At 42.2% G+C, this 137,591-nt stretch overlaps 1 protein-coding gene and 2 long non-coding RNA genes across 5 annotated transcripts; all 3 read left to right on the forward strand.

Moving 5' to 3' along the window:
* The first annotated feature begins 21,216 nt into the window (after positions 1-21,216).
* On the forward strand, positions 21,217-78,204 carry LOC148112212 (uncharacterized). Of its 2 annotated transcripts, XR_015729695.1 has the most exons (5): positions 21,217-21,313; positions 50,827-50,977; positions 64,844-64,985; positions 68,336-68,445; positions 77,792-78,204. It is a non-coding gene; the product is annotated as an uncharacterized LOC148112212 (long non-coding RNA). The 2 variants fall into 2 exon arrangements; XR_015729694.1 differs by lacking the exon at positions 64,844-64,985.
* Positions 44,183-45,494, forward strand: LOC148112213 (uncharacterized). Its single transcript, XR_015729696.1, has 2 exons — positions 44,183-44,519; positions 45,112-45,494. It is a non-coding gene; the product is annotated as an uncharacterized LOC148112213 (long non-coding RNA).
* Positions 78,205-86,512: 8,308 nt separating the features above from the next.
* Positions 86,513-128,299, forward strand: CHRDL1 (chordin like 1). 2 transcript variants are annotated; one of them, XM_034435054.3, is made up of 12 exons: positions 86,513-87,037; positions 102,881-103,034; positions 107,007-107,119; positions 109,124-109,217; positions 113,540-113,682; positions 116,738-116,831; positions 118,197-118,258; positions 119,312-119,483; positions 122,478-122,672; positions 124,139-124,306; positions 124,803-124,889; positions 127,972-128,299. In XM_034435054.3, the coding sequence occupies exons 2-12, from the start codon at positions 102,929-102,931 to the stop codon at positions 128,100-128,102; spliced, it is 1,365 nt and encodes a 454-aa protein (XP_034290945.1). In that variant the 5' UTR covers positions 86,513-87,037; positions 102,881-102,928; the 3' UTR covers positions 128,103-128,299. The 2 variants fall into 2 exon arrangements, with proteins under 2 accessions (XP_034290945.1, XP_087733659.1); XM_087877533.1 differs by lacking the exon at positions 102,881-103,034 and having other exon boundaries at positions 86,719-87,037.
* Positions 128,300-137,591: the final 9,292 nt, after the last annotated feature.

Raw genomic sequence — 137,591 nt, forward strand, 5'->3', positions numbered from 1 at the left:
GTGCCCGAAGCGGGCGGGGACGGGGACGGGGGGGGGAGGACAAGGAAAGAAGGTAAGAGGGCAGTGTTGGGGAAGTTGAGAAAAAAAACCAGAAAGCAAAGTAAACCCTAAGGGTGGAAAAAAGGTCAGGCCTTACACAGTTGGGCAAGATTAAGAAAGAAGAACGACACGATTTTAAGAAAGTATCTTGAATACTGGTTTTGGGATATACGGAATATTAGAAACTGCAAGATGAATTTCCATGCCTGCTTTATACAGGTCTTTAGTTTAGTTTAGTTTAGTTTAGTTTAGTTTAGTTTAGTTTAGTTTAGTTTAGTTTAGTTTAGTTTAGTTTAGTTTATTTGATTTGTATACCGCCCTACTCCCGAAGGACTCAGGGCGGTGAACAGCCAACAATAAAATACATAAATACACAAAATTTAAAAACCCGATAAAATCAAATTAAATTATTTGGCCCAGACAAATTAAAAACAGATTAAAATTTACGTATTTAAAAAGGGAAGAGATCAGGCCAAGCCCGCTTGATGGAATAAAAAGGTCTTCACAGCACGGCGGAAGGAGCGCAGATCCGGGATCCTCCGTATCTCCGGGGGGAGCTCATTCCAGATGGTAGGTGCCCCCACAGAGAAGGCTCTCCCCCTAGGGGCCGCCAGTCGACACTGTTTGGCTGACGGCACCCGGAGGAGTCCCTCTCTATGAGAGCGTACTGGCCGGTGGGAGCTATTGGTGGTAGTAGGCGGTCCCGTAAGTACATTTAATGACCTTTTGAAGTTAGAACAGCACTGAAAAAAGTGACTTATGACTGCTTTTCACACTTAACGACCGTAGCAGCATCCCCACAGCCACGTGATCAAAATTCGGATGCTTGGCAACCGGTTCATATTTATGACTGTTGCTGTGTCCTGGGGTCATGTGATCCCCTTTTGCGACCTTCTGACAAGCAAAGTCAATGGGGAACCTAGATTCACTTAACAACCATGTCACTAACCTAACAACTGCAGTGTTCACTTAACAACTGTAGCAAGAAAGGTCATAAAACAGGGCAAAATTCACATAACAACTGTCTCATTTAGCAACAGAAATTTTGAGCTCAAAAGGTTAAGAATTACCTCCAGCTGTCAGCCCTGCGAGGTCGTCCAGACAAGAAGCACCAACCATGAGTACTAACACTACCTTTATTGTAAAGCTAAAGTGTAAGAATTGTGCAAATCTGAACTGTGCCTTCACAAGAAACTAGGGAGTGTTCCTTTCTGGGATGTTTGACACATCCCGATTCCTTCTGTGGGGCTCAGTTATCTCTTATCTGACTGTTGCCTAGTCTGTGCCTCTTCCTCCTGTCTCCCACAGTCATTCCCACGTATGGGAATGGGACAAATGATTTGGGTCTTCAATGACCCTCACCCACCTGTCACATGCTGTCATATGCCAGGCCATTTCAGTGCACGTAGCCCCTCCCTCTCCCGTTTTCATTTGCAATTTGATTGTTTTATTACAGTTATGCAGACCCTGCTTTTCAGCTCCTCTTCCTGCTGTCTCCCCTTCATTGTTCAATAATTCTTTATAACTCCTCATTTTCTCTATATCCATGGCGTTGGAGTATATTAGTGTATAGTTTATTGAATAGCCCGAAGGCCTTTTCAAACAAAACAGAAGAGAAAAAGGGAAAAAGATAAAACAGTTACAAAAATAGCAATCTAAAAATATATGATAGATGACATTAAAATTTTACCATATCAAATTTCAATAGCTAAGTTGCCAAGACTAGAAGACTAGATAACCCAAATAGGATAGCTCCTCTCTAACTGAGCTCATCTTTCTTACAATCGATAAAATTTTCCTTGATATAACTGGCTCGTATTACCGGCAACCTTTTAAGGTATCGAGTGATCGCTCTTACCAGGGAAGGAGAGTCAGCCCTCAACAGAAATGCTAACTTTTGGCTTATATTCCAGTGGGGAAATTTATTTATAATTGGGGACAGATATTGATATATAATATTCGAATGTAGTCTCTATCGGGTATATTAGTGCTTCCATAGTTGATAATCATCATGGAATTTTAGTGTAGTGCTTTCTAATCTCTTACCGTGTTTTGTACAGTGATCCTCTGATGATATGTTGTTGGAAGTATCCATGATGCTTGTCCTTTCCCTCCCACAGGAAGGCGTGCCAGCCGCGTTGTAGTTCAAAACCCTCCAGTAATAGTTCTTTTATTCTTGAGGTCTATCCAATCCCTTATCCAATTTAGCGATGCCGCTTTGTAATAGAACTCCCAGTCTGGTAGGCCTAAATCTCCCTTTTCCCGGGTATCTTGCATACACGTTATTTTAATTCTGGCCTTTTTCCCATTCCAAATAAATTTTGTTATCATTTTATTAAGGTCCTTGAAAAAATTCTTTCCTGGCCAAATTGGAGTTACTTGAAAAAGGTAGACTAATCTAGGCAGTATGTTCATTTTTATGGATGCGATTTTCCCTAAAAATGACAGTTGTAATTTGTTCCACGTTTCCAGATCTTTTCTAATTTGTTTCATTAGTTCGTTATAATTGTCTTTTCTAATTGTTATTGCTTTAGCGGTAAGACAGATTCCTAGATACTTTATTCTCTTTACAATTTGTATTCCTAGTTTGTCTTCTAATTTTGTCTCCTGTACCTTTGTCAAATTCTTTTGTTAGAGCTTTAGTTTTTTGTTTGTTAATTTTAAGCACCGCCACTCTTCCATATTCCTCTATCTTCACTAAAAGTTTGATTTCTGTTATTTCCGGTTGCTCCATTATAAATACCACGTCATCAGCGAAGGCTTATAATTTATATTCTTTTCGTGTTCTCAGACCTTTTATTTCCGCATCCTTCCTAACTTCATTTAATAGTATTTCCAATGAGATTATGAACAATAGTGGAGATAAGGGGCAACCCTGTCTCACACCTTTTTGTATATCCAGATTATCAGTCATGTCCCCATTAATCATAATTTTGGCTGTTTGGGAAGAGTATACTTTTCTGATCGTATGTAGAAATTTGTCACCGAAATCCATGGCCTCTAGTTGTAATATGAGGAAATTCCAATTTAAATTATCGAATGCCTTCTGTGCATCTAAAAAGATTAAGGCTACTTGTTTGTCAACTCTTTTCTCATAATATTCCAGGACATTGATAATTGTTATGTTATTTTTGATCTGTCTTCTTGGGACAAAGCCGTTTTGATCTGTATGTATATATTTGTGAATAATTATTTTCAATCTTTGCGTTATAACCAGCATAAAAAGTTTATAGTCCACATTGAGCAATGAGATCGGCCTGTAATTTTTAACTTGTATGGGGTCCGAATCTTCTTTGGGGATGAGTGTAATAATGGTTCCTCTAATTTTGTAATGTTTGCTTTACATAGGTATTCCTTGATGTCTTCGTCCCGAATCTCTTCTTGTTTGTAGAGGCTTTGGAAGAAATCTTTAACTATATGTTTTTTATCTAAATTGGTATGGTGTATTTGTCCTGTTTCATCCTGTAGTTGAAATATTATTCTCCTTTCTTTTTCTTTTTTCAGTTTATACGCTAGCCAGCGCCCCGTTTTATTTGCATGCTCAAAATGTTTCTGTTTTGCTAGCTTGATTTTCTGTGCAATTTCTGTTTGTGTGATTAGGTTGATTTTATGTTTAGCGAGGTTTAATTTTTCTTTTATTGTTTTATTGTGGGGTTCTTTCTGCAATTCTAGTTCGTATATTCTAAGTTTTTCTAGCAGGTTATTCCTTGACTGTTGTTTCTCTTTATTTTTTTTTAGCCATATACGCAATGGTAAGACCTCTTATGTATGCTTTAATTGTGTCCTATAGGTTTTGAAGTGATGTCTGTTCTTTAGTATTTATTTGGAGGAACATTTTAACTTCTTTCTCAATCATCTGTATGTATTCCTTATCTTTTATTATTCCCGTGTCCATCATCCACCTCCTTTGCTTTCGATGTCCTTTCCATACTATTTTAATAGGGTTATGGTCTGCCCAAGTATTCGCTGTTATTTCGATGTCCTTTATCTCCTCTCTGAGGTCTGAAGTCATCCAGGCCATGTCAATCCTGGACCATGACTGGTGTGGGTTCAAATAATATGTATACTATTTTGTTTGTTTATTTGCCTCTCTCCATGCATCATGTTGGCGTAATTCGTTGATCATGTCTTTGAAGGGAACTGGTAGTATTTTCTTTCTGGTTTTACTTTGTTTGTTACTCCAGTAATCTTTTTCTATGTCCTTGATTGCATTGAAGTCTCCTACCATGCAGATAGTTTCGTATTCCAGGTCTTTAATTATATTATGTAGCTTCTTGAAAAAGTCACTCTGGTTTCCGTTGGGTGCATATATAGATATTAATAATATTGTTTTGGATTCTGTTTGTATTTCTATTATTAAAATGCATCCTTCTGTGTCTGTATATATTTGTTTTGTTTTTAAATGTTTCTTTACATATATTGGGACTCCTCTCTTTTTTGGTCTCCTAGGGATGCATATAGTTTTTCTAATCTTTGATTTTCCAGTAATTTTTGGTGCTGTCTTTTAATATATACTTTTTGGAGAGTTATGGTATCCATTTCTAGCTTTTGAAGTTTTGTGAATGTCTGTTTTCTTTTGGCTGGTAAATTGAGTCCGTTTATATTAATTGAGATAATTTTTAGCTCTCTTTCCATCCCTATTTATTTATCTGTTCGTTGTTTTCAGTCTTTTTGGGTTCCTGAGTAGCTTACTAGGAGATCGGCTATCAACACCCGTTGGTCTTGATCCCTTTCTCTTTTCTACTCGTTTTCCAACATCCCAATTAGAAATGCAGTACGGTTAGTCCTCAACTTATGACCACAATTGAGACCAAAATTTATGTTGCTAATTAAGAAATTTGTTAAGCGAGTTTTGCCCCATTTTACGACTTTCTTTGCCACATTTGTTAAGCGAACTACTACAACTGGTAAGTTAGTAAGTGTTTCTCAATTTGAGCCAATTTAAGATAACTGAACTTCAACTCCCAGAATTCCCCAGGTGCCAGCTGAGGAATTCTGGCAGTCCACCTATCCCAAAGATGCTGGAGTTGAGAAATACTACCCTAAATAGGAGAACCTGGAAGACAGTTGAGCCCAAAGAGCATTAAATGCATTTGAATTTTTGTAAATTTGCTTCATCTCTTACTTCCATATAGCAATACACAAACACAAAGTAATAATACAATTGGAGATCTTAACATTCAGCAATTAATTTCAGACTAAAACTATTGTCACATAATTACTACCTTTGATATGAAATGCAGTGATCCTCTTTCATGTGATACTCAATTTTAGATGAAAAGTTAAGTAATTCTATACTTGCAATATTGACATCCTAAAATGCTATTAATATTGATAAAATTCTCACTTTTTTCCTGCTTATTTTCAATACCTTAAGCCAGGTGTCAAACTCACGACACGTTGCTGTCACATGACGTATTGCAACTTTTTCCCCCTTTGCGGTTTAGGGGTGGGCGTGACCAGCATGTGATGCATCTGGCCCATGGGCCGCGAGTTTGACACCCCTGCCTTAAGCTTTCAAAATAATGGAATTTCCATAATTTTTAAATCTATTTCATAAATATGATTGCACTGAAATATTGAAACATGATATATTTAAAAAATTAAATAAAAATGGGAAGACACAGACGGCACAGACTCATCTCCAACAGCTTGCGCCTGTCTTCAACAGTGAAGGGACATAGGGCAGAAAACATCCTCTGCAATACAGTCCTTTCAGCAGTTCCAAGAAGGCTCCAAACCCATTTGCACTACTCAGGTGACCCTGAGGATACAGACGAACCTCCAAGTGGCCTCAATGACTCTCTAAAGAATGAAAATGACCAGATGACTGCAAGGAGTATAAATCCTTCCCCACCATCCAGATAGAGCTGAAGAAGCTTCTTGAATGAGAAGCAATATGTCTTCAAAGAAAAACCAGAGTTGCCTCTTGAAAAATCACCTGGGGGGGGGAGGTGGGGCTGACGTCACAGCGATACGACACATTTCCACGGGAATCCATGGAATTGCACCAAATTTGACTTGCCAGGAGGTTCTGAGGGAGCCAAATCACCCTGGAGGGGTGATGAAGATAGAGAGGACACTCCACTGATCACAAGGAGACCGCATACTCCTTGTTTGACTCAGAGGAAGCTCTCAATCCAGCAAAAAGAAAAAGACGGCCATTGCATACCTGACCGGAGCTGTGTCAGCTGACCAATGCAGCAAGTATAGATGTTGAGGAACAGTGTGATGGATCTTGGTGAGATTTTTCCAACTCCTGTTGTGGAATTTACCCCCTAAAAAAAGTCTAGGAGAAAGTGGGACTCAAAAGAAGAGGAGGTGGAATTGTTTGTTTTCCACCCCCAAGAACAGTGGCAAGCAAACTTGTGAGCTATTTATAGAACTGGGAGTAGAGAAAAGAAAAAAAATTAAAAAGAGAGAAGAAATTGAAAAGCTAGAAAGTCAGATTGGGGATTTAAAATACAAAAGGGACTAAATTGAAACTTTTTGGAATATGAAATTTGGACCACTGGGACTTTTAAAAAGCTTTGGAGCAGATGACACAATTTAAGTTAATAAAAGAGAAAGGAGAGAAATAGAGCAACAGTGACACCTACTGGAGAAAACTGCAGAGAAGCGAAAGTAATGAAAGTACTTTGAAAGTATGATCTTGGCTATTGCAGATAAGCTTGTTAGCCACAATAACACCTGCTCTAGCAAATTGTTTACACTAGACAGCAGAGACAGAATGAAATACTGTAACTTAACACTAAACAGATAAAGTAAATAGAAGCTGGGAAATAGCAAAGAACTTTCTTTTTTCCTTCTTGTTTGAACTATTTTTTTCTTTGGGGAGAATATGAATTTGAGTGGTTGAATTTTGGGGCTTGAACAGCGAAAATCAGCTGTCTAGCGGCTTGAAACTCTCCCCCAGGGAAAAAGGGAGAGAGAAGAGCAGAAGGGTCTGGGTAGAGCTCCCCTAGACCCTAAGGTTTTTTTTTTTTAAGCCTGGGGTTTGCAGGGTGAGAGCTCTCTGAAAGCCCTTCAGTGCTCCGGATCCGGGACGAGTCTGCTTTATGCAGAACAAGGCATCGCAACCACACCAGCAATGCAATTTTAAGGATTATAAGAAACTTCGACCTTGGATGCTGGCAGAGCAAAATCAGGAGAACAAAAAATGCAAGTATTGAACTTTAACTCTGTTTAAAAGGGGAAAAAATGGCGCATGAGGGCGTGAAAATGAAACTTATTAGTGGAAGTGCTTGTTAACCCTTGCAACATTGTTAAACCTACTGGATTACACATCAAGAAAAAGATTTAAAGTGGAAGTGGAATGGAAAAGACTATGGTATTGACCTCAACTAATTTACACTTTTAAATTGTGCGGAAAATAATTGGACTTATTGACCTGATAGCTGAATAAATACAAAGTGAAAATTGAAATATGGCTGACATCAAGGATGGAGGATCATTATTATATGAGTCAGCAAACTCACAAGTTGTGACTGTAAAGGTTTTACAAAAACTCTTAAATTTTCATACTTCTGTTATATTAGAATCAATTAAAAGGACTGTTCAAAATCAAAATTTGGAGAATAACAATGATTTGCTGGCTGGAAAAGAGGAAGAAATTAACCAGGCTAATGTGACTTTGGAGGATAAAAAAGAGGCTGTCAGGATTAAGATGGAGGTTAGCACACTGGAAACAGAGGTTTTGGTAGAGACTTCCATACAATCAACTGAAAAGCAGCAAATAGACTCTTTACTGCAGACTGATAAATTTTACCGTGACAATCTTTGGCTTTACAGACAGAATCAATATTTAAGGAATGAAGTGACTGATTATATAAGCAGGAAGAGTCGAAATGGGGGTTCCAAATTAAAAGAAATAATTCTAAGAAGAGAACGAATTCCAAAGATACATCAACCTCAAATCCAAATTCAAAAATTCTTGAAAATAAAAGCAGGGGGAGGAGCAATGCTGAAGAAGAAAGTATTATTGAAGAAGAAGGACTGGAAAAAATATAGAAAGAAAGGAAGAATGGAAGATTAATTTCTTTTGGGGAGGATCTTAGTAATAAATCTGAAAAGTTTACTGAAATTAGTATTTTTTAAGTTTATCTTAAGACAATGATATAAAGGAAGTGTTTTATTATATTTAGTTTTGGATATAATTTAAGGGATAGCCTTTTGAGGGTTATATTTTGAAGAATGTTTTATTGAAGTAAAATGTTTAACTAAAAATGGATAGCTTTTTAAAAGTTATTGGGGTATTAAAATGGTCAACTTAAAATTTAATGGATAGCTTCCTGAAAGTTTTGAAATTTATATTTTGAAGAATGAACTAAAGATTTAGAAATAACTTAACCCAATGGATTAACAGTATCTTTAAGGTTATATTCTGAAGAATGTTTTTTTGAAGTAAAAAGGCTCAATTAAAATTGGATAGCTTTTTAAAACTTATTGAAGTATTAAAATGGTTAATTTAAAATTTAATGGATAGCTTTTTTAAAAAGTTTTGAAATTTATATTTTGAAGAATGTCTTATTGATGTATTAAGAGATTTTAAAATATTTAATCTAAGATTACAGTATTTTTAAAAGGTATATGTGACAAAATGTTTAAATTAGACATAATTTAATTCAATGGATTAATAATATTTTTTTTAAAAAAAAGACATGTTTTAAAGAAAGTTTCAAAATGTTTAATTTAGAATTTTACAAGGGAGTAATGTTGAACAAACAGAAATTGGCAAGTGGTTTATGAATGACCAAAGAGGATAAATGTTTAATTTAGAATTTTAGAATTTTATTAGGGAGTAATGCTGAAAAAGAACGTATGGAAAGGATTTTAGTAACAAATGTGAAATGTGATAAGAGAATTTATAAAAGGAAGGTTGATGAATAATTTTTAAAAGGGGAATTAAAGAGCGTGAGGGAGTTTTGAATCTTGTAGTAAGTTAGCATATATTAGCTTATGTTTGTTAAATGTTATACCCTGTTTCTGCTCTCGGAAGTCGGAGGGGAGCATGGGGAGGGGGGGATTGAAGGTTGCGTGGGGATAAAATTGTTGTATAATTTTTAATAAAATAAAAAGATAAATGTATTAATAGAGAAGTAAGAAATGTGAGGGAAATGTCATAATAAATGAAATGATAATATTAAGATATGATAAATATTGGAGGAGTAAGAAGAAGACACAAAAGATGTATTCAGATGATACACTGAATGATTTATTATGTATTGTTTGTTTATAAAATAAAAAAAATTTTAAATAAAAAAGAAAGAAAAGAATGGAAAAGATGGATGATAAAATGGAGAACATTCAACAATAACAAAAAATAAACAAAGGATGCAGAAAATAGAAGAGAAATCAGAACAAATAGAGAAGAAAATGGAAGAGATGGATGATAGACATACACAAAACAAAAATCTTGAGAGAACAGTAATTATGTTGGAGAGGGATAAAGCTGAATACTTCTTGAGATTCCAAAATATCGAGGAAGAAAAAGGGAAAAACCTTGCAGAGATAATGGCAGAATTGTTGGTGGATGCCATGGAGGGGGACAAGCAAGAGGTGTTCATTGGGATGGACGAAATATTTAGAGTATATACAAAATACGTGTCAAGAAATAAATTACCTAGAGAGGTACATGTGATATTTACCAAGAAGGCACTAAGAACAGAGATAGTTTAAAGAGTAAGAGATGACCCATTGAAATATAAAGGAAGAGAAATAATACTTCTGAAACAAGTTCCTAGAAGAGTAAGAGACAGGAGAAAACAATATCAATTTCTGACAAGACAATTAATTAAGCATGAAGTAAATTACAGATGGCTGATACCTGAGGGAATTCTGGTTGACCTGGATGGATCAAAGGCATAGATTGGATACTATAGAGAAAGCAGAGCAATTTTATGATGAGCGATTTGAATCATATGAGGAAAAAAGAAAGAGAGAGGAGATGACAAGAAACAAGAAGCATCAGGAGGAGGAAATGCACAACAAGAAGATGAAACAGAATTAAAGGAGAGAGCAGAATGAGAAGGTGCAGAGACAAATAAGAGCGACCAGAACAACAAGACCTATTTACAAGTAAAACTATGGAAGATGATTAATATAAATGGACTGAATTCTCCTATGAAAAGGAAAAAGACTTTTAACAAATTAGGAAAGTTAAAATTAGATTTTATTTATCTTCAAGAGATTCACATAAAAATATATAGAAATAAAAGGTATGGAAATAAAAAAGGAACAATATAAATTACAGGCATTTGCAGACGATTTGGTCTTTATCTTGGAAGACCCACAAGAAAATTAAACTAATTAGGAAAATAGTAGAATACGGTGAAGTTGCAGGACTGAAAATAAATAAAGAAAAAACCAAAATAATAGTTAAAAATGTTACAGACACACAGAAAAAAGAACTAATGAGGAAAATAGGTATACAGATAGTCAAGAATGTTAAATATTTAGGAATTCAACTAACGGCAAGGTGTGTAACGATTAAAGAAGATAATTATTATAAATTGGCGCAACAAATTAAAACGGATTTGGAGAAGTGGAAAAATCTACAACTGTCACTGATGGGAAGATTAGCCTTTATAAAAATGAATATCCTGCCAAGATTACTATATTTATTTCAAACAATACCAATAAAACTGGGGGAAAATATTTTGAAGAATTAAATAAAATAATATTAAAATATATTTGGCAAAGGAAAAAAGCAAGGATAAGCTTGAATATGTTGCAAGATTCTAAAAATAGAGGTACCGTGTTTCCCCAAAAATAAGAAAGGGTCTTATTTTCTTTTGAACCCTGAAATAAAGGATTGGTCTTATTATCGGGGGGTCTTATTATTTCGGGGATGCAAGAGGCCCTGGGCAGTTTGTGCACTCACAGTCGGGAATCCGGCAGAGAGAAGCTACCTTGGAGCGCCACCATCAAGCCCCTCCCCTTCTGTGGGGTCTGTGGGGTGTGTGTGTAGAACATGAGCGGCCCGAAGGCACCAAGCCGTGCAAGTACCTGTCCCCACCCCCCACTCACGTGCCTCCCAGGCCTCACCACGTCAATATCGGTGAAGACAATGAGCACCAGGTCCTTGAGGAGCTCGTAGCCTTTACTGCCGGCACCCACCACCACTACCAGCACCCGCACAGAAGCCACGGCCTGGACCAGCTCTCCCTGCAGGGTCCAGCTCCAGCCGTCACCATAGAGTAAGAAGCACACATAGAGTGAGAAGCACACTAGAGCAGCCACTGCCCTGGCTGGGGTTTGGAAGCCACAGAGGCAGAGTTTGGGGTAGAGAAAGAAAGACTTATGCTATTTCTGCTGCTTTCCTTGCATGCAGCCAAAAGCAGAAGCAGCAGAAATAGCATAAGTCTGCTGGATGCCTCCCCTTCCCCTCTGCTCCGATCACCCCGCAGTCCCCCCACCTGAGTGCTGACTGACCGGAGCGCCCGATGGTGAACCCAGGAAGCCCCTCTGCCTCGGGAATTACTGGATTGGACGGCCGGCACCCTTCCCCAGGAAGGCCAGACTCTTCCTGGGGAAGGGTGCCTCAAGAGACCCTTGGCCCGCAGGTTCAGTGTACTCTTTCCAGGTGCCCAGCAGTGAGACGCCGGGCAGCCACGCTGAGGGCAGCCCCGATAGACAAAGCTCAGCCAGCCCAACCACGGCCAATGCTCCTCGCCCGCGGCTGAGCTTGGCCGCAGGGGGCCACCAGGCCTCTGCAGGTGACAGTGGCAGCAGCAGCAACACCTGCAGCACCTCAGCCATCCCTGCCAAGACCCGTGCCCAGCTGTGGGACACGCCAGGCCTGCCATTGTAGTCCTCCGGTGGCCGCCCTGTCAAGGAAGCCCTGGGGTGGCAATGCTTGCACTGGGGCTGCTGTGGCGGGCGCTCGGTAGTTTGGGCTATGTGGACATGGCACCTGGGCATGGGGGCAAGAGTGGGTGGGCCACCACCATGGTGCAGGAGCAGGTGCGCGAGGTCTACAGTCAGTGCTGCGGGCCGCAGGAGTTCGTAGGGATGTGTCTGTCTTGGGAGTGTTGGGGGGGCAAGGGACCTGTGTGTGCATATGTGTGTGAGAGAGAGCATGGCACCTGGGCATGGGGGCAAGAGCGGATGGGCCACCACCATGGTGCAAGAGCAGGTGCACGAGGTCTACAGTCAGTGCTGCGGGCTGCGGGCCGCAGGAGTTCGTAGGGATGTGGCTGCCTTGGGAATGTTGGGGGGGCAAGGGACCTGTGTGTGCATGTGTGTGTGAGAGAGGGGGGGCTTATTTTCAGGGGAGGGTGTATATTTAGGTCCACCCAAAAAATCAGTCTTGGACTTATTTTTGGGACATGTCCTATTTTCAGGGAAACACGGTAGTTTTGGGCTACTGGATTGGGAATTGTATTATCAGGCTTCGATAATTACTTGGGTGAAAGAATGGATTGGCTTGAGGAACAAAAGACTATTGACCTTTACTATTATGGTATGGAAAAAACAAAATACATAACTATTTCCAAAGACACTATGTTAGGAATGCAGTATTATTGATATGGTAGAAAATTAAAGAACAACATTTGAAAATACCGATCTGGCTTTCCACAATGGAGGCACTGATTTATCCAAATGTTATTGATATAGAGAATGTTACCAGATATAAAGATATTTTAAATGAAAAAGGGGAACTTAAAACTAAACAGGAACTAAGTGATCAAGGGATTGAGAAAACATGGTGGTCATACGTGCAGATACAATCTTAGATATGAGAAGGATGTTAAAATGTATGGTTTAAATAAAGAATTAACAGAACTAGATCAGATATTAACAGGGAGAGACGAAAAATTAATAAAGAAAATATACAGCTATTTGTTAAGTATTAAGATAGAAGATGAACAAGTAAAAGAGACAATGATAGTATGGACCGGGTGTCGGCAACCCACGGCTCCAGCCGCATGTGGGCTCTTTGGGCCCTCTGCTGTGGTTCCCTGTCCCATCACTGGTTGGCCCTGCCCCTCACCCCTTTTATTTTTTGGGATGCTTTTGAAAATCCGATCTGGCTGAGGAACGATCGCCAGCCATGGCGGAGGCTTCCCTTCTGGTGACCCTCCTCTTCCTCCTCCTCATCTTGTGGGCTGTGGCTGAGTTGGAAGCATGCGCACTTGTGGGGAGACCCTCTTCAAGCGAGTGCCAAAGCACAGGAAAGGTGCGCATGGGGCAGGTGACCGCTCGCTTAAGGAAGGTCTCCCCGCACGTGCGCACGCTCCCAGCTCAGCCACAGCCGGACAGGGGATAGCGAAAGGAGAAGGAGTGGGGGAAGGAGGAGGACAGTCGCCCGAAGGGAAGCTTCCGTGGCTACTTGTGATCTTTCCTCAGCTAGCCCGGATTTCCAAAAAGAAGAAATAAAAGGAGTAGTGAAGTGCTCCAAGAAGAGCTTGCTGGCTTGGCCCAGCTGTGGCTTTGAGAGAAAGAGAGAGAGAGAGAGAGAGAGAGAGACAGACAGACAGACAGACAGACAGACAGACACATACACACACAGACATACAAAGAGAGGTGGGAGAGAGAGAGAGAGAGAAAGAGACACACACACAGTGATACACAGGGAGGGGGAGAGAGAGGGGAAGATAGGGAGGGGGGAGAGAGATACAGAATGAGAGAGAGAGACACGGGGAGAGAGGAGAGGAGGGGAGAGATAGAGACGGGGAGAGATAGAAAGATAGGGAGAGGGACAGAGAGATACAGAAAGAAGAGGAGAGGAGAGGGGGGAGAGAGATAGAGGGGGAGAGAGAGACATAGAGAATGGTTTTGTGGCTGGGGAGCGTGGCTGGGGGGGTCATGTGACTGGGTGGGAGTGAGTGACATTGAGTTGGCCACGCCCACCCAGGTTTTGTGGCTCCTGGTGTGTGTTTTTTTTTTCTATGGGAAACGGGTCCAAATGGCTCTTTGAGTGCTTAAGGTTGCAGACCCCTGGTATGGATTAAAAATTTTGGTTATTTGATTGAGTTAGATCAATGGCAGAAATTATGGGATAGAAATTATAAAATAACAATGTCTACTGCATACAAAGAAAATCTTTATAAAATGTTTTATAGATGGCATTTTCCGCCCTCAAGGTTAGCAAAGAAGTCTAAGGATAAATCTGCAAAATGTTGGAAATGTCACCAGATACCTGGTTCATACTATCATATGTGGTGGACATGTCAAAAAGTGAAAAAAATATTGGACAAAAATACCTAGATGGCTTGAAAAAATGATAAAACAACATATAGATTTGAAACCAGAGATCTTTTTGTTGGGCATTTTACCGGACAAGTATAACAAAGGGAATATATATCTGATTTTACATGCATTGACTGCAGTGAGAATAGTATTTGCACAACAATGGAAAAGTGAAGAGACCCCAACAGATGAAGATGTGATTAGAAAAATATTAGAATGTGCAGAAATGGATAAGCTAACACTTACAATTAAGGAGAAGAAAGAAACTGAATATTTTTTGACTTGGGATTTATTTTATTAATGGCTAGCTGACAAAAACAGGAGCTAGAAACAGGGAACTATATGAAAGAATTGTGATATAAGGAAGATATGTTAACTTGGTTAAACAAATAGTATGATTATTACTCTTATTAATATTAATATAATTGATATTAATGTAATGAATATTGTTGTAAACACTGTGATAATTATTTCCTAAAATGATTTGTACCCAGGAAACACATTGTTCAATTGAAATTGGAATTTTTGTACACTATAAAATAAAATAAAAACTTATTACAAAAAAAAGCACCTTTGGGATTAGACAACAGAATTGCTTACCGCCAAAAAAATTTAAACTAAGTACACACACACCTATGTTTTTTCCCTGTGCAGCTTTTCCTAACAGCTGCATTTTTCTAGCAATCTTTTATAAACTTTTATGCTGCCGTTTCCAACTGGCAGAATAAATCTCTGAGAACTGGGGAATCGAAACAAAGAAGAATACAGGGACAAACACAGCAGTCAGAAGTAAGCATTTTCAGGAAATTAAAATACATCAGTTAGGGAGTATAAAAATAAGATTGCTGGGCTAAGCTTGGGTCTCTGAAACCTTACCCATCAGGATCAACAGGAGGTATTTCCTCAATTTTCCAAGGAAAAAAATGGAAAGGCTGAGGAAACAATGGAAGGATTGTAAGTCAGCTGTATTTCTTCCTGGGCTAGAAGATGGATATAATTTTATAAAAATGTATATATTTGTGTGTATGTCTGTCTGTCTTTCTCTCTCTGTGTGTGTATTTCAGTAGGGTTATCTTAAATTAATTTGCAGGAGAAGCAGTTAGCACAGTATCTGTGTGTGTCAATTACATCTGCAATTGTTCTTGTTTGTGTTTAGGGTTTAAGGGGGACATCAAGTTGTCCTTGATTCCTTTTTGAATTTTTGGCTGGTACACAGGTAGTCCTCAATTTACCACCATTCGTTTAGTGACTGTTCAAAGTTACGGCACTGAAAAAAAGTGACATGACTTATTTTTCACATGACGATGGTTATGGCTAAGGAATTCTGGGAGTGGAAGTCCACATGTCTTAAATTTGCCAAGGTTGGACACTTCTGATCTAGACACAATGACACGACTCCTCGTCAGGCAAGGTTCTAAAAAAATATATTGTTGATGGTTTTATATAAAACCAATTTGCATATCTTCTTGCATGGACAGATGGATCAATATTCTCTTATGTCTCCCAAGACATGGTGCCTTCACAGAATTATTTACAGAAAATATAAATAAAACACATGAAAAGACTTTGGAACAGAAGGATACTGTAAATGTCATTTTCAGCATTAAAAAAAAAATCAAAATAAATACGTTTTCCCAGCACAGAAAGTCAACTAAACACGCATGCAGAATAAAGTATAAATAAAGAAAAAACTTAAGGAAACATTCAAAGAGATGGTTCTTCTGTATAATCTCACTTTATTTTTAATTTTTATTAAGTTTCATTATAAACTAAAAATACAGGAAAAAACCAAAAGTTAGGAAACTTAGAAAAACAAAGAAATGCAGAGACAGGAAAAATAGTGGTAACCTGCCATTTTTTTTTCATGGCAGTTAAATTTTTTTTAAAAAAAAAAACCTTTTGCTTTACATTTCACATTTCCATATAATAACGAAACAATTTTCAACATCAGAATCTAAAATCAAACTTTCGGGTTTTTTTAGTTTTGAGCAAAACGTCAGAGAAGCAGTTTCCAAGTTGAAACAAAATTACAGGCAGTCCTTGACTTACAGCCATTCATATAGTGACGGTTCTACATTACAACGGCAGTGAAAAAAGTGACCTATGCCCAGGTCACCTGCTTACGACCACTGCAGCTTCCCCATGGTCTCATGATCAAAATTCGAGCACCTGATGACTCTCTCATAGTTATGACAGTTGCACTGTCCTGAGGTCATGTGACCACCTTTGATGATCATCCCAGACCGCTTCTGATAAGCAGTCAATGGAGGAAGCCAGATTCGCTTAACAACCGCATGATTCAATTCACAAATGCAGGCATCTGCTTAACAACCCTGGCAATCAAGGTCATGCTCTCTACATGGGGCTCCCCTTGAAAAACACCCGGAGGCTCCAACTGGTCCAGAACGTAGCCGCGCGGGTGATTATGGGCGCAGCTCATTACACCCATGTAACACCTCTCCTACGCGAGCTGCACTGGCTCCCAGTGGTCTTCCGGGTGCGATTCAAGGTGTTAGTTATCACCTTTAAAGCGCTCCATGGCTTAGGACCTGGGTACCTACGAGACTGTCTTTTGCCACCAATAGCCTCCCACCGACCAGTTCGTTCTCACAGGGAGGGACTACTCAGGGTACCGTCAGTCAAATTATGCCGACTGGCGACTCCCAGGGGGAGGGCCTTCTCTGTGGGGGCTCCAACCCTTTGGAATGAACTGCCCCCGGAGATACGGAATATCCTTGATCTCCGTGCTTTCCGCCGTGCCCTCAAGACCCTGATGTTCCAACAGGCGGGGCTAAACATACGAACATGTGAATGACTTTTTTTTTTTAATGTTATCTAATTCTGGGTTTTATTTAATTGACCAAACTAAGTAATAATTTTAATTAGCAATTTTATGATGTTTGTGTGTCTATATTTTTCTTGACTGTACACCGCCTTGAGTCCTACGGGAGAAAGACGGTATAGAAATATAATAAATAAAAAAATAAAAAAATAAATAAATAAATAAATAAATAAATAAATAAATAAATAAATAAAATTGGGGGTGATTCATTTAACAGAATAAGAGTTGGAAGGGACCTTAGAGGTCTTCTAGTCCAAACCCCCTGCTCAAGCAGGAAATACTATAACATTTCAGACAAATGGTTGTCCAATCTCTTCCTAAAAAAACTTAACAACTGCCTTGCAGGACTAGGGATGACATGATAGCAGTATTCCAGTATTTGAGGGACTGCCATAAAGAAGAGGGGGGTCCATTTATTCTCCAAAACACCAGAAGGCAAGAAAAGAAATAATGGATGGAAACTAATCAAGGAGAGAAGCAACCTGGAATTAAGGAGAAACTTCTCAATAGTGAGGACTATTAACAGCTAGCCTTCAGAAATTGTAGGGGTTTCATCACTGGAGGTTTTTAAGAAAAGACTTGACAGCCACCTATCTGAAATGGTATAGGGTCTCCTGCTTGAGCAGGAGGTTGGACTAGAAGACCTCCAAGGTCCCTTCCAATTCTATTCTGATTGAATAAGTTCTGAAACAGTCAAGTCTCAGGGCAAGAGGAAGAAAGCAAGATCTTCTCTCCCAAGTACTTCTTGCTTCCATCCCTGATCCTCCTGCCTGCATGACTTTTTTTGTTCTCTTTCTCCAACAGAAGATAGCAATAGAGGAGAATATTTGTAGCTCAGGATTGAACTGCAGAGTCCTTGGGGTTCTCTCAGCTTCGTGGTTTTCTTGCAGATGTTTCATTATCCAACTAGGTAATGTTAAATCACCAAGAATGCTCTCAGCAATACTGACAGGGCAAGACTTGTATATAGACAGAGAGTAACACCCCCCACCCCCACCCCCTGATGGTGTTATCTAGTTTGTAATGAAATGTCTGCAAGAAAACAATCAAGCTCAGAGAGCACCAAGTGCCAGCAGATAGGTAGTCATTCACCTTCCAAATAGCAGTGTTACATTGGAAATGTCCTAAAATTTTAAATTATGAAGTGTCCATCATCCTCCCTGTCTAGATGTATATGCAAAGTGCAATGAAGTACTTGTGGGTCAGGCCAACAGAAGGTAGGGATTTGGCTACAATCTGCTGGCTGTCCAATCATCCAAACTTTGAAGGAAAGAGAGAGAAATCAAAGAAATGTTGCCATTGGATCTCTTTGTTCCTCTCTCCTTCCAACTCGGTTTTCTTTGTGAAGCAGAGAGCAAAGGGTTGGGAATGTTATACCTCCTTAATTAAAACTCAAGAGACCAAACCTTCCTCTCTGCCTTCGCTCCCTTGCAGACAGTCCTTAAGGAACACGGATCTTTTGGGGGGGGGGGAATGGTGTATGTCACCAATGAGGTCATAAAGTTCTGCCAAAATCCCAGCTGAACCTTCTGGGTTTCTAATTCCACCATCAGCTCAGTGGAGACCCAGTGGCAGCTTGTTCAATTAATGCAGCTTGAAGCCCTGCAAATATTTCCCTTTAGAGTTTTGCTCAGTGGCTGCTTTGGAAACGAGACTTGTTTTCACAGCGCCCGGCTCTGCGATGTTCATCTGTGCAGAGAGGTTTGTCCCAACAGGACAAAGCATAAAGCATGAGCAAAGGATAATGTGATTATCATGTCATCAGTTATTGCCTTGCCGAAGTTGAAGGTGCCCGTCTGATTTAAAATCCTACCTGCTTAGAAAAATGGCTGTTTAGGGACAGGTGACTTAGGATGTACATCTTCTATCTGCCCTTAGCCAAACAAGACTTCTAAACAAGGCCAGATTGATCAGAAAAGCAATGAATTTAGAGGAGACCAAGGACTACCGTGGGGGGAGCAGTTGGATCATGGAACTCAGGATTGATCTGCCTGGTCCATTTGCTCCAAGGTGAGGATGGGCTAGAGCAGGAATGCTGAATGATGTCCATTACCTACAGAGCGGTCTTGTCATCAGCTCACTTCATTTTAATGTTCTCTTCTCCAGTTGGTTAAGGGGAGCTATCACAGGAATGCATTCTTCCTAGTGCTCACTCTCCTCCAAGGATATTGTTTTTTTTTTATTCCTTCTGTCCCCTTTTTTGCATCCTTCCATCCTCATTGTCCTTCCTCCTTCCTCCATACCCATCTCTTCCCTTCATTTTCCTTCTTCCCTCCATCCCTCCTCTCACTTCCATTTGACCCTTCCTTCCTTCCCTCCCTTCCTTTCCTTCCTTCCTCTCCCTCCCTTCCATTCCTCCATCCCCTTCTCTTTCCCTTCTTCTTCCCTTTCCCTTCCCTTCACTTCCTTCCCCTTCCCTTCCCACTTCTCCCTCCTTCCCTATCTGCCCCCTTCCCACTTTTGTATCCTGCCTACTTTCCTCTATCTTTCCACCCTACTCTCTGGCTTACATCCACCTTTATTTTTCTATAGCCATCCACTCTTCTATTTTTGTTTCTTTCTTTTTACACATTGGTAGACAGGCCATTGACAGAGATATGCACCCTGATTCAACAAGGGAGACTGGTATTCCAGGGGCGACCACAGAGTCCTTTTCAATCCCAAATTCCCAGTGGATTCATTCATGGATCTGAATCATCTCAACTGCTGGTGACTTCAGGGCAGAATGGGACAACTCGCCACAGGACACTTTAACAAATGCAGAAGGTTTTGATGGAACCATGGCCAATAATAATAAAATAAAGTCAATCCAGAAATACAAAAGTTACAGTAATCTCGACAAAAACACGCTCACCAATAATAAAAGTACTTGAATGAAACAATTAATACAGTGTTGAATTGTCCCAGGGTGAGTTGGCCATGGCGAATTGTCCTAGACTCACATCAATGTAGCTTTTTTGCTGTTTGCTGCAAGGAGGCAAAATTGCTCAGAGGCAGAGGGAGATTTCTTTTTCTTCTTTTCCTCACCAAAAAAGGTAGGTGCGTCTTATACTCCGGTGAGTCTTATACTCTGAAAAATACGGTAGATATCTCTAGTCTAATGAAGAGAAGGACCAGGGCTGACATGAAAGCAGTCTTCCAATATTTGAGGGGCTATCATAGAGAAAAGGGGGTCAACCTATTCTCCCAAGCATCTAAGGGCTAGATAAGAAGTAACAGATGGAAGCTTATGAAAGAGATCCAGCCTAGAATTAAGGAGAAATTTCCTGTCAGTGAGAATAATTAATCAGTGGAAGGCCTTATCTCCAGAAGTTGTGGGTGATTATCACTGGAGGTTTTCATGAAGAGACTGGACCACTATTTGTCTAGAATGGTATAGGGTCTCCTGCTCAAGCAGGGGGGGTGGATTAGAAGACCTCCAAGGTCCCTTCCAACTTTGTTATTCTGTAATCCTGTAAAGGTGTATTTTTCAAATTCAGGGATCAAGTTCTTATCAGTTCCATATCAGACTTGGATGCCTCAGTTTGGAGGCAACAGCATCTGCCAGAAGCATTATAACATCCAAAATTTCCTTCACCATTTTTATTATTCTATAAGCAATCTTTGTCCTTAAATTATAGAATTGATCAGACATTTGAACATTGTCTGATATTTTATTTGATAAGTCTCTAAGACTTTATTAATGCTTCCAGACATGCCTGATAAATCTCGTTTTACTTAAAGCAAAGGACTTATCCCAATCCATTCCAGCATCAGGTTTTGTTTTAAACTGGATAGTTTGAATCCTCTTTGGGGGGATTGCTCAAGCCATCTTCCTCTTCTCCATTTATAGTTCTTTGTTTTCAGCTCTTTCACGTACATTTTGATCCCTTTGGTTTGTTGTAAAGCATCTTCTCTGAATATGTTATTCTTCTAAATTGCTTTACAATGGAATTTAGGGAAGATAAATAGTTGATAACAACTTAAAATGGCAGATCGAAAGACAAGCAAGATATTTAGCACACCATCTTCCATTAAGACTATACTACATCTATTGGCCTCATCTATTTTGTTTGTATATAAATGTGTGTGGTAATTCAAGAGAAAAGATTGGGACTGTTGACTGAGATTTGTCATTTGGAATTCTGTCATTTTTCAGTTGAGGAGTGGCAGTTGGAATGTCCAGTGACAGTTGAAAATAGGCATTTTGGAAGAGGAAGGAACACTAAGAATTTGTGACTTGTTGATACTTGGAGCCAGGTAGGTATCCAGTTTATTTTTCCTACAAGCCCTCCTGTTTGGTTTATTAATTTATAATCTGATTTTTAACAAGAAAATCTTTTTAAAGGCCATAATCTCTTTCCATCATTTTGGGTGGTATTTCAAATCCGGAATGGAAGCTACTGAAAAATGTTTCAAAGAAAAGAGAGCTGTTCAGGAAAGACGAAGCTGCTTGCATAAGAGGAGGAAGACTGCACTGGTTAATCCAAGAGTCTTCGGTGACCACTTACGCAGCCTTAGATTGGGAGGGGAGAACAAGGACCGTCCTGCTTGGATCAGCTCTGAGTACTTGAGGGGTTCCCAAGTGCTTGAGTTACATCCTGAAGGAAGGAGGGTTAGTGGTTGGTCATTACAAAGAAGAGAGGGTCAACCTAATCTTCAAAGCACCTAAAAGCAATGGATGGAAATTAATCAGAAAGAAAACAACCTAGAACTAAGAAGAACTTTCCTGACAGAGAGAACTATTGATCAATGGAATGATTTGCCTCCATCAGTAGGTGCTCCATCACTGAAGGTTTTCAATAAAAAAATTGGACAACCATTTGTCTGAAATAGTATAGGGTCTCCTGCTTGAGCAGGGGGTTGGACTAGAAGTCCTCCAAGGTCTCTCCCAACTCTTTATTCTGCTAGAATCACCCAGGACTGGGACTGGAAATCCAAAGATCTCTAAGAGAAATATCCATTCAACTTTGACTTTGGTAAGTCAAATTACTCCAGTGTGTTAGATGCGAACTCACAAGGGTAATAACTTGTTTTAAATTCCAAATTATTGGAAACAAATCAGTCAGGGATGTAGTATTGTTCATGGCACCCCAAGTATAGGTGAAAAAGCGTTGGCAGACACAGAAGAACAATGACAAAATGATGGTTAGACAAGGCCTTGAGAATGAACACACTTAACTTGCAACTTGGATCTTGAGAATATTGAGAATAATGCTGATATTGCATTAAAAAAATTGAAATAGAAACAAATACTGTGGCCAAAGATCAGCATGCTTCTCCCTCTCAACTTTGGTTTCACGCTTGGCTTCAAAATTAGAGAAATCATAATCATAATCATAAGTTTATTTGTCAAGCATATTTAAGATAACAGGTAAAAGTATAAACATAATTTGAATACATGAAAAGAGTAAGTAAAAAGGAATATTAGAACAGGGAGAGTAATACGTCACACAGCATCTCCCCAAGTTGAATGAAGTCTGAACTCTCCAATGAAGAGAGGAAGAATGAAAGAGTGGCTAAAACACAGAAGACCAGAGAGAGATAACAAAAGCGAATCAGATTGAACCAATTTGGAAAGTCTCTAGGAGGTTTTCAGAAGATAATTAAAATTACATGTGTGCATGCTTTTCTAAAAGAGAAATTTCTAAAAATCTGTTCCTTTAAGGAACTCCTTGGTGACTTAATATTTCTGCGACAGAAAGTTTATTTAGCTATACAATTGTACAGACTCTATACAAGATGAATTTAATTTAATTTAATTTAATTTCCAATTTATATACCGCCCTTCTCCCTGAGGACTCAGGGCGGTGTACAGCCAAGATAAGAACATAGATTACAAATATTAAAAACAGTTAAAAATATATATAAATTTGGCCCGAAAGTTAAGAAGTCACAGACTGATTAAAAGAATTTAAAAATTTCTTAAGCCAGCCCGGCTTGCTGGAAAAAATGGGTTTTAAGGGCACGACGGAAGGCATTGAGGTCATGGATTCTCCTTATCTCAGGGGGCAACTGATTCCAGAGGGTAGGAACCCCCACAGAGAAGGCCCTCCCCCTGGGGGTCACCAGCCTACATTGTTTGGCTGATGGCACCCTGAGGAGGCCCTCTCTGTGGGAGCGCACGGGTCGATGGGAGGTCGTCGGTTGCAGCAGGCGGTCTCGCAGATAGCTAGGCCCTATGCCATGGAGCGTTTTAAAGGTGATAACCAACACCTTGAAGCGCACCCGGAAGACCACTGGGAGCCAGTGCAGCTCGCGCAGGAGCGGTGTTACATGGGAGCGCCATGTTGCTCCCATCACTACCCGCGCTGCCGTGTTCTGGACCAGTTGGAGCCTCCGGGTGCTCTTCAAGGGGAGCCCCATGTAGAGAGCATTGCAGTAGTCAAGGCGAGAGGTGACGAGGGTGTGAGTGACTGTGCACAAGGAATCCCAATCGAGAAAGGGCTGCAACTGGCGAATCAGGCGAACCTGACAGAAGGTCCCCCTGGTAACAGCCGTCAGATGTTCCTCCAAAGACAGCTGCCTATTCAGGAGGACTCCCAGATTGCGAGCCCTTTCAGTGGGGGCCAAAGACTCGCCCCCAATAGTCAGTGATGGAGTCAACTGACTATATCGGGATGCCGGGAGCCACAGCCACTCAGTCTTGGAAGGGTTGAGCTTGAGCCTGTTCCTCCCCATCCAGATCCGCACAGCCTCCAGGCACTGGGACATCACTTCAAGGGCATCGTTGGGGTGGCCTGGGGTGGAGATGTACAGCTGGGTGTCATCAGTGTACTGGTGGTATCTCACCCCAAAGCCACGGATGATCTCACCCAGCGGCACCCAGCGGCTTCACATAAATGTTGAACAGAAGGGGCGAGAGGACTGATCTCTGCGGCACTCCACAGATGAGAGGCCTCGAGGTCGACCTCTGCCCCCCTGCCAACACAAACTGCGACCGGTCGGAGAGAAAGGAGGAGAACCACCACAACACAGTGCCTCCCACCCCCAACTCTTCCAGCCGGTGTAGCATGATACCATGGTCGATGGTATCAAAAGCCGCTGAGAGATCTAACAGGACCAGAACAGAGGAACAACCCCTGTCCCGAGCCCTCCAGAGATCATCAACCAACACGACCAATGCCGTTTCCGTGCTGTGCCCAGACCTGAAACCCGACTGGAACGAATCTAGATAAGATGTTTCCTCCAGGAATTGTGGAAACTGTCGCGCGACCACACTCTCAACAACCTTCGCAATAAAGCGAAGGTTGGAGACAGGACGATAGTTAGCCAATATTGCCGGATCCAGGGACGGCTTCTTGAGGAGAGGCCTCACCACCGCCTCTTTGAGGGCAGCGGGGAAATGACCCTCACTCAACGAAGCATTAATAACGCCCTGGAGCCAGCCTCGTGTAACCTCCCGGGAAGCCAGTACCAACCAGGAGGGACACGGGTCCAGTAAACATGTGGCCGCACTAAGTCTCCCCAAAATCCTGTCCACATCATCGGGAGTCACAGCATCAAACTCCTCCCAGATAACATTCTCAAGACTGTTCCTCGTCACCCTGCCCTGATCTACCCAGTCAGAGTCCAAATCCCCCCGGATCTGAGCGATTTTGTCATACAGGTATTGTCCGAAATCCTGCGCCCTGCCTTCTAGATTTATAGGATTAATAATTTGTTCCTCATCTGGTTTCTTGGGGAAGTGAAAGAGACTGTAAAATTCCTGTTCTGGTGTTTTCAGTTCCAGCTGAAGCACAGATGGCTTATGACTAGGCTAAGTTAGCCCAGTTCTTCAATTTAGCAAGAAATGGAAAACCGAGACCCTCCAGATGTTGCTAAACCTAACCTACCAGTGACTGGGTCAGCTTTAAAGAATATTCAGAATTATTATGCTAAACTTCTGGAAAGCCACTGTTTCCCCAACATTAGAATGAAGAAAAACAAGTGAATCCCTAGTCAGATAAATTATTATAGATTCTTTATAGTAGGATCTCACTGAATTTATGGCTGATCTTTCAAAGGATCTTTCTTTTTAGATTTGCAGAAGCCAAAAGTGAAGTTTGTCTCTAAGTCACTTAAGAGTCTAATACTATTGCTATTAATAAAGCAGGTTCATGAATATGAACACTATTCTGCTTAAACTTTGGGTCCTTTCCTGGAATAACAATTCAATGGCTCCTTATGTATTTACATTTGTGGGAAACTACAATTGAATTTTTGACATTGTTAAAGAGGTGTTGCTAAGATGTTCAGAAAAGAATAAAAAGTCCTCAAGAGTCTGAAAAGCATTTCTTTGGAGCTTTCCAAGGTCACACAGAACACCAGTTATCTCTATGGATTTCATGAATAGCAAGCTTTGTTTCTTTTTTCTGTTTGAGTGATAGGACACTGAAAGCAATTTTCAAGTAATTATATCACCAAAAATATGATTAACTGAGCTCCACTCTGTGTTTGAATCAGGCACAGAAGCATAACTTTTATTAGCTCTGGGTGACAGAGTAATCCTTTTCAGGTTTCCCCAATTAAAATGTCCTATTGCAAGTTGTTCTCTACAGGTCAAAACATCCATTCAGTCAAAAAAAATGTTTATTGACAAGGGTGAATATGGCCAAAGAGGAACAGGAGAAACACAGATCACTCGGCATACTTTCAAAGAGAAACACAGCTAGGTTGTAAGTCACTTTTTTCAGTGCCGTTGTAACTTTGAACAGACACTAAACAAATGGTTGTCATTCAACTTTGGTTTTTTTTTCCTTTTTATGGCCCTGTATCCCTTGATTCCGGGTGGAGTCAGGGCGACTGAATGGAGATAAGCATTTACTGACCAGATGCCCTTCCTGACCCCTATGCAGAGTTTGCAGCAGATATCTGAGGACTATCTATGCAGGTAGTCCTTGACTTACAACAGTTCATTTAGTAACCAAAGTTACGACAGTGAAAAAAATAACTTATGACCGTTTTTTACACTTACGACCATTGCAGCATCCCTGTGGTTACATGATCAAAATCTAGATGTTTAGCAACTGACTCATATTTATGACAGTTGCTGTGTCCCAAGGTCACGTGATCCCCTTTTGAGACCTTCTGACAAGCCAAGTCAACGGGGAAGCCAGATTCATTTAACAGTCGTGTTACTGACTTAACAACTGCAATGATTCACTTAACAACTGTTAAAGTCACAAAATGGGGCAAAACTCACTTAACAAATGTTTCACTTAGCAACATAAATTTTGGGCTCAAGGACTACTTGTACTTTCAAGAAAGGACCAAACATAGCTACATTGTAAGTTCCTTTTTTCAGTACTGTTGTAACTTTGAACAGTCACTAAACGAGTGGTTGTAAATCAAGGACTACCTATAACTGCACTTAATTCCATCACATTTAGCTTCTTCTCTACACTATTTTTAAGAAGGAAGCAATTAGTGGATCAATGAAAGAGATTGTTCTGTCCCCAACCACACACACACATACCAACAGACGTTCAAGAGTTAAAGACCAAACCTGCCGGCAAAATCCTTTTCCTTATGATAACGGAACTTGGCAACAACCCAGTGGCTGCCTGCCAAGAGTTTATTATTTACGAAGAGGAGAAATAACTTCTCCCCACTTCAAAAGAAACAGCTCAATAATTACGGAGTTAATCAAGTCCAGAGATAATCCTGCAAAGTCTTATAGCAAAAGTCCGGCAATGCAGAATGGCGTGGAAGCTTTCAGCTTTGTTCGTCACAAGGTTTGACTGGCCACCACACTCCCTTTTATATCCTGTGGGGTGTGGTCCAGTGACTCAGCCTAATCTCGGGCACGCCTTTTCTTCTGTTGCGCGCGCTTATCTCTGCGACGCTGGCGTGGATCCAGCCAAAACTCATTACCCTCATCACTGTCCACCTGTGGCTGCGTGGACGTGCTTGGCCCCGGCCCTATCTCTTGCCCTTCGGCGGACACCGAAGGCATTGCCAGAGAGGAGGGTCCTGGAGAGGGAGGCCTTGCCAACTCCTCTCCTTCACTCTCAGAGTCCTCTCCTGCCGATGACACAGGCTCAGGTAACGGAGCCACAACACAGATGCTTCTACCATCATTTTGGAACTACTGTAAGTGGAAAGATAAATTCTACCCTGTAAGTTTCTAGTCAATCATGAGAGTCTTCAGAAAAGAGAGATTGTCTTTTGTAACAGAAACCTCAAAGATTCTTATAGTATGGAAAGATGCATTTATGGCTTTTTTTTTTATTTGTAAAATTTATTGGCCGCCCATTTTACCATAGAATAACTTTATTATTATTCTGTTTATTGCTCACCTTTGAACAAGGCACATATTAAACAATCCCTTTGAAAGGCAATTAAAATAGTAGAATATTAAAAGCAGCCAGTAACTTTTTAAAAAATAGACAATAAAATACAGAAGTATGAAAACGTAATAAAAACCAACAATTTATGGTTGCTAAAACAGTAAAACCAATTAAACATGCCATCCACATCCAATGAAAATGGCCAATAAACAATTCAATTAAATAAAAATCCATAAAGCAATAAAATTCAAATGCCTACATAGCCAGATCTCCTGATGAGTTGCATTCCAGCTCCTGTAAACTCCAAGCAAGAATGAAAGATACAAAGTTCAGGACAGACCACTCAAAACTTAGTCAGGTTCAGGCCAATTCATATAATGCCACTTGTAAAGCTAGTCTAAATAACAGGTAGTTCTCAACTTACAACCACAATTGAAATCAGAATTTCTGTTGATACACATGTCATGTCCAAATTTACAACTTTTTTTTCATAGTTGTTTAAATGTATCAACTGCAATTTTCCTGAAGTGCTTTTTCAAAAGGCAACTGGACTTTGTTTTTTCTTGAACATTTCTTTGAAACTTCTTCAAGGAAAAACAAAGTCCAGTTGACTTTTGAAAATGACTTGGATGATTGGGAATCCCCATAGACATCACTGCAGTTGTTAAAGTGAATCAGTTATTTAAAGATACATGTTGGGACCAGAATTTCCACTGCTAAGCAAGTAGTTGTCGACTGGCGGCCCCCAGGGGGAGAGCCTTCTCTGTGGGGGCACCTGCCATGTGGAACGAGCTCCCCCCGGAGATACGGAGGATCCAAGACTTACGCATCTTCCGCCGCGCCCTAAAAACGTTTTTATTCCAACAGGCTGGTCTGGCCTAACTCTCCCTTTTAAATTGGCTTTTAAATTGGGTTTTAAATGTTTTTTAGATAAATTGGATTTTTTAATTTGTTTTTTGAGCCTAAATTATTTAATCTGTTTTTAATAGTTTTTTAACTTTTGTATGTCTCTGTATTTTATTTTGGCTGTTCACCGCCCTGAGTCCTTCGGGAGTAGGGCGGTATACAAATATGATAAATAAATAAATAAATAAATAAATAAATAAATAAATAAATAAATAAATAAATAAATAAATAAATAAATGAGTTGTGGCTGAGTTGAGGAACATTTTGCCATGATTGTTCAGTAAATTGCTGTAGTTGTTCAATGAATCACACAGTCATTAAGCGAATCCGGCTTCCCCATTGACTTTGCCTGTCAGAAGCCAGCTTGGGAAGGTTGCAAATGACAGTCATGTGACCCCAGGATGCTGCAACCATTGTAAATATATGCTGGTTGCCAAGTGTCCAACTTTTGATCACATGACTTTGGAGATGATGCGATGATTCCACAAGTGAGATCCAGCTGTAAATCACTTTTTTCATTATAACTTCAAATGCTTGCTATATAAATGGTTGTAAGTCAAGGAATACAAGTTTAGGGGTAATATCTTTATATCAATTATTTTATTTAGTATCCTAGTATGTTTTATTTTGATTGCTTAGTATCCTATGACTATTATTGAGTTGTATTTTAGGATTTCTGATTAACGCATCTTATGATTATACTCAGGATTTATCACTTGTTGCTTGTATGTACGCTGAGAGCTTCTGCACCAGAGACAAATCTGTGTCCAATCACACTTGGCCAATAAAGAATTCTATTCTATTCTATATATGTTCGTACAATATGCTAAATTTGAAGGCATTGTTAACCAATCATGTGGCTGTGTTCACACAATTGGTTCGTTCGACCAAAGCAAACCACCCACAGCAGACAAACTGCAGAAATTAAATGCCGAAAGAATCACCAAGGAAAATCAAACTTCCTGCTAAAAACCCAAACATCAACCCCTGGGATGGACCTTGACCCGTGGGATTCAATGCAGATTTAGTCCCAATCAATCAGCAACCCCCATCTTTATTGAAGCAGGTTAATAACTTGTATTTCAGGAGAATCATTTTATTACAGTATTGATTCCAAGCAAGTTTATAAGGGTGAGAAGCGTATATTGTGCTTGGCATCCTGACTCACTCAGGAAACTAACTCAATCTTTCCTTGGCAAGATGGACTTCTCTGCCTAGAAAATGCAGGAAGTGGTCCCATTTTATCAGGATATTGGCTTCTTTCCCAGTGAATTGTAATTAATGTCCTGCCTAGATCTACTTTAAAATTTCTCAAGTGTTTTATTCCCTGCAAAAAGAGACCTTTGTTTTACACAAAATGCTTGAAAATTTCATTTGGATTTCTCTTAGCTTTTTTATTTTATTTGCTAATTACACACCCCTTTCTTTCTTTCTTTCTTTCTTTCTTTCTTTCTTTCTTTCTTTCTTTCAACACACACACACACACACACACACATACATACAAAAGTAGGCAAGCCATGAAAATCTTTCTTCAAGTCTTTCAATTCCCTTCTATAAAGGAAAGAATGGAGTGGAGTGGAGTGGAGTGGAGTGGAGTGGAGTAGAGTGGAGTGGAGTGGAGTAGAATGGAATAGAATCTGGAGGAGGTTTTCTAGTCCAGCTCCCTACTCAAACAGGAGACCCTATACCATTTCAGACAAGTGACTGTCCAATCTCTTCTTAAAAGCCTTCAGTGATGAAGCACTGACAACTTCTGAAGGCAAGCTACTCCACTGGTTAGTTGTTGTCACTGTTAGGAAATTTCTCCTTAGTTCTAGCTTGCTTCTCTTCTTGATTAGTTTCTATCCATTGCTTCTTGTCCTGCCTTCAGGTGCTTTGGAGAATAGGCTGACCCCCTCTTCTTTGTGGCAGCCCCTCAAATAGTGGAATACTGCTACTGTGTCACACCTAGTCCTTCTTTTCTCTAAACTAGCCAAACACAAATGCTGCATAAATGAATAATAATAAATAATAATAAATAAAATCAAGCTTCCAACAGCAATCTCTCAATTTGTGTCAATTTAGCAGAGGCAGCAGCAGCAGCAGACAGCATAATCTCCTGCGCAGCTCCAAGGGAGATCTCTTCATTAACTCCTGGGCATAGGGTTTCCCTTAATCATACTACAGCACACTGGACAGAAAATCTTTCCTAGCTCCTCATTAGAGAAGTGACAATTGCAAAGGAGAAATTCTTGCAATAGGCTAAATAATATATTGTAAACTTCAAATGGTAAGGTAAATGATCCTCTGGGCAAATTTCATTTTATTTTTATTTTATTCATTAGATTTGTTTGCTGTCTACTCTGCTAATACAATCCTAGGCTGTATTAACAGAGGGATAGAATCAAGATCACATGAAGTGATACTACTGCTTTATGCCTTGGTAATACCACACTTGGAATACTGCATCCAGTTTTGGTCACCACAATAGAAAAAGGATATTGAGACTCTGGAAAGAGTGCAGAGAAGAACAATAAAATTGATTAGGGGCAGAGGTGAAATCAAGCAGGTTCTGACAGGTTCTGGAGAATTTTGAGTAGTTCAGAGAACTGGCAAATACCACCTCTGGCTAGCCCCAGAGTGGGGTGGGAATGGGGATTTTGCAGTATCTTTCCCTGAAGTGGGGTGGGAATGGAGATTTTGCAGTATCCTTCCCCTGCCACGCCCACCAAGCCACGCCCACCAAATCATACCATGCCCACCAAGCCATGCCCACAGAACCAGTAGTAAAGCAATTTGGATTTCACTACTGATTAGGGGGCTGGAGGCTAAAGCTGGAGGTTGTGGTGCTCCATCACTGGAGATTTTAAAGAAGAGACAGAACAGCCACTTGTCTATAGGGTCTCCTATTTGAGCAGGGGATTGGAATAAAAGACCTCCAAGGTCCCTTCCAACTCTTCTTATTCTATTATTCTATTGTTTAGAGGAATTTTTTCTACAGAGCTTTTAAAATTAAAAATCCATGGAGGAGAAAAAGGCAGAAATATTATTGTAAGCATGATGGCCAAAGGAATCTCTTATTTTTCTAGTTTTTCACTTACCGGTACATTTTGCACAATGTAACAATCCAAGGAAAGGAGAAGAAAAGCATTTTTATCTCAAGTAGCACCAACATTTACTTTCCGAAGCAAAACTCCCTGGAGATTTAGAAAACTACTAAGGTTTTTGGCAGAAAGGTATCTTTTCTCCTTTTCACTGCTTTCTGGAGTGACTGCCTCCTTTGCAAATTTCCCCACCAAGGTTTTATGATTGAAGAGTAGAGAAATGACCTGACATAATTTCCAGGGTTCTCTTCTATTTGTGGATTCCCCAAAACCTATTTAGCTCCCACAGAATTAGTTTTTTCTCCAACCTTGTCAGACTCCTGAAAGCAGCAGGCAGCCCAAAAACCAAGATTTGCAACAAGGACTGCAAGGAGATCCAATCAGTCAATCCTAAAGGAAATCAACCCTGACTGTCCTTTGGAAGGACAGATGCTGAAGCTGCAGCCCAAATACCTTGGCCACCTGATGAGAAGAGAGGACTCCTTGGAGAACTCCCTGATGTTGAAAAAGACAGAAGGCAAAAAAGAGAAGGGGACGGCAGAGGATGAGATGGTCAGATAGTGTCATCAACACAATGAACATGAATTTGGGCCAACTCTGGGAGACAGTGGAGGACTGGGGACCTAGGGTGCTATGGTCCATGGGGTCACCAAGAGCCAGACACAACTTGGTAACTGAACAATAACAATAGCAAACAATTCATCCATCAAATTATAGCCATGAAAAGAAGGTAAGTTTTCTGAATCTTGGAAACTAGATAAGTATGTTCCAATCCTCATTTACTGAAGACTACATTAAAGTAGGGTCTCTGCAAATTGCTTGAATTTCTTTCTCATCAATTCCATAACAGACAGAAGCCGTACTTAATAGATAAGGCTGAAATAACCATCTGTTCCTCATTTGCCATGTTTTAAACCACCCCCTTTTCTTTCCAGATTCTGAGAATACTTTTACATAGGTAGAGATAAGGCGGCTAGAAAAAAGAAACCGGGGGGGGGGGGAGAGAAAAAGGGATTCTGTTTTCTAATCTCATTTTCCCCGACCCTGAAAAATTAGGATAAAGCAGATTGTGAAATATTGCTTAATAGTTTTAAATAAGCCATGAATGATAAAGAAAAATGTTCAATTATTCATTCTCAGTTTTATTCTCCCAAATGGTTTCTAAAACAGATGGAATAAAAAGTAAGATTATCTGCATTAATTAGTTAATGTAAAGGATGCAATAAAACAATAAAAGAAGAGAAAATATTTCTCCTCCTCTGGGGCCCCAATATTTATTTTGAAAAGAAAAAGAAATATTTGGTCCTTCATCCTAATTTAGTGATGGATAAATTTGTTTCTGTCTTCTACCGGGCTGTAAAGATCCAGGTGGGTACTGTATGAGAAGAGCAGGCAGAGCTGCAGGAGAGTGTTAAATGAGTCATCAGCCAAAAGTCCCTACATTCCCACAAATGGTCCAAGTCCAACCCTTAATAATATTGTTTTTGATTCTGCTTGTATTTCTATTATTAAAATGCGTCCTTCTGTGTCTGTATATATTTGTTTTGTTTTTATGTGTTTCTTTACATATATTGCGACTCCTCTCTTTTTTTGATCTCCTAGAGATACATATAATGTTCCTAATCTTTGATTTTCCAATAATTTTTGGTGCTGTCTTTTAATATGTACTTCTTGTAGGGTTATGATGTCCATTTCCAGTTTTTGTAGTTTTGTAAATGTGTATTTTCTTTTAGTTGGTGAATTGAGTCCGTTTATATTAATTGAAATGATTTTTAGCTCTCCTTCCATCTCTATTTGTTTATCTATTTGTTGTTCTCAGTCTTCTTGTGTTTCTAGTAATTATTTGTGTCTTTTCCCTCGCTCCCTCTCTCTCCATTCTTTCTCTCTCCGCTCTTCTTTTCTCTCCTTAGTCTCTTTCTTCTTTTTCTGTCTGCTGTTCCTCTTGCCTCTTGAGTTCTGGTTCTTCTCTGCTCTCCTGCTCCTCTTCCAATACAAAATGCTGATCAAAAAAGTCTTGTGCTTTTTCTAAGCTGTCAATCCTATACTTTCTTTCCTCCCAAGAGATTAGCAGACCTTCTGGTATTAGCCAACGGAATTTTATTTTAAATTTATTCAGCTGTGTGGCTAAGAAATTGTAGTTTCTCCTTTGGTCTCTTGTCCTTCTTGGTATTTGTTTGAGAGTTAAAATTTCTTTTCCCTTATACATGGTTGTCTCTTCTCTCATCTTCCTATAGATCTCTTCTTTTATGGATTTTTTTGTGAATCTGATGTGTATTTCCTTAGGTAACTTATTCCTCCATGCGTAGTTCGTGTGAACTCTATAAATTTCATCTATTCTGCTTCGTACCTCTTCTTTATCCCTCTGGGTCACTTCTGCTAGTATCTCTGTCATTATTTCTCCTAGGTCTTCATCTTTTTGCTCTTCTACATTTTGAAACCTTAAATAAAAAGATGCTTTCTCCATCTCGAGATATGTTAATGAATCTTCCAGTTCCTTATTAATTGTCACTTGATTATGCTCCATCTTTTCCATTCTCTTATCCGTGTATTCTATTCTCTCCTCCATTTTATGGATCCTTTGCTCGTTTTCTACTATATTCTGTTGTATTTTTCCTATCTTCTCATCCATGTTCCTGATATTATCTTTTATTTCTCCCACATCTGTCCTCAGTTCTTCATGATTTTTCCTTGTCTCTTCATGATTGTGGGCTATAGTCTCTTGCATTCTATTCCTTCCTTCCTGGATCATCGTTAGTACAGAATGGATGTTTTGCATGCTAAGAGTGGGGGCTGTCTTATCCTTTTCCATAGTTTCAACTGGCTTTTGCTGTGCTGGGGAGGCCATAAGTATCATCTGGTTTGAAGGTATTTTCTTGCTTGTCTTAGTAATTGTTGCTGAACCTGTAGTTGCCATTAGTATTTCTTGTATTATTTTTTTCCAGAGTTTCATATACTGATTACTATTTAGATTTTTATATTTCTATCTGTATTAATATTCAATTTATAACATCCAATAGTCCCAGGGTGATAACCAGTTGAAATATTATATTGTTATTTCCCTATCACACAGTCACTGTTTATATATCTATTTAATAAATTTATGTATAATTTCTATCTTTCGCCTTTCGATATTCTTTCAATATTCTTCAGTATTAGTCAATAAAAATAAGGGAGGGTAGGGGGAGGGAGTGAGGGAAAAATTTAAAGTTTCAGAAATTCATCAATTAATTATCCTTATAGTTAATTACTTAATATCTTATTTAGATTATTATTAATAAGTATCAATTACCATTAATCCTTAATTTGCTAATATATCTAATATAAATCTTCAAATCTGAACATGTAAGATAAAATAATGATTAAATACTAAAATAGTTCATTAAGTAGATATAAAACTGGACTATCAATTATATATAAGATTTCAAAAACAATATATATATCACTTTTTAATCAATGATTAATGATCAAACTTAATTACAGTTAATTTTACTTCACTCTATTTGGTTCTTCTTCCTCTAGATCACTCTCTTCTTTTTTCAAGCTTGTTTCATTCCAACTTCTTTTTTCCTGCTATTTACTTTCAATGTCCAATGTCCCAATATCTTTTAGGTTAAATATCCACTAAATTTCCAAAATGTCCATCTCTCAAAGTGTCCTAGTCCAAGTGTCTAAATATCATCCAAATATCCAAGAAAAAGTATTGTGTTTAAGTTGATTTAATTCCAATGTTTGCTAACTTCCAAATAAATGAGGTTTCCCTATTGCTCTCTCTTCCGGTGTCTGCTGCTTGTTAATCTCCTCATCACTGTCTCCACATAGGACAAAATCTGTCAGTCTTCTCTTCTTCTCTCCTTAAATATCGTCTTTTCCTCTGTAGCAAGTTATTTAATATCCAAGTTTTCTCCCGATTCACCTTTTCTCTCTGGATTTCCTCCGTTTTTACCAGTTGTCAGTTTGTGCGCTGTCACTATCAAAATGTATTCCCGCTCCGCTTGGTTTTCGGTCGCCGCTTATCTAATTTTATTTCACCTCTTGCTTGGAGATTACTTTCATCCGCTTTCTGTCCACACTTTATAAATTATAGATGTACCTTTTTCAATTCTTCTTTCTTTCTATTTTTCCACCAATGTCTTCTTTTATTTGATTTTCACTTCCCACTAATCAGTTGTCAACGTTTCAGGCCAGCCGGGATGGCTGGTTTTTTCTGGATCAGGATTAATTGAACCTTCTAAGGGATTGCTGTCCTCTCCGAGGTCCTCGGAAGTTCCTCTTTTTTCTATTGACCTCTCCGAGGTCAATAGTGCCTAAAACGGCTCCCAAATCGAGAATATTAGGAACTTCGAGAGCGGAGATCCGTTCTCTTCATCCCTAACACAATGACGTCACCGCCGGAAGTCCCGACTAGGGTAGATTCTTGTGTATAGGCTTGAGAAATAAATCTTCTGGACTGTAATTGGGCTGGGCCTGAGTCTTCGGAGAGGGGCAGCATATAAATTGAATTAAATTGAAATTGAAATTGATTTCACATTTGGTCCTGATCCTTTGCTCCTGACAGGTGGCGTTTATCTATAGGTTCACATCCCCAAAAGCAAGTAAACAAAGCAACATGGTAAATATTTTCAATTTTCCCAACTGTTCAATTTTTAAATTATAAATAGAAGGGGAAGAATTTTCCCGCATTGGAGATAAAAGTCATTCCTAACTTGAGCATAAACTTGGCAGCTAAGACCCACCATCAATGAATAGCAACAGCATTTATATACCACTTTATAGTGCTCTCTATGCAATTTACAGAGTCAGCATATTGCCCCCAACAATTTGGGTCCTCATTTTACCCACCTCAGACAGATGGAAGGCTGAGTCAATCTTTAGCCTGGTGTGATTTGAACTGCCAAACTGCAGGCAGCTGGCAGGCAGCAGATGTAGCCTGCAGTACTGCACTGTAACCACTGCATCACCGCAGCTCATAGATGTATGAAGTAGGACCTTCTTGGCAATCCATCTCTGGTCTATACTTGTTATATGATTACTGCCTTCCAGAGATTATTGCTAAAGCAGAAAATAATTTGAGAGGGAAAAATAAATTCAGAAATATTACATCTTTCTTTTTGGTTGATTCAAAAAGGTTTTCAAAAGTATTAAGATGGAAGACCATCACAAACTCTTTGAATTCTCAGCTAGTAAAACAAACACTTTCTTGAAGAAAGCCATGATTAGTTACTTTTACATTTTTGCCAAGAAAAGAGTACAGAGAAGTCCATAGAGTAAACAGGAATCACTGTCAACCTGAAAAAGACTTTACTTTTAGCCCCAGACCTTTGCCCATGCAATGAGATCAAACAGGAATAATATGTACTTGTATCCAAGTCACACCTATCCGATGGATTGCTGGCAGGAATGAAAATGTCTGAATTCAGCACCACGGTCAGCACTTTTAGGCACCAGAATCTACAAGGCCTCGATCCCATACAGTATCCCACTGAACAAACTAGGATTTATTTCATTGTGAACATCTGGCAAACTTTCGTGTACTTAAATATCAGTTGATACATAATCGGGTTCCCAGATCACACCTGTGTCAGTGGCTAAATTGTTTGCAATTCAGCATGCTGTAGAAATACCAGCCATCATCCTCAGTAATCAGGTGTCTGGCTTATCAGGAAGCAGACTCCATCAAGACTACTGGAACTCACTTTTATTGTTGCATGATATAACAGCAACTTGAAAGCCTGACATAACAACAATTTCTTCTCTCCCTCTTCTTATACCAAGGAGAATCAAATCTTTAGTTTCTTTCTCACTCTCTCTTACCTTCTGGGTTAAGCTGGTGTTTACTTAACAGCTGTTCAAATTCCTTTCTTAAGGCCATCTGTGTACTAATCATTTATTCGCCAGGACACAGCAGGTTACATGAATATAGCAATTTTCTTGTGTTAATTCAAAATGGGCATTAAATATGTTCCAAGCATTCATTCAAAATGTTCCACCAAATGTTTGCAGAAATTGTGTTCTAGAAATGATTAATGTTTCTTTTTGGACCGAAATCCATTTCCAATAGCTGTATCAGATTAGACCAAAGTTATTTATTATTTGGACGTATATTTCCCACGCTCAAACTTTGTGGCTGACCCAAAAGGATACCATGATTGAGACTATCAAAAGACTTTGAGAGATCAGGAAGGACAATCATACCAGCCCAGTCCGAGCTCCAACAGATGTGAACATCAACTGTGGTCAATCCCTACTGTTCCTAGACCTTAAACTCAACTAAAAGGAATCCATTTAATATGTTTCTTCTATGGTCTTTTCCACAACCTTATCCCAAAATGAAAAACTGGGAACTGCATAAAAATTGCCCAGAACCATTGGATCCTGCTGTGGTTTCTGGATGTTCAACCTCACTTTATCTTCTTACAAATTGGAGCAACCAATTTGGGGGGTACCCTGGCTTGCAGCTGTTGAAGCCACAGAATACTGGTGCAGTTGAAGAAGGAGGCTGAAGACGCCACCTGTATGGTCCAGGCCATACAGGTGGCAATTCTTCTTGAATAACGAATCAATTTTTTTTGTCCTCAGGGCGGAGGCCCTCTGATGTATCCCGTGTTACGTAAGAGGAAGAGGAGGAGAGAGCTGCAACTGGGCTGTCCACCGGGGGGGAACCTGCAACATCTGGGCGAACTTGGGAGCTACGGAGTAATATTTCCTATCCACCTGTTCACTGAAGGAATGGCTGCAGGGCTTGACCACTGTTTTTGCACCACAATGATGAGTAACTGTGGGGCTGGAATGAAAAGCTGCTCTGCTGCAGGCTCAGAAAAAAGGCCTTGTGGTTTGCCCTGCTGGATTTTCAGAGCTTCCCTGGGGGTGTCGTTCTCCTTTATGGCTGCTATGGTTCATGCTTTATGAAGTAAGGACTTGAACCGGTTTGGAGGAAAAAGCCCTGTAAAGCCAGGTGTGTCTGGGAATACCCCCTCATCATCTGAGAAATCAGAATGATGTTCGTCTTCAAAGGCAAAAACCTCGCTGCCTCTGGATGCATCAGGTGAATGAGAGCCGGTCAGGCTGGCTGAAGGAGAGCCTTGAACACAAGCAGACTGTTCTGAGACCATTGATCCTGAATGAAGACCCTCGAATACAGTCACCATGCAAGAGGCAATGGCCTGATCAATAAGAATTTGTAGACCTTCAGGTAGGTCTCTGAAAGAATCAGAGCAGGCGTAATGGCAGCAGGCGAAAGAATTGCTGAGGCTGCCACTGCTGATGCCCTGCCAGGGTCTGCTGGTACTGCTGGAGTTAACTGGCAATCAAAGGGATTCAGTAAGGTAGGACCCGTGGAAGTCTCACCTGCCCCCTCAGGGGACCAAGCTTGAGACGATGGAGATGGAGCCTGAATCTGAGATTGATGAGAAGAAGGATTACTGGTATGGGAACGAACTTCCCTTGCAGCCAATTGTAAAACAGCCTTGGAGACTTGCCTTTCTAAAGACTTGTGCCTCCGTTCAAGGTCTCTGGCCTTGAAATATGCTTGCATTTGCAGGAAGCCTTCCTGCCAGTGAAGGTCTCAGCCACTTCCCTGTCTGTAGAACGATCTGCCATTTTAGAAAGATATACTCACTGCGACCAAATAGCATCTGGAGTTAGAAAGGCCTCAAAGGAACCACGAGGTAAGCCAAATAGTGGCGGCTGTGCCGGTGAAACCGGGCTAGCAGCACACTTGTGAGTAGGGCAGATGCTGCTCAAGGGGTGGCTTGTCTAGGTAAAACCTTGATTGTGCCAGCTCCCTGCGCCGATGGCCGCAGTCGAAGAAAGGCTAGACTGACAGGCCATTTGCAAGCCACTTGAAGGGTGCAGGTGTGCTCCGGGCACCAATCCACTCCTTTGTAAACCACTCAGCAGTGGTAGAGCAGCAAATTAAGGCCAAGATGCCTCAAAGTGGTTTGCTGGTTTCCGATGCTCTCGGTGGTGGCAGAGTGGCAAAAGACAGTTTAAACACTTGCCGTGGTGCTTCAAAGGGCCACCCTACAGCTGATCAGTGGTAAAAAAGGCTGTGGGCGCTGCGGCCAGGAGGCACAAATCTGGAGCTGCTGCCAGACAATAGCTGCCCAAAGGAGTTGATGGTATAGCTTTGGGAGCTGTCGCTGCCTCATTGATGGCATAGAGGGCCCAAAGGGTGCCCGCCAGAGGCGAGACAGCCGCAGCGAAACCGCTGAAAACAGCGGCCACCTGGAGTGATGCTAGGTGCTGGTAGACCGGTGCGCTCCAAAAATAGAAGGAGTAGACCAGTACGGCTCTGCAAGATGTTTGAAACAAGCCTGGTAGACCAGTACGTCTGCTAAATCCTAAAAAAAGCTTTGGTCAAGAAACTCGCAGTGACTCTGAAAGAATCGAACAGAAAAGGGCTGAAAGCCAGATCTGCTAGAGATGTTTCTCTCAGGCCGACTGAATCGAAACTGGGAGAAAGGAACAAGGGGCATGGTCAAAAAACTATGACTCAAGCTCTAGGCAGATCCGACTGTAGCAACCCATGTCTGGATGATGCCACAGCCTCACTGGAGAACTCCAATACCTAATCTAGTGGAAGGGATACCCAATATCAGAAGTCAAATGGGTAAAAGCACAGAACATGAGGGCAGATAGATTACTGAAGAAATTTCAAGAGAAATATCCCCAGAAGTTGAGGGGCTCTTCCTAGAGGCCAAAGATCCATGTAATAACTAATGTGCGTACTTATTATTTTCCAGGCACTTCTTACTTTCTAGGGGGGTCCAACTGTCAACTTCAAAATGTGCCCATGCTGTTACAGCCATCTTTTCGTTTTTAGCTTGCCACAGACTATGTGGGGAGGGAAAGGTTTGGAATACTAGCCCCAAATTACAAGAAATTGTCCCGTGGGAACAAAGATCATCTCAACAAATGTTTGGCAAGGGCTTGAAGGAGTTGCCAGAGACACCCCAGGACACCCCTAATTGGACAATGTGATCTGGCCGGAAGGGAGGAAAGAATTCATTCTTTAATTAGGCGAAAACTGCAGGAAGTAGCTAGAGTTGGTTTTGCTTCATGCGTGCCGAAATGATGTATTCAATAAAGTTATGCTTAAAAAGATCTGATCGTCTCAACTTGCTGGCTTGGTTGGGTTCGTCAGTTGGAACCTTGACATACAGAGTAAGAGATAATTTTGTAATCCTACCTGTATTTGTTACAAAGAAAACCAGAAGCTTCCTCTTTCTATTGCTTTTTGACATTTCCTTAGGCACTTTTGTCTTTTTCTTTTTCTCTCGCCCTTTCTTTCCTCTTTTCTTTCTTTCTTTATATTCATTTTTAATTTCATTTTAAATCTTTTAATAAAATTTATAGGAAAAAAACTTGCTTTTACATTAGAAGACTTTTCCTAACATGCAACCAGAAGCTGCCAATTGTTATTAGAGCACTGTTCACAGACTGAACTTTTTGACAGCGCCGTTTGCTCAGACCTCGAGGCATCCAGAGTGAGCAGGGCCAAAAAAGATGGGATAGGTGGGGTTAAAAGATGAGATATAGGCAGTCCTCGACTTACAGCCATTCATTTAGTGACCATTAGACGTTACAATGGCACTGAAAAAAGTGACTTGTTACCTTGACTTATGACCATTTTTCACACTTACAACCTTTGCAGCATCCCCATGGTCGTATGATCAAAATTTGGATGCTTGGCAACTGGCATGTATTTATGACCCTGGGTCATGTGATCTCCTTTTGCGACCTTTTGACATGCAAGGTCAATGGGGAAGCCAGAGGCACTTAATGATTTCTTACCAGCTGTCTTGCTTAACAACTGTGGCAAGAAAAGAGCAAATTTTACCTCAAATTGTCTTGCTTAGCCACAGAAATTTTGGGCTCAGTTGAGGTTGTAAATCGAGGACTAGCTGTAATTCCTTACCCTTGCAGAAACTTAAAGACATAGGACTGCCTCTAGATGCCTCCTGAAAGCCTCTTCAGGCCTGTGTCTTTTTGGTCATTCAAAACAGATGTAGCCCTTGGAGCAGAGTTTGGCCAGTACAGAAGGATACCACTAATTCTTCCAAAGACTTGGAAATGGTGATTCCATTGAGGCCTCCTAACCCTTCTGCATCTGCCTTTATGGCTGACCCATCATCCTGCAGGCTGATATTAAGGCCTGATGAATTTATTTATTTTATTTTATTTTATTTATTTATTTCCAATTTATATACCGCCCTTCTCCCTGAGGACTCAGGGCAGTGCACAGCTAGAATTAAGAACATGAAATCCAAATATTAAAAAACAATTAAAATAAATATAAATTTGGCCCAAAAATTAAAAATCACAAACCAATTAAAACATTTAAAAATTTCTTCTTAAGCCAGCCCGGCTTGCTGGAAAAAGTAGGTTTTCAGGGCACGGCGGAAGGCACTGAGGTCTTGGGTTCTCCTTATCTCTGGGGGCAACTGATTCCAGAGGGTGGATGCCCCCACAGAGAAGGCCCTCCCCCTGGGGGTCACCAGCCTACATTGTTTGGTTGATGGCACCCTGAGGAGGCCCTCTCTGTGGGAGCGCACGGGTCGCTGGGAGGTCGTCGGTAGCAGCAGGCGGTCTCGAAGATAGCTAGGTCCTATGCCATGGAGCGCTTTAAAGGTGATGACCAACCGTTGAATTGCCATTCAAGGAACCTTTTCACTAGTATTCTTCCCAATCCTATACCTCTGCATTTTCCTCATTAAATATATGGATCGCCAATCAAAATAGCCTAAGAAGCAACATTGCATGGTTTTCTTTTCTTCTCTTTGATAGCTCAAGAGATTAGACTGCTAAGAAAGCCAAATGAGTTTAAGCAGAATGAAATCAATTTCCACATCGCAATTGTTTTCTAAGTGAATAAGATCCCAGCTTATCTTTAAATCTCAGAAGCCCTCAGCAAATCTCCCATTCAAATGTTAGTCAGAGATGAGCCTGCTTAGCTTCTCAGTCTGGACAAACTTTCTGAAGCCCGTTGGGAATAGATGAACATTGAGAAAAGAGAAGAAATAGTTCAGATAGATCTATTTAGGAAATGAGAAGCAATCAGATAAAATTACAATTATAGAGAATACAAGATTATAAAATTATACTATAAGATTATATATTATTATAAAGATTATAATATTATAAAAATTTATTTTATTTATTATAAAGGTTTGGCAATCTTCATCAGAGAAAGGGTCTGTGGTTTGGAAATAAAGCATTTTTTTACACATTGCAATGTTTGAGAGGCATACAGGTAGTCCTCAATTTACACCTGTTCATTTAATGACTATTTGAAGCAGGGTGGATTTGATTTAAATTGAGTTGATTTAAATCACAATTTAAATTATGATTTAAATCACTAGTAAAAAGGCTTGAATCATAATTTTTAAAGAGCAATTGTCATCTCTGCTACTCCTTTGACCCACTGTTGACTCACCGATAGTCCCAGTGTTGGAGAATATACAGCCTCATGCTACATAACTAAGCTCCATTTCATGCTGAATAAACTAAATTATTTATGTATCTTAAATAGAAAACTATCTTACGATAGATTTTTACCCCAAAAGTTTTTTATTAAAATAAATTCGATAAAAATCAAAAAATTTCGATTTGATTTTTTTTTATTTTTTTTTAAAAAAATCATTGATTTTTATCCACCCTGGTTTGAAGTTACAATGGCACTAAAAAAAGGGACTTAGGACCATTTTTCACACTTACAACCGTTGCAGCATCCCTGATGGCTGATCAACGCATCTTTTTTAGCTGCTCGGTGAATTAAACCACATTTTGGGTTAGCACCTACAGTTAATCAAGATTATCCAGCTGTGCAAATGCCACCAAGTCTTTCACTGACCAGGTTAAGCAGGCTGCATGAACACAGTTAATAAACCTGTTTCTCACTCTATTGGAAGATTCTTGCATTTCACTTGCAAAACACCTCTATTTCTACAGGTAGTTATGACCATAATGGAACCTGCCCATCACATTCGTTAAGTTGTGATGGTTGTGAATATGGTCACCCATGTGACCAAGAGGACTTTATGATCTCTTTTGTGGTGGTCATTAAATGAACACCATTGTTGTTAAGCAGACCAATGGTTCTTTAAAGGCTGGTTTTGCTGAAAAACAGAAATAAATGCCAGTTTTCAGCAAAACCATCATAAAACGCAATCACGTGACCACAGGATGCCTTAAGCAGCTGTAAATATAGGCCCCTTGCCGAGCATCCAAAGTGCAGTCATGTGACCACGGGGGGTGGCGGGGAGTGGAGAGAAGGCGGCAGGTTCAGCTGTCAAAACTTCAAACACAGATTGTGTGTAGCCCCAGGTAGGATCCGTTGTAACTTTGAACAGTCAGTCAGTGACCAGTTGTAAGTCAAGGACTACCTGAACAAACATAATCATATTTAAGACTAGAAATACAACTGGGGGGGGAGAGGGTTATATTCATTTTTTTAAAATGGAAACATATTATTTCCCAAAATGGCACTCTCCCAGCGTAACACACTGTTGAAAATGATTTGTCATTAAAAAAATCTATTATTTTCAAAAATCACCCCCTGTGCAAGTATATTCTTCTCATCTTTGTCTGGCAATTAATCATCTCTCGGATAAGAGAAGCTGGCTCCAGGCTAGATGTCAATACTGGGGTAATAAAAATAAGCCTTTAAAAGATAAAATGATGATTGTTTAATGGAAGTGGAAAAGGATATTAAATACAGTATATGACTGAAGAGGAATAAGTTACACCCAAGTCTGTTAAAAAAATATACCATGTATTCTTTCAAAACTTGTATAGAGGTAGTACTTGACTTAACAACCATGTGTTCAGTGAGCTTTCAAAATTACAAGAGCACTGGAACAGGTGATTTAAGACTGGTCCTCGTACTTATGACCATTGCAGCAATCCCCATGGTCGCATGATCAAAATTCAAGCGCTGGCAACTGACATGTGTTTGCGATGTTTGCTGTGTTCCAGGGTCAAGTGATCACTCTGTGCAACCTTCTCAGCTGACTTCTGACAAGCAAAACCAATGGGAGAAGCCGGATTTGTTTAATGACCCCACGATTCACTTAACAACTGCAGTGATTTTGCTTAACACCTGTAAAATTGGGTGTGAGTCACTTAACAAGCACCTTGCTTAACAGTGGAAATTCTGGTCTCAATTGTGGTTGCAACTTGATGACTACCTATAAGGTCGCTTTATAGGTAGTCCTCGACTTACAACAGTTCATTTAGTGACTGTTCAAAGTTACAATGGCGTTGAAAAAAGTGACTTATGAATGTTTTTCACACTTATAACTGTCGCAGCATCCCCATGGTCACGTGAACATAATAAAAATTCAAACATTTGGCAACCGGTTCATATGTCCCAAGGTCATGCAATCACCTTTTGCGACTCTCTGACAAGCAAAGTCAATGGGGAAGCCAGATTCACTTAACAACTGTGTTACTAGTTTAACAACTATAGTGATTCACTTAAGAACTGTGGCAAGAAAGGTCGTATAATGGGACAAAACTCACTTAATAACTGTTTCATTTAGCAACATAAAGTTTCGGCTCAATTGTGGTCATACATCGAGGACTATTTGTTCTTGCATTTTAAGAGAGAAAAGTCACCTTTCCTACAAATGTGCCACCTTCCTATTCAATGTATTGTAGATTTTCATCCCTTTTTCATTTTATCCAACTTTAGGTCCATTAGGAATTGGTAGATAACTCCCCCCTGCTTTTTTTTAAGCATTTTGTCACAAATTTTGGATAAGTGTGAATTCTGAAGCATAGTCGTATCTCTTTTCAGGGATATGTTCAGAAATTGAGAACCAGACACTGAATAAATGTTTTCCCATTGTTATCAACATTGAAAGGCAGAAGATAGAAGGTTCCAACTACCAGGACAAACCATGGAAGCCAATTACTCAACAGGGCTCTTGTGACCATACAAGAAAAGAGAGGCAGACAATAGGTTTCACCTTGGACTTTCACAGAATTCAGGCAGCTAAAAGAATTCAGCCCTCCGTTTAATACCTGTCCCATGGCTTAGATGTTGTTTTGCGATAGTTGCCTTTGCAGACTAAAACAAGGATAAAAGATGGCATTGAAAATCCATTATTCCTGACCTTGAATATGAATTTCTCCATCAAATATTGTGCATCTGTATTATAAATCACACATTAAAATAGCTTCCATTGTCCTCTGTTGTATCTCATAGCACTACAAAGCAACATTCAACCAATGGAGAGATGGAAAACATGGTGTCCCATTTGCCAAGAAGACCTGGACTTCAACTCCTAGAGGACACAGGCTGGCAGGAGAATTCTGGGAATTGAAGTCCACCCATCTTGAAGTTGCTAAGGCTGAGAAATCCTGATATAGTTTTTCCAGTCGTCAACATTTTCAGGAATATAGTTACAGTCAAACATGAGAAGTGAATGAGGCCACAAAGAAAAACTCTGTGCAAAATCTGAAGGAGGTTATAAGCAGGGCAAGGATATTCTGGTTGTAGTTCCCCTCAACCACCAGCAGCTCCACTGGTGATTTTTGAGGTCGTCCTTCTCTCTCAGACCAGCCTACCCTACAGAATTGTCTTTGTAGGGAAAAATCAGAGGAAGCATCATGTATTGTCTCAAATGAAAAGCAAGGTTTAAGTCAAACTAAATAAATAGGTAGATTTCAATATGCAGGTGCCTGGCAAATGACTCATACTTATGACTGTTGCTTGGTCCCAAGGTCATGTGATCACCTTTTGCGACCTTCTGAGAAGCAAAGTCGATGGGGAAGTCAGATTCACTTAACAACCAGGTTACTAAGTCATCAACTGCAGTGATTCACTGAACAACTGAGGCAAGAAAGCTTGTAAAATGGGGCAAAACTCATTGTCTTGCTTAGCAATGGAAATGTTGGGCTCAATTGTGGTCATAAGTCCAGGACTACCTGTAATGTCTGGTTTGGAAGACTAAAGTAGAGAGGAGCAACTTTCAAAGAGTGAACAAAAAGCATGTATGATTTTAATCTGAAAGGATTGCTAATCAAAAGAGATATTTCTCCTAGAGTTTCTAGATGCCACAGCTTGGGAGAGAATTTTCATCTCTTGGAATCGACCATTGTGACTGACACAGCCATTATTTTGACCTTGACACAAGAGAGTCAGGTGCTATGAGGAACCCAAAGGTGGTATTCATGGATCTCTCTAACTCCATGGACACACCAACATCCTTGACCTATACCTGGTTCCAGTGATGAAATCCTCCGCAGCTTGCCAGAGGTTCGCTGCCCACACGTGTGGTGCGCGCCAAACATGTGTGCATGAGCACTGCGTGCCACGCACATGCAGTGCATGCCAAACACATGCTGCACGCATGCACAGTGTGCACCAAATGCGCATTTCGCATGGAAAAAGGAGGCTTAAGAAGGTAAGTAGAACAGCAAGGGGGGAACAGCTATGCCGCATGATTTAGATTCACTAGCAAATATAAATCGTGCGGCACAGCTGATCGTCAGAAATGCTGGTTCAGACAAACTGGTAGCATTTTTTTACTACCAGTTCACCCAAACCGGTAGTTTTTATTAGTACTAGTTCACCCAAACCGGTGCGAACCAGTAGCATTTCACCTCTGCCTTGATCTCTGTCCTATCTCATTAGTTCTTTTGTAATATTTTGTATTTTTTTTTTAAAAAAAGAGTGGGGGTGGAACTGTCATACTGCAAAGTAGGCAGTCTCCATCCAGACTGAATTTACAAATGGGTATTTATGGAAAATAAATGTGATCTTCTCAGTCATCTCAGGTAAACCAGACAGGAAACACGCTTCTCTATCAGTGTAATGAATGAATCAAACTCAAAGCCACATCTCCTATCCCATAATACACAATTGTCCAAAGGCTACTTGCCTCATAAAAATTAGCTGCTTCATGATATTCTAGAAAGAGTGCAGAGAAGAGCTACAAAGATGATTATGGGACTGAAGATTAAATCATATGATGAATGGTTGCAGGATTTGAGAATGTCTAATCTAGCAAAGAGAAGGACTATAGGTGACATAATAGTGGTCTTCCAACATCTAAGAGGCTGTCAAAGAGAAGATAGCAGCCTTGCAGTACTTGACGATCTCTCACAGAGAAGTGGGGTCAACCTATTCTCCAAAGCACCTGAAGGCAGGACAAGAAGTAATGGATGGAAACTAATCAAGGAAAGAAGCAACCTAGAACTAAGGAGAAATTTCCTGACAATGAGAACAATTAATCAGTGAAATGTCTTGCCTTTAAAAGTTGTGAATGCTCTATTATTGAGGTTTTTAAAAAGAAACGACACCATTTGTCTGGTATTTGGTATAGGGTCTCCTACTTGAGCAGCAGGTTAGAGACATCCAACTCTGTTATTCTGTTAAATGTTCCAGAGACTAGGGGTGACTAGAGGTGACATGATAGCACCTAAAGGCAGAACAAGAAGCAACGGATGGAAAGTAATCAAGAAAAGAAGCAACCTAGAACTAAGGAGAAATTTCCTGACAGAACAATTAATCAATGGAATGGCTTGACTCCAGAAATTGTGGGTGCTCCATCACTGGAGATTTTCAAGAAGAGATTTGACAGCCATTTGTCTGGAATAGTATATAGAGTCTCCTGCTTGAGCAGGAGGGTCAGACTAGAAAACATCCTTCCAACTCTGTTATTCTGTATTCTGAAAATGTTTCATCAGCCAACTTCTCCTGCCTCTCTTTGTCCCTGAATCTAAAGGAAATTGCATCCACTCTCTCCAAAGGGAGTCAGATACTCCCTTTCACACCTGTCTTAAACGAGGGACCAATTTGCACCAAGTTAAAGAAAGCATGCTAATGCAAAGATGGTCAGCCACTCCAAATTAAATCCCAAACCTCTTCCTTGGGGCCCACAGCGAAAAGGTTGCAAAAGACCACAGAACGTGTGGCCTTAAGGAAATGGGCGACACATGCCCCCCCCACGCTATTCTCATGCTAATGCAAGACCCGGCTTCCTATGCGCCATCTGCTCCTCTCAAGGTCGCAGCCTTGAGGAGAAGCTTCACTGGGCTTTATGAATGCCAGGCCATCCAGAACATTAGTGACACGTTGACCGCTTTCCATGGTAATAGGAGCTCTAATTATCACCCACATAAAGAGAATTGTTGCATTCAATAACGGGGTGGGTAGGGGGTGTCTGACAGCTGGAGAAGGCAACTTGCAGGGCTTGATTTTTAGTGGGGGGGGAGAGGAGGAAAGAATCATCTCATTGCTTTTTGTCTCTCCCTCTTAACGAAATAAATGTGCTTCCTCCAGTTCAACAGAGACAGGACAAATCCATTGGCTGATTACCTTTTTCTCAGTTTCCAAAAAGCACCTCTCCAAATTATGCCCCTTCCCCCCGTCCCCCCAGGATCATGGTTTTACATAAACTTGAATAAATAAGTCCAACTTTTTTTTTTTTAATTTGATTTATATGCCGCCCTTCTCCGGAGACTCAGGGCGGCTTACAATGCGTTAAGCAATAGCCTTCATCCTTTTGTATATATTTATACAAAGTCAGCTTATTGCCCCCACAAACTGGGTCCTCATTTCACCTACCTTAGAAAGGATGGAAGGCTGAGTCAACATTGAGCCTTGGAGAGATTCGAACCAGCAGAAATTGCAGGCAGCTGTGTTAATAACAGGGTGCACTAAACCACTGTACTATCAAGGCTCTTGAGCAACATTTTGATTCAAAAGTAGGAAAAGAAAGATTTTCTTTTGTTTATTCTATTGTAGTGGGTGAGGCACCAGGCTAGAAACTGGCAGATTGTGAATTCTAGTCTCGCCTTAGCCATAAAAGCCAGGTGGGTGACTTTGGGCCAGTCCCTTTCCCTTAGCCCAATCTATCACACAGGGCTGTTGTTGTTGTTGTGAGGAAAATGGGAGAAGGAAGTGTGCTGGATAGGTTTTCTATCTTGAGAGGGAGAGAGGGAGGGGGAGAGAAAGAAAAGATTTCCAATATACGTATTTGTCCTTTTACAAAGCTGCTGCCTTTTTAGGCAGAGGTTATAATACAAGAAGGCAGGACAGGCTTTAAGCTTCGGGAAAGGAGCTTAAGGAAAGAATCCTCTGAGTGGGCCACCCAATTTTTGGCTTCTGTCTTACAGCCATATTTTTCTTCCCCTCCACCCCTAAATTGCGGTTTGGAAAGCTGGCCTGAAGTTAAGGAAGTGGCAAGATAAACATATGTGAGTCATCCTGCTTTTGTTTTTTGTCATATTTGTTTATGATGATGCTACTTAGCCCCAATGGTAGGATTGAAGTTCACTGCCCAGTTGCTGGGTGGGCGTGGCCATGGAGGCATGGCCTACTTGGCCTCCTGCACTATGGCAGGGGGGTTCTTTCGCCCTCCCAAGGCTCCGGAGGCTTTCCTCGAGCATCCAGCAGGATGAAAACGGCCTCCCCTGGGCTCCAAAGGCCCTCCAGAGGCCAGAAACAGGCCTATTTCCAGACTTCCGGTACTACCGGTAGGCCCATTTTTCGCCCTCCCGAGGCTCTGGAGGCTTTCCTTAAGCCTCCAGGCAGGTGAAAACTGCCTCCCCCCTGGCTCTAGAGGCCCTCTGAGGCCGGAAATTGGCCCGTTTCCAGACTTCCGGTTCTTCCGGTAGACCCTTTTTCGCCCTCCGAGGCTCCGGAGGCTTTCCGTGAGCCTCCAGGAGGACAAAAACAGCCTCCCCTGGGCTCTGGAGGACCTCTGGAGGCTGGAAACAGGCCCATTCCTGGACTTCCATTAAGCCCGTTTTTCACCCTCCAAGGTTCCGGAGGCTTTCTGTGACCCTCCAGCAGGGTGAAAACAGGCTCCCCCGAGCACCAGAGGCCCTCCGGAGGCCAGAAACAGGTCCATTTCCAGACTTCCAGTAGGCCCTTTTTCACCCTCCGAGGCTCCAGAGGCTTTCCTCAAGCCTCCAGGAGGGCAAAAACAGCCTCCCCCGGGCACTTAACTTGCATCCAAAATGGGCTGCGTGGAGACTTGTTGCTGGGTCCCAAGGTCATGTGATCATCTTTTGCAACTTTGTGACAAGTTAAATCAATGGGAAAGCCAGATTCACTTAACAATCGTGTTACTAACTTATCAACTGCAGCAAAACTCACTTAACAAATGTCTCACTTAACAACAGAAATTTTGGGCTCAATTGTGTTCGTACATTGAGGACTCTCTGTATTATTGGGAAAAATCAATAATCACCTCCAACCTGTTATTCTCTGTTCTATGTTAATTCCACAATATTCTGATCTACTAACAAAGTCATTTCTGATTAGTTGCTCTGTTCTCCCATTTTCAAAACCCAGTCTGTAAGTTGGCTTGTTGGTGACTTTTCAAAAGCTCCTCCTCCTCGGGGTGCTCTACAGCCCTCCTTTCTGAGAATGAGAAGGGCTTCCCCCCCCAGTAGGGAACCCCTGGCAAGGGGCACTGTGCAGCAGACATGGCTGGCCAGCTCACTTCTCAGAAAATAAATACCTCTAAGCTAACAACAAAGCTTCTTCTCTTCATAGAAATGAAGCTTGACTCCGAGGGCAACACTTCAAGCAACATCTTGAACGGACCTCTTTCTTTACAGGAAGTGACTAGCACCTCTCCATCTTCTGACCCAGACACATGTCTATATTTATTTTGGGGCCCTGAGAGTCAGGCTAACAAGCAAAAGTGAGTACACACTTTTTATAGTCTGCTGGAATTCCAAATTGTGCTGCTGTTGGTGATGGTGATTTTCTCCCACCACCTGGCATTTTTGTAAAAAGACAGAAGGACCATCCTGTCCAGAACCACCTCTTCCTGCAGTCTGATTTCCAGAACAATCATCCAATCTTGAATTTTCCATAAATTCAATGAATGTAAATCAGCATCTTCCAATAAGACCATCCTCTGTGTTGTGGAGACATCATTTAACTCTTACAGGAGTCCCATCCTTTAAACAAATTTGATGAATTCCTTTTTAAAGCTTAATAAACCAGTCACTATGCGCAATACCTGAAAAATCCCAAAGATGTTTTTACAACCATCACCTGGCTGACTGAGAATCTCCATAGACATTTAACTCCTGAAAAAAGTCACTTATTTATTTATAAATGTACACATATATATTTACAACATAGAACACAGATTAATAGGGTTGAAAAGGACCTTGAAGGTCTTCTACTTCAACTCCCTGCTCAAGCAGGAGACCCTATACTAGTGATGGTTAACCTTTTTGGTGCCGAATGAATGCGCGTGCCACAACCCCCAAAATGCAATGTGAGTGCCCCCTGCTCATGCGCCCTGCACATCCACGCATGCACCCTGGGCCCCCATTTTGGCTTCCAGGTTGGTGCACGAGGCTTTTGGGGCCCAAAATGGGGTGCGGGGGGGAGGCAGCTATGACTCGATGGGGGTAGAAACTGCAAAGATCGGAGAAGGCACGGAAGGCAGGAGGCAGCTAGGACTCGATGGGGGAGAAACTGTGGAAATCGCGTCCCGGCTTTCTCCTGCATTCCTGCCTTCTCCGATCTTTGCAGTTTCTCCCCCATCGAATCCTAACTGCCTCCTGCCTTCCACGATCTCGTTTCTCCCCCCATTGAATCCTAGCTGCCTCCTGCCTTCCACAATCTCCAGTTTCTCCCATTTAATCCTAGCTGCCTCCTGCCTTCCATGATCTCGTTTCTACCCCCATTGAATCCTAGCTGCCTCCTGCCTTCCACGATCTCCAAAGTTTCTCCCCTCACTGAATCCTAGCTGCCTCCTGCCTTCCACGATCTCCAGTTTCTCCCCCCCACCGAGTCCTAGCTGCCTCCTGCTTTCCTGCCTTCTGTGCCTCCTCCGATCTTTGCAGTTTCTCCCCCCCCCATCACGTCCTAGCTTTCTCCTGCCTTCCTGCCATGGAGAGACACCTGCGGAGGGTGGAACCTGCAGAGATCGGGGAAGGCCTCACTCCCATGCATCCGCGGCAGAGACCCGAAGACCAGCTGGCCGACGGGAGATGTGCACATGTGTGGTGGAGCTGGGCTGGGGCGACAGCTGGCGTGCCCGCCGAAAGGACTCTGCGTGCCACCTGTGGCATGCGTGCCATAGGTTCACCATCATGGCCCTATACTATTCTGGATAAATGACTGTCCAGTTTCTTCACAAAAACCTTCCAGTGATGGAACACCCACAACTTCTGGAGGCAAGCTGTTCCATTGATTAATTGTTCTCGCTATCAGTAAATTTCTCCTTAATTCTAAGTTGGATCTCGCTTTAATAATCTTCCACCCATCACTTCTTGTCCTGCCCTCAGGTGCTTTGGAAAATAGGTCAACCCCTCCTTCTCTGTGACAGTTCCTCAAGTGCTAGAAGACTGCTATCATATCATCCCAGTCCTTCTCTTCATTAGACTAGGCATACTTAGTTCCCTCAATCATTCATCAGATGGTATAGCCTCCAGACCCTTCTTCTCTGCATTTTCTTCCTCACAGAGAGATCCTCACTCAGTCTCAATGAGTTTTCTGGAATGGTAAGCACAGGGCTACAGGTTTCCATTAGCATTTTTCTGCAAGACTGCCGCCACTGCTACGTCACTGACATAGGCTTGGATTACAAAAGGTTGCTCTGGGTCCGGATGCCTTAGTACCGGTTCTTTCGCAAAATGCCTTTTTAAGCATTCAAATGCTTGTTGGCATTCTAAAGTCCAATTCAGAGGTTGCCCTGGCCTCGATTTGGTAGGGCCACCCCCAGTTTTAGTAACTCTGTGATGGGAAGGGCAATCTCTGCAAATGAGGAGATAAATTGGCAGTAAAAATTCATGAACCCCAGAAAACTTTGTAATTGTTTCCTGGTGTGTGGGGGTTGCCAATCTAGGAACGCTTTCACTTTACCAGGTCCATCTCCACCCCCTGGTTCAATATGCGGTAGCCAAGATACCGGTAATCTAAAGCATTTTTGTGGAACTCACATTTTGACAATTTTGCATATAGTTTGGCTGCCAGTAATTCTTCAACACTTGCCAAACCAATTTCACATGTTCTTCTAGGGTTTCAGTGTAAATGAGAATGTCATCTAAGTAAATGAGGACCCCCTTATATAGGTTCTCATGCAGGACTTCATTTATCAATTGCATGAAAACTCCAGGGGTTCCCTATAGTCTGAATGGCATCACCCTGAATTGGAAGCTTCGACACAATAACTACTAAATATTAACAAAAACCACTGCTTCAACACACACAATGTATAAGCATAGATTGACAAAGCTGCAAACATGCTACCTGAGAGAATATGTTGGCTGTTTTAAGACAACCCATCTTACTCTGACTTCATGAGAACATCAGTCTGAAATCTGATTTCTTACTATTCAAACATTAGTAGCTCACATCCTGTCATGGTTTCGTTATAGCCCAAAATGAGTTTATTATGTATGGCTAGTTCAATCTGAGGACACCTAATTTATAGACATATCTTGTACAGATGAGAGTTATGTTCATTTGTAGTGCTGACAAGGTGATGAATGACAAGACAAGACATTGGTGTTTGCTTGTCCTGATTATCTCAGTTCAATAATATGGATCCCCAGAATGTCTAGTACCAGAAGAGCATTCTGAAATCTCCTAAATCAAGTGGCTCCAAGCCAATCACTTGAAGATTTACTGTCCAAGTATGTGCTATGGAAATGGTATATAGGAGGTTGTATCCAGAGATGCTGCCTAGAGAATGGGCAGATAAAATGCATAGCCTGCAGCTGGATAGCAGGCAAAGATTCAAAAGAGATCTTTCCTAATTTCTCAGGGATTAAGGAGATGGGAAAGTTATACTTTCAGATTTGCAAGATTCTATTAAATAGTCTTACAATAAATTAGCTGATCTGGTTGTGTTTCCTGTGTGACCTAGTAAGGCTAATAGCTGTGGATTTATTTATTGGATTTGTATAGTCACCCATCTCACAAAAAGCAACTTGGGCAGCGCACAACAATCCAATAAAACAAAAAGGATAAAAATAACAGATGATATAAAAATCCACATTATAAAGATAAAATATCTTATAATTATCTTATAATATCTTATAAAAGAAATATACAAACTCTGTACCATCATGCCATATATGGGATGATCTAATGTATGCTAAATGGGTAAAAGAGGTAATCTAAAGGAAAAAAATAAAAACTGAACACAGCTACTTAGATAATTTAGGTTAAGTATTCAAACTACAAATTCCATGCAACCATGTAGGTTGGCTTCACTTACCAACTAATCTACTATTTTTTTTTTAATAAACCACGATTGGAGTTAGATTCCTTCTCCCTTTAATTTCATCTAAGGACCAAAAGGAAGTTCCAAATCATTTTAATACACAGAGAAGCCCATGCAAAGGGAACCCACAAATCCAAATTTTTGCCAACAAAAGTTAAGGGAGAATTCTCTATGGAGATTCTCAGTCATCCAGGTCATGGTTGTCCCAAAAGTGCTTTTTCAAGAGTCAACTGGACTTTCTGGTTCTTTCCTCCAGGAAGATATCGCAGGGAGAAATTAAATCGTTTGAAATGTTGAGCCCAGCAGACTTGTTGATTCTGACAGGATGGGAGGGATGGGAGGACTGTATATTTCTTTGAAGTCATCTGGTCATTAGCACTCTCCCTGGGAGCCATTGAGGCCACTTGGGGGTTTATCTATGCCTTCAGGGTCATCTGAATCAGGGTGCAATTGGGTGTGGAATCTTCTTGGAATGGCTGCAAGGGCTGCGTTGGAGACTGGAGATAGGTGTGTCTTATTCCTCTCCCTCTATTGAGGGAATGGTGTTCAGTTTTATCACAGATGGATTCTTTTACCGTCTTTCAAACCAACAATCCTCTCTATCCTATATGTGCTATACATTTAGCAGTCATCCTATATACAACTCTGGTATATGCCAAGCAGATTCCACTTCCTCTATTTTCTGGGCATGTCTTTATCTTAGAAAGATGGGTCACCTCAATCAAGTCCCACCCAAAGGTTCAACACACAGCTTCTTGGAAAGTCTACATCCCGCTACTTGTGAAGATGAGGGTTAATCCTCACCATCCTGGATTTATCCATTGAAACTTCTGCCTCTCAGTGATTGACTCTGGCCATCTTTTTCATAAAATGGGCTTTATAAAATTCAATACCATTAAACATTCAGTCAGAGAGTAGCAGATTTTCCCTTCATTATCATGCATGGGTCAAGCTTCCCTGCCCTGCCAGAAAAGATTTCATTAGCCAAATAAGAATTGTCCGATAATTACTGTATATCATTAACTGAAAAGAAGGTGGTGAGAAATGGGATGGACTGAAAGCATCACAGAATTGAGTAACTCTAAAAGAGAAAGGAATATAAATGAAGAATTTCTTTCTCTATTCTTGTTTAAAAAAGAATATTCAAATAAATACATGCATATTAATTATGCAACTTTTCTCCTTGGCAGGAAACGGTTGAATCTTACATTTTACTCACTAGTTTAATGTGTATTCTCCAAGGATCTTTACATCACACTCCTTCCTGCGGTCATCTCCACCTTAACAAGGGGTTGAACAGGTTGAGTGGGGGAAGAGTAATTAGTCCAAATTGCTCAGTGAATTCCAAGGCTGATGTCACTGCAACTACTGAAAGTAAATCTGTGAAGCATTTACAAGTGGTCCTCAACTAACAACTATTCGTTTAGTGACCATTTGAAGTTACAACTGCACTGAAAAAAGTGCCTTATGATTATTACCACCATTGCAGCATTCCCTTAGTCATGCGATCAAAATTCAGATGCTTGGCAACTGGTTCATATTTATGACGGCTACAGTGTCCCTGGGTCACCTTTTGTGATCTTTTGCCAAAGTTAATGGGGAAGCCGGATTCACTTAACAACCATGTTGCTAACTTAACAACCGCAGTGATTCACTTAACAACTGTAGCAAGAAAGTCGTAAAATGGGGCAAAATCACTTTTGACAACTGTCTTGCTTGGAAATTTTGGGTTTAATTATGGTCATAAGTCAAGGACTATCTGTACTCCATTGAGAATTCATTTCAATGCTCCATAGCTACACAGATACGCGTAGTTGTCGAGCGATGACCATAATTGAGACACACAATTAAGTTGTGATGGTCTTAAAATAGATCACATGACCAGACCCTGTTTTATCACCTTTTTGGCAGCAGTCATTGGTTGTAAAGCCAATCCCATGGATGTTAAGCTGACCCATTGACCCTTTGGGGCAGTCAGGGTGCTGGGAGCACTTCAAACACTTGCAAGCTTTTGGAAAAACTAGCAAAATCAGGTCTAATATAATATTGGAGGGGGAGATGCGCTGACAGCACCCAACACCTTGTAAAATGGCAAATACAAGAAAAGGCCTTACTCTGTGGTCATTAATGTTTTTCCCGATGCAAACAAGACCAGAAGACTCACCATATACGGCATAGTGAATCTATTTACTCCCTTTTCCCCTGCATCTTGCAAATTCTGTTTCTAGGGCTTCACAGTATCAAAAGATTGGGGATATTTCAAACTGGAGTAATTTCATAGATTTATGGAACGAACAGGAAAGAAAAACCTATATATTTCTCTGGTGCCAAGCTTACAGCAGAGATGCTGATCCAAAGAGCTAATAAATTAGAACATGACAGCAAGACACAGAAAAATATAAGCAAATGGAACCCAAGACCCCTTGCCTGTTCATCCAGTGCCCCTGCTTGGCGCCAGCAGGTCACCGTCTACTTGACATCTCAAAAATATTTGGATTTCATGCCCTGTTTAGAAAGCCCACTAAGTATCAAAGCTCCAGTAGGCGGAAATACTAAACTGAACTTGGCTGACCAGGAAAATTCAACTGGTCCGTGTTGGTCAGAGTTTGGGTGAAAAATCAATCATAAGTGAAGGAGGAACTCCAGGTTTGGTTAAGCATCAAACAATTTCAAAGGTCTTTTCCAAGGACAATTGGACTGAAGTTTGGAAGAGTCAGAACTGAAGCAGCTTTTTGGAGGAGAAGCAAAACATTTTCTTGGGAAAAAAACAACAAGAAAGTCCAGTTGCCTTTTGAAAAAGCACCTTTGGGACAACCATGACCTGGATGATGGAGAATCTCCATAGACATTAAAAAAACCCTCACCTCCCAGAACAAAGCCAGGCCAAGCCACTACCCAGAAAATAACACAAGACCCGCCCAGATCATCACCATGAGTGAAATTCAACTCAAAAAGAGATTGCAGATGGCCACCACCAGTCGCCAAATACTAAATGAAGGCTTATGGGATAAGCCTTTTATTTCTACTACTCTCTTTCCTGCCCTTCTTACCAGGATGAAACTGGAACTGCTCAGTGGTGGGATTGTGCCGGTTCTAGGCAGTTCGGCCGAACCGTTTGTTAAATTGCTGGCTCGCCCCGCCCCTCCACACCACTGGGCGAGGGGTGGGCGAGCCAGCAATTTAACAAACGGTTCGGTGTTTTTTTATAATTTTATTGGCCTCGTCACTGCCGCGGGGCTTCAAAGAGCCGCCCTACAGCTGATCAGTGTTAAAAGAAAAGAAATGAGTAGACCAACGCCTGCAAAAATAAATGGGTAGACCCAGTGGTGGGATTCTACTTCGGTAGAACCGGTTGTTAAGTAGTTCAGTAGTTAAGCCAGTGGTTGCCAAAGGGGGCGGTGTATACCGCCCTACTCCCGAAGGACTCAGGGCGGTGAACAGCCATAGAATAAAACATATAGATACAAAATTTAAAATAAACTAAAACAAATTAAATAATTTGGCTGAACAAATTTAAAACCCCAATAATTTAAAACCAAATTTAAAATTTCCATTTAAAAAGGGGAAAGACTTAGGTCAGGCTAGCTTGATGAAATAAGAAAGTCTTGAGCGCGCGACGGAAGGTACGCAGATCTGGGATCCTCCGTATCTCCGGGGGGAACTTGTTCCAGATAGTAGGTGCCCCCACAGAGAAGGCTCTCCCCCTGGGGGCCACCAGTCAACATTATTTGGCCGACGGCACCCGGAGGACCCCTCTCTATGGGAGCGTACTGGTCGGTGGGAGGCTATTGGTGGTAGTAGGCGGTCCCGTAAATAACCAGGTCCTAAACCATGGAGCACTCTAAAGGTGATAACCAAAACCTTGAAGCGCACTCGGAAGACCACCCGGAGCCAGTGCAGCTCGCGCAGGAGAGGTGTTACATGGGAGTGCCACGTTGCTCCCGTCACCACCCGCGTGGCCGCACTCTGCGCCAGTTGGAGCCTCCAAGTGCTCCTCAAGGGTCTCAACATCTTTTTTATATTGTGGTGACCAAACTGAATACAGTTTTCGTGACATAGTTTTGGAAGTGGAGAAATCTACTCCATAGAGTTCCTCAGCCAAATGCCATCATCCCTTGGAAGATGCCAACATGGGAAATGCTGTTTTAAGGGAACAGATTCTGCATCGGGTTCTACTAAACTCATGGGAACTTGGTTTCAGAAAGAAGCACATAGGATGCAGTTCTATTGTTAGAACCAGCCCATGTGATCCTAGAGACTCAGTTCACACAACACTCCAGATCAATGTTTTTCCAGCTGGACAAGCTTAAGATGCCAATTCTTGGGGTTGATGTTTGCACATCTTGAAGTCTACCAGGGAATTCTGGAGAATACTGGGAATTTGCAAGCCCTGCCCGGGGACTTCTGGGAGTTGAAGTCCACACATCTTGAAGCTGCCAAGTTGGAAAAACAGTAGGATGTTAAGATACAGCAGTTGGTTCTTCAGCACAAGAGAAAAGTCATAACATAATTTATTTGTTTTGTCCCCATTTGTGAAAGAGCAACATTTATGTTTTGTAACCCAGCTTCAGCGGATTGGAAGAGCCCAGCTACTTCCATCTGCTGCTGTCCTGCAAATATAGTTGTGACCTATTACAATAAGCCTCAGATGCTGGTGAGCCAGTCTGGTCTAGCAGTGTCTCTTAAAATGCAGACCTAGGACCCCTGGGGTCCCCCAAGACCCACTCAGGGGTCCTTGAAATCAAAACTAATTCCCAGTTTATGTTGAAAAATAATACAATATTAAAACCCTATCCAACAATTGTGAGAAGCCATAGCGAATATATTAGTTTTAATTTTTAATACGGTAAACATCGATCAATATAACCCATGCAAACAAAAGCTCTCTTGGGGCTCTCCGGGTTTTTTTTAAAAGCGGGAAGGGATTCCCGACAGCAAGAACTTTAGGAAAGGAGCATAAAAACTCAACTTCCAGCCCTGCCATAGGCACCGAAGCCAGAGTTCACCCAGAGAATAACCATCATTGCCCCCAATAAATAAACCAGGTTCCACAAACTGCATCCTTTGGATTCACACGACCAGATCACCTGCAAACCACGTTGCGGAGTAAAGGAGTCCCCCGTTAGGTAACACCTGGTTCCACCCAAGGCCAGATTGTGGCAGTGAGGGGACCCCCTCCTCCCAAACAAGATCCCCCACTCCAGCAAAGGCCCCCCCACCCGGCAAGCCCAACAAACCTGTTCCCCTCTCCTGCTTGGCTGTGGGGGCGGAACGCGGCGCGTCTCAGCTGCTTCTGGTTGCGGAAAAGCCCAGCGGTCAGGATTCCCCCTGGCTCGCCTGAGACAGCCGGGTGGGGCGGGGGAGGCAGGGTGGGTCCCACCGCCCGGCGGAAGCGGAACGCCCCCCCCCCCACACGCCTCCTGCAGTCCGTGAACTGCGGGGACCGCTGCGGCTGGTCGACGCGGGAGTCGCGTCCGCCCGCGGAGCGCAGCTACTATGTATGACCCGGACTGTGGTTTGGAGGACTGCAGCCTCGCGGTTTGGGTTGGCTAGAGCTGGACTGAGTTCACGCGTGATGGAATGCCCCCGTTTCTCACGAGGCGTTGCACTGCCGGCCAAAGGAAGATTGGACATAATGCGCTCCTTTTTTGATTAAAGTTAATCAGGATTGCCTTTTTTTTTTTTAATTTGATTTATATGCCGCCCTTCTCCGGAGACTCAGGGCGGCTTACAATGCGCTAAGCAATAGCCTTCATACTATTGTATATTTATACAAAGTCAGCTTATTGCCCCCACAAACTGGGTCCTCATTTCACCTACCTTAGAAAGGATGGAAGGCTGAGTCAACCTTGAGCCTTGGCGAGATTCGAACCTGCAGTAATTGCAGGCAGCTGTGTTAATAGCTGTGTTAATATCCTTCCCCTGGAGTGGGGTGGGAATTTATTTATTTATTTATTTATTTATTTATTTATTTATTTATTTATGCTTTAATTTATATGCCGCCCTTCTCCGGAGACTCAGGGCGGCTTACAGTGCGTTAAGCAATAGCCTTCATCCTTTTGTATATTTTATACAAAGTCAGCTTATTGCCCCCACAAACTGGGTTCTCATTCCACCTACCTTAGAAAGGATGGAAGGCTGAGTCAACCTTGAGCCTTGGAGAGATTCGAACCAGCAGTAATTGCAGGCAGCTGTGTTAATAACAGGGTGCTTAGACCACTGTACTATCAAGGCTCTTATTGCCTTATTTCATATTTTATTACTGTGTCCCCCTGCAGTTGAAGTCGATCGGTTGTGCCAGTCCGGGAAATGGGCTCGTTTAGTAAGCGAGGGGCAAACCAAGATCGTTGGATAAAGCTAGCCGTGATGAACTTCCGATTTTTTATTTATTTTTTGTTAATTAGCAAAGCAGACAACTCACAAAGAAATTCCAAGTAGTCCTCGACTTACGACCACGATTGAGTCCAAAATTTATGTTGGTATGTGAGTTAAGTTAGTTTTGCCTCATTTTATGACTTTTCTTGCCACATTTGTTAACTGAATCACTGCAGTTGTTAAATTAGTAACCCGGTTGTTAAGTGAATCTGGCTTCCCCTTTGACTTTGCTTGACAGAAGATTGCAAAAGGTGCTCACATGATCCTGGGACACTGCAACCATCATAAATATGCATCTGAATGTAAATCTCATGACCATATATATTTTATACAAAGTCAGCTTATTGCCCCCACAAACTGGGTCCTCATTTCACCTACCTTAGAAAGGATGGAAGGATGAGTCAACCTTGAGCCTTGGAGAGATTCGAACCAGCAGAAATTGCAGGCAGCTGTGTTAATAACAGGGTGCACTAAACCACTGTACTATCAAGGCTCTTGATAGAAAAGCAACAAATAGATTCATTATTGCAAGCTGACAAACTTTATGGCAACAAATTTTGGCTATATGAACAAAGGAATGGATTGAAGGACTATACAAGCAAGAAGAGTCGAAATGGAGATCTCAAACTAGAAAAAGTGATTTCAAGAAGAGAGCGAGTATTTCAGAAACATCAACCTCAAATCAACATTTTAAAATTTTCAAAAATAAAATTGGGGGGAATGTTGAAAGAATTAATAAAAAAAGACTGGAAAAAATATAGAAAGAAGAGAAGAATAGAAGATTAAGTATTTGCTTTTTTTTTCTCTTTGGGGAAGGAAGATTCTAGTAATAAACTGAGAAGTTTAATTACATTGGTATTAAAGGCTATTTTAGGAATTGAAAATTTGAAAGATATCTTCCTGTAGATTTTGAAATCTGCATTTGGCAAATATGTTTCAATGGTATTAAAAGATTTTTAAAATGTTTAACATAAGATTATATTATTTTAAAAGATATATGAGATAAATTGTGTAAGCTTTCAGGATGCCCAACTTTTTGAAGCAAAGAAGATTAAGGTTAAATTCAGAATTCTATTACAAAACGTTAATTAGTTTTGGATAGTAAAAGGGCTGCTTTCTAAAAAGTTAGAGGTATTAACATTGGTTAATTGAAAACTTGAAAGATATCCTCTGGTAGATTTTGAAATTTGTATTTGGTAAATAAGTGTTTTAAAGGTATTAAGAGATTTTTAAAATGTTTAATATAAGATTATATTATTTTAACAGGTATATGAGATAAAACGTGTAAGATCTCAAGATACCCATTTTTTTGAATGAAGAGGATTAATGTTAAATTCAGAATTTTATTAGGGAGTAATGTTCAAAAAGAATGATGTTCAAGGGTATGGAAATGAAATTTACTTATGATTTTTACTGATTGTAATATTGCTAAAGTATTGGATTATACATCAAGAAAAAGTTTTTTTTATAATTAGGATGAACGAATTTAACGTAATTGGTCTTGAGGATTTATAAAAGGGAGGTTGATGAATTGGAGCAAGGGGAGTTAAAGAACATGTGGGAGTTTTGAAATTTATAATTAGTTTATTTTAGCATATGTTTGTTAGATGCTATACCCTGTTTTTGCTCTGGGAAGTGGGGGTGGGTGGGGAGGGTGGGATAGGGGTTGGGATGGGGGGAAAAAGTGGTGAATAGAGAAATGTTTTAACAGAAGAAAGTATCTACGATTAGAATACAGGAGTTGCTCAGATACTAAAGGAGGAGAATATTTCACAGCAAAGAAGTTAGAAAGGAGAGAGGAGGAGTGGGTAGGAAGAGAAGAGGGAGGGAGAGGAATGGAAGAAGGAGAAGAGGAAGGGAAGGGGACAGGAGTAGGAGTGAAGGCGAGAAGGGGGAAAAGAAGAGAGAAGTGGGGGGAAAGGAAAAGGAAGTAGGATGAGGTAGGAGAGGAGGAAGGAGAAAGTAGGAGAGAAGAGGAGGGAGGGAAGGGAAAGAAAGGAGGTGAAGAAGAAGGTTTGTTGTGGAATGAGGGAAGAAAGAGAAGAAGAGCAACTCCGAATGCAATTAAAATGTCCTACTTTAATGCTTTCTTTAAGGGAAACATGCATTTATTATGTATAAGAAAATGTACACTTTCTATTATGTGGGGAGGGGGAAAGGGTGGGGGGGAGAAAATTGTTTGTATTTCTTATAAAACTTTTCAATAAAAAAAAAACCTAATAGGGCAGCATAAGCATGCACACATGAAAATTGGGGGGGGGAGGGGAGGGGGAGGGAATAGCAGTCACCTTCAAAATAAAATAAGTAATAAAAAGTAATCTGTGGCCCAGAGGTCATAAAATGCTCAGGTCTGATCTAGAGTCACTGTCTTGTTAATAACGGCATGACCAAACCATGTGGATTAATAGGACATGACCAAACCTTGTGGATTAATATGCCAATTCTATTAAGGTTCAAGAAATAAATCTCCCTGTGTCAGGATGCTTATTCCCAAGCCAATGTAACAACTGCTGCGTTCGTGAGGCTGGACCAGGCCTGGAATACCAAAATAAATTAAAACAAAGCCTAAATTGCAGAAAGACATTCAGGAATAGAGGTGCAACAGCTGGTGCAAATCCCTTTGAACATATAAAGGACGCCAGCTGTTTCTGCCACCATCTGGTGCTAATTGGAATACATAGATTTGAGGGGTTATCATTAGCATATGATGCACTATTAGCTAAGGAATAAGTGCAGAGTTGCATTAGTGTTCAGGACATACTTATGTGCCTATTACTACTTAAAGGATACATTTTTTTAAGCCTGGACCTCTAAACATCAAGCTTTCTTAAGAAGGATATTTGGGTATCATTGTACTGGATCCTACATGTTTGAGAGGTCCAATTTGAAAGGATCTAGGAGACTTTTCATTTCATCCAACTAATCTGTTAAAATATAATCCTGAAACCGACTTCAGTGTGCTGAGTTTTCCTGCATTGACACATATTTACAACTTTAAAAGCAGTTTTTTGTAAAGTGGGTAAGGGGCTGAAAGGAACATTGTCTTGGATAATAAAGAGAGGCCCTAGAAATACTTCTAAATCAGTGTTTCTCAAACTTCAAGATAGGTGGACTCTCAGAATTCCACGATTGGTATGATCAATAATAATTCTTTTGTCAATCCAACCAATTTGCAAGGGAAAAAACTGTCCTGGACTCTTGGTATTTAGTTAGTGGATCTGGGCTGCAGAATTCCAGCCAGCCAGTCGATGGCAGCACAGAGGTACAGAAGCACCTGATTGCTTCTACCATCTAATGGACACCTGCAGTTTTGCTGCCCAAATCTTGTAATCTTACCATAAAGCAGTGTTTCTCAATCTTGATGGTTTAGAAGTGTGGACTTCATCTCCCAGAATACCCCAGCCAGCATTTGCCAAACACTGCCATAAAGAGAAGCTGTTCTCTCAGGCTGAAGTTCATGACCTCAGCGATTTAGTGGCTGCATTTGGTTGTCTACCCCAATATAAAAGGACTCTCCCTATGAACATCTGATTGTCCTCTCCAGCCACTTAGAGATTATTTATTTTGTTTCTCCTTTTGCTTGTTTCTTGGTCAAAATCTCAAAATTGTAATGCAAAGTTTCCTCCACTAAGGGTCAGTCTTCTCTCTTGTGAAGAAAAGAGAGGGCAGCTAAAGGCCCAAGTACAAGTTTGAGGAATAATAGAAATGGTCTTTTATTGTAGGTTGATTTGTAGACTTCAATACATTGTTTATTTAAACAGTTCAAATCCAGTCAATTTATATTGCTGATTCATTTGCATTTGCTAACCCAGCAACATGTTGTTAATAGATTATTAAAACGAGCCTCGGGTGCCAGGAGCCCTTTCCTTTCTTCAGTTCTTATTATAAACTGCTCTGGAGTAGGTAACTTGGCAAATAATGCGTTCCTATTCCACCCACCAGACATGCCAACCTCCCAGCCCGTTTCTGAAATAACTAAAGCTGAATTTCAGTCACTCTGAAACCTGATTTCTGCAGCTGTAAAGGACCATTGAAAGACTCAAGCCTTACTAAGTGGAAGAGAAACATCTGGAATAAAGCTACAGTAGGTATTGATGAAGAGCTTCAAAGGGCTCAAGACCTTCATTCCACCTGCATTAACTCACAGAAACCCATTAACTTTTGTTAAAGTTAATTAGTCAAGTGAATTACTACAGTTGTTAACAACATTGTTGTTAAGTGAATCTGGCTTCCTCATTGACTTGTCAGGAGGTTGCAAAAGGTGACGACCCTTGGACACTGCAAATGTCATAAATGTGAATAGTTGTCAAGCATTTGAATTTTGATCACATGACTATGGGGATCCTGCAATGGACATAAGTGTGAAAAATGGTCATAAGTCACTTTTCAATGCTGTTGTAACTTTGAATGTCATTAAATGAATGGTTGTAAGTTGAGAACTACCTGAATTGTTTTACATAATAAGCAGCTTTGCTATCGTCCCATTTACTGAAAGCTCTAACCTCAGTTTGAATAGATAAACAACCTGACAGGACAAAGTCAGCTTTCTACATTACTAAAAATCCAATCATTTAGGTGGTTCCCTGTGGTTTTTCTCCAAGTCTTGGCTGCCTTTTCCATTTCATAAAATGATTAATAGTCTCATTAAGTTCTGACTGATGGATGTGTTAAAGCAAAGAGAAAGGAAAAATAACATTACAATGAAGATATAAGACAGCCACTCAGACAAAAGGCTAAATCTCAGTTGCAAAATAGAATATGGGCTTTTGACTTCTGCAGCACCTAACATCAGGCAAGGTAGTAATGGTGTCTCTCAACTCCATCGGTGCTTAAGTCTTTATTCCCATTCCTGCTCTGTCAAACCATGGTTTCTTCTATATTCTGGTTATCATAGGATAGGCAGCATTCACTAATCCAATACAATGCGAGGAACTATGCTTCTGAATGCTGTGGCTTTCATTAAGTTGTTTTAAGGGTAAGTAATACGGGGGTCACCAGATCTGGGTTGCCCAAATCCAGATGAAAGAGGAAGAGCCAGTTTGGTTTAGCGGTTAAGACGCCAGGCTAGAAAGCAGGAGGTTGTGAGTTCAAGTCCCACCTTGTCATGAAAGCCAGCTTGGATGACTTTGGGCCAGTCCCTGTCTACTTCACAAGATTGTTGTGGGGAAAATAGGAGGAAGAAGTACGTTTGCCATCTTGAGTTATTTGTAAATGAAGGAAGGAAGCTGGGACACAGAAACCCTCAATGCTTTAGTGTTCAGACAAAATTCTGCAGCCTACATCAGGTATTCATGCTTGGTAAACCACTATCAGAAGACTGAGATTCATACAAGATTTCTTTCGCAAATGGAATTTCCTTCTTATAATGTGCAGGAGGGAAGGCTGCATATTAGGAGCCTGGCCTCTTTCCCAGCAGCTCCCATTAATGGAGTGCCAGAATTGGTCTTGTGCACTCACCATGGGTTTCTCCCCCTGCAGGAGACGCTCCTGTTATTCTACTGCATTCTCAGGATGCTTGAGAATTTCTTCAATCTTTTCCCCAATGATGTTTTTGATCCTCTTCGGTGGAGGCTTCTGTCTTCCCTTTAGGCACAGATGGTACCATGTTGCCTAAAAAGGAGAGTGTTTTCTACATCTGAGTGGGAAGCTGAGTAACAGAATGTGGAAATCTGGCTTCTGTTTTTCTACCTTGTTCTCTTAATTGATATTGGTCGTGTCCCTGAGCTTATTTCATTGTTGCAGGTGGCAGAGGATGCTGCTGGGGGTGTAAATTTTTTCTTAGCCTTCCCCCCTTTCATCCCTCGCCTGCCTCCTAAACCTCCCCCCTTGCTGGTCCCAATGTGAGGATGGGAAATATCCTTAATTAGCATTTCCTTCAAATGAATTCCTTTACACATTCTGATGTGCCTAAAGGAGGATGGTGCAAATGTGCATTAGCACTAGCAAAAGGACTTAGACTTCTATACTGCTTCAGAGGGCTTTATAACCCTCTCTACGGAGTTTACAGAGTCAGCAACTTGCCCCCAACAATCTGTATCCTCATTTACTGACCTTGGAAGTATGGAAGGCTGAGTCAACCTTGAGTAGGTGAGAATCCAATGTCAGCAGAATTAGCTGCAATACTGCACTCTAACCACTACGCCACCACGGCTCTCAGCCCAACCGACCAAAGAGAGAACCATGGCCAGCTAATGACTGAATAACTCCAGGAATACTGAACTCTGCAAAACAACATACTGATATTGTTTTTTTCTTCTGAAAAAACTGTTCAAAGCACATTCACTTTCATTAGCTTTTCCTCTTGAACCAGCAAGAGGTTTTTTTTAGCAAAACATAGGACTTTTTTTTATTTTTTCCCACCTTTATTACTATAAGTAACCAAAAGTGGCAAACATAATACTATCTCCTCCTATTTTTCTCACAACAATCCTGGGAAGAGGGGGTCTGCTGAGATAGAGCCATTGGTCCAATGTTATCTAGTTGGCTTTTATGCCTAAAGCAGGACTAAAACTCATTGTCTTCTAGCAATTGGCCCAATGTCACCTAGAAGACTTTCATGTCTAAGGTGAAGTTAGAACTCAATCTCCTAGTGATTGGCCCAAAATAACCCTGTTGACTTTCATACCTAAGGCAGGACTAGAACTCAGTCTCCTGATTTCTAGATTGGTGCCTTAACTTTATTGCAAGCATGGAGGAGAGATCATTCTCTCACCAGTCTTAAAGATCCATGGGATGTTTCCTCCTATATTCCAACCAACCTAGTTAATGGATTGGCCATTGTCTTCAACCTATATAAACAGGCAGGCAGGAAGCTTGTCTTGCTATATCCATGATTCCAGAAGATCTTCAGAAGTAGAGAAAGCTGAGTCACATATTTCAAAAACATCTCAGGCTTCACCAAGCTTTACAAGAAGGAAGCATGTAAGGTATTCACAGTCCAACATTAGAAAAAAGTGCCTCTCTCTGGCAGTCTGGATGGAGTTTTCAATTAGGTAAGCTTCTCTAAATCCTCATTTCTCTTGGCAATCTCTTTGGGAGGAAAAAAACATATTTCATTGATTATCCCCAAACATCAGGGCTTTGAATATCCTTTGAAGGAGAAAGTCCTCAGACGTCCTGTCCTCCGGGATCATTTATTTTCCATTCCTGATTTATGTATAAACATGGAAAAACTCTCAGGATGTTATTGTTAAAAATCATCCTGGCTAACAACTATGATGGCCCAAAAGGAATAAAGGATGGAGAAGGGAAAAGAAAACATGGAAACGTTCAATAACAACCAGCTGGAATAAAAGGCATTAAAAAGAAGAGGGAGGATGAATATGAATAACAAATATTAAGAATAACCAGGACATTTTTAAATGCAACATTACTGAAGTTGAGGTTTCCCATTCAATCCCAACTGAATTCCCGTAAAACTCTATTTTCTTCCAGGACTCCATTCAAAAACCAGATGCTTTGTAAGATGAAGAAGACAAGGAGATCCCTTCTGGATAACTGGGACTGCCACTCCAAAAGTCCCCAAATCTTGGACATTCCAGAAGGTGTGATCTGGGGGGCACCAGGTTGAAGAGGCTGTAGATAAGGGATACTGTAGATTAGAAGTCATATTTGAAAGCCAGGTTGGGTTAGCAATGAAAGACACAAGACAGAAACTGAAAGACTATAAATTCTAATCCTGCCTGAAACAAGACGTCAGCTGGGTGACCTTGGGCCAGTACCTCTCTCAGCCCTTGGAATGCAAGAACAGAAAAAAAGCCAAGGCATGCACATGTCCATATTTTTGCCATGAATTAAAACTAACTCTTAGTCTTAATTTGTGGCAATTAAGAATTAACTCTTAACTCACCTACGAAGTTGTTTGTGGCACATTATTTCTTCATGGCAGGTTATTTCCAGTTCTCCCTCTCAAAAAAGTAAGGTTTTACATTTAGGCAAGAAAAACCAAATGCACAGGCATACCATAGCTGGTACCTGGCTCAATAGTAGTAACTGTGAGAGGGATCTTGGAGTCCTAGTGAACTGGAACAGATCCAGATAAACCGTTTCATCCAGGTACTGGGGAAGCTGTCGCGCCACCCCACTCTCAACAACCTTCGCCACAAAGCGAAGGTTGGAGACTGGACGATAATTTGCTAACACTGCCGGGTCCACGGAAGGCTTCTTGAGGAGAGGTCTCACCACCGCCTCTTTCAAGGCAGCGGGAAAGTCACCCTCAGTTAGATGTTAGAAGTTAGACTGACAAGTTAAAAATCAAACCCCAAGAAGAAAGCCACTGCACACACTTCTGCAGTGTCAGTTAGAAAATTACACGGTCATGGCTGTGTCATCAAGAATAAATTCAACGAGAGGGAGTTTTTCTTTTATTGGAGCACCTGAGCCAAATAATCAAAGAGAAGAGGAGGACTGTGTGATCCTTGGTGCTCTCTGAGCTTGGTTGTTTTCTTGCTGATGTTTCATTACCCAAATTAGGTAACATAATCAGTGCTAGTGTGATGATAATCAAGACTAGGTTTGATGTTGTTACCTAGTTTGGATAATGAAACATCTGCAAGAAAACAGCCAAGCCCAGAGAACACCAAGGACCCCTCATTTCAATCCTGAGCTAGAAAGATATTATCCTTATTGGGATCAGAGAAATGTTCCCAATGGGTCACTGTTTGCCACAGTTTTGCCTACTTCATTTGAAAATGAACGTGCTAATCATCACTGAAGAGACCACATCAAATCAAATCAAATATCTTTATTATGGTCTTTGACCAGCCTTTATTGAAGAGAACATGTAATATTAGTGTCTTCTTTGGGGTCATCATGCATAGTGAGCTCCAGGTCTATTTGACCTAAGAGTAGAAGTTTCAATTCATTTTCTTCAGATGTTCAGATCTGGTCTAAAGAATGATTTCCTGTTTCCATGATAGCTGCTGGAAAAATTGTGCCCAATAGATGTGATGAAATGTCCTTGTTCCCAAAGATGCGTGTTTCTGGGACCACTCTGACAAGTGGCAATGGGGAACATTTTTTCCATCCTTTTGCATGGACATTTTTTCATTAGGTTGAGAAACCTTATTTTGCAATTCTGAGCTGGTGGGCCTTTAAAAAGTCTTAGATCACTTGTACTAATTTTGTTCTGAGCTGCTGGCACATAGGATACTCTCTTCTGGCCACCAGATTTGAAGAAGAAAAATGACAAATTGGATGTGGTTGCATAAATGTCCCTGTAAATCAAATCTGCAATTCTACAAAATCAAGGACTAAAGGAAGCTTTGAGAAGAACCACAACCTGTTTGGGGAAAAGTTTTCGATAGTGGTTCTCAATCTGTGGTCTGCAGACCCCTGGGGGGGGGGATGATGTCATCACAGGGGGTCTGCAAAGGCTTAAAGAAATGTTATGATTTAAATCTTGAGTTAAGTCTTGAGGGTCCATGGCCAGTGGCCCCAAAAGGTATTTAAAGGAGGTCCGTGGTGAAGAAAAGGTTGAGAACTACTTATGCCAAACTTTGCCATATTACCACTTTCAGGAATAAGGAAAAGAATGATCTGGAAGTCCCAGATTAGGGATAAATTGTTTGTTTCTTTGTTTGTATAATTTAGTAGCCATTCATCTTAAAATGGGGTAACTCTGGGCCGGTTACAATATTAAAAAACTATTGAAAACTATTTAAGAAGATGAAGGAGAAAATCTATTGCTTGAAAAAGACTTGATGGCACATAACCAACCAACCAAAACAGTACTTTGCAAGTGTGGTTGTGCTGCACCTGTTCCCTCTTCTTACACTCCAGTGAATTAGAGAGGGGTCTGTATTCCTGCGCAACGTCTGACTACAGGTAGTCCTTGACTTACAACAATTCATTTAGAGACCATTCAAAGTTAAAAGGCACTGAAAACAGGTTATGATGGTTTTTTACACTTACGATCTTTCTAGCATCCCCTGGTCATGTGATCAAAATTCAGATGTTTGGCAACTGGTTCATATTTATGACGGTTGCTGTGTCCCAATGTCATGTGATTCTCCTCTTGCGACCTTCTGACAAGCAAAGTCAATGGGGAAGGCAGATTCACTTAACAACCAGGTTACTAACTTAACAACTGCAGTGATTCACTTAACAACTGTGGCAAGGAAGGTCGTAAAATTGGGCAAAAACTCAATCAATGTCTCACTTAACAACATAAATTTGAGGCTCAATTTTGGTCATAAATCAAGGACTACCTATATTATCACCTTACTCTGGACTAAAAAAACGTTTCAAAGTTCCAAAAGTTTCCAGCACAATATCTGTCAAGGAAAAGGACAATTTGGAGGAGTATTGGTGGTGGCCTTCAAAACTATCTGAAGCTCCATCCAAAGTGAGTACGAGAAAATTGGTTGGAAGCTGTAGGAAAAAAAGATTCCTGTTAAATATTAACAGAAAAATTGTCCCCGCGGTGAATGCTGCAGAGGACACTGGTTTTAAAAAGGTGATGAAAATGGCATGAAAAGTGGTTTTAAACAGATGGTAAATTCTGCCTTGGCAAGCCTACATTGGCCATGTGGATTGGATTAAATGACCTCCCGTTTGAACATTAGGAAACACAGTAGAGGCAGTTGGTGAAAAAACACAATAATTGAGCCACTTGACTTAAGCGTCGTCTTCTTCCAGAAAACTACATTCCGGAGTGTTATGGATCAAAAGGAAAATGCAGTGATGTTGCAATCTTTTCATATTGAGCTAATTCAGAAGGAGGACAACGTTTTCCAGCCCTTGCTCTGTGTTAGCGTCTTTTAAGGGAACCCATCCAGATTTGTTGAGATTACCAACCTTGGAATTAACAGAATAAAAGAGTTGGAAGGGACCTTGGAGGTCTTCTAGTCCAACCCCCTGCCCAAGCAGGAGATGGTATACTAGTCTGAATAAATGATTGTCCAATCTCTTATTGAAAAGCACACGCTACCTCCGTTTGCCTGCATTACCTCCCCCCCCTCCATAATTGTAGAAGCTGCACTGGGATTGTGTGGCCCCACCAGGCAACAGAAACAGCTGCATGCAAGCAGCCTTTGCCTGCCACCTCTCCAGGTACCCTTCACAGCCCCGCTTCACCGAGGAGGTGCCTGGCTGCGCTTAACTCTGCCTCAAGGCTTCTGCTGCTGGAGTGGGTGGGAACAGGCTGAGATGAGTGGGAGCAGGCCAAGACGAGCAGGAGCAGGCCTAGATGAGTGGGAGCAGGCTGAAATGAGCGGGTGGGAGCAGGCCAAGATGAGGAGAGCAAGATGAGGCAAGTGGGAGCAAGACGAGATGAGAAAGCAGGCACAGGCTGAGGTGAGAGGGAACAGGCTGAGAAAGTGAGAGCAAGCCAAGATGAACGGGCTGTCGAGCCCGGCGTGCTCGGCATACGGATGGGACAGGAAGGAGGAACAGTGGAGGACCGGTGGAGGATATTACTCACAGGATTCTACAGCGAAGCAGCAAGACATTGTAGCGGTGGAGGTGGCACGGGGTGTAGGCGACATGTGAGGGGGTAGAATGGGGCGGAAGGGCGTCGGGCTAGGTTGAAGGAAACCGAAATGCCGGAAATGCGAGCATGATATACGCCGGCACAGCTGATGGACGATGCTCGGTCGGTTATGCAAAGGGCAGGGCACCAAGATATAAAGCGTTACGAGGCGGAAGCTTGTAGCACCAACTTTGAAAGACTTTGTAGCTTGGCGCTGTTTCGTATCTGACAAAAGCATTAAACCAGCATTCACCCTACAGTTGATGTGTCCAGCTGTGTTTTATTGCTGTCTCCATGCTGTACAGGACAAGGAGCTGAGAGAAAGTTGGCGCTCCATTCGCTCTAGTTTCGCACTTGAGGTACGCTTGGAAGTCTGGCATGGCGGAAGGGACGGACCCCGAGGTGGAAGTGTTAGCAGAGACACTGGCGGAGGAGGCAAGCGCACGACCGGCAGTCTCGGACGAGATGCAACCAGTGGTGAGGCCAAAGGAACAGCCCGCAAACCAAGAAGAGGAGGGCGGAAGAGCGGGTGACGTTGAAACGAAGCAAACAGATGGGCCTCCTTCATCTGGAGATTGGTGGCGCAGCCCGGCGATGGCTGGCGCCGGGGGAATCGGGAAAGCCCCTACCATCATCCCCTCGGCTGAGCCTTTTAGGCATTGGAGAGAGAGACGCTGGGTGGATGATGACGAAGGGGGTGAGTGGAGCTACTCCACCGGGCTCGGCTCTTCTACTCTGGAGATCCTGAGGGAGCGGTTTGGGGAGAGTAGTTTTAGGGATGCTCCGTCATGGCAACCATGGGCTGAAGGGGCGGAGACCATCCCTGCGTGGCACAGTTCTGGGACGTCCGGGACAACCCGGTTTCGACTGGCTAGCCCCAAATTGCGATTAAATACGTCCGCAGGCAGAGCACGAAGCCCGGAACGGGCGAAACCAGAGACCCGTTCCCATCCTACGGGGCCTGATACAGGGGCTGCCGGCCAAGGCGGAGGACACGCCCCCGCCCCACAGTCCTTCCAGGGGGATAATCAACAGACCAGCACGGGGCGAGTTCCCGACGGTCAACACCATCGGGCACATCGGCTGCCCCCACCTCAGGCTCACCCTGCTCCCAGATATGCAGGACCTCCCGGCCAGGGTCCGTGGCAGCCTCAACCAATGTGGGGCCCGCCCCCACTACAAGTGTCATTTGATGGCAGCGCAGACAGGGTGGCTATCTTCCTGAGTCAGGTCATCAGCTATTTTGACCTGTATGGACAGTTTTACCCTACCCAGTGGTCCATGGTGGTGGCAGTTACGACAGTCTTGCAAGGAGAGGCAGCTGATTGGGTGGCCGACCTTCATAGCGACCACACTCGAGAGTTGACAGACATGGGTCTGTTCCTAGAGGGCCTTTGGGCCCGTTTTGAAGATGACTCCCGCATCCAGCAGGCTGACGGGGAATTGGTGGCCTTACGGCAGAAGGGTCGACCAGCTAGAGAACATGTGAAAGATTTCCGCTCCATTGAAGGACGGTTGCGGGCATGGCCAGAGCGGATGTTGGTTCACCAGTTCCACCTTGGCCTGGATAGGGAATTATGACAGGCTTGCGTGTATCGAGGGTTGCCTCCCCATTGACGGAGTGGTTCAAGGAAGCCATCGACCTGGACTTGGGGCTGAAGGAATTTCTACTTTGAGGGGCCACTGGAACCATGCTAGGGAGAAGACCACCCGATAGACCATCTACCTTCCGAGACTCGGGGAGACCCACTTCAACACCTGGGCCCGTAGGATCCCTGTGAAAGGCGCCTTTTCAGTGTTTCTGATGCAACCAAGCCGGACATAGAGCTGCCGACTGCCCGTTTCCTCCTCCTCAATCGTCGACGGGACGCACACCTGATCGGCCGGGTGGCAAGGACAGAACACGGATGACTCCTGAGCGGTCCCGGATGGCATCGCAGGCCGTGGCGATGGATAGCGATAGCCCCCTCAAGGAGGAGGGGAACTCCACAGGACCTGGGGACTTACCAGTGGTGTTGGGCGATAGCAATGAGGAGGACAACCGTGACCCAATGGTGAGTGCCCCCATCCATCCCTTCATTATTCAGGTTGGTCTCTGGAATCCCCGCACCAATACCATGGTTTGCCGAGGGGCACTAATAGACTCTGGGTGCACTAGGTGCCTGATCCGAGCCTCTCTAACCAACGAGCTGGGTCTATGTCTGGCCCCGTTAAGAATCCCCATCCGTTTTGAGCAAATGGACGGGTCAGTTCTTGGGGGATCTCCGGCGACCCAAGTGACAGAACCAGTAAGGTTGGAGATAGGGGAGCATTGGGAGCTCATCTGTTTCATGGTAGTAGAAAACATCATAGAACCCCTCATATTAGGCCTGGCCTGGTTGGACAAATGGAGACCTAGCATATGGTGGGAGGGCGGATATAGAAAATTACGCCTAGAACTAGGTCCTGAGCCAAGGGAGGAAAGGCCGACCGATCAGACCCGGGGTGTTCATTCACAAACAAAAACCCGAATAGACGAAACTCGAGTCCCCGAAGCATACGCAGACCTGTCCGATGTTTTTAGCGAAGACCATTGTGATACCCTCCCACCACATCGGGCTACTGACTGCGCAATAGAATTGATCCCCGGAGCTAAACTACCGAAACCCCGCATGTATGCGATGACTCTTAAGGAGATAGAAGAGTTGCGGAGATATATTGACAGAAACTTAGCTCGGGGTTTTATAGCACTAGCCGGGCTCCTATGACAGCTCCAGTCCTTTTTCGGGAAAAGAAAGATGGCGGGCTTCGACTATGCGTTGATTTCCGTGGCCTGAACGCTGTAAGTGTCGAACCCCTATATCCGTTGCCATTAATAAAAGACCTCTTTGCAACGTTGGCCACCGGCCGAATATTTACTAAATTGCATCTAAGGGAGCATATTATCGGATCTGCATTAAAGAGGGGGACGAGTGGAAAACCACATTCAACTGCCCCCTTGGGAGCTATAAATTCAAAGTGATGCCCTTTGGATTACAAGGAGCTCCTGCGGTGTTCATGCAACTCATCAATGAGGTATTGCATGAACATCTCTATCAGGGAGTCTTAGTATATTTGGGTGACATACTCATCTGCACCAACACTATAGAGGAGCATATACGTTTGGTCCGCCAAGTGCTTGAAAAACTGTTAGCCGCCAAACTATTCATCAAAGTATCCAAATGTTCCACTGCACCGAGTTGGACTATTTGGGGTACAGAATCTCGAAGGGGGGGTTACGAATGGATCCCAAGAAGGTAATGGCGGTTATGGAGTGGCAAGCGCCAAAGACGAGGAAACAAGTACAAAGTTTCCTTGGATTCGCTAGTTTCTACCGCCAATTTATTCCAGCATTTGCCCATATACCACTTACTAACCTGCTACGGACAAAAGGGAGTGTCTCCCTCCCGAAACCAAATCAACATGTCACATGGACTACTGAATGTCAAAAAGCCTTCGATACTTTGAAGACGTTATTTGCAAAATAACCCATCTTGCAACACCCCAACCAAGACAAACCATTTATATCACAAACAGATGCAAGCGACGTAGCAGTGGGTGCCATGTTATTACAACCAAACGACCAAGGCCAATTACAACTGTGTGCCTATACGTCTAAAAAGTTTACACCAACCGAGCGCGGATGGGCTATTTGGGAGAAAGAGGCATTCATGGTTAGATGGGCACTTCTTACCTGGCGGCACCTCCTCGAGGGGTCGAAAGTCCCCTTCGAAGTGCGGACCGACCATCAAAACCTGATGTCCCTGCAAACCCCTCGGAAGCTATCACCTAAACAGGTGTGGTGGGCTCAATACTTTCAGCAGTTCAACTTCTCCTTGAAATATGTTCCAGCAGGGGAAAACTTTCTGGCAGATGCCCTATCTCGAATGCCACAGTATCACAGCCAAAGGGATGAGGTCGTACAAGCCATGATACCCGCCAAACATATAGCCGCCAGAAATAGGGCACCAACCAAATCCGCACGAAGGTGGAGAACCAAGCTTCAAAAGGCTTTACAAACCGATGACTGGGTGGCAGCACATCACCAACTAGTTGTCTTTAGGGATGGTTACGCATGGAAAGATGACAAACTATATATTCCTAGGATACTGAGAAACAACGTACTGCAACAATGCCATGATGTCAAACCTGCTGGACATTTCGGGTTTTTGAAAATGTTACATTTGGCTAGACGTCAGTTCTGGTGGCCTCAAATGAGACAGGAAATAGAAGGATATGTCAATAGTTGCAACATCTGCGCCAAAGCGAAACCCAGGCCTGGAAAGCCTCTCGGTCTACTACAAACCGTGGCTAATCCAATGAGACCATAGGAAGAAATAGCTATGGACTTCATAGTAGACCTACCACAAAGCAATGGCTGTAACATTATCTGGACTGTTATAGATCTCTTTTCTAAACAGGCCCATTTCATACCATGCGCTGGACTACCGTCAGCCCGGAGATTAACCAAACTGTTTCTCCAGCACATTTATTGATTACATGGGTACCCCGTAGGATTATTTCAGATAGAGGGGTACAATTTACAGCACGGTTTTGGCGGAACTTCCTTCAATTGATAGGTTCCACCCAAGGGCTTAGTTCAGCGTTCCACCCTAGCACCAATGGCGCTGCCGAAAGAGCTAATGCAATGGTGGAGCGCTACCTAAAGAGCTATGTTTCGTACCAACAAACAGACTGGGCCACCTTATTACCCTTCGCCAAAGTGGCGTATAACAATGCGGTACATCGCAGTACTGGATACACACCATTCCAAATAGTTACCAGACAGGACTTCGTTGCCATTCCAGAGCTCAGACCCATACAACCGGGAATAGCCCCTAGTGAGTGGGGAGAGAAAATACGAACTCTATGGCCGCAAGTGAGATCTGCCCTTGATAAAGCGGCAGCTGAGTATAAAGCCCAGGCTGACAAGAAACAAGCCATATCGAAACCTTTTAAAGTCAGGGATATGGTTTACCTGTCCACTAAGTATATCAAACTCTGGGTACCTAATCGGAAATTAGGACCCAAGTACCTAGGTCCCTTTCCCATTGATAAAATTATCAATCCAGTCACAGTAGGTCTGAAACTTCTGCCCCTCCTAGGAAAAATCCATCCGATGTTTCACAGTAGCCTCCTTAAACCAGTAGGTACTGTGAGACCCATGCCAACCCCACCCCCACCCGTACACGGGGAACATTATGAGGTGGAGGATATCCTGGATTCCCAGACCCATCGTGGTAGACTACAATATTTAGTGAGATGGAAAGGATATCCACTAGAGGAAGCCACCTGGGTTCTAGCAACAGACACTGCAGCTAGTTGTTTAATACGCTGGCTCCATAAAAAATATCCATGGAAACTGTCGGGCAGTACTAATATGGCTACTTTATGTTTTCCAGAGGGGACCCTGGTGAAGGGGAGCTGCCTGTCGAGCCCGGCGTGCTCGGCATACGAATGGGACAGGAAGGAGGAATGCTGGAGGACCGGTGGAGGATATTACTCACAGGATTCTACAGCGAAGCAGCAAGACGTTGTAGCGGTGGAGGTGGCACGGGGTGTAGGCGACACGCGAGGGGGTGGAATGGGGCAGAAGGGCGTCGGGCTAGGTTGAAGGAAACCGAAATGCCGGAAATGCGAGCATGATATACGCCGGCACAGCTGATGAATGATGCCCGGTCGGTTATGCAAAGGGTGGGGCACCAAGATATAAAGCGTTACGAGGCGGAGGCTCGTAGTGCCAACTTTGAAAGACTTTGTAGCTTGGCGTTGTTTCGTATCTGACAAAAGCATTAAACCAGCATTCACCCTACAGTTGATGTGTCCAGCTGTGTTTTATTGCTGTCTCCGTGCTGGAGGCAGGAGTAGGCCAAAATTAGCGAGCAGGAGCAGGAGCAGGAGCAGGAGCAGGCCGAGATGAGCAGGTGTGAGCAGGCCAAAATGAGTGGGTGGGAGCAGGTCAAGATGAGCAAGAGCAAGATGAGGCAAGTGGGAGCAAGACGAGATGAGAAAGCGGGCACAGGCTGAGGTGAGCGGGAGCAGGCCGAGAAAGTGAGAGCAAGCCAAGACGAACTGGCAGGAGTAGGCCAAAATGAGCGAGCAGGAGCAGGAGCAGGCTGAGATGAGCAGGTGGGAGCAGGCCAAGATGAGTGAGAGCAAGATGAGGCAGGTGGGAGCAAGACGAGATGAGAAAGCGGGCACAGGCTGAGGTGAGTGGGAGCAGGCCGAGAAAGTGAGAGCAAGCCAAGACGAATGGGCAGGAGTAGGCTGAAATGAGTGAGCAGGAGCAGGCCAAGATGAGCAGGTGGGAGCAGGCCAAAATGAGTGGGTGGGAGCAGGCCAAGATGAGTGGGTGGGAGCAGGCCGAGATGAGTGGGAGCAAGATGAGGTGAGCAAGTGGGAGCAGGCTGAGGTGAGCGGGAGCAGGCCGAGACAGGTGAGAGCAAACCGAGATAAGCAGGTGGGAACAGGCCGAGACAAGTGGATGGGAGCAGGCCGTGATGAGTGGGAGCAGGCTGGGAGGATGTGGAGGCCAAGAGAAATGGGAGGTTTTGGAGGCAGAGAGAAATGGTAGGAGGTGGACCCTGAGAGAAGCAGGAGGCTTTGGAGGCCGAGATAAACAGATGGAGTTGGAGGCCGAGGTGAGCGCGCAGGACAGTAGTAGGTTCCATTTACCTTTGCCACCCATTTGGAATTGGAAGCGCATGCATGCACAATTGCTTCGCTCGTGTGCGGCACTTCTGCGCATGCACAGAGTGTCCATGATGACATCCAGGTGGGTGGGCGGAGCCCCCTGCCACCCCCACTATCAGTTAACCTGAACCAGGGTGAACTGGTAGAAATCCACCGCTGGGGCAGGAGCAGGCCAAGGCAAGTGGGAGGTCGACGCAAAGCGAGACAACTCAGACAAGGAGTGGCTGGGAATGGCAGGGCAAGGCGTGGCCAGGCTGGGCCGGGCCAAATGAGACAGGCGAACACGCTTGTCTCGGTGCATGCCCAGAGGGAGCACCCGGCCAGGTCAGGCGGAGGGAATTCAGCTGATTCACCAAACTGAGCAAACAGTTAGCTACCGGTTCTAGCGAACTGGTGCAAACCGGCTGAATCCCACAACTGCCCTATACCATTCCAGACAAATGGATGTCCAATCTCTTTTCTTAAAAACCTCCAGTGAAGAAGCATTCACAGCTTCTGAAGCCAAGCCGTTCCACTGGTTATTTGTCCTCACTGTTAGGAAGTTTCTCCTTAATTCCAAGTTGCTTTTCTCCTTGTTTAGTTTCCATCAGCAGATCTCATGGTTCTACAGAGTCTTCTCTAGAAAGATTTTAGAAGCTGTAGATGGGAGGAAAAAAGTTAAAATTGTTCACATATGCAGAAAAAAACCATCACATATGGTGCTTTATATTCTAGGCTCCATGCTGAACCAATCTAACTTGGAAACAAACAATAATTAACACTGTGTATATATCATCTCTATTACTATTCCCATATGACAGACGAGGACTGAGATATAAAATGATTGGCTTGAGTAAGAACAGGGACCTGATTCAGAACACAAAAGAAATTATAATTAATAACTGAGATAATATTCCTCCATGCATCAACTTTGGAAATGAGACTCACACTGTTAAGTCTCAGAGCCATTCTAAGCTATAGTTGTGAGCAATAACAAAAATGGCTACACAACATTTTCTGTGACATCTAGCAAAAGGCTGCAGTAACACTTTAGAGGGAAATCTACAATATTTGAAATGGGCAACGTTTAACTCCAAATTCACTACTGATTCTTAACATCAATGTGTTGGTTTGACTGCCGTTAAAAGACGTTAATGAAATGTATGGAAAAATTAGATGAGTCTTAGTCTCGCTCCTCCTTTCTGTGGCCCTTCACATCAGTGATCTCCTGCTGAGCCATGCCAGAGTTAATCAAGCTTTTGAGGTTTTAGTTAATTGCTGGACCCCAAGAAATTAGTTTAAGTTGGCTTCAGGCCAAGCTTGATTATTTCCCAGCTTTATGTTTACCGACCAGACAATGCAAGAGCAGCGAGACAGAATGTATCAAAGGATCTGTTATTGCAGACATTCTCTAAAGCCTGGGGGAAAGATAGAGATGCATCAAGATCATCATTAACTGTCTCTATTCATAAGGTCTCTTGGTGTTCTTTCCGACATGGCCAGCTGGGGTGGCCTTCTCACCATCGCTGAGTCCTCGCTGCCGCCATCTCTTTACATCTCAACACCATGAATTTACTGAGGAGACGATTCATTGCAGGCACTGGATGGAGAATCAGGCGGGCAAGTGTGTGGACTGTCAGAGGGGAGGGGAGATGGGAAGGGCTGCACCAGATGGAAAGCATGTGGGGGTGGCATGTCAACTTGGGAAGCCCCTCCTACCCTGCAAGTGTTGTTGTTTTTTTTAACAGCCCCACTTCTTAATGTTTGAGAGTGTCTTGCTCTGAAAATAAGGGCAGCTTTGGGAAGCAATGGGGTGGGAATGGTGTTGAGATGTCCTGTAAAGAGATGGTGGCAGCGAGTTGGCAGTGAGGACTTAGAGGTGGCAAAAAGGCCACCCCCAGCTGGCCACATTGAGCTAGCAGTGTTGAGTCCTCCCATTCTGTTGTTATGATTGTAAAATTATTTTCATTTTCAGTACTAATATAAAGATGAACCCTTCTTCAGCTGGATTCAACCACTTTCTGAGCTTCATTACCCAAACTAGGTAACATCATCAGAGCTAAAAGGGCATGGGCTTTGTGGAGTAAAGGAGAAGGAGAAGAACTGCAGGGTCCTTGGTGCTCTCTGAGCTTGGTTGTTTTCTTGCAGATGCTTCATTATCCAAATTAGGTAACATCATCAGTGCTACCATCATCAGACTAGTACTGACATACTTAGTTTGGTTAATGAAACATCTGCAAGAAAACAACCAAGCTCAGAGAACACCAATGAAATCATGCAAATTGTGATAGACCACCTTCAAAACATAGAAGTGGGAAGTTTAGGAAATAGTTTACTCTAGAATAACAATTGGTTGAGTTTACAGAGATTGCTTAAATAAACGAAGGCTACTGAAGGTTCTCAGAGTTTGCAACATACATCAAGATTATTTATGCATTTTAACAATAATTTATAGATTTCCTAAAATGCGGCATCCAATCCAATCCAACATCCATAAAATATCTATCAAACCTACACCGATTGAAATCCATAAAATGCTTTTAATAAAATTTAAGAGTTCATCGGAGTTGGACAGCCAATACCTTTAAATCAGAGGTCTTCAAACTTGGCAGCTTTAAGACTTGTGGAGTTCAACTCACAAGTCTTAAAGCTGCCAAGTTTGAAAACCTCTGATTTAAATAAACAAACTGTTTCTACAATGGGATGATTCCTATCCAAAGATTCCAGGCTGATCGGAAAGGCTGAGTTTTGCACACTAGATCTAATTCTCCTACTCCACCCACCAAGAAAAAAGTAGCCCAACATGTTGTCCAAAGACAGCACCTCTCCCTCCCACTCAGTTTTCATCAATCTGGTTGTCCAAAAGAGTATTTTTCATTCTGATGTGAAAAGAGATTCCCGGAAGCTGTGCAACACCGGTTCCCTCACCTCCCCCTGCAGATTTTAATTCCCCAGTGGTGTCCTTCTTGTGCTTTGTTCATTTAATGTTTTAACTCTCAGAAATACAAGCTATAGATGGTGCTCATTTTGATTGGTCTTCTTTTGGGGTCAAGAAGAAAGGGGGCACCCCAGACTTGACAGTAACATTGAGGTCTTCCCTGCCTGTCTTCTGAGCTCTGGGAATAAGTTGGCACTTGTGTTCTCCCAAACAATGATGCCTTTTTAATATCTTCTCATCCTTTCTACTCACTTTGGTGCTCCAGCATTCATCCTCAAGCACCACTTATAAATTCCATAGATCTGTGATTCTTGACCTCGGCCACTTGAAGATGTGTGAACTTCAACTCCCAGAATTCCCCAGCTAGATTGCAGGCTGGGGAATTCTGGGAATTGAAATCCACACATCTTCAAATGGCTGAGGTTGCAAAACACTGTCATAGGTCACAACAAAGCCAGAAATGTGAAAAACAAGAATCAGATATTGAAGATGTCTTTTGAAGGAGTTGGTCTCCGTTGTCCCAGAGAAAAAGCCAATCCGTTTCTTTCTGTTTAGTCACTTATTCTCTTTCTATGTGCCTTTTTATTCTAGCAAATAGCCCTGGCTACTAATGAAATATGCAAAATCTCCCATAGAATGTAAAATGTTGAAAACGTAAATGTACTTTGCTATTCCTCCGAATTGACAATTGATATTCATCATTAAAGAGAATGCAGAGGAATTGAGTCTCTATTTCCTAAAGGATAACTCATTACACCACAATGCCACATGAAAAGCACCAGAAGGCAGGACAAGAAGTAGCAGTAGAAGATCATTAAAGAGAGATCCAGCCTAGAACAAAGAAATTTCCTGACAGTGACAACAATTAACCCGTGGAACGGCTTGCCTCTGGAAGTTGTGGGTGCTCCATCAATGGAGGTTTTTAAGAGATTGGACAACCATTTGTCTGAAATAATATAGAGTTTCCTGCTTGATCAAGGGGTTGGACTAGAACAGCAGCCCCCAACCTTTTGGGCACCAGGCACCAGTTCCATGGAGAGAGATTTTTCCACGGAATGGAGGAGACGTGCTTTCATGTGCTGCCTGCATCCCATGGATGGGGCTCGGCTTGTTTATGCGTCCCAATTTCTGGCATGCCATGGACTGGTGCCGGTCCATGGACTGGGGATTGGGGACTCCTGGACTAGAAGACCTCCTGGGTCCCTTCCAATTCTATTATTCTGTTAAAAAGTTATTATACATAGGAAAAATTACCATATATAAGGAGTATATCAGATTATATATTACTATTAAGGTAAATCATAAAACCATACCACATTTGATAAAATTGTGGTTCATTAGAATGGCAACTTGCATCTCTGAATCGATCTTAAGCAAGAGGCAATATCATGAGCCATGGTGGTGAAGTGGTTAGAATGCAACACTGCAGGCTAACTCACTGCTCATTCCAGGAGTTGATTCTGAGTAGCTCACGGTTGACTCAGCCTTCCATCCTTCTGAGGTCGGGATGAGGACCCAGATTGTTGGGGTCAAGATGCTGACTCTTTAAACTGCTTAGAGAGGGCTGTAAAGCACTGTGAAGTGGTATATAAATGAGAGAAAAAGAATTATTCCTGTAAAGAATATAGCCTAAGTGACTCCATATTTACCCTTTATATAACCTGAGCTAACCCTCAGCTATTAAGCTGAGTAAGATATATAGAAAAGGGAAATATGTATGATGCCTGTTTTAAGGAAGCAGATGTTTTGGTACATTCCAAGTTTGGTCAGGCTGACCCAAGCTCCATTGAAATAGGAGGAAAAGACTAAGTGTCCAATTAATAAGAACAATAACAAACAATTATGAATATATTTTCATATATATATATATATATATAAAACCGAATCAAACAATCGTCTGAAACTGTATTTAAACCATGTAACCGGAGTGATAAGTGATAAGACCTTCCCTCCCTCCCTCCCTCCCTCCCTCCCTCCCTCCCCCCCCCCTCTCTCTCTCTCTCTCTGTATATATATATATATATATGTAAGGATTTTTGGAAGATTTTAAGCTGGGATTTTAACCAGAATTTTAAACATTTTAACTAACTTATTCAACATGACACGGGAAAACACCCAAGATTTTAATTTTTTACAGAATATGTGTGTGTGTGTGTGTGTTTTCTGAGGTTTTCGCGGGTGTTTGTATGTAGGTCTTTGGTTATTCGGGTTTTTTCCCGCGTAGAATTGGAAGTGTCTTGGCGACATTTCGACGAAGTCTCATTTGTCATCTTCAGGCTGGTGTTTTCGGCTTCGTGCTTCTAGGAGCAATGTGTGATCGCAGCTGTTTCTTCCTTTTAACTGCCAGTGGGGGTGTGAATTGATTGGGTGGGAGCTTGGCTGTGTTCTGATTGGGTGGAGGTGTGTTCTGATTGGTTGGGGGCTTGGCTGTGCTCTGATTGGATGGGGGCTTGGCTGTGCTCTGATTGGATGGGGGTGTGTTCTGTTTAGGTAGGGGCTTGGTTGTGCTCATTTATTCACAGCATGAATAAACGAGATGATACCTCCCGCCTACCAGCCATTTGGAAACCCGCCCTTATTAACAAATGAGTCCCTAACACTAAGAGTGACACCAGACCCACACTTACAAAAACATAGGATGTCACAACCACACATCCACGCAAAAAACAAACCCAAATCCACACCGATGAGGCATGACCACAAACCAGAAGCCAGACCACAGCTGCATCATTAGCCACTTTAAACCCCTCCAATCCATACATGAAGCAAACTGACACCCACCATGAAGATGTGGCATGACCACGAACGCGAAGCCAAACATCAGCAATGCAGCTCACCAGCTCAAATCCCCCTGCAACTCAGACTAAACTGAGCACAACCAAGCCCCTACCTAAACAGAACACACCCCATCCAATCAGAGCACAGCCAATCCCCCATCCAATCAGAGCACAGCCAAGCCCCCAACCAATCAGAACACACCTCCACCCAATCCAAACACAGCCAAGCTCCCACCCAATCAGTTCACACCCCCACTGGCAGTTAAAAGGAAGAAACAGATGTGATCACATGTTGCTCCTAGAAGAACGAAGCCGAAAACATCAGCCTGAAGATGAATAATGAGACTTCGTCGAAACGTCGCCAAGACACTTCCAATTCTACGCGGGAGAAAACCCGAATAATCAAAGACCTACATATATCTATATCTATATCTATATCTATATATCTATATCTATATCTATATCTATATCTCTATAATAAATCTGCTTTTTACTTGTTCATGGTCTCTGTTTCACTTTTTATGAGGTTTGCTGTTTTTTTTTAAATCTCACATAAGTCTAAATGCTAGTGCTAGTCAGAGGTGGGTTTCAGCAGGTTCTGACCAGTTCTGGAGAATTGGTAGTGGAAATTTTGAGTAGTTCAGAGAACCGGTAAATACCACTTCTGACTGGCCCCGCCCCCATCTATTCTTTGCCTCCCGAGTCCCAGCTGATCAGGAAGAAATGGGGATTTTGTAGTAATCTTCCCCTGGAGTGGGGAGGGAATGGAGATTTTGCAGTATCCTTCCCCTACCACGCCCACAGAACTGGTAGTAAAAAAATTTGAATCCCACCACTGGCACTAGTGCTATGAAAGCCAATAGACTTATTGATTCTCCTTGCTAGGGAGAACATTCAACACCTCTTTTTCAAGGTCCCTTCATGCCCTACGATTCTGTTCAATGCCAGAGAGATGGCTTAAAGGAGCATTGGGCAAAACAGAGACAGCCTTCTCCTGCAGATAGAAGGAAGGTGATCTCTGCAGGAAGAGCCTTGATAGTACAGTGGTTTACACACCCTGTTATTAACACAGCTGCCTGCAATTTACTGCTGGTTCGAATCTCTCCAAGGCTCAAGGTTGACTCAGCCTTCCATCCTTTCTAAGGTAGGTAAAATGAGAACCCAGTTTGTGGGGGCAATAAGCTGACTTTGTATAAATATACAAAAGTATGAAGGCTATTGCTTAACGCATTGTAAGCCGCCCTGAGTCTCCGGAGAAGGGCGGCACATAAATCAAATTTAAAAAAAATTAAAAAAAAAATCTTCATAGCAACAGAAGGGGCTGCAAGGAAATGGAGAAAAGGCCTGTCATCCCTCCAATGCAGATCAAACTTAAGAACCAAATGGATGCCAAATAATTACACTTTTATTATTTATTATGGTTACAGTAACAAAAGTCCAATTTTTTTTCCTCTCTCCCTGTATCTTCAGAAAAGGAGAATCGCGTCCAAGATACTTTCTCAACTTAATTTTTTTTTTTTTGTCGAAACTCGATTAATTTTCTCTTACTGTTGCCTTGGTTACCGCTCTTCCCTCAGGCCCTCTAGGTCTAAGTTATTTCTACTGCCCATATGGGCTGTCAGAAGCTTGACCCAAGCAAGGTTTTCACCTGGGGACTTTTGTTAGGACCCTCAGCAAAAAGGTGCCTTGGTGGAACCACGCCCCCTTCCCCTCAGGGAGCGGGGCCTCCGGAGACAGGTGAAACTCGACGGCTTTGGGTGGGCAGGTCGCGGAAGGCAGCGGAGCAGCCCCTCGGGGGCAAGCGTCGCGTGAGAAGGCGCGCACAGCCAGAGGGGCGCGCCGGCAGATCGGCCTTCCCCGGCCTGGGAGGAGCCGGGCCGTCGGAGCGCCTCGGCGGCCGGCGCAGGTGTCCCTCCTCCTCTTCCTCCTCCCTTCTCCCCTCACTCTGGAAACTCCGCCGCGGCTGGGAAGCCGCCGCCCCCGCCCCACCGCCCCCGCGTTTCTTCTTGGGAAGGGGCGGGGGCGCCTCCGCGCCGTTATATCTGTCCCCTGAGGCCGAGGAAGAGGAGGAGGAGGAGGAGTGCGCGGTGGTCCCGGAGGAGCTGCAGCTGTGCCCGAGCGGCCCGTGGCGATAGCGCGCCCGCCTGGCGGAGGAGAGGCGAGAGACAGCCCGAGCCGCTTGGCTCTCCGGGAAGGGCGCGGAGTAAGAGGAGGCGGCGGCTGGTCGGAGAGAGACGCGCCGCTTGGCTTTGCCTAAGCAGGTGAGCGGACGCAGCCTCTGCCTTTCCCTCTTTCGCTTTCCTGCCTTTCCTCTTCTGTCCTTCCTCTCTGCTTTCTTCCTCTCGCCTTCCTTTCTTGTTTCTTCCTCTTTTTCTCTTTTCTTGGTTCTTTTCTCCCTTTCTTTCCTTCCTCCCTCTCTCTCCCCCTCTTTTTCCTCCTTTCCTCTCTCTTTCTCTCCCTTCTTCTGCCCATCCTTCCTTCCTTCTTTCTTTCTCTCTCTCTCCATCCTTCTTTTCTTTTTCTGTTTCCTTCCTCCCTCTGTCCTTTTTTTTTTTTTTCTTACTTCATGATTCAATTCCTCAGCCAGCATGAGGAGGTTAGAGATGAACTGGTGGTGTAGTAGGAAGGTTATGGACTAGGGCAGTGTTTCTCAACCTTGGTAGCTTGAAGATGGGTGGACTTCAATTCCCAGAATCCCCCAGCCAGCAGCGCTGGCTGGGGGATTCTGGGAGTTGAAGTCCACCCATCTTCAAGCTTCCAAGGTTGAGAAACACTGGACTAGGGAGACTTACTTTCCTTCCTTCTTTCCTTCCTTCCTTCCTTCCTTCCTTCCTTCCTTCCTTCTGCCCATTCATCCTTTTTTTCTCTTTCTCTCTCTCTCCCCTTCTCTCTTGTTATAGTTCACCAATGAGCACAACTAAAGTAGCTGAGAAGACTGCAGAAAATTAGTCAAAATTGCTGACTTCCATAAACCCACCCACCCCACTCCCACAGAAGAGAGAGAGTGACTTGTACTGCTTTTAAACCAGGGAGAGGATTGCTGGGGAATCAGTCGTGATTCTAAGGAAGAAATCCAGGCTTTCGAGAGAAAACTTTCACCTTAGATAAATTTTGGATTAAAAATCGTTATTGAATTGGCGGCAGGTCATTTAATTTTGAAAAACTGGATTCATACCCTCTGATGATGAGGAGGTAAAATTAGTTGGGTGGATTCACAGGACTTGGTAAGCCACACATTGAACCACTATTCCCCACTCAGAGCAAAGGGATTGGGGCCAGTTGGTAGTTACTGGAGTTAGTAACCCAGTCTTATTTGTGATCCCAGACTCAGCATGCAATAAATTTGCACATTATGTTCAACCAGAATATGGTTTTTTTGTGTGTGACTTTAATTTAGCTCCTCTCATGAATGAGTACACAATCTCCTGCCTGTTTGTTCTAATTAATATCTAGTGAGTCTCCTTAGGTTCACTTCTGGGTATGTGTGCTTAGGACTGTTTTCAAAAATCAGGCAGTTGATAGTATTTTTTCCAACTAACACATTTTATTAAAAGGCTGCAACCTGACCAAAGCAGATAGCAATAGTACTTGGATTTATATACCGCTTCACAGTGCTTTACAGCCCTCTCTAAGCGGTTTACAGAGTCCGCCTATTGCCCCCAACAATCACCTCGGAAGGATGGAAGGCTGAGTCAACCTTGAACCTGGTGAGGTTCGAATTGCCGAACTGCAGCTGGCAGTCAGCAGAAGTAGCCTGCAGTACTGCACTCTAACCACTGTGCCACCACAGATGCCTTTTAATTAAGTTTGTTAGTCAGAAAAGCTGCTAGCAGACTCCTGATTTTTTGACTGCCAGAGACTACAGGTCTCTGTACAGGTCAACTTATGACAATTCATTTAGCGACCGTTAAAAGTTACAACAGCACCGAAACAAGTGACATGACCAGTTTTCACAGTTATGACCTTTGAAGCATCCCTATGATCATGTGATCAAAATTCAGATGCTTGGTAACTGGTTCATATTTATGATGGTTGCTGTGTGCCAAAGTCGTTTTGTGATCTTCTGAGAAGCAAAGTCAAAGGGGAAGCCAGATTTATTTAACAACTAGGTTACTAATTTATCAACTGCAGTGATTCACTTATTAACTGGCAAGAAAGGTAATAAAATGGGGCAAAACTCACTTAAGAAATGTCTCACTTAACAATAGAAATTTTGGGGTCAATTGTAGTCTTAAATCAAGGACTACCTGTAACACGGAGAAACAGGATGGAAAGTATCAAAATGCAGTCTTGTGCACACCCCAGTGTGAGCAAACTGGACTTCAGGGTAGACACATGTACTAGAATCACCTTTGCTGTCACTAAGGTAATGCACAATTTTATATTCCTTTGGATGAAATTGTTGGTAAACTCATAAATATTGGAATTTACTTTTTAAAAAAAATCTATGTATCTATTCCAAATTTTTCTGAGGGGCAGGGCCAAAATATGCCAGAGATAGAAAAAATCTCTGCCTCCTAGAACAACAGAGACACACAGATGTAGCAAAATCTTTTTTGAGTCCATCCTACACATTATTTTCCCATGATAAATCCTTTCATTTAAAAAATGCAACTTGAGTTTCCCTGGGCTTCGTGCCACATAAAACCGTAGCTTCATTAACCATGATTTGTTGAGTAAGCCAAATGGGTTGGATTGACCTAAAGTGCTAAAAACCCTAATTTAACCAGACCATAGTGGTTGGGTTCACAAACCACATCAGAACAAAAGCAAAGCATATTGTGGTTTAGCACAGTGTGTGAACATTATCTGTGGTTTGCATGTTTTCTTAAAGCAGATCAGGTTTTAGATGGTTCAATTTCAAAGTTTGGCCGAAATATACTGAAGTCATAATAATGTAAGCATATTGCCAATCAATATTTTGCTTATTTTTTCCCCAATCAACCTACTTATATAGAGCTGAGAGCCCTTTTTCATCTTCCTCATGCTTGGTAACTTCTTTCAGTTCTTCCCATCAAACAAACAAAAACTATTACCGTGTTCTTCCTTCTAATCTATTCAGGATGCCATTCCTCCAATCGTTGATGCTTAGATATAAAGAGAAAAGGTTATTTCTGCATTTCATTCCGAACCATAGTCTCCTCTAATATTGTTTTGTATAGTACACAGATAAGCTTTATAATTATAATTATAATTATAATTATAATTATAATTATATAAAAGATTCAGTTTTTGGATTGAAAGCTAATTTAGATTAAAGGTCTGTTTTTTCAGAAAGTTGAATAAATTGGATGGGTAGAGAGCAGCAAAGAGTTGAGGGACTCTGGTAATGTAGGGTTTCATAGTGGAAGGTATTTTGGGGATGAGTGGGCTATGATTCAGTCTTGACTCTAGCAACTGCTAGGACAAGTCCCTGCAGTTTTCTTGGCAACATTTTTCAAAGTGGTTTGCCCTTGCCTTCCCTTTCCTGGGGCTCAGAAAGGAACTGGCCCCAAATCACCCAGCTGGCTTCATGTCTAAGGCAGAACTAGAATTTGGTTGTAGCCTGGTACCTATAACAACCATACCAAGCTAGCATTCATTTCCTTCAAATCAGTCTGGACTCTTGGACTACTTGGACAAGAATCTATATTTTCTTGGCAACATTTTTTGAAATGTTTTTTCCCAGTGTTCTTCCTAGGGTTGGAAGAGAGAGATTAGCTTAAAGTTCCCCAGATACGGTTTCATGCCCAAGGCAGGACTAGAACTCATCCTCTCCCAGTTTTAGTTTGCTGCTTTCATCACTATATCAAATTGCTCTTTGTGGTAAAGGTAGGAGTACTTTTTCTTATTCCTGTAGTGATTCACTTTCTTTGTTTATTTCTGTAGTCAGCTGGAGGTGATCACAAGTGATGTTCTCATGATGTTCCTTGCAGGTTCACAGCATTTATGATGGGCAAAAGTAAAGCATATCACAAATTAGTTTTAATCGGTCTTGGAGCAAAAGGAGAGAGCAATTTGATTTGGCCTAGTCCAAAAGTGCCTAGAATGAGCTGCCAAGTTTAGCAAACTTTGGTGCACAACTAAGGTAAAGCCTTTTTCATGGCAGCTTAGCCTTTGGTCCTGGACACGACCATGATGGTTTTCTTGCAACAGTGTAGAAGTTTTCACATGGTCTTTTTCTGGAGCATCTGCGTCAGGCCTATAACCCAATGTTTCTCTAACCTGGCAACTTTGACGTGTGGGCTTCATCTCCTAAAATTCTAAGGATTCTGGGAGTTAAAATCCACACCTCTTAAAGTTGCTAACTTTGAGTAACATTGCTGTAGCTTTGAGATGTCCTGGCACTCACCACCCTAATACTATATTAACCAGATCCTACTGGTTACTCAATTAAAGATCCAAGTCCAGCTAAAATGAATATTTTGGAGGGGTCTCCAAACTTGACAACTTTAAGACTTATGGACTTCAACTCCCAGGAGATTCTCAGTTATCCAGATTATAGTTGTCACAAAGGTGCTTTTTCAAAAAGCAACTGGACTGCATTTTTTTTCTTTGAGGAAGAATCATAGCTGGCTGGGGAATTCTAGGAATTGAAGTCCACAATCCTAAAGTTGCCAAAATTTGGAGACTCCTGTTCTAAACCTATTCTAAGTTAGAACTTAGAATATTGTGTGAACATTATGCATTCAAGAAATCACAGTTATAAGCTGTGGTTTGGTGTGACTTGTGAAACCGGCAGTGAATCAAAGCCTTTCATCCCCACAGGGGAAGCATCTCTCCTAAATCCTCCCCCCACTCCCATTGCTCAATCTTTGTTAAGAATTGCCAGTCTCACGGGGCTCAGCAGATGGATTGTGTTTGTGTAACCACCAGAGGAAAAAAAGTTGCCAACCACATTCCAGCCAAGCATATTTTACAGACTTAGTCCATGAGACCAGTTTATTTTATTTATTTATTAGATTTTGAAAGGGAGTGATGGGCCCAAACTCACCCAGCTGGCTTTCATGTGGGACTAGAATTCACAGTCTTCTGATGATTGGTGCAATGGGCTTTTGTGCCTAAGATAGGACTAGAACTCACAGTCTCCCAATTTCTAGGGTAGAACCACTGCACCAAAATGACTCTCATGGTCCAGCTTTTGTCAGTTCAGAAAACCTGCTGGAAAACTCTGCTTCTGGAGAGTTTTCAGATCATTAATTAGGCAAAATTTGCTTTGGGGTCAAAAGAAGATGCCAAATCTTAAACAGAGATTTTAGCCCACGGCTTGGATATTGGGTATTGGAGCTGTGGCGGTGCAGTGGTTAGAATCGGGTATTGCAGGCTAATTCTGCCAACTTCCAGGAGTTTGAACCTGACTGGCTGAAGGTTGACTCAGCCTTCCATCCTTCCAAGGTCGGTAAAATGAGGATCCAGATTGTTGGGGGCAAAATGCTGACTTTATAAACCACTTAGAGAGGGCTGTAAAGCACTGTGAAGTGGTATAAGTCTAAGTGCTATTGCTATTTCCTGATGGTGTCCTTTCCCATTACAAGTTTCTGGGTGTGCAACTAATGAGTAGGCTGGCTTGGTCACTCAAAAGCAAGATACTAGTGAAGCGGGCACAGCAGCGCCTGCATTTGCTGCATCACATGAGAAAAGTACATCTTCCTTCCACTGTCCTTACCACTTTCTATAGAGGAACGATGGAGAGCTTCCTGTCATATTGCACTACACTCTGGCTTGGAAGCATGGCTGCTTCAGACAAGAAGGTGGTGCAGAAAGTGGTGAGGATGGCAGAGATGATTATTGGTAGTTTGCTTCCTTCTATCCAGGTCATGGTATATAAGCAACACATCCTTTTCACGACCTGTTTTCCTTAATGCATGTATGCATGTATATATATGTGTGTGTTAAGTATATGTACACTTTAAAGAGCAGGCAATAGAACTTCATTGTTAATGTGTGCCAGTGTGCCCACAGTAAAAAATGACAATAAATGTTATCTATCTATCTAATCAGATCTGACCTGACCTGACTTAACTTTTAGGGGTCAGCCTGTGTCATCAGAATGTGGCTGCTTTCACGGACAGACAACCTGCAGATAACTGCTATACAGGCGATGTGCTCCTTCCCACAAACAAGTGCCTTGAGATTCGAATGTTGTAATTTTGGGAGCAGCAGCAGAGTGTTGGGTGGCCAAGTTGGGATTTTGAATGCTGTACATTCTTCTCAGGCCATTGCTCCTTGTAGCCACAAGCTGCGCATTGCAGACAGGAAGTAGGGTTTTGATTTCTGGGGGATGGGAAACTCTTTTGTACACTTATTTTAATGAAACAAAAGAAAAGATCATTTTTTTCAATCCATCTTCAATTCTTCACTCTATTTACAATGCAGGAATAATAGGAAAGGTTCTTGTTATTTTTGATTGTAAAACTTAGTTCAGCGGTATATTTGTAGAAGGCAGTAAGCATCCCAGAAGACCTCTTAAAGAAGGATCATATAAGCAAATGCTAGAATTCCCCTTGCATTTTTAGTGAAATTTGGGGAAATAAATTGCAGGTAGTCCTCAACTTAGAACCATAATTGAGCCCAAAATTTTGGTTGCTAAGTGAAAATTTGTTAAGTGAATTTTGCCCCATTTTAAACCTTTCTTGCCACAGTTGCTACATGAACCACTGCAGTTACAAGGTTGTTAAGTAAATCTAGTTTCCCCATTAACTTTCCTTGTAAGAAGGTCGCAAAAGGTGATCAAATGACCCAGGGACATTGCAATATGAACCAGTTGCCAAGTGTCTGAATTTTGATCACGTCACCACAGGAATACTGCAATGGTTGTTAGTGTGAAAAACAGTCATAAATCCATTTTTCAGCACCGTTGTAACTTCAAACAGTCACTAAACGAAATGTGGTAAATCAAGGATTACCTGTATAGGAATTGGGAGACTGATAATTGACACCTGCAGGGGTGGAGCTTGGCATGATGACATTGGGTGGGTGGGTGGGGCCTAAAGTCTTGGATGTTTTTTTCTGAATTTAAGAGGCAAAACCACCTTAAGTCTTAAGGATTGCAAAGATAATGCAATACCCCCCCCAAATCAGCAGAATCTGGGGAGATTTGGAATTCTTGGAGGAAAGATTAAGCCCCTCATTGAATAGAGGATCCCTAAATATTTGCCTCATTTCGGTCATCCTCTTTCTGGTTACAAATGAGGCTGGGTTTTTTCCTTCCCTCATTTCGGGTGTGAGAAAGTTGATTGGAATATAGGAAATTATCCATATCCACAAAGAGTATTTAAGTGACTCAAGAAGAGTATTTGGCAAGTATATTTTCTGCCTTCCCTGATCATGCATACATAACCTAGTTTCAGCTCAAATATGACTCAATTCTCCAGAGCTTTTGCAGCCAAATCTAAATAGTGCTTAGCAATAGCATTTAGACATATAACTTCATAGTGCTTTATAGCACACTTTGAGTGGTTTTCAGAGTGAGCATCTTTTTTTTTTTTTTTAATTTGATTTATATGCCACCCTTCTCCGGAGACTCAGGGCGGCTTACAATGCGTTAAGCAATCTTGTCCCCAACAAACTAGGTCCTCATTTTACTAACCTTAGAAGGATGGAAGGCTGAGTCAACCTTGAGCTGGTCAGCATCAAACTCTGGCAGTTGGCAGAATTAGCTTACAGTACTGCATTCTAACCACTGCGCCACCACGGCTCTCATTGGTGTTTGGCTGCAAAGGTTTTATGAACGGAGTTTTCTTTAATCCTTTTGCTTGCAAGAAGATTGTGACTGAAGTGCTTATACAAACCACAGTTTAGAAGATTTTGATCTATACATTAACCTCTTTCTAAATGTGATAAGAAAATTTTCTTTTTAGTGTCCACTTAGATGAACGTTTCTACCAGCCCTAGAAGAAGCATCTGAGCTGGCCTGAAACACACTGACTCTTTCAAGACTTCAAGAATCCTAAAAAGAGATAGCAAGCCGCAGCCTTGGGTTTTCCCCATTTCTGGTCCAGCATCTTCTTTGCTACACCACTTTTGAGTCTTGACCTGAGAAGGAAAGAGTGGCCCAAAGTCCCCCAAGAAGTTTCTGTGGCTGAGAAGGGATTAAATCCTGGGCCCAGCAGTTGTTTCCTATTCCTGATCCAGAAGCTTCCTCGTTATAATACCCTGGCTCTTTAACCGAAAGAGAAGGTGGCCCTAACTCCCCCATGAGCCTTTGTGGCTGTGAAAGAATGAGAAGGTAGGCCGTCCTACTCTTAGTCCATCATCTTCCCCACTGCATCTCACTAGTTCATCTACTCTCCCCATGCTGGCTGTGGAATTCTGGAATTGAAGCCCATGCATCTTAAAGTTGCTGAGATTGAGAAACTGGGTTTATAAAGTCAATGGAGTAAAGTGATAGATAGTGGCATCTATTCACAATCTCTTTCTGTCCTTGTATAAAATCAGTGCAAGCAAGCAGGGAGAAGTGACAGTGGATTGGAGTTACAGGGAACCCCACAGAGTTGCAAGGGTAAAAAAAAATGTCATGGTCTAGAATAGATGTGATGTGGATATCAACCGATTTATTAGTTAATATACAAGATATAAACATTGAAGCAAGCACATGGGCAGATCATAATCCAATTACAATTATATGGAAGGGACAAAAAAAGAGATCAAGATGGACATTAAATCAAACAATATTAAATGAAAAAGAGTTTCAACAATTTATGGAGAAAGGATTGACTTTCTTTTTTAGAGAAAATAAAAAGGAAGATACCTCATTACAAAATGTGTGGGATTCAGCAAAAGCATACATTCGAGGATTGGCAATGACTTATTTGGGAAAAAGGAATAAAAAGAAAAGACAAACTCAAAAAAAAATTGGAAGAGGAGTGTTAGAAATTAGAAATGGAACTACAGAAAGATACACAAAATAAGAGGATTAAAAATCAAACACGAAATTAAAAAACATGAATTGAATCTAATTGAAAAAGAGGATATGGCACTCAAAATAAAAACTTCTAAGCAAATTTTTTTTTTGAAAATGCAAACAAGCCAGGAAGATGGTTGGCATACAAAATGAAAAAGGAGAGAGAGAAAAAGTTAATCAACTAATGGATGAGGAGGGAACTGTATGCTATCGAAACGAAGAAAAGAAGAAAATAGTACAGAATTATTATGAGAAATTCTATAAACAAGAGACAATATCAGAAGAAAGGATAAAACAATACCTAGAAAAATCTGAATTACCCAAAATACTAGAAGATTATAAAAAGGCATTAGAGGAAAGAATAACAATGATGGAACTAACAGAGGGGATTAAAAAACAAAAGAATGGCAAAGCGCCAGGGCCAGATGGATTGCCAGCAGAGCTATATAAAACATTACAAGATGCAATAAGCAACACAATGCTGGAAGTATTTAATGAACTCCTGATAGAAGCGAAGATACCAAACTCGTGGATGGATGCATATATTACTCTTATACCAAAAGAAGATACAGACCTGCAACAAATAAAGAACTATAGACCGATTTCCCTGTTAAATGCGGATTATAAGATATTTGCATCAATAATGGCAGATAGATCAAAGAGATTGTTAAATGAATTTATACACATGGACCAAAATTGTTTCCTATCCAAGAGACAGATTAGAGACAATATGAGAATAATTCTGAATACTTTGGAATATTATGAAGCACATCCAGAAAAACAAATGGCGTTGATGTTTCTTGATGCACAGAAGGCATTTGACAACGTGAATTGGCAATTTATGGTAAAACAAATACAAACTATGGATTTTGGGGGGAGATTTATTTATTTATTATTTATTTTTTAAATTTTTATACCGCCCCCTCTCCCGAAGGACTCGGGGCGGTGAACAGCCAAAATTAAAAAACATACAATATAAACATTAAAATACTATAAAACAAAATTAAATTTATCTTTGGCTTCCCCCAATTTAAAACCCCTTACCCATAAAATTCACCAATTAAAATTTTTTAACCCAGCCCGGCTTGCTGAAATAAAAAAGTCTTCAGAGCCCGGCGGAAGGTACGGAGGTCCGGGATCAGTCGTATCCCTGGGGGCAGCTCATTCCAGAGGGCGGGTGCCCCCACAGAGAAGGCTCTTCCCCGGGGGGTCGCCAGCCGACATTGCCTGACTGATGGCACCCTGAGGAGGCCCTCTCTGTGGGAGCGTATTGGCCAGTGGGAGGTTATCGGTGGCAGAAGGTGGTCTCGTAAATAACCGGGCCCTAAGCCATGGAGCGCTTTGAAGATGAGAACCAATATCTTGAAACGCACCCGGAAGACCACTGGAAGCCAATGCAGCTCGCGCAGGAGAGGTGTCACATGGGAGCGCCATGTCGCCCCCATAAGTACCCATGTGGCTGCATTCTGCACCAGTTGGAGCCTCCGAGTGCTCCTCAAGGGGAGCCCCATGTAGAGAGCGTTGCAGTAATCCAGGCGGGAAGTAACAAGGGCATGAGTGACCGTGCAAAAGGAGTCCCGATCCAGAAAGGGGCGCAACTGGCATATCAGGCGAACCTGATAGAAAGCCCCCCTGGCCACGGCCGTCATATGCTCTTCTAAACACAGCCGTACATCCAGGAGGACACCCAAGTTACACGCCCTCTCCGTGGGGGCCAATGTCTCACCCCCAATAGTCAGCGATGGCACCAGCTGACTATATCGGGATGCAGGCAACCACAGTCACTCAGTCTTGGAGGGGTTGAGTCGGAGCCTGTTCCTCCCCATCCAGACCCGCACGGCCTCCAGGCACCGGGACATCACTTCAAGGGCATCGTTGGGGTGGTCTGGGGTGGAGATGTACAGCTGAGTGTCATCAGCGTACAGATGGCACTGCACCCCAAAACCATGGATAATCTCGCCCAGCGGCTTCACATAAATGTTGAACAGGAGAGGCGAGAGCACCGACCCTTGTGGCACCCCACAAACCAGGTGCCTTGAGGTCAACCTCTGCCCCCCAGCCAACATGGACTGCGACCGGTCGGAGAGATAGGAGGAGAACCACCATAAAACAGTGCCTCCCACTCCCAACCCCTCCAGCCAGCGCAGCATGATACCATGGTCGATGGTATCAAAAGCCGCTGAGAGGTCTAATAGGACCAGAACAGAGGAGCAACCCCTGTCCCGAGCCCTCCAGAGATCATCAACCAATGCGACCAATGCCGTTTCCGTGCTGTACCCGGGCCTGAAGCCGGACTGGAACGGATCCAGATAGACGGTTTCATCCAGGTACTGCGGAAGCTGTCGCGCCACCACACTCTCAACAACCTTCACCAGAAAGCGAAGGTTGGAAACTGGACGATAGTTTGCCAAAACAGCTGGGTCCAGAGAGAGCTTCTTGAGGAGGGGCCTCACCACCGCCTCTTTCAAGGTGGGAGGCAAGAAACCCTCACTCAAGGAAGCGTTTATAATTCTCTGGAGCCAGCTTCGTGTAACCTCCCGGGTAGCCAGCACCAACCAGGAGGGACACGGGTCCAATAAACATGTGGTTGCGTTCAACCTCCCCAGCATCCTGTCCACATCCTCGGGAGTCACAGGGTCAAACTCATCCCAGATAACATTCTCAAGACACAGCTCGGACAACCCGCCTGTACCCACCCAGTCAGAGTCCAAGCCTTCCCGAATTTGAGCAACTTTATCGTGCAGATAATGCACAAAATCCTCAGCACGACCTTGCAAGGGGTCTTCCCACGCTCCCAGATGGAGAAGGGAGCGGGTCACCCTAAACAAGGCAGCTGGGCGAATATCTGCCAACATGATAAGAGCGGAAAAGTAGTTACCCTTCGCCGCTTTTATCGCCACTAAGTAGGTCTTGATATAAGACCTCACTAGTGTACGGTCAGACTCGGAACGACTAGCCCTCCAACTACTCTCTAGGCGTCATTTAATCATATAAATATGATTAAAACAATTTATTATAAGCAATCAGCAAAAGTGATGGTAAATGGAGATTTAGAGAAGGTTAATATTATGAAAGGCACAAGACAGGGTTGTCCTCTATCGCCATTATTATTTGTGTTGACATTAGAGGTATTAAATAGAAATATAAGACAAAATGAAGAGATAAAAGGTATTAGAATTTAAAAAAGAAGAATATAAACTACAGGCATTTGCAGATGATTTAGTCTTTATTTTAGAGGAGCCGCAAGCTGTTGGGCCAAAATTAACAGAACAAATAGAAGACTGTGGAGAAGTGGGTTGAAAATCAATTGTTTTTATTGTATTTTATTTCAAACAATACAAATAAAAATAGGAAAAAATATTTTGAAAATCTTAATAAAATAATAATGAAATTTATATGACAAGGAAAAAAAGCAAGAATTAATATAAAAATGTTACAAGATGCAAGACTCAGAGGAAGGTTTGGACTACCAAATTGGGAATTATACTATCAGGCAGCAACATTATCATGGATGAAAGAATGGATTGAATTAAGAAACACAAAGTTATTGACATTGGAGGGTCATGATCTGCAACTGGGTTGGCGTGCTTTTTTTATGGTATGGGAAGAATAAGATTTTCAAAGACATTTTGTAAAAAATGCTTTATTATCAGTATGGGAGAAAGTTAGAGAAAAACATCATTTAAAAATACCAATATGGCTTTCAACAATGGAAGCATTAATGCATCCAAATATTATTAACATGGGAAATATTATTAGATATAAATATATTTTATCAGAAAAGGGGGAATTGAAAACAAAACAAGAATTAGAAGAACAAGGGATTCATATGGATTGGTAGTCACAATTGCAAATACAATTGAGATATGAAAAAGATGCAAAGTTATATGGTTTTTACTTGGAAATGACAGAATTGGATGAGATATTCACAGGAACAGATGACATTTAAAAACTGTATAGTTACTTTCTATTTAATTAGAAGAAGAACAAGTAAAAGAAACAATGATAGCATGGGCAAAAAACTGGATACACAATAGAGAGATAAATAGTAGCAACTATGAAAAGAAACTATAAGTTAACAATGGCAACAGCATACAAAGAGAATTTGTATAAAATGTTTTGTAGATGGCATATGTCACCGGAAAGATTGGCAAAAATGTTTAAAGATAGATCAACTAAGTGTTGGAAATGTCACCAGACACTGGTATCGTATTACCATATGTGGTGGACATGTGCAAAAGCAAATAATTATTGGGCAAAAATTCAGATTTGGTTAGAGAAAATATATTGCAACATATTGACTTAAAACCGGAGCTGTTTCTGTTGGGTATTTTACCTGAGAAAATTAGTAAAGAAAATGTATATTTGATTATTCATGTAATAACTGCAGCAAGAATTGTATTTGCATAAATTTGGAAAGCGGAAAAAATCCCTACAGAGGGAGAGGTAATTAAGAAAATATTAGCATGTGCAGAAATGAATAGATTAACATTAGCATTAACATTAGCAATTAAAGGGAAGGAAGAATTGGAATATTACAACATACAGCAATTTTATTATTGGATAGAAAATGAATATGGACAAAAAGCATGTAAAATTAAATAAATCCGGAAGAAAAATGTCTTAATAGGAGATATATTAAATTGAAATGTAAAAGCAAAGAAATATATATATATTATGATGACACAAAAATTTGTACCCAGATGACACACTGAATGATAAATGATGTAATGTTTGTTTTAAAAAATAAAAACTTTTTATAAAAAAAAAAGTTGCAAGGGTACGGAAAATGGTTGTCCTAAATGTGCTTTTACAAAAGGCAACTGGACTTCCTTGGTTTTTTCCTTGAAAGCATTTCACTTCTCATCCAAGAAGCTTCTTCAGTTCTTCTTCAGAATTAAGAAGCTTCTTGGATGAGAAGTGAAATGGGAAGTCTTTGTTCAAGTCACTTCAAAGTCTGGAGCTTTCCCCATTACGCCCTTCTGGTTTTGCTGTTCTCTCTAGTCCTTTCAATCCCATTTTTAAAGCAGATGCATAGCCTGGATTTTAGTGGATCTCAAAGGAAAGAGAATACGAATCAAAAAGAGCAAAATAGTTACAACAACAGACTCCGAAATTAAAAAATATGTTTCCCCAGGAAGGGCAAGGGAGAGAATGCATGTTGCCTATTAAAAATTAATTATGGCTCTTTATTGAAAAATAGAAACGTCAAATTAAAAAAAGATGTGCAGTCCCAGCTGTGTGTCCTGGAAATGTGGGTTCTCACAACATTTTTGACCTTAGGCTACCCTTCCTTTTGAGCCATTGGAATGAAAAGATGCCTCTGATATTCCAAAACAAAGCAGATGCTGCTGCATTGCTCTTTAAAAATAGATTTGCTCAAATAATTAGCTTTCAACTTGTGGGATAGTCGGAACTTTTTTTAAAATACATTTTAGGCATTTTTTACCTTTTAAAAGCATTTTTTTTACACCTATTTAAAAAATGCTTTTAAAAGTAAAAAAAAAGCCTCTGACGATCACACGCCACAGCTGGGCGTAGGGGGTCGGGGGGGGGGCAGGGATTTTTGCTACTGGTTCTCCGAACCACCCGACGCCATCACTACCAGATCGGGCAATAGTAACAAATTTTACATTTCACCACTGCACACACTCCCTGCGCGCTGTTCTACTTACCCCATGCCTCTTTTGGCGTGCATTTGGTGCGTGGTGGGCACTGCGCATGTGCGCACGCAGCCCGCATTTGGCACGCAGCATGTATGCGCAGCCAGCGAACCGGTAATAAACCAGTTCAGATTTTACCACTGCATCCTCTGGAATTGACCCAATCAGCTAAGCCCATCTCCTAAATTGTGATTAATTGCCCTTATTCACCAAACAAAATAAAAAAAATACTTCTTATAGTCAAGGACATTTGTATGAAATTTGGGGAGTTGAAGTCCACATATCTTAATATGGCCAAATTTGAAAAACACTGAGATGGCAGATGCTTGGCTAGATCCATGGAGACCATCTGACAATCCCCTGCTCTCCATGGGTCCAGTTGAAGATGCTTATTATTATTAAATTATTACTACTAAATTGCTAAAGTTGAATTAAGATTCAGCCACCAGTTTACCCAGTCGGTTGAGTACAAGGAATTGGGAATACTGTCTCGTTCTTTGATTCAGCCAGCCACATAGTCATAAAAAGAAATGCATAATTTTCAGAACAGTATAATGCCAAACCAGATTATTATTTGGGTGGAAGCCTGACAGATCTGGTACTGTAGCCAACAAATATGTCAGCTTCATTTTCTTTGATTTTATGAAAATGACCTCTTCTTTTCTTCAGGAAAGAGTGTAGAGAAAAGCAACAAAGATCATTAGGAGGCTGGGGGCTAAAACATATGAAGAACAGTTGCAAGAATTGGATATGTCTAGTCTAGTGAAAAGGACTAGGGGTGACATGATAGTAATCTTCCAATATTTGAGGCTGCCACAAAGAAGAAGGGGGTCAACTTATTTTTCAAAGCACCAGAGGGCAAGACAAGAAACAATGGATGGAAACTTATCAAGGAGAGAAGCAACCTAGAACTAAGGAGAAACTTCCTAACAGTAAGAACAACTAACCAGTGGAATAGCTTGCCTTCGGAAGTTGTGCTCCATCACTGGAAGCTTTCAAGAAGAGACTGGACAACCATTCGTCTGAAGTGGTCTAGGATTTCCTGCCTGAGCAAGGGGTTGGACTAGGAGACATCCGAGGTCCGTTCTGACTCTTGTTCTGGTGATGCAGATTTCTTCAGGCAGGCATATTGTGGCTTCATCGTCCATATACCCAGCTTTCAAACAATTTGGATGCATTTCCCCAAATACATGCTTTTTCTACAGATTTCTTTTCCTTTTTAACAAATGGTTATTTCCAAACTACATTAGAAATACTGTAGAGAGAACTGAAGATTTCCAGTGCCAATGTCCCTAGGTGGGGGTGGGTGGGTGGAGGGCAGCATTAAGTGCAAGCATGTTCATGATGTATTCCAAAACATGCTGCAGCATATAAAAACTCTCAAAGCAGACATATCAACCTGGCAAAATGCCACTTTCAGAACTTTGCACCAGAACAAAGACCAGTTCTGGTCTCATTTGCCCAGTTGCACTCATTTCTCACCTGAACCTAATTCTCTTGCAAGAATTCACTGTGAAGAACAGGGTCCATTCTAAATAAGACTATATTTTTTCTCCTAGAACCGCACCACTTTTTTACATCACAGATCTTCTATTTCCCTTTCCTTGATGGTCGGCATGAAGAAAATGTGGAATCTGGAACACATCCACTTGATTTGTGCCTGTTTGCTTTGCCTCATTTTCACGGAGGAAAGTAAAACAGAACCAGGAAAATGTAAGTATGCTTTTGGCGGTACGTCGGAAGCTGTAATTAACTCTTGGCTGCAGGAAAGCATCCAGAAATAAGCCTTTGGGGCCTACATGCATGCATGTGATTTGTGAGCTAATTGGAGAACAGTGATAATCCACAGGAGCAGTTCTTCTGATGATCATTAATTAAATGAATTTTACTTAAGCGACATGGCTCATGATTGTGGAAGTGCTGCTTTCTTCAAACTAACATTAAAGGATTATTTGCACGCTTTTGCATACCTTACCCCCCCGCCCCCCGCAAAAGCCTAACAAAGAATAATAGCAACAGATTTGGTTCTGGATATCCAATGCTGTCCCCAACCCAAAAGTAGCCGAGACTTGTCACCACCAACATGTTTGGTCTCCATCCAACCACAGCAATGTGAGATGGAATATTTTCTCCAAACAAATGTTCTCAAATGAAATGGAAAAATGTTCTGAATTTCATTTTTTTTTCTCCCGTTGCAAAATATTCCACTGTTAGGTCTTTTTTTTTCCATGGAAAATCTTCTCTTTTGCAAATTCCCCCCCCCCAAAACTCTGTATTAATTAAAATAATTAATAACATAACGAATGGAGACCGTTTAGGTCAAAGTGAGCTGCTGGAATAAATGCAAAATCAGTCTTGTTTACAATCTGTCAAGGTGATTTTTTTTTAACGATTGCTTTCCAGATGTCAACTCAAGTTGGGTTCACTCAACAGGCTTAAATCAATTACAAACCTGGGCTTGGCATTCAGATAATATAGCTAATTTTTGGTTTACTGTAGTACAAACCCAGGTGATTTCATTAGCTAATATTTTAATGATGGCTGAATGTCAAGTACCAATAAAGAGTGTGTGAAATACAGATAGTTCTCAACTTACAACAGTTCGTTTAGTGACCATTTGAAGTTACAATGGCACTGAAAAAATGGACTTATGACTATTTTTCACTCTTGCGACTGTTGTCTATGGTCACATGATTTACATTTGGACCCTTGACAACTGGCTCATATTTATGACGGTTGTAGTGTCCCGGGGTCATGTGATCCCCTTTTGTGACCTTCTGACAAGCAAAATCAATGGGGAAACCAGATCCACTTAACAACCGTGTTACTAATTTAACAACTGCAGTGATTCACTTAACAAATGTGGTAAGAAAAGTCATAAAATGGAGAAAAACTCACTTAACAAATTTAACAACATACATTTTGGGCTCAGTTGTGGTCTTAAGTTTAGGACCATCTGTACTGAAAAGACTGCCACACTTGAAAGATTTTCAGATATATCATGCAATCCTATAATAGGAAGGGCAAGTTGATATCTTCCAGAGATTTTGGAGTCTATTCCCACATGGATCCAGGCAATAGAGATCCAGATTTTCTTTCTACTTTTATTTCACATCCAAAGTTCTCTCTCTTTTGATCGAAGAGGATTCATGTTGAACCCAGAGAAAAAATTACATAGAAAGTTGAATGAAAAGATGGAGGAAGGAGACCATTGGGCAAGGAATAATATTAAAAGAGGATATGGCTGAAGGATCTGACCTCCCTTATACTACCTGGAGGACCCTGAATAGGTTGAGGGTTGGAGTGCTTTTTTGAAAGTTGGAGTGCCTAAGTGTAAAACCAATATGCTCAAGTGGAGGCTGTTAACAGAATAACAGAGTTGGAAGGGACCTTGGAGGTCTTCTAGTCCAACCCCCTGCTCAGGCAAGAAGCCCTATACCATTTCAGACAAACTATATGAATGTGGAGAGATCCAGAGCCTAGCGCATATGCTGATGTGTCAGCTACTACCAGAAACATGTCCCAGTAATGATTTATGTTTGACAAAGCCAAGAAGGTTTAAAGGTCTGGCAGTTTAAAGCTTGATCTAGATGGAAGAGGAGGGAGGAGGAAGGAAGAAGGAAGAAAGAAAGAAGAAAGAAGAAGAATATGGACTGCTCTGCATAGTCAGTTAAGAACTACACGTATCCAGGTTTCATTCCATGTTTTAAATCCTTGGCAAAATGTCAGATTGTCTGCTTTGGTTAGTCCTGTGACCACCAAACTAAAGCTGGCTGAATTAAAGAGTAAATATAAAATGAAAAGTTTAGAGTTGAGTGAAAAGTCATGACATCATCGAAGACAGAAATGCAGAGAAAATAGTTTGCAAATCTACTACTGTAGTTCTTGAAAGATAATTTTCATCGGTGGAATAAGAATTGGAAGACCAAAAAACGCAGAGAGATTTTTCAGCAGGGCAGCAATATTTATCATGGGAGTAGCTTTCACTTCCCATTTTTCACAAATCCTGTGTTTCACCCTATGTTTTGTAACCAAATTCAAGAACAGAATTAAAATTATTTTCGATCTTTATCCCAACAACTCTAACAAGCCAAAGGGGAAAAGATGGACATAGTCCAAATAAGCTTATTTATTCGGCTGAGGTGTGCAGATAGCTGTGCTCCAAGCAGGGCCAATGGACTCTGAGTGGCATTTCCAGTTCATTGCTTTCCTGGTATGAACATTTTGTTCAGTCTGCACTCACCCAAAATGAAAGCTGATTTTTTTTTTTTACATGAGCCGCCAAACTTCCTTTGGATCTTTCTTTCTTCTTGAAGCAGGATGGAAAGTTGATTGAGGTGACCACATTTGAAGGGCCCATCTCAGCAACGTTCTTGTTATGAATTTCCTCAGTTGAGAAGTCCATGATGGGTGCATAGGTTGACAGTTAAATGTTTAATTTGCAATGGTTCTTCTGGTGTTATATAAATTCTCATTTACTCATTGTAAAACCAGCTTGTTTTCACAGAAACAAGTTCCAGGGCAAACAAAGGGTTGCATTCATACTTAACCAGGTCAGTTAAAGGCCTAATGTCTGCTTCAGCATAACATGTGAACTAGGCTAGTATTAACACTGCTTAAGTTTTTTTTTAAAAGTAGAACTCAGCTTCTTGGTTATTTTACCCGTCCATTTATTGTGCAAACCCAAAAAAGGAGTTAAATCATGCTCCAGTTTGAATGAGTTGGGTGCTTTCAAATAGCCTGAAAAATACAGATTTGTTTTGGAAACTGAAAGCTGGTTTAAGAATCATCTAGAGGACCCATCAGATTCAGAAAGCTGATCACTTTCAGTCAAACTGAGATTAAAGCTCTGAGAGCAAGCCAAGATGCGAAGCAAGGAGCTATGTTTCCAACTGTCATGAGTGACCTCAATACCAACAGGATTTAGGGGCGTTCGGCTTAACACTTGTCAAAAGAGAATTAACTCTATAAAATTCAGTGAATCGGGATTCACTAAATTTTTAACATACAAGTTGCTAGAAGAGGAGCTTATGTCGGGCAGGATTTTGCAAATCTCATAATCAAGCTAACAAATCAATCAGTGGTGCCCATTCAGAGAAATCTGGTAAGGAGATACAGAGTTGAATGTCTCATGAAACAGGCAAACATACATCCCAGCATGATTAAACATATAATAATAACAGTCCCATCTATGTTAACTACAATAATGATGTACATCTTTTCTACAGAAATTAAATACAGGTAGTCCTCAACTTATGGCCACAATTGAGCCGAAACTTTATGTTGCTAAATGAAACAGTTGTTAAGTGAGTTTTGTCCCATTATACGACCTTTCTTGTCACAGTTCTTAAGTGAATCACTATAGTTGTTAAACTAGTAACACAGTTGTTAAGTGAATCTGGCTTCCCCATTGACTTTGCTTGTCAGAGAGTCACAAAAGGTGATCGCATGACCTTGGGACATATGAACCAGTTGCCAAATGTTTGAATTTTGATCATGTTCACAGGACCATGGGGATGCTGCGACAGTTATAAGTGTGAAAAACATTCATAAGTCACTTTTTTCAACGCCATTGTAACTTTGAACAGTCACTAAACAAACTGTTGTAAGTCGAGGACTACCTGTACTCTCATTGCTCTTGGTCACCAGTTCACAGTTTCTCTCTCTCTCTTTTCTTTTTTGCAGATTCAGAAACCTACTGCATGTTTCAGGATAAGAAGTATCAAGTAGGAGAAAGATGGAATCCTTACCTTGAACCCTATGGAATTGTTCCCTGCCTTGAGTGTCTCTGCACAGAGGTAATGTGATTGGATGTAGTGAAGAGGTGGATTTCCAGGAGGGAGGGGTGTCCATTCCAGAGGAGGAAGAGGCAACTCAACCCAGAGATCATGTGTATGTGAGCGAGAGAGAGAGGACAGCCTTTCCCTATTAGTTCCCAGAGTATATTGTAGAGGTAGCAAGTAGAGTCCTCAGTCTGGGAAGATTTGGCCTATAGGTATGAAACAGTAAAGATCTCCACTTGGAAGGATGGTTCCTGATTTTGAGCCTAACACAGGCTGACTGTGGAATTCTGGGAACTGATGTCCATACATGATATCTGAGGGATTCTGGGAGCTGAAGTTCACACATGGTGGCTGAGAGTTTCTGGGACCTGAAGTCCACAAATATTATGATGGAATGTAGTGAGGAGATGGATTTCCAAGAGGGAGGAAGTCCATTCCAGAGGAATAAGAGGCAACTCAGCCCAGAGATCCTATGTGTGAGAAAGAGGATGAAGACAGACCCTCCATAATAGATCACAGAGTATATTGTAGATGCAGAAAGAAGAATCTTCAGTGTGGCACGATTTTGTCTATAGGTGTGAAACAATAGAAAACGCAATTTATGTCTTTCTTGGTCTTGGGCCTGACAGGTAAATTTATTACTCACCTGGTGCCAGGGGTGAAATGCTCCCGGTTCAGACCGGATCGGCAGATCCGGTGGTGATGGCGGCGGGTGGTTCGGAGAACCAATAGCAAAAGTCCCTGCGCGCCCCCCAATGCCCAGCTGTGCCACACGATCATCAGAGGCTTTTTTTTTTAATTTTAAAAGCATTTTTTCTACAACCTCTTCTGACAAAAAAAAACTTTTAAAAGTTTTTTTAAAAAAGCCTCTGATGATGGCGCGGCTCAGCTGGGATCATCAGAGGCTTTTCAAAGCATTTTTTTCTGCAACCTCTTGGCCAAAGAGTTGGTTAAAAAAATGTTTTGAAAAGTCTCTGACGATCCCAGCTGAGTTGCCTGATCACAAGAGAGGCTTTTCACAGCATTAGAAAAAATGCTATGGAAAGTTTAAAAAAAAAAAAAAAAAAGTTGGCCATGCCCACCCAGTCACATTACCCCCACCACCACCAAGCCACGCCCACAGAACCAGTAGTAACAAATTTTACATTTCACCCCTGCCTGATGCCCATACATCAAAGCCTCCACCCCATCTCTCCTTTTCCCGTCCTATAAAAACTTGCACTCAACAAAGTCTCTTGAACTTGCCCATTCTAATGCCATTTCAGCATTTTTGTACTGTACAAAATCTCCTGGAAGGTCCCCCTTCCTGCTGAAGACTGTAAGGTTAGATGGCTGAAATCTGACATTGTTTCGGGCATGGTAGGTTGCTTCACCCCACAAGCTAGTTGGATGAGTGCAGTTCAAATCAAGAGGTTTTTCATGAAGGGACAGCTAAGGTTTTGTTCCAATCTGTATGAGTTTCACCTCCATTCATTCATTGCACCATTCCTTTCCATTGCAGAGTCCTCGACTTACAACCATTCGTTTAGTGACCTTTCAATGTTAACAACAGCACTGAAAAAAATGATTTATGACTGTTTTTCACACAACCATTGCAGCATCCTCATGACACATGATCAAAATTTGGATGCTTGGCAACTTGTTCATATTTATGATGGTTACAGCATCCTGGAGTCATGTGATCACCTTTTGCAAATTCTGACATGTCAATGGGGAATCCACTTTTACTTAACATTCATGTTACTACAACTGCAGTGATTCACTTCACAAGGTCATAAGTCGAGGACCATCTGTATTTAACTGCAGTGATCAGAGAGATAGCAATTTTAACATTAATGATCCAGCCTATCAAAGCCAATCAAAGTCAATGTCCACTGAGCAAGGGTCTTCAGAAGTAGAAACTTTGGCACTGGAGGTGCAATTCTTTGCTCTGAAGCCTCGTCGATGCACAACTAAACAGCCACTTTGCATTCTAAATGTATTTATGGAAGGTCTGTTTCTCTACTTTGATTTATTCAGAGGGTGAACGTGATGTGTATGAAAGTCAAGTGTGCAACCTTGCGGTGTTCCACCCCAATATATGAACCCTCAAAATGCTGTCCAAAGTGTCCAGGTAATTTGCATCTCTAGTGCAACAAAGCAGTTTAGAATATTTGCTGCTGAAAATGCCAGAAGGGAACCAACTGACCATTGCCCTGTCCAATAATAACAAAAGGAAGCTGTCACGCAGCAAAACTCTATTATTACCCAGTCCATTTGTGATGAGCAGAGAATATGGTCTCTTTTTTCCCCCCATAGAATTTCTATGGGTTCTACATTTTCATCACAGAGCATTCGGTGGGTGGTGTCCCCTTCATTTAAGACAAAACATTTTTGCCTTCTCTTCCTTTTTGGTATGTGATAATCCTGTTTTCTGTGGTTCTTAATATCTGGCCAGCTGTTGCAGTACAGATAGTTCTCGACTTACGACCAGCATTGAGGCCAAAATTTCTATTACTAAGCAAGACAGTTGTTAAATGAGTTGTGTCCCACTTTAGGACTTTTCGTGCCACAGTTGTTAAGTCAATCACTGTGGTTGTTAAATTAATAACATGGTTGTTAAGTGAATCTGGATTCCCTATTGATTTCACTCAACAGAAGATTGCAAGAGGGGATCATGTGACCATCATAAATATCAGTCAGTTGCCAAGCGCCTGAATTTTGATTACGTGACCATGGAGATGCTATAACGGTTGCATGTGTGAAAAACAGCTATAAGTCACTTTTTCAAGTGCTATTATAACTTTGAATGGTCATTAAATGAACTGTTGTAAGTCAAGAACTACCTGTATACTGAAAGCCCATCTTCTCCCCAGATAAACAAACAATGGTTGTTTCTCTGCAAGAGGTAGCCAACAGCATTGTCAACCACATTTGTTGCAACCCAACATTGTTTTGTAACAAGGCAAGGTCAGCCAGAAAAATAAGAGAGCCAGTAAGCATTTATGACTGTACAAATGGGTGTGTACAGGTATATTTATTATATTTCAAGAGATCATGTTATAACAGAGATTAAGCAAGATATTTTGGAAGGGGTGAGAAAAATCTTCCTAAATTTTTTTGCTGCAGTCGTGGCTGAAAAAAAACGGGGGAAGAGACGGGTAACCCCTACGGCAGAGGATCACTAGTATTGTTAGTACAGAGTGTATCTAAGGCAGTAGATGGTGTACTGTCACATGATCTATCTATATTTGTAAAATTATACTCCCCTTCTATGTGTATTTTAATTTGGTCTTTGACCGCAATAAAAACTTACTTTACTTACTACTTCCTACATGCTTAACATCTGGTGGCTTGAAGCTCTTGCTACCTTCTCATCATCTTGCTTATTCCCACTTACAAATGAATCACAGTTGTACAACATTACAGTGGAATAATTGGATCAACATTGCCCAGAGAGCAGCTATTATGTAATGCAACAGAACAGCAGGCAAGGAAGATTTGGCAGAGGCAGTTGAATGTGGATTTGGAAACTAGCAACCTATAGTCTAAATGTGAAGAGGATTCAGAATTCATTGATGTAGAAAGGTTGTCTGACAACTTCTGAATGCAAGCTGTTCCATTGCTTGATTGATGACTGATAATTATTAACTGATAATTCAATGGTTGATTAGTCCAGTTGAATCATTGCAACTGGACTAATCAACCAATTGAATTATCAGTTAATAATTATCAGTCATCAATCAAGCAATGGAACAGCTTGCATTCAGAAGTTGTGGGTGCTCAATCACTGCAGGCTTTCAAAGAGAGACTGGAAAACTATTGGTCTGAAATGGTATAGGGTTGGAGTAGAAGACCTCCAATGTCCATTCCAACTCTATTATTCTATGTTCTATATATTCTAATTTTGTTGTTAGTTTTAAAGACTTGTCACCGCCCACCCGGGCAGCTTAGTCCAGTTGCAATCATTCAACCTTCAGACGACTACCTGGATGATTGAGAATCTTCACTGACATTTTGCAATGCATTTTGGGGAAGAAACCCTGAGGTTGCTGTGGCAGAAGTTGGTACATTCCAGTGACTCTGCCTAACTGCCTTGCTCTGACTGCTGCAGCTGCCTGGATGGGCAGTGAAACGTCTTTCAAACTAACAACAAAAAATTAGTCCAGTTGCAATGTTTCAACCTTCAGACAACACTGTACTACAGTGGTCTAAGGCACCCTGTTAAGCTGGTTATTAAGACCAGCTGCCTGCAATTACTGCAGGTTCAAATCTCACCAGGCTCAAGGTTGACTCAGCCTTCCATCCTTTCTAAGGTAGGTAAATTGAGGACCCAGTTGTGGGGGCAATAAGCTGACTTTGTATAAATATACAAAAGAATGAAGGCTATTGCTTAGCGCATTGTAAGCCGCCCTGAGTCTCCGGAGAAGGGCGGCATATAAATCAAATTAAAAAAAAAAACTTCAGACAACTTTCAGACAACTGTACCTGGGTGATTGAGAATCTTCATTGACACACTGATGAAGAATTTAGTCTTTGACATCGGATTTCAGAGGTTGTGGAGATGTCATGGTTGACTTGAGCATTTGCATCTGTTATGGCACCCATTTTTTTCTCTTTACACCCCAAGTTCAAGTGTTTATCCTTAAACCCCAATTAATATATGTAGTGTTTTCCTCTCTCACTCCCCTGCCCCATTTTCTGAAAATAGTCTGTTGTTAAAACACTCTAAGGACATTTCAATATCAAAATGTGCTTTTCTGCCTTTAGGGAATTACACATGGACATAAGGGTCTAACATATTGAATTTCATGCATGTTGCACAGTGCAGAGGTCCCAGTAGTTCCTTTCCCCCACATACATCAAAAGCTATTCAAAGCCTTGAGATACCAGCATGCCAACATAAATGATTTGTAAAGGTCTTGAGGTGTGGCCATTAAGTTTGTTTGCCCATGATTTGATAGCTCATGCTGCTTTGATTGGGTGCCAAGCTTCACAAATGAAAAGTGAAGCAAGGAAGAATATCAGCCTGCATTCTTCAGTGGTAAAATAATTTTAAAGTGTTTATTTTTTATGCTGTGTAACAATGCAAACCTAAAAAGGCTTCAACTACCCATCAATCTGATAGGAAGACAAAATGAGACCGTCTTTGAACCAAGCCCCCAAACTCAACTAAGCCTCTGCGTGCTCAAATAATTTGAGTGGTAGCAAACAAACCATTGAGATGATTATACACACAAAAATAAGATTGGTTTTTGTTTTGTTTTTTGCTGAAAATGGGAAAAATAAAGTGATGAGGTTGAATATGGAAAGAAGAAAATAAGGTGGTAATTTTAACGAGGGATGAATGACGATAAAATTGTAACTCTAAAGATCAGAAGTTGCTTTTTAATATAATTTTTTCTTTAATTTGTGTCTCATTCTACAATCTATTTGCTTCATATTTTTATTTTTCTTTATTTTTACTTTATATATTCCATGTTTATTGCTATGAAAAATGTTCAATAAAAATGAAATATTAAAAAAAAAGAATATTGGGGGGAAAAGAACAGTATAGGAGCAAGGAAAAGAAATATTGGAAGAAGCTAAGGGAGAAATGCCCCTAAGACATGGTCTAAAAAAGGGATGTCCAATCTTGGCAACTTTGAGACATGGACTTCAACTCCCAGAATTGAGATGCTGACTGGGGAATTCTGGGAGTTGAAGTCCACAAGCCTTAAAGTTACCAAGCCTTAGACACCAAAATGACTTAGCAAAACCACTAGCAAAGCCATCCAGCTGCTGTCCCAGCTGCTGTGGCCTAGAGGTGGAGCTCTTGCTTCACAATCAGGAGGTTGTGAGTTCGATCCTAGGTAGAAGCAGATGTAGGGTCTCCTGCTTGGGTAGGGGGTTGGACTAGATGACCTGCAAAGGTCCCTTCCAACTCTGTTAATCTGTTAAATCTGTCGTGAAGTTGGAAGACCTTTTTATCTGCAGGATCCAATCTGAGTCGGTCACCGGGACCAGAGGTTTAATCTTCTGAGCTTTCGTGCTGGAGCCAATCTTCAGGGAATGTCTCTCTATAGAATGTGTACTTTGGGCTATTCCAGTTTATCAGGTACTTAGAAGCCGAGGACTTGGCAGCACAAGAAAACAACAGCCAATTATTTAATAGCCCGCCATCACCATCCCAATCAACAAATAAAAAGCCACACACAATCAGGCACCACATAAATACTACACATAGAATAGCCCAAATCACACATTCTATAGAGACAAATTTCCTGAGTATGGGCTTCAGTATGAGTCCGAAAACTCTGAATACTAAATCTCTCGTCTTGATGACCGACCAGACTGGATCCTGCAACATTATCCTGGGAAACATATATTTACCCTTTTTAATCTATCCTGTTTGAGCCTCTTGTTGAGTTTGATTGTGTTAATGCATTTTCCCCCACTGGCTGTTCTCTTTTCCAGATCAACCGGTTGCTTCAGACATCAGAATCACCGGCAAGGCTTGCAATTACAATGGGACCATTTACCAACATGGGGAGATGTTTGCCGTAGAAGGAATCTTCAAAAACAAACAACCCAATCAGTGTGAGCAGTGCAGTTGTTCTGTAAGTGAAACCCTGGCTTCTACCAGGCACAATTGGGTTTGGTGGAAGAGAATATTTGTAGCTCAGGGTTGAACTGTGGACTCCTTGGTGCTCTGTGAACTTGGTTATTATTTTGTGATAAATACTTTTGGTTTCAGGGGTCCTTGGTGCACTCTGAGCTTGCTTGTTTTCTTGCAGAAGTTTCATTACCCTAACTAGATAACATCATCATTGCTACTGGTAGTAAGGAGTGCTGTTTGCTGTCAGTTTATACCTGTTGACTTGCCTGTCTGTGTTGGTGGAGGGTGGGGTGGGGGGCGGTCTTAGGGATTCTTTGGTTGGGCTGTTTCCTGATGGCTCTTGGCCAGTTTCTTTTTCTTTTCTTTTTTTTCTACATAAAAAAATGAATTTATTTCACTTGAAGTTTTTTACAGGGTTCATGAAGTTACACTGGCTGTGGTGAAACAGTTTAATCTACACAGCAAATATTCGGAGGCAAACTGAACTAATTTCATCATTCTGTATTAGGTCTACCTGCTACCAGTGTTCAATTCTAGGAAGCTGAGCATGAGGTCTGCAATCTATCACTCAGCTGAAACACCTTGATTGGGATAATATTTACTTGATTATTGGTCTGAAATTAACCTTGGAATTAATCTATGCTGATTACTAATGGAGAGATGCTTAGGTCTTTTGGTTCCTTTTTGGGCTGGCTGGTTGTTTCTTTTGCATAGTCTATAGATGTTGTTTGTGTGTCAGTTAATGGCTGATTTGTCAGAGAGCCAGGCTTCTAGAAATTCCCTGGCATTTTTAGACTTGGCCTGGTCTAGGATTGTCACATTTTCCAAATTGAAACTAAATTAAATGACTAAATGATTAAATCTGTCTATATGATGTGAAATGAAAGAATTCATGTGTGATGGAATGTAGACTGGATTCCCAGGAGGGAGGAGGTCAATTCCAGAGGAGTTAGAGGCAGCTCAAACCAGAGATTATATATGAGAGAAAGATGATAAAGGCAGCCCCTCCCTTACAGCTTCCAGAAAATATGCTTCATAGTCTAGTGGTGATAGATAGATAGATAGATAGATAGATAGATAGATAGATAGATAGATAGATAGACAGACAGACAGACAGACAGACAGACAGACAGACAGACAGACAGACAGGATAGATAGATAGGATAGATAGATAGATGAGAGATAGATAGATAGATAGATAGATAGATAGATAGATAGATAGATAGATAGATAGATAGATGAGAGAGAGAGAGAGAGGTAGTCTACTCCAGAGTAGAAAGGCTCTGTCTATAGATGTGGATGTCTGTGTGGCAACTGAGGAACAGAAAAATGGCTGCTGCCAGGTTTGGTTCGAAGTTGACAGTGGAACAATAAAGAAATATACTTAAAAGAATCCCAAAGGTGCTTTTTCAAGAGGCAAGTGGATGTTCTTGTTTTGCTTTGAAGACATTTTGCTTCTCATCCAAGAAGCTTGTTTGGTTCTGACTGAATAATAGGGAATGAAAGCATTTATATCCCTTGCAGTCATCTGGTTGTTAGCTCTCTGAAGGTCCATTGTTAGGTCTTTGAGAGTCACTTGGGGGTTAATCTGTGCCATTAGGGTCACCTGAATCAGAGTGTAAATGGGTGCAGAACCTTCAATCAAAATTGAAGAAGCTTCTCGGATGAGAAGCAAAATGTTTTCAAGAAACAAAGAAAGTCCAGTTGCCTTTGAAAAGTATCTTTGGGACATACGATATACGATCTGGATGACTTAGGCATATAGATAGTCCTCGACTTACAACCACAACTGAGCTCAAAATTTCTGTTGTTAAATGAGACAGTTATTAAGTCGGTTTTGTCCCATTTTACAACTTTTCTTGCCACAGTTGTTAAGTGAATCATTGTAGTTGTTAGGTTAGTAACCCAGTTAAATGAATCTGACTTCTCCATTGATTTTGCCTATCCAAAGGTTGCAAAAGGGGATCATATGACCCTGGGACCTGGCAACTGTCATACATATGAAACAGTTGCCAAGTGTCTGAATGTTGACTATGTGACCATGGAGATGCTGCAAAGGTTGCAACTGTGAAAAATGGTCATAAGTCAATGTATTCAGTGCCATTGTAACTCTGAATGGTCACTAAATGAACTGTTGTAAGTTAAGGACTACTTATATTCAACAGAAGAGTATACTTGTAGCTCATGGTTGAACTATGAGGACTTTGGTGTTCTCTGAGTTTGGTGATTTTCTTGCAGACGCTTCATGACCCAATTAGGTAACATCATCAGTGCTTAGGTGAAGTTGGTGGCACTTTGATGATAATCATCGGACATGATGATGTTACTTAATCAAGTAATGTCTGTAAGAACATCACCAAGCTCAGAGAGCACCAAAGACCCCACAGATGGTGTATTCTCACAAAACGTTATCACAGGCAGAAACCTAGGAAGGGGTTCCCTCCTGATGTTTAAAATTTGGTTGATTCAGTTCAAACATTTGTGGACATAACTCCAAGACATGAATCAATTGAATTGCCATTAACAAAGTTCACCCAACAATGTCAACAAACAATTCATACTTTGGCCATCAAGACACAAGAGAAGAATAAGTATCTATGCATATTTCTAGCTCTGATTTTGAAACAAGGGACTTCTCTTGCGTCATTCTAGAAGAGGATGCCCCTCCAATTCAAAGAAGCCATTCTGCCACCCTGGAACCTTGGATTAACTTCCAAGGAACTTCAAACTTCCCCAAATACAGTTTGAAAGCTATATGAATAGATTACTTGAGTACCTTCACTTTGCTGTTTTTTTGCCCTGTGGCTCGTGAGATTTTAAAAGATTTGTTTTTGTTCATTTCTGCTGATGAAGAAGTCAAGCAGATTCTCTTCTGGGGAATTCAGATCTTTTGCAGAGGTTGTTGATTCTGTTAACCTTCACTGCAGTTTAAAACACTTCCAAGAAAAGAAAGAAAAGAAGAATGGACTTCGGATTGCTTTATTGTAAGCATCGGAAACTCTGTATCTGCAAGTATCACAACCCAGTTTCTTTTCTGTTTTGATTCTTTACTGCAGGAAGGAAAGGTATATTGTGCCTTGAAGACCTGCCCCAATTTAACTTGCACTTCTCCAGTGTCCATGTCTGACTCTTGCTGTCAAGTTTGCAAAGGTAATAGTATCCTCACCAGCACCAACTTCCTTACCACATTATCATGATTAGGAGGCCTGGGGACACAGTGGTTAGAGTGCAGTATTGCGGGCTGACTCTGCCTACAGCCAAAGTCCCATCCTGAGCAGCTCAAGGTTGACTCAGCCTTCCTTCCTTCTGAGGTCGATAAAATGAGGACCCAGATTGTTAGGGGCAAGATGCTGACTCTGTAAACTGCTTATAAACCTGCTATAAAGCGCTATAGGGCAGTATATACAGTAAGCCTAAATGCTATTGCTATCACCATGATTGAGAAGGGCTCCTCTCTGTCTTGTGCCTTATATTTTGGATTCAGGCTCAGAGAGAGAACATAGTAGTAAAACTCTTGAAGGTTCAACCAAAAGGTTATACACTCGGAGGGCAAATTGTTATACATTGGTAGGAATTTTCCTGGTGAGCAACTTACTCACACTTTCCAATTTGTTTGCAGGTCAGAGATACTCTTGAACTGTCTTTCATGTGCAAAAAGCAACTGAGGATGGATTTAAATATAGATTTAAAATAATATAATAAAATATAATATGAATATATTAATCTATATTAATATGTTGATATTAATAAAATAATATTAATAAATATTAATTAAGGAAGGGTAATATATATTTAATGCCTTTGGGTCAGTTTTCACTGTTGGTACCTTCCTGAACAAGTCCCTGCACTTTTCTTGGCAATATATTTTCAGGAGTGGTTTGCTATTGTCTTCTTCCTAGGGCTGAAAGGGAGTGGCTGGCCCAAGGTCACTGACATGGCTTCATGCCCACAGCAGGACTAGAACTCTTGCTTTCCTGGGTTCTAGCCTGCTTCTTTTAACCATAACATCAAACTAGTTCTCAGGGAAGGTTAGTCTAGGGTCTTTTTCCTATGAACACTAATACAGAGAAAGAGTAGCTAGGGAGAAAGCCAGTCAAAAAATGGACGCTATATAAATCTTGAACCACAACTGCATTTCCCAATAAAATGGGGCTATGAATGGCAGCTTGAGTTCCTGGTCAAAACCAAAATAAATTACTTCTCCATCCTCTGTGATGGAAAAATAATAACAATGTAAGCCTTGTATCACACATTTGAGAAGGTTGAGAGATAAACTTGCATATTGTGAATTAGAAGTTTGTTGAATTTTCAATATTATTGAAAGGCAAATTTGATTAGACTTCTTAAATCATTTTGGGTGAACCCATAGCAAAATGGGAATAAACAGATTTACCTCTTGTCAGATAGACTTCATTGGGCTAGCCAGCCTTGTTTTTATTCCTCCCCACCCCTCCTTTGGCAAGTGCTCGATCACAAAGGGTTCCCAGAATTTTTTGACACTTGTCTCTTGTGCAGATGAAGACTCACTGAGGGTCCTAGACGGTGACTTCATTCATCAGCCAGCCATTCGTGGAGCTGTAAGTCAACTTGTTTCAACAGCATCTCCATTGAAAGGAAGACACATCCCAGGCAAAATTATTCTAATTGAGATATGGCTGTATTTGTTTCAACATGAGAACCTAGCAGGATTCTGTTGCAGAAAAAAATCTTATCAGGATATCTTTAGCAACCGAGTGATCAACATGATGAATTAAATATTATTTTTGCATGTTTCTCACTTCACTAGAATTACTCCCACTGCTCTTCATTTTATTTTGTAAATTTTCTGTCTTTCTTCATTCCACTAACCCATTTAGCACTTAGCTTCTCCTAACTTAGCCTATGAGACTATAATGCAAACAAGCTAGAATGTAATCCAAGAAAAAAAAATTCAGAAAAACCTGCTTTTGCTTGTTTCTGTTGTCTGTGCTAGGAAAGTGAGCTGTCGGGTTTTCAGTCTGGCATAACTGATCGTTAAGAATTTTGGTTTTAATGCAAATAACTAAATGTAAACCTTTTAACTGCATAATTATTAAGGCTTGGGGGTATCAACCCTTTTAATAGTATTCCACAGTAATGTCACCTCAGGTTGTAAGACAAGATTTTTCCTATCTTTGTAATTTGCTTCCTCAGTCTGCTTTTAAAAAATCTGTTTTTTGGATAGAGATGAGTCGATGATGTAACTTTGCCAGTAGATTCTGTGGATTATGTCAGAAAAAAACCCAAAAGAAGAAACCTGCATTCAGTCCAGTTGTTTCAAAATATGAAAGGTTCTTAGAGAGGTTGGAGGATGTTCTAAATCTCTGCAGCTTCTTGCCTCTCAAAATCTGAACAATTCTAGGGAATGTCACACTGTATGGAGCTCCTGGGCAGGACTAAGAGAAATTATATGCCCAGTTTCATAATCCCAGTTATAAAATCCCTTTCTAAATGCTCCAACACTGGAAGTTTTTAAGAAGAGATTGGACTACAATTTGTCTGAAATGGTATAGGCTTCCTGCCTGAGCAGGGGGTTGGACTAGAAGTCCCTTCCAACTCTGCCTTGTTCTGCCTTGTTTTCATACGTTACCTCTTCTTTCTCTCTTCTCCAGAGACATTCTCCTCCCTCTCAGCCTGAGTCCTCAACCAGCAGTCCTAGGCTAGCTACCATCATCCCACAGTTCCGTATGGGAAGAGCTAACCTCAAATCTCTGCCAATTATTTCACAAAGTTCCGGTACCTTCGTACAGATCGTCCTTAACAACCGACAGAAAGTTGGACAAGGTACAGAGATATCCCCGCTTCTTCTGATTGTTTGGCGGTCTGCCAAAAGGTCCCCAAAGAATTGAAGAAGTCTAGCCAGGCCAGTTCTTCTTCCAACTTTTTACCCTCCAGATATTTTGGATGACAATCCATTGAGGCCTTGAGCAAGGATCATGCTGCAGAGGCTGATAAAATGCCAAAAGTTACGTATTAGATGCAGAGTTTCAGAAATAAAGGACTACAAGGACTTTAAAGCATATGAATATAACAAGTGTCTGCAGCTCTTTAAAGATGGTACAAGATGGTATATTTATGCTCCTGTGCATTCCCAGGGTTTGACCCAAAATGCTTTTTCAAGAGGCAACTGGACTTTGTTCAGTCAGAACTGAAGAAGCTTCTTGGATGAGAAGCTAAATGTCTTCAAGGAAAACCAAAATCCAATTGCCTTTTGAAAAAGCATTTTTGGGACAAACATGTCTATGTGTCACTTGGGAGAAGGTCCCTTTGGTTCATTCAATTCATCAACATATGTTATGAAGCCCAATCTGAAGCACATTAGTGAATACCCAAAGAGAAGGTCCCTATAAGCCCATGTTCCAATATCCACATGTGATGGGTCCATGAACTTTATCTAGACCAGGGGTGCCAAATTCGAGGCCTGAGAACTGGATCCGGCCCACGAGGTGCTTAGATCTGAACCACAGGGCTGCCCTGGAAACAGCAAAGGACCGACCCGGAGTGCCTCTGCCAGTGAAAATGGAGGTCGGGGGGGGCGCGTGCAGCCCTCCCGGGCTCCATTTTTGGCTGTGAAGGCCTTCTGCAGCCCTCTGCCAGCGAAAATAGAGCTTGTTTTTGCTGGCAGGAGCTGCAGGAGGCTGTCCTGGCTGAAAATGGGGCCCGGGGGGACCGCGCACGGCCCTTCTGACTTTATCTTTCACTGGTAGAGGGCTCACAAAACCAACTAAAAACAAAACAAAAGGAGAAATGTTTCCCGTTTTGCATTTGAGCATGCAAGAAGGGATAGGAAAGGAGAAAGGGAAAGTGGAAAGACAAAGAAAAAGAAGGGAAGATGGGAAGAGAGCAAAGAAGGAAAAATAAGGAAAGGGGAAGGAAGAAGAAAGGAGAATGAAAATGGAAGGAAAAAAGAAGAGAAGGAAGGAAGGAAGGAGGGAGGGAGTTTATAATGAGAGTGTGGAGGGTCTGGGGGAAGTCCTGCCTTAGCACTTGGCCACCACAGGTGTCCCCGACACGAGTGATGTTGAGCTGGCCAAACCCACCATGGCCATGCCCACTCTGGCCCTCTGAGGTCAAACACACGCAGCCCTCAATGGAATGAGTTTGATACCACTGATCTAGACAGCTGAAATTGAGGGAAAAACCTGGGAGAATCTGAAGTTACAAAAGCCGCTTGGCCCAAAGTCAATAATCTACAGACCTTACAGGCCATCAAAATCTTTAAAACCTTTGGTTCAGGGCCAACTAATCCAGGGGTGAAATGCTCCCGGTTCGGACCGGATTGCCTGATCCGGTAGCAATGGCGGCAGGTGGTTCGGAGAAACGGTAGCAAAAATCCCTGCACACACCCCCCCATGCCCAGCTGAGCCGCACGATCATCAGAGGCTTTTTTTTTTTTTTACTTTTAAAAGCATTTTTTCTACAACCTCTTCCAACGAAAAAATACTTTTAAAAGTAAAAAAAAAAAGCGTCTGATGACCGCGCGGCTCAGCTGGGATCATCAAAGGCTTTTCAAAGCATTTTTTTTTGCAACCTCTTGGCCGAAGAGGTGGTAAAAGAAATGCTTTGAAAAGTCTCTGACAATCCCAGCTGAGTTGCCTGATCGGCAGAGAGGCTTTTCAAAGCATTAGAAAAAATACTTTGAAAAGTTAAAAAAAAAAAAAGTTGGCCACGCCCACCCAGTCACATTACCCACACACACCAAGCCACGCCCACAGATCCGGTAGTAACAAATTTTACATTTCACACCTGAACTAATCTACAAGGTTTTGATTAACTGAAGGAATGTTGGTGATAGAGACTTGAATATCCACCTGAACAATAATGAGATGATGTTTGTCTCAAGTTGAATGCTTCATGTCTCAGAGCAAGAAATCTCCATCCACTGCAAACTCTTCTCAGTTCACACACAAAGCAGTTTGTTTTGGTACATAAAAAAAATACCCTGAAAATGAAGAGCACATTTCTCATATGTGCTATTCAGCTGCAGTTTTCAGGGGCTAAGGTAATTTTTTTTTTCTCCCCTGAGGTGAATATTTCTATCTCAGGGTTGAAATGAGGGGACCTTGGTGCTCTCTGAGCTTGGTTGTTTTCTTGTGAACGTTTTATTACCTAACTAGGTAACATCATCAGTGCTGGACCTCCACTCCCTTCTAGCACTGATGATATTACCTAGTTGGGTAATGAAATGTCTACAAGAAAACAACCATGCTCAGAGAGCACCAAGGGCCCCTCATTTTTCTCCCCTTTTCCCAAATGGGAACAAAATTATTGTGATACTTTTCTTTAATTATCTGATCTCTTTCAGTTTTCCCATTGGATATTCTTTGTACCAGTGAACAACCAACCTCTAAATTTTGACACCATTTTTCTCAGGTTCAAAATTATTCTGGATTCAGGTGTAACAGTTTTTAGATTTCTTCCCATACAACAGAACCCCTGGATTGTTCTGGATTTAGGCCTGTTCCATGATACGTGATACGTCACAAACTAAGGAAAACAATCTTAACAGTGAGAACAGTTAACCAGTGTAACAGCCTGCCTCCAGAAATTGTGAGTGCTCTCCATCACGGGAGGCTTTTAAGAAGTGATTGGACAGCCCCTTGTCTGAAGTGGTAGAGGGTCTCCTGCTTGAACAGGGGGTTGTACTAGAAGACCTCTAAAGTCCCTTCCAACTCTGCCATTCTGTCACTAGTGAGAGAAATGGCCATAGAGTGAAAGATTGTGGCCACTAAATCTCTATTTCTGAAATCTAAATTTTGCATCCATTCTTTATTCTAGTGTGCATTTCAAATGGAGAAACCTACTCACAGGGAGAAACCTGGCATCCATTTCTCCGGTTCTATGGTACTGTAGAATGTGTCTTATGTACTTGCAATGGCACTAAACCAGAATGTAAAACAATCCAGTGTCCCTATCAGTATCCCTGTGAACAACCGAAGAAAATTGAAGGGAAATGCTGCAAAGTTTGTCCAGGTAGGTTGACGAAGTTGTATTGGATTATGAAGGGTACATGGTGCATAGGACAGAAACAGTTTTGGAGTGTAAGCAAATGGCTGGAGATACCCCTACACAAGACTTTCTCTCTCTTGCTGAGACTTTCTTCTCTCTCTGCTCCCAAGTAGCAGACTGTAGGAGTCAGTTCTTATTAGAGGTCTAAAGCAGGGATGTCCAACCTTGGCAACTTTAAGACTTGTGGACTTCAACTCCCAGAATTCCCCAGCCAGCCATGAAGTCCACAGGTCTTAAAGTTGCCAAGGTTGGATGGTCTTGGTCTATAGTGATTTCTTGCAAAAAAGGCATTGAAATTAGGCCAACATGCTGTCCACTTATTTGAAAGCTGATTCTCAAGAAAGTAATATCTGCATGGAGATGTTTTAGAGTTGCTTGTTTCTAACTATTAATGCAAGTTTGCAAATTAAAACAAGGAAACTAACATAAAATATGAAAAGGATCAACAGAAGCAAATTAGCTGGAACTGACTCAATATTTGTAAGGCTAAGGCAGTCAAGAACCTTCTGCCCTCCACATTCAGAAGCTAATGAGATTGGGAATTGACTGCAATTTCAGTATTTATGGAACAGCTGAGGATATTTTTTTTTTAATTTGATTTATATGCTGCCCTTCTCCGGAGACTCAGGGCGGCTTACAATGCGTTAAGCAATGGCTTGGAGAGCAATGCGTTTTTGCTCTCCAAGCCAGGAAAATGGCTCAGATGCAGGACAGGGCTCATGGACCATCATGCGGTGCTTCCTCCAAGAGTATTTAATGGAATTGTACTTAATGGAATCAGAATCTGGAAATATGTAGGAATATTATAATGACTTGTAACTGTCAGCCTTCCAAGATAAACCTAACTTGGAAACAAAGACATGCAAGCTAATACTACTTTTATTACAAGGTTACAGTAAGAGAATCTTGCAAGAAATTTCCTAACAGTGACAACAACTAACCTGTAGAATGTCTGCCTTCAAAAGCTGTGGTGCTCCCTCACAGGAGGCTTTTAAGAAGAGACTGGATAGCCACTTGTCTGGAATGGTATAGGGTCTTGTGCTTGAGCAGGAGGTTGGACTAGAAGACCTCCAAGGTCCCTTCCAACTCTGTTATTCTGTTAAATCTATTTGCACTTCCTTCTCCTTCGTCTTATTTTCATGAGAGTTGGGGATGTTCATCTCTGAGATACTTTCTCAAATTACATTCCTGTCCCGGACTCAGATTTCTTTTATCTGTCTTTTGTCTTGGTTGTGTCTCTTTCTCCTGTTCCTCAAGATTATTCTTTCTGCATCTGCCCATTATAGTAATTCAGATAATAAAGGAACGGTAAACTGGTGTAAGGTCCCTGAGAATACATTCCATTGAATATAATGGGATTTCCTTTGAATAAAATGCAACAATAGAGGTGAGATCCCTAAAATATAAACTATTGTTTGTTTCTCTTACAGAAGAAATAGAAAGTCAGCTCCCTGACGATCAAGACTATTTCTGTGGTGAGGAGACATTTCCAGTTTACGAAGGCATTCGTAACACTTTCGAAGGAACTGTCCGAAAAATAGCCTTTGAAAAAAATGAAACTTCAGAAGTGGAGATCTACACATGGACTATTAAGAGAGGTGCTGAATTTTTTTTTCCAAGATCAAGCCTATAAGGAAGAGGGGAAATCAAGTTTTGGGGGACCACTGAGGCAGATCCCCCATGATGTGTCTTCAGGGTTGTAAAAGTGCTCCCAATACAGAAAGTTTTGATAGCTGTCTCAAGTAAACTTTTTTAAAAAAAGTTTTCCACTAAAAAAAGGCACTCTCCAAAATGAATTGAGTTCAGTTTTTGCATTCAATCAGAAGCACTCAGACACTTCCAAATTGAAAGGATTAGCTAGTGACATCACCATTGCCCTGGAGACAGCCAGTTGGGTGCCTCCTTTCATGTCCCCGGCAGGAGCTGGAGTGAAGGATGGGAGCTCAACCCAGCACTGTGGCATAAACCAGGTCTCAAATATGGGCTTGCTAATCTCCTGCCCAGCATCCCAATCAATTGAGCCACCGTGCTCCTATTGTGTACAGTTGAAAGCAGTTCCTAACTGCTTGTATTCTTCCAATGGCTTTGCAATAGGTATCCTGAACAACTGTCATAACACCATGCCCGTGGAGGAATTCAGAGAACTGTCATATTTCCTGCAGATCACAAGGACGACTCTGAGTAAGTAAAATCTTGCTTTGACATCTCTCAAGTCAAAATCAAACTTTTTATGAGTACACACACCTGGAGAAGCTATTCACACACTCTCCACCTAGTTGCATGAGATAAACTAATCTATGCTGTTATACCATATGCCATACTTTGTTATCTTACCGTGGCTAGGCCTTTGGGGACTTAGGGTTATGCAAATAGACCCCTGTTGGGCCAAGTTAAGGTTCAGTTGATTGTGCAAATTCAGGAAATGGGTGAATTCTGGTCAAACATGCTGTGTGGATAAAGTCAAAGAGTGGAATCACCCATTGAACAAAGGCACAGCTTTTTTTAATCATGTTTTACAAAAAAAAGTCACAGTGGATAAACAGATAATAATTCACATGGAAAACCAATCACTTAGTGTAAGCTGTATACAAAGTCCTAGAATCACACACCACCTGATCTAACCTTCCTTCTGTCAAAATTAATCAATCAGAATAGAGCTGGAAGGGACCTTGGAGGTCTTCTAGTCCAATCCCCTGCTCAAGTAGGAGACCCTATACCATTTCTGAAAAGTGAGTGCCCTGTCTCTTCTTAAAAACCTCCAGTAACGAAGCACCCACAACTTCTGATGGCAAGCTTTTCCTCTGGTTAATTGTTCTCTCAGTTAAGAATTTTCTCCTTAATTGCAGGTTGCTTCTCTCCTTGATTAGTTTCCATCTGTTGTTTCTTGTCCTGCCCTCTGGTGCTTTGGAAAATAAGTTGACCTCCTGTGGCAACCTCTCAAATACTGAAATGCTGCTATCATGTCACGCCTAGTCCCTCTTTTCTCTAGACCGGCCATACCCAATTCCTGCAACCATTCTTCATATGTTTTAGTCTCCAGGCCTTTAATCATCTTGGTTGCTCTTCTGTGCACATTTTCTAGAGTCTCAACATTTTTTTATAATGTGGTGACCAAAACTGGATGGCACTACTCTAGGTGTGGTCTTATTAAATTGTAGAGACTTTCCTGAGACCTAACCTAAGGTCCCACAAAATGCACATGATGTGATTTATTCAATTTTTTAACTGTCCATTCTAGTGGAACCTCATTGTTGGAGGGTCTCAACTTTGGTTTATGGCTTACTATGTTTTGCAAACTCAGCGACTTTGAGTTTATTCAATTAACTGTAGTTTAGCTTTATGCTGGAATGAAACTTTCTTTTCAATATATTTTTTTTTAATTTGATTTATATGCCGCCCTTCTCCGGAGACTCAGGGCGGCTTACAATGTGCTCAGCAATAGCCTTCATCCTTTTGTATATTTATACAAAGTCAGCTTATTGCCCCCACAACTGGGTCCTCATTTCACCTACCTTAGAAAGGATGGAAGGCTGAGTCAACCTTGAGCCTTGGCGAGATTCGAACCCTGCAGTAATTGCAGGCAGCTGGTCTTAATAACCAGCTTAATAACAGGGTGCCTTAAACCCCTGTACTACCAAGGCTCTTACCAAGGCTCTAAATGTATGCAGGACTATATCCTTAACCTTTTTGTCAGATTAAATGCACTCTTTTTTCCCAGAGACATTTGGATTTAATAATTATGGAATGTAACATGGTCAAGAACCGGCACTTGAAACGAATCAGCTGACCCTTTTGGTTTCAAGTTACCACTTGGCTGTAGCTAGAAAATTCCAGGACTGCAGCTCTGGAAGAAATTCTCCTCCTCATTTCATTAGTGTGAATCAAGAGGCTGTTTATACAAGCAATTATTCTAGAAAAACAATCGCTTGATTCTTTTTGGCCTCTGATTTGTTCACATGATTGCTGGGGGATTCAGAATCTGAAGTGGACTGAAAGCTAAGTGTTAAAAGAGACTCTTCTTTTCTGCCTGTTTCTTTTTCATTCTCTTTTGAGAACTTTTGAGAAGTCAGACAGATGGACAGAAATTTTATTTTGGTCTTTGATCAATAAAAGTATGTTTGGTAAAACAAGCAAAATGAACCCCCAACATCAATGAACTTTGGCCTGTCTGTCTGCTTCCAGGATACTGTAAATTGGGGGTGGGAAAATGCAGTGTAGGACAGCCCGCTGTCCTTTAGAAGGACAGATCCTGAAGTTGAAGCTCAAATCCTTTGGCCACCAAATGAGAAGAGAGGACTCCTTGGAAAAGACCCTGGTGTTGGAGGAAATGGAAGGCAAAAGGAAAAGGGATGGCAGAGGATGAGATGGTTAGATGAAATCATTGATGCAATGAACATAAATTTGGGCAGAACCAGGGAGATAGTGGAAGACTGGGGGCCTGTGGTGTGCTGTGGCCCATGGGATCACAAAAAGTCAGACATGACTTAGCAAGTGAATAACAACAACATAAAAGTTGAATCAGAGGAAGGATCTGCCATTCTGTTAAGCCTGACCAGGTGGCTCAGTGGCTAAGATGCTGAGCTTGTCGATCAGAAAGGTCGGCGGTTTGGCAGTTCGAATCCCTAGTATAGGTCTCCTGCGTGAGCAGGGGGGTTGGACTAGATGACCTATAAGGTCCCTTCCAATTCTGTTACTGTTCTCCTTTTTGGCTGCAAGGGGTCAGGAGGGCCATTAAGGCATTTCTCCTTACTCAATATTCTTTTTGAACTGAAAAATATTCTTCTATGCTTATAATTCTTCTTTTTGCTGAAGGGGGAGAAATAAGAGCTTACTTTGCATTGGAGATGTCATGATGATGATGCTAGTACTTCTGTAAATATAAGAGGAATTTAATTAGCTTTGAAAATAAATAGACCAGTATTTCAAAACTCCGTTTGGCATTGATGAACCTGGCGCAGGATCTATTCTGTTTGCACTCACCACTTAAATTTTGCAGTTAACAAAACTGATTGCTTCCTATGTGCACGTGAATCTTTATTTAGGTTGGAATCAGGAAATTTTCAGATGCATGACCCAGTACAGGCCAGATGTTTTTGGAACGTAAAGCTGATAGGGGAGGACATGAAAACACGAAACCTCCTCATTAGTTCAGACCCTCAATGTTTCCAATTATCCTGCACACCATGCTTTCATTTGCATTTCTCTCTTGGATTTGCTCACTGATTTTTTTTTTAACAAAAAAAAAACCATTTGTTTGTTTTAGATAAGTGGAAAATATTCAGCGAGGGAGCAGCTCAGCTCAACCAAATGTGTGAAAATCGAGAGTGCAGGACTGAACTGGAAGAACTGCTGAAAGTTTTGTACCTTGAGAAATCTGTACAGGAGGGTTGTTGAGGGAGGTTCTGAAGAAGGAAACGGAGAGAAAATAGATGACTCCGCAGCAGGACTGTGGGCTTGTTTTGTTTGATGGTACCCTGGAAAGAAAAGAAAGAAAGAAAAAGAGAGAGATAGAGACAGAAGAAAGAAGAAAAGTATTCATCTCATGCCCAGCATATGTTGCTGCTTTGTGCATAAATCTGTGCTAGTCCTTTTAATATCTCTACTTCAGAAATGATGGTTCTTTGTTATTGGAAAAACAGGAAGGAAAGACATGGATTCCTGCAAAGGTCATTGTCTAAAGCCAGGGGTGGGGAGTTAGTGAGCTGAGGGTCTTATTTCATATTTTGAAGAGAGACCAAAGGCCTCAGTGGGGAAGGTGCAGATATAAAATGGGTAGAGCCACAGTTGGGTGAGACCAAGTTCCTCCTTTTTCCCTAGACATTTTTCCTACTTTAAAACTACATTAAGCCCCTTACCAGTTTACACAAGAGTTTTTTTCAGAAATAAAATAGCAAGAAACATACAATTACTAGGACTGTCTGAGGTATTTCCAAATAAGAGAAAATAAGGGTTTTTTTTCTAGAAGTAGGTTTAGCTTTGTTAGGTTTAGCATTGTGAAACTCTTCTGAGGTACAACTGCTCAGAAGCGTGATGGGAATCAAATCCAGACCATCTTGTTTTCATTTTGAGGCACACAGCTCTCCCACTTCCATTTTCCCATTATTTTTCCCCATCTTTTTCTTTCCATGAGAAAAACCATTCAGGAAGTGGGGGAAGTGGAACCTTGGCACAATGCCTTGGGATAGATGGCCCAAAGTGTCCTTGGAAAGAACCAAAGAGAACTTGACTTGGACAGTCATGGAATTTCGGGAGATGATCTGGGCTGAATCTTTTGGCTTGGATTTGACAGTGGTAGGCTAAACACGCTGACCTTGGCAGAAGCTTCCAACTCTTTTCTCCAGCTTGAGTTCCAGGACTGAAATGCTGTGAATCCCACAGGCAAAAATCACGACTGAATTCGGGTAGGTGGGTAGGAAGGATGAAAATTGGATCTAGAGGGTCAGATACTTCCTGGCTGCTTATTCTTGATATCAACTATGGTTGCAAGCCCTAGTGGTTGGTTTCACACCCCACATCTCACATGAGAGTTAGGCTATGTTCTGTGCCTTAAAGTGAAGGTTTACTTTACTGTGCCTTCTATTAAGGCTTGCAATCATAGTTGATATCAAGAATAAGCAACCAGCAGCCTGCAGGAAGTATCTGCCCCTCTAGACCCAATTTTCATCCTTCCTACCCACCCACCCGAATACAGGTAGTCCTTGACTTACAACAGTTCATTTAGTGACTGTTCGAAGTTACAATAGCACTAAAAAAAGATTTATGACCATTTTTTGTACTGATGACCTTTACAGCATCCCCATAGTCAGGTGATCAAAATTCGAACACTTGGCAACTGGCTCATATTTATGACCATTGCAGTGTCCCCAGGTGATGTGATCTGCTTTTGAGAATTTCTGACAAGCAAAGTCGATGGGGAAGTCGGGTCCACTTAACAACTGGGTTGCTAACTTTACAACTGCAGTGATTCATTTAACAACTGTGGCAAGAAAGGCCATAAAATGGGGCAAAACTCACTTAACTGCTCTCTCATTTAGGAACAGAAATTTTGGGCTCAATTGTGGACATAAGTCAAGGACTACCTGTACTCCAAAATGAGGAAGACTTCAACATAGGAGGGCCGAGGTGAAAATAATCCACCCATGGCTGCCACATCTCCAGGAATCATTTTATCAAATGATAAAATAAAATTAAAAAGAATACGCTGCTTGTAGTGGAACAAAACTGCTAAGCAATGCTTTTCAGCTGTGGAACCTTAATTGGGAGCTGCCCATCCTGTTTATGTTCCCACAGCAAAACTGAACTATAGCCTCCAGGCATGGAAAGTGTTGTGCGAACACAGCCAGTCTGGTTAGTTCCAGGCTCGCAGCTGAGTTGGCACAACCCCCTTGAAAGCAGAGCTCGAACAGAGTGAAGGCCTTGGCGGTTTAGCATGTTGTGAGAATTCACCCATTCAGAATCAGCTGAAAAGTACCCTGGAGGTCTTCTAGTCCATGCTCAAACAGGAGACCCTATACCATTTCAGACAAGTGATTGTCCAGTCTCTTCTTAAAAACCTCCATTGATGAAGCCCTCACAACTTCTGGAGACAAACTGCTCCACTGGTTACTTGTTCTCACTGTTAGGAAGGTTGCTTCTCTCCTTGATTAGTTTCCATCCATTGTTTCTGGGCTGGCCTTCAGGTGCTTTGGAGAATAAGTTGACTCCCTCTTCTTTGTGGCAGCCCCTCAAATACTGAAATACTGCTATCCTGTCACCCCAGTCCTTCTTTTCTCTAGCCTAGCCAAAGGCAAATCCTGCAACAGTTCTTCATATGTTTTTAGTCTCCAGGCCTTTAATCATCTTAGTTGCTCTTCTTTGCATGTTTTTTCCCCAAAGTCTCAACATCTTTTTTGTAATGTGGTGACCAAAACTGAATGCAGTATTCCAAGTGTGGCCTTACTAAGGCTTTATAAAGCGGTACTAATACTTCATGTGATTTTTGATTCTATGCCTCTGTTTATTCAACCCACGATTGTATTCGCTTTTTTGGCTGCTGCCGAAAAAGCAGGTTGGGTCAACCTGGTTATCGGTTCAGGCCATATGAAAATAGCAAGGGTTTGGAGTTAAATGTGTTGTGTGAACTTAGGGGTTTGGGTTGTGTAAACCAGTGTTTCTCAAGCTCGCCAACTTTAAGTGTGTGGACTTCAAATCCAGCTAGCAAGCAGAGCCATCCTCTTATAATTTAATGAGCAGGTAGGTCTTGGGAGGTGATGCAGTGTCTCTCTTTTTGAAACATATCACTGGGAAAGGGCACAAGTTAAGAGGTGTACAGTACTTTTGTTGTTTTTTATTAATTTTCTGGAAGAAAAATAAATTTTTGTATCTGTGATGAGATACCTGGGATATAGACTATGTATTTATTTGTATAATAAGTTCTCTTTTTTTAAGGACAAGGAAAAATCAGTGTAGTGTGTTTGTTGAGCATTAACCAAGACACATTTTAGCCTGGCTGGTTCTCTCTTCCACTTTTGTGGAGACACATATTTATAACCATTATTTATATACATGTTTTATCCCTTTTATAAATTAATAAACTTGAATTGTTCCAAATGGACTTTTTCTTTCATTGAATAGTTTTTTTCCCCTGTGTCCCTTTTCCTTTGTTTAAGAATGGGGGAAGATCCAAACCTTCTCTGAGAACAGGGGGGTTGGGGGGGAATAATAAAGAGTTTGCAAAGTCTGGGCTGCAATCCTGATAACATGTCATCTGATTGACTTGGGGGTTACCCCAGTAAAAAGCAGGATTTCAAGAAAAGTATTGACAGAGATTACTAGTGATTTAATCCTGATGAGCCATTTCAAATTTCAAGCATGAAAATTATGTGGTTAGAATGTTCTCTACATTCAGCTAGGCACTTCAACTTCTAGGAAGAGAGGATTAAACCTGTTATCTTCTTCCTGATGGGGTGGCACAGAGGCTCAGAAGTTGAAGCATTGGGCTTGTTGGCTGGAAAGCCAGCAGCCCAGGTTCAAGACCCAAGCACCACATGTTGGGGTGAGTTCCCGTCCTCACCTTTTTCCTTAAAGACATTTCACTTCTCATGCAAGAAGCTTCTTCGGTTACTTTTGGAAGCAAGCAGGAATATTTGAAATTGTGTGTGTGGGGCGGGGATGGGTGGGATCTGTGCATGTGTGCCACACTGGAGCTGAGAGATAGGGAGGGGGGAATAGAAATAGCTGGGGTTTTGTAGCCAAAACAAAATACTTTCTCCTGGGAACCAAGGACATTCCTACAGGTGGCCAGACAGAGGAGGAATGGAGTTACCAGACAACCAACCAGCACCTTGATTGGACCATGTGACTGATTGGGAAAGGGGGAAAAACTTTTAATTAAGTGAAAACCATGGGAACATTCAGAGTCAGTTTTCACTAGCCTGTGCCAATATGATATATCTAATAAAACTATTCTTTGAGGAACCTACCTGCCTTGGAGTTCTGTTTGCTATGGGCATATTACTTGGAACCCTGACATTCTCCCTACAATGCCTTCTGGATGGAAATTAATCAGGGTTTTTTGGTTCCTTCCTGCAAAATCTACCTGGGCACAGGTCTGTTACGAGAGCCAAAATTGCTATCTTTTGGGTCCTTGTCTTGGCTTGCTATCAAGCTGTGAATAACAGAATTCGAAGGGACCTTGGAGGTCTTCTACTCCAAGCCCCTGCCCAAGCAGGAAACCCAGGGGTGAAATGCTCCCGGTTCGGACCGGATCGCCCGATCTGGTAGCGATGGTAGCGGGTGGTTCGGAGAACCGGTAGCAAAAATCCCTGCGCCGCCCCCCCCCACCACCACCACCATGCCCAGCTGAGCCGCACAATCATCAGAGGCATTTTTTTTTTTTACTTTTAAAAGCATTTTTTCTACAACCTCTTCTGATGAAAAAATGCTTTTAAAAGTAAAAAAAAAAAGCTCAGCTGGGATCATCAGAGGCTTTTCAAAGCAGTTTTTTCTGCAACCTCTTGGCCGAAGAGGCGGTTAAAAAATTGCTTTGAAAAGTCTCTGACGATCCCAGTTGAGTTCCTGATCGGCAGAGAGGCTTTTCAAAGCATTAGAAAAAATGTTTTGAAAAGTTTTTTTAAAAAAAAGTTGGCCACGCCCACCCAGTCACATTACCACCACCAAGCCACGCCCACAGAACCGGTAGTAACAAATTTTACATTTCACCCCTGAGGAAACCCTATACCATTTCAAACACACGGCTATTCAATCTCTTCTTAAAAACTTGGATTCATCCAAGTTGGCCAATGCAAATGTTCTAACCAGGAACAGCTCTTTAAATAACTTTACTCCCATTTAGGATGTTGTCTAAGAAACATAATGAACTCAGTCAGGATGTGATTCATGGTGGTTTTCTGGCACTAGCTTCATCTCTCTGCTCATTATGAATAAACCTGCTTCATCTGTAATTGAGCAGGAGTTGTTTATGGTTTCTTGGAGGAGGATAGCTTCATATTGTTCAAGATAAGTGCAAGAAAATGGGGCCGTATCTCTTTTTAAGTGGTGGAGGAGACATAAAGGGTATGTAAACAAAGAAGAACCAGAATAGTTCTGCTTGTATAGATCAAATTGCTCTATACAAAACAGCAGGAAGTATAAAGCTTTGAATTCTACTCTGCTCTCTGTGTTGTTGCACATGTGTGGCAGGGTGGATAGAAAGATAAATAATTATTTGGGTGTGTGGATAATTCGTGGAGAACCCAATTTCATTCCAGAAATGTTTATACAAGTAGTCCTAGACTTATGACCATAATTAGCAATAGAATATCTGTTACTAAGCAAAACATTTTTTCAGTGAGTAATTCACTATTTTATTACCTGTTTTGCCGTGGTTGTTAAATGAATCACTGCAGTTAAGTGAATCATGCAGTCGCTAAGCAAATCCAGCTTCCCCCATTGTCTTTGCTTGTCGGAAGCCAGCTGGGAAGGTTGCAAATAGTGATCACGTGACCCTGGGATGTTGCAACTGTTGTAAAATTCATGCCAAGTGCAAGAATTTTGATCACATCACTCTGAGGATACTGTGACAGCCATAAGATGAGCACAGCTCATAAGCCACTTTCTTCAGTAATGTTGCAACTTCAGTCATCAAATGAATGGCTGTAGGTCAAGAACTACTTATATAAAAATAGAGGTGTGCAATTCTAGAGCACCACTAGATGGCACTGAAGAGACACCTAAAATGTTTGTTATATTTCGCCCTCTGGTGGTCATCTGGACTCTTTCACTCCAGATCTGGTGGCCATAATGTTAGATCCGGCGCAGGGAAAAGAAGACTGGACCAGCTCGATACATTAAGCAACTTTTATTCATTACAAAGTAACGAGTCAAGACTGCTGGCGCGCTGCCGGAGCTCTCCTTATATTCGCTCCCGGCAGACGCACCGCCCCTTGACAGGGATTCAAATCTCCCGCCCGATGGCTGGCAGCCAATCAGGGCGGATGCCCTTATAAGGACATAACACTCCTCCCCCCTTAGTCCGAAATGTCAATCTCATTCACAAACGTTACGTAGTCGCGCAGGTACGCCGGACGCCTCGGCACCCTAGCTGACCTGCGCAGTCTCACTTCTCCTCCGTCTCCGGCCTGGAAGGACGGGGCTCTTTCGTCTCCTGGTTCCCTCTCCGGAACCGGGCTCGGTTCGGCTGTCGAGTGAGCGGGGCCACCCCCAGCGCCTCCGGCCGGACCGCAGACCTTGGATCGCTGGTCCTGGTGGTCTTCCTCCTGTCCTGTGGATCTCTCGCCTCGCCTCGGCTGCTCGGTTCCGACCCGGGAAGAGCGTCTGAGTCTCGGTAAGTCCATTGCTTGCTCCTCCCTGGTCTCCCGGGCGCTGTGGTTCGGTCTCGGTCCGGCTTGCTGCCGCTCGGGTGGCGGTTCCACTCGGTTCGGGTGGTTCTGGCTCTCGTTGTTGTTGTTGTGCCGTCCGACCTCGCAGGGGTGGCGTTGGTCCCCTCGGTTGGGCTGGCGTTGGTCTACCTTGTCTGGCTGGCGGTGGTCGACCTGGTCGGGGTGTTGTTGCGGCGCTGCCTCCGCGGGGCGGCGGAGGTCTCCCCTGCCGGGGTGGTGCAGGTCTCCCTGGCCGGGTTGTTGTCGGCTTCCCCTTCCCCCTAGTCCCTGGTCTACCGTTGGTTGGTGCCTGGGGCCATCCTGGTCGGGGTGTCGTTTCTTGGCTGTCTCTTGTGATGGGCGGGGGTCCCCCACGTCGGTGAGTTGTGTGCCACCCTCGCCCGTGGGTCGTGGGTTGCCCGTCTTGGCTGGGTCCCGGTCTACTCGCCTTGAACTGCAGTCTCCCTCGCTGGGCTGGCATGGGCTGCTGTAACTGGTGGGGTGCGTTGCTCCTCCTCTGGGCAGGTCCCGGTCTACCTGCGGGCTGGGTTGGTGGTCCCTGGCCTTGCTGTGCCGGGTGCCCACCTGGCTGGGTTGGTGTTGCCATCCTCCGTGCGGTTGGCCCTGGTCTACCTCGCTGGGCTGCCGGCGTGACAGCATCTGGTAGTGGGCTGGGCCGACCTTGACGGGGTGGTGCTGCTCTGCCTCGCAGGGGTGTGGTAGGCCTACCTCGTCGGGGTGTCGTAGGCCTACCTCGCCGGGTTGTTGTAGGCCTGCCCGGTCTGGGTGTGGTAGGCCTACCTCGCCGGGGTGTTGGAGGTCTACCTCATCGGGGTGTTGTAGGCCTCCCTCGTCAGGCTGGTTTTCATGCGCTCCCCCCCACCTTTTTCGGAGTTGGTCGATGTGACGTCTCGCGAACTGTCCATCTTCCAACTCGACGATGTAGGATTTGGGGCCGGTTGTGCTGGCAATCTTCCCCTTCAGCCACTTAGGAGAGCCGCTGAAATTCAGCGCGAAAATTGAATCTCCGTTGCTGAAGGTGCGAAGCGGGCGGCTGGCGGTTGCAGTCACTTCCGGGCTGTATTGGGGGTGCAGCCGGTCCAAGGGTGACCTCAACCTTCTGCCCATCAACAGTTCGGCCGGGCTCTTGTGGGTGGTGGCGTGTGGCGTGATATGCTGGGTGAGGAGGAAATTGTCTATGCGCTCTTGCCAGTCCCCCGGGCCCATCTTGGTGAGGGCCTCTTTGGTCAGTCGGACCATGCGTTCCGCTTGTCCGTTTCCGGCCGGCCTGTAAGGGGCGGACAGGGCGTGGCGGATGCCCAGTCCCGCCAGGAAGGACTCCATGGCCAAGGATGTGAGCTGGGGGCCGTTGTCTGAGACCAGCACATCCGGTAGACCATGAGTGGCGAAGAGACGGCGCAGGGCTCGGATCGTCGCGTCCGTTGTGGTAGATGCCATGGGCACCACCTCGAGCCATTTGGAGAAGGCATCTACCATGATGAGGAGGTGTTGCCCCTGCATCGGACCCGCGAAGTCAATGTGAACCCTCGACCAGGGGTTGCTGGGGGTCTCCCACTTCGCGACCTCGGATTGCGGCGGCGCTGGGCGAACTTCTTGGCACGGGTCACATCTGGAGACCCATTGTTCAATGTCTTTGTCCATGGAGGGCCACCAGACATAACTCCGTGCCAGTGCCTTCATGCGGACGATGCCCGGGTGCCCCTTGTGCAGGGTCTCCAACGTTCGCCGTTGCAGAGTGCTTGGAATCAGCACCCTGTCTCCCCATAGCAGACAGCCCTTCATGGTGGACAGCTCCTCCTGTTTCCTGGCGAACGGGCTGAACCTTTCCTCTGGCTTTCCCGATGGCCACCCTCTGAGGATCCAGGATTTCACTTTGCGGAGTGTGGGGTCCTTTTGGGTGTGGACGGCCACATCTGCGGATGACACCGGGCAGCTGGCGTCGTCATCAATGTGCAGTAGGTGGAGCGTGGGGGCTGGGTCTTCGACCGGCTTCTTCGACGGGCATCTGCTGAGGGCGTCAGCGTTTCCTATGGCTGTGCCTGGCTGGTGCACGAGCCTATAGGAGTAGCCAGCTAGGAAGATTGCCCATCTCGTCATTCTTGGGGACATGAAGGTCGGGGTTGGTTGGTCGCCTGCGAGGAGTCCCAGGAGAGGCTTGTGGTCTGTGACTATGGTGAAGCTTCTTCCGTAGAGATATTCGTGGAAGCGCTTCACTCCAGCCACGATGGCCAGGGCTTCTTTGTCCAGCTGGCTATAGTTCCGTTCTGCGCCGGACATAGTCTTTGAGAAGTACGCGATTGGGGCTTCTGAGCCATTGGGCAGTTCGTGGCTGAGGACTGCCCCCACCCCGTAAGGCGACGCGTCGCAGGTCAGTCTGATGGGGAGCGTCTCGCTGTACTGAATGAGGACGCTTTTGGACGTCAATAGTCCTTTGATGGCCCGGAATGCCGCTTCCTCTTCCTGGCCCCACTTCCAGGAAGCCGATTTTCCCAGCAGGCGGTGGAGTGGCTCAGCAACTGTGGCTTTCTGTTTTAAGAAAATGGCGTAAAAGTTGAGCAACCCAAGGAAAGCCTGAATCTCCGTTTTGTTTTTTGGGCTTGGAGCTTCATGGATTGCTTCCACTTTTGATTTGGTGGGGTGGATGCCTGTGCTATCAATGAGGAAGCCCAGGAACTCGACTTCCTGTACTCCTATGATGCACTTGTCCCGCCTGACCCTCAAACCCTTGGACTTGAACCGCTGCAGGACAAGCCTGAGCCTTTCAAGGAGTTGGGTTCTTGAGTCACCGGAGATGAGCACATCATCGAAGTAAGGCACCACCCCTGGAACGCCTTGGAGAAGGCGTTCCATCATGGATTGGAAGATGCCAGGGGCAGCGCTGACTCCAAATTGGAGGCGGTTGCATTTAAATGCCCCCCTGTGCGTGACAATTGTTTGAGCCTCCGCCGTTTTGTCATCCACTGGCAGTTGCTGGTAAGCCTGGGCCAGGTCCAGTTTCGCGAAA

The sequence above is a fragment of the Pantherophis guttatus genome, chromosome 12 (genome assembly GCF_059756535.1).
Source record: "Pantherophis guttatus breed Tessera chromosome 12, ASM5975653v1, whole genome shotgun sequence".
NCBI classification, from domain to species: Eukaryota; Metazoa; Chordata; class Lepidosauria; order Squamata; family Colubridae; genus Pantherophis; species Pantherophis guttatus.

Excerpts from the sequence above, each read along its gene's own strand:
- CHRDL1 (XM_034435054.3), top strand. The coding sequence starts at position 102,929 with ATGGTCGGCATGAAGAAAATGTGGAATCTGGAACACATCCACTTGATT. Across the intron at positions 116,832-118,196 it reads TTGCTGTCAAGTTTGCAAAG|ATGAAGACTCACTGAGGGTC; the intron begins GTAATAGTATCC and ends TCTCTTGTGCAG. Across the intron at positions 122,673-124,138 it reads ATGCTGCAAAGTTTGTCCAG|AAGAAATAGAAAGTCAGCTC; the intron begins GTAGGTTGACGA and ends TTTCTCTTACAG.